At 44.6% G+C, this 142,209-nt stretch overlaps 3 protein-coding genes across 4 annotated transcripts in view; 2 read left to right on the forward strand and 1 right to left on the reverse strand.

The window, feature by feature from the left end:
- The first annotated feature begins 11,780 nt into the window (after positions 1–11,780).
- TMEM87B (transmembrane protein 87B) lies at positions 11,781–61,599 on the forward strand. 2 transcript variants are annotated; one of them, XM_035001053.1, is made up of 19 exons: positions 11,781–12,170; positions 15,935–15,995; positions 21,433–21,524; positions 23,760–23,891; positions 24,856–24,909; positions 26,147–26,237; positions 27,907–27,968; positions 28,201–28,384; positions 32,885–32,984; positions 37,057–37,150; positions 38,693–38,764; positions 44,829–44,937; positions 45,022–45,080; positions 46,498–46,601; positions 48,162–48,235; positions 52,776–52,846; positions 54,860–54,912; positions 57,078–57,108; positions 58,255–61,599. In XM_035001053.1, the coding sequence occupies exons 1-19, from the start codon at positions 12,012–12,014 to the stop codon at positions 58,312–58,314; spliced, it is 1,662 nt and encodes a 553-aa protein (XP_034856944.1). In that variant the 5' UTR covers positions 11,781–12,011; the 3' UTR covers positions 58,315–61,599. The 2 variants fall into 2 exon arrangements, with proteins under 2 accessions (XP_034856944.1, XP_034856945.1); XM_035001054.1 differs by lacking the exon at positions 38,693–38,764 and adding an exon at positions 42,830–42,901.
- Positions 61,600–70,433: 8,834 nt separating this feature from the next.
- FBLN7 (fibulin 7) lies at positions 70,434–116,066 on the forward strand. Its single transcript, XM_035001055.1, has 8 exons — positions 70,434–70,683; positions 92,614–92,773; positions 97,733–97,903; positions 108,084–108,209; positions 111,089–111,229; positions 112,215–112,352; positions 113,288–113,426; positions 115,082–116,066. Exons 1-8 carry the CDS (start codon positions 70,606–70,608, stop codon positions 115,452–115,454), a joined length of 1,326 nt encoding a protein of 441 aa, XP_034856946.1. The 5' UTR covers positions 70,434–70,605; the 3' UTR covers positions 115,455–116,066.
- A 16,493-nt stretch (positions 116,067–132,559) lies between these two features.
- Positions 132,560–142,209, reverse strand: part of ZC3H8 (zinc finger CCCH-type containing 8) — a 33,107-nt gene continuing 23,457 nt past the window's right edge. Inside the window, exon 9 of the mRNA XM_035001058.1 lies at positions 132,560–134,382. The gene's annotated coding sequence lies outside the window, so the exon portion shown is untranslated. The remainder of the gene's footprint in view (positions 134,383–142,209) is intronic.

A 142,209-nucleotide genomic window follows, 5' to 3' on the forward strand; every position in this document is an offset into this window, starting at 1 on the left:
TCTGTGCCATGTGGCCTGAAAAGGGCCGAGAAGCCTGGACCCGTTCTGCTACAGAAGAGCGTGGAGAGGTGAGCAAGCTGTGGCTTCTGGCTTTTCTTGAGACATCAACAAACACAGTAGAGAAACTCACTTCATCTCCAACCCACAGCAATGTACTAGGCCCTTGATTAAATGGGATGTGATGGGCAGCAACTAACCATCCCTGCTTTCTTTTTCCAAGAGGGGAATGAAGCTGCACTACCATTATTCAGACATTTCAAATCCACTGAGAACTTTGGTATCACAGTGGTTCTTCTTAGCTACATTTAAAAGTTTGAAAGCTCTGGAAGAACTAACATTCAGAGGACCCAATCATTGGGAAACTCTTGTACTGTCTCCTGTGCACGAACTGAAAATAGCCTTTTAAATTCCCTTTTGTAAAAACTCAAATTACTTTTGTAAAGTGGCTCTTATGGGCAAAAAGGGGAGGGAGAGAAAACAGAGAGAAACAAATTGGGTCATTGTCTTCAGCCAGCTGGGATGGGCCGGGGAGGGCAAGGAGGCAAGAGAAATAAACAAATACCAGAAATACTCATGACCTGCAGGGACTAGCTCTGCCTTGGGAGGGTTTTTCTTGCTTCCTCCCTCCCTGCCTCTCTCCTTCCTTTCCCTTCCCTTCCTTTCTTTTCCTTTCCTAAGTAGGAAGGAGAAGTGAAGATCAGAGCCTCCTAAGCTGGGCCACACAGCCAAGGGCAGAGGCTGGACGGGAACCAGTCATGTGAACACTCGTTGGGCAGTCTAGGCAGGTCACTTGGCTCTCCTGGAGCCCGACTTTCTCTAAGTGTACAGTAAAAATAACAATCCCTTCTCCTGCAACCCCCTGGGTGGTTCTGTAGGAAAGGGAGGAGGCAAGGTCTTTGAAAGAACTTTACATTTATTAGAGGCTTTTCCCAATTAGAAGCTTCTCCCAATTTTGTTTTTTATGCAGTACAAACTCACCATTTGTCATATTAGAAATATTTTCCCTGATTGTGTTATCAACTCCCTCCAAAATAACACAAAATCACTCAAAAATAAAAGAATTTCACCATTGCCAGGGATGCACACATGTGAGGAAGTTGGCAGAGGGAAGGAGACTCGCCACCATCCCTCACCTCAGATGGCTCCTGGGCTCAGAGACAGGCAACTCTCTACACCCTGATGCCTGAAGGTTCCTCTCCTATCCATCTCATCCTGGAGTTTGGCTCCTTGTGAGCCTCGGTGCCCATCCATCCCCGTATATGGGTGATGGCAAGCAGTAGTGGCCTTATCGACAAGATTGGGGGACCAGAAGTGGGTCCGAGTGCCCTCCCGGGTTGGGGGGACTCTCCCTCTGGCTCCATGACCCCAGACCAAGCAGAAGTTCCTGCTCAGGAAACAGGCCAAACCACAGTCTCTTATCTTGCAAATCAGATTGACTATGGCCAGACTAATCCTGACTCATGTAAGTCAGGACATTTGTGACTTCTTCTGGTCAATGGCAAAAACAAGTGGGAACTTCTGCTGAGTCAATGGGAAAATAATGGACCCAAAAATAAACCAGCTATGACAGCAACTTCTCTAAAGACATTTAGTTACTTTGGATGACAAATGAAAAAATGGAAAGTTTTGTTTTCTTTAATGAACATTTCAGTAATGCATGATGTTTCTATATGTAGATTTTATCCTCTCTTTTAAAGCTCCCAGAACAGAAGTAAAACTGCCCTTCTATTTAATGTAAGCCTGTCCAAATTACCTAAATTAATTGTATTTAAATGTGATGAGGGGTGCCTTGAGTGGCTTAGTTGGTTAAGCGTGGGACTCTTGGTTTTGGCTCAGGTCCTGATCTCAGTGTCCTGGAATCGAGCCCCACATTGGGCTTCAAGCTCAGCATAGAGTCTGTTTGTCCCTCTCCCTCCCCCTCTGCTCCTTTCCACCACCCCCCCCAAGTAAATAAATAAAATCTTTAAAACGAAAACTTTTTTTTTAATGTAATGATTATTTCTAAAGCTATAACCCAAAGACCACTACCTCAGAATATTTTCATGTACAATATCTTCTATTGAAATGGGATTCCATGTATAGGTATTTGAAAGAGCAACTTGATTATTCTATATATTAACCCTTCCTACCTCTTAAGGACACAAGAACATGAAATTAATTCATGAATTTATTGAGACTGTGCAGTTACAAGTTCTAACCAAGGCAGTGGTTTCAAACAGTCCTGTGAGGACACGTATAATCAATTCATGCATTGACTAATATGCACTGAGAAGGCTCTTTTCTTTTTTTTCTTTTTTTTTTTTTAAGATTTTATTTATTTATTCATGAGAGACAGAGAGAGAGAGGCAGAGGGAGAAGCAGGCTCCCTGCTGAGCAGGGAGCCCGATGTGGGACTCGATCCCAGGACCCCGGGATCATGACCTGAGCCGAAGGCAGATAGATGCCTAACTGACTGAGCTACCCAGGCATCCCAAGAGTCATCTCATTAGCATGAACTATCAGGTGTGGTCCCAGAGACCCACTATGAATAACAAAGACACTTATCACTCAGGAAATTCCAAGGATTTAGGGGTTACCTCCCAGGAATCAAGGACAAAGATGAGCCAAGTTCTTTTTTTTTTTTTTTAAAGATTTTATTTATTTATCTGACAGAGAGAAACACAGCGAGAGAGGGAACACAAGCAGGGGGAGTGAGAGAGGGAGAAGCGGACTTCCCGCGGAGCAGGGAGCCCGATGCGGGGCTCGATCCCAGGACCCTGGGATCACGACCTGAGCCAAAGGCAGGCGCTCAACGACTGAGCCACCCAAGCGCCCGAGAAGGCTCTTTTCTGAACACTGGGATTTGCAAAGAACAGCCTTGCTGTCTTGAATAACAGTCCAGAGGAGGGAACACAGGGCTTCAAATGAATACTTTCTTCTAAAGAATATTCCTCAGAATGCTCTGACTTGCACATTTTGTTGAAGCCAAGCCTGCAGATGATGTTTAGACTCTTAACAAACCTCAGAACTGGAGAGCAAGTGTTTTCCCTGGAAGCAGGGTCTAAGGCCCTGCCCTGTCAAAATTAAAGGGCCATCCCCTGGAGTTTGAAACTTTGAAAACCAAAGTTCCCACTATACCACAGTGGTATGGGCAGTTCAAGGGAGCATAGACTGCTGCTTTAACTCCATGAGTCCCGATGGCTTCTTTTTAACATAGTCTCTCCAAGGATAGAAAATAATTTCTTGTTACATAAATTTGTGGTTCTCCAAATCCTTTTCTTCCTATAGTTCACATTAGAGTATTTCTAATGACCTATCTTCAGATTTGCTACTTCTTTCTCCTGCCAGCTCACATCTGCTGTTGAGTCCTTCTAGAGAGTTTTTCATTTCAGTAATTTTACCTTTTTAAAAAAAATTTTTTTAAAGTTAACTCTACCCCCAATGTGGGGCTTGAACTCAACGACTCAGAGATCAAGTGCTGCATGCTCTACAGACTGGGCCAGCCAGGTGCCCCTCAGTAATTGTACTTTTAACTCTGAAAGTGCCATTTTTTTCTTTTAATAACTTGTATTTCTTTGTATTCTCTATTTCATTTTGAGTTAAAAATTTTAAAACATAGTTTTCTTTAGTTCTTTGAACATATTTATAAATAGATGCTTCTTAAAATAATAAAATGTCTGCTAAGTCTATTATCTGGGCCTCTTCAGGGACAATTCCTATTGAATACTTTTTTTCCTATGTATGAGTTAACTTATTTATTTGCATGTTTCACATATTTTTTGTTGAAACTAGATATTTCAGGTCATATATAACAGTAACCATAGATCCTAATTTGTCCCTCCTTCCAGAGGTGGATGTTACCACTGTTTGTTTTCTTATTTGTTTTGTTTAGTGGCTTGCCTGAATTAATCCTGTAGACTGTGTTTCTTCCCCAGTGTTTGATCACTGATGTCTCTGCTTATTTAATTTTTAAAAATTATTCTTGTTTTCATTTTTTAAGTCTGGCTGTTAAGGGGTTCACCCCTGGGTCAGCATGGTTTAGTAATAAGCCAGCCATTGGTCAGTGTTGTACTTAAAACATCTTGAGCCAATAAAACCTCTACCTTTTGTTTCTGGATCTATCTACAGCTTGGAGAATATATTCCAAATTCAGGAAATTTACAAGTCTGCCCTCCACAGTGTTCCCTGTTCAGCCAGTGATAAGTAGTTCACTAAATGTTAATGGATTAAACATTCTAATTGAAAAGACAGAGATCATTAGGCTGGATAAAAAGGGACTTATATCTAGAAATATAAATAATTCTTACAACTCAACAATACGAAGACAACCTGATTTTTAAAAGGGAAAAGAAAACAATTTTTTAAAAGGGCAAAGGATTTGAATATATACTTTTCCTAAGAAGATATATAATGGCCAATGAACATATGAAAAAATATTCAACATCAGTAGTCATTAGGAAAATGTAAATCAAAACCACAGTGAGGGGCACCTGGCTGGCTCCGTTGGTGGAGCATGCAACTCTTGATCTCAGGGCTGTGAGTTCAAGCCCCACAGTGGGTGTAGAGATTACTTACAAATAAAATCTTAAAAAAAAAAAAAAACAACAGTGAGATACCACCTCACAGCTACTAGAATGGCTATAATCTAAAAGACAGTTAGTGGGCGCCTGGGTGGCTCAGTTGTTAAGCGTCTGCCTTCGGCTCAGGTCATGATCCCAGGGTCCTGGGATCGAGTCCCATATCGGGCTCCCTGCTCTGCGGGAGGCCTGCTTCTCCCTCTCCTACTCCCCCTGCTTGTGTTCCTGCTCTCACTATGTCTCTCTGTCAAATAAATAAATAAAATCTTTAAAAAAAAAAAAAAGCCACAAAAATAAAAGACAGTTAGTAACAAGTATTGGTAAGGATGTGAAGAAATTGGAACCCTCGTACATTGCTGATATTACAAAACAGTACAGCTGCTTTAAAAAATAGTTTGGCAGTTCCTCAAATAGTTAAAACATAGATTCACATTATGACCCACCAATTGCATTCCTAGGTGTATACCCTAGAGAATTGAAAACATGTTCACACAAAAACTTATACACAAATATTCATAGCAGTGCTATCCATGATAACCAAAAAATGGAAACAACTTAAATGTTCATCAGTGGATGATGAATGGATAAATAAAATGTGGGATATCTATACCATGGAATGTTATTCAGCCATAATGTTTTGGTTTTTTTTAAAGATTTTATTCATTTATTTGACAGAGAGATAGACAGAAGAGCACAAGCAGAGGGAGTGGCAGAAGGAGAGGGAGAAGCAGGCTCTGCACTGAGCAGGGAACCCGATGCGGGACTCGATCCCAGGACTCTGAGATCATGACCGGAGCCGAAGGCAGATGCCCAACCATCTGAGCCACCCAGGCGCCCCCCGCCATAATGTTCTGATACATGATGCAATGTAGATTAACTCTGAAAATACGCTGAGTGAAAGAAGCTAATCACAAAGGACCACATTTTGTGTGATTCCACTTATGTGAAATATCCAGAATAGGCAAATCCATAGAGAAAGAAAGTAGATCAATGTTTGCCTGGGGCCGGGGGAGGAGAGAACAAAAAGTGACTGCTAGGGGCGTCTGGGTGGCTCAGTTGGTTAAGCATCTGCCATCAGCTCAGGTCATAATCCCAGGGTCCTGGGATCGAGTCCCACATCAAGCTCCCTGCTCAGCGGGGAGTCTGCTTCTCCCTCTCCCTCTGCCCCTCCCCCTGGCTCGTTCTCTCTCTCTCTCTTTCTCTCTCTCAAATAAATAAATAAAATCTTTTTTAAAAAAGTGACTGCTAATGGATTCAGGATTTCTTTTGGGGGGATGACTATAATTATGGATTTTTATAGATTTTCAACTAGTTTTTCCTTCACTCATCTTAAATTCTGTTCTTAGGTGCTTAAGTATATAGGATTACTGTGTCTTTCTGATGAAGTGACCCCTTTCACATTATGAAAATACCTTCTTTATATCCCTCATAATATTCTCTGCTGTGAAATCAACTTTGCCTGATGTTAATATAGTCATTCTAGCTTTCTTCTTTGTACTGTTAGCATATCATATAATTTTTCATGCTTTTCAGTTTTAACCTATTCTGTTTTTATAGTTAAAGTGCCTTCCATGTAGGCAACATACAGCTGGATTTTTTTCAACCAATCCAACATCACTGCCTTTTAACTAAGATAATTAGACCATTGGCATCCAATATGATTATTGATATGGTTGGGTTTCAAGTAACCATCTTGGTATTTGTTTTGTATTTGTCCTATCTGTTCTTTATTCCCTTTATCTACTTTTTCTGTCTTCTTTTGGAATAATCAAATATTTTTTGTAATTCCATTTTACCTCCCATGAGTTTTTGTCTTCTAGTGATTATCTTAAGATTTATAGTTATATGTTTAACTTATCACAGTCTCTGTTCAAGTGATATATCATTTAAAGTATAGTATAAAAACCATACAATGATATTATTTCCACTTCTCCCCTCCTGGGCTTTATGCTATTGATGTACAGATTTTATTTCACACATGTGATAAACCCAAAAATGGTGTTAGAGATACTATTTCAATAATAAGAAAAGATCTTTCTTTTTAAAAGATTTTATTTATTTATTTGAGATTGAGAGAGCGAGACCAAGTGAGAGAGAGCACAAGCAGGGGGAGGGGCTGAGGGAGAAGCAGACTCCCCGCTGAGCAGGGAGCCCAACGCGTACCCAATCCCAGGACCCCAGGACCATAACCTGAGCTGAAGGCAGACGCCCAACTGACTGAGCCACCCAGGCGCCCATAAGAAAAGATCTTATATAGTTACATGTTGTTACCATTTCCACTGCTCTTTATTCCTTTGTGTGAATCCAGTCTTCCACCTCGAATTATCTTCTGGACGTTTCTTCTCGGGCTGGTCTTCTCATGATTAATTCCTTCAGCTTTTCTAAATCTAAAAATGACGATTTCTCATTTGTTTTTGCATATTTCTGTTGAGCATTGATTTCTAGATTGAAAAAAATTTTTCTCTCAATACTTTTAAAATAATGTTTCTCCATTGTCTTCTTGTTTGTATTGTTTCAAACAAGAAATTTATGTCATTCTTTTTTTATTTAAATTTTTTTTTAAAGATTTTATTTATTTATGAGAGAGAGGGAGAGAGGGAGCGGGTGTGCAAAAGAGTGAGAGAGAGCATGAGCAGGGGGAGGGGCAGAGGGAGAAGCAGGCTCCCCGCTGAGCAGGGAGCCCGATGCGGGGACTTGATCCTGTGACTCCAGGATCATGACCTGAGCCAAAGGCAGAGGCTTAACCAACTGAGCCACCCAGGCGCCCCAATTTATGTCATTCTTATCTCTCTTTTTTTTTGTATGTAACATGTCCTTTTTCTTTGCCTAAAAAAAAAAAAAAAGATTTATTTATTTATTTTAGAGAGAAACAGTGTGAGCAGGGGGAGAGGCAGAGGGAGAGATACACACTACCCACTGAGTATGGAGCCCAATGTGGGGCTCCTCCCAGGACCCTGAGAACATGACCTGAGCTGAAATCAAGAGTCAGCCACTTACTGACTGAACCACCTGAGCACCCCCTTTTTCTTTGCTTTTAAGATTTTTTTCTTTATCACTGATTTTATGCATTTGCTTATGATATGCTTTGGTGTAATCTTTGGATTTCTTTTGTTTGGCTTTAATTGATCTTCTCGGATCTGTGAGTTTATAGTTTTTATCAAGTTTGAGAAAGTTTCAGCCATTATTCATTCAAAAATTTTTTCTGACCCTTCCTTCTTTTGGGATTCCAATTACACATATATTGGGCCACTTGACTACCCACTGATGCTCACTACTCACTGATGCTTAATATTTTTTCATTCTTTTTTCTTTTCTGAGATTTTGATTCGTTTTTATTCCTATGTCTTGAAGTTCACTAATGTTTCCTTCTGCAGTAGCCAATCTACCATTAATCCCATCCAGTATATTTTTTATCTCATGCACTGTATTTTGTATTGCTAGAACCTTCATTTGGTCTTTTTTCTATTTTCTATGTCTCTACTTAACTTTTGCACATATGGAATTAAGTTACAATAACTTTTGGGGTGCCTGTGTGGTTCAGTTGGTTGGGTGTCTGCCTCCGGTTTAGGTCATGATCCCAGCATCCCAGAATTGAGCTCCGTGTTGGGCTCCCTGCTTGGCAGGGGGTCCACTTCTCCCTCTCCCTCTGCCCCTCCTTGTGTGCTTTCTCTCTTACTCTCTCTCTCAAATAAATGGATAAAACCTTTTTAAAAAGTTACAATAACTTTTAATATTCTTTTCTGCTCATTCTGACATGTGTCAGTTCTAGATCAGTTTCAATTTTTTTTTTCCCTCTTCCTATGTCTCATATTTTCCTGATTCTTTGCATACTTGGTAATCTTTAATTGGATGACAGACATTGTGATTTGACCTTCTAGGGTGCTGGAGATTTTTTATATACCTATAAAGATCCTTGAGCTCTGTTCTAGGACACAGTTACTTAGAAACTATTTGGCCTTTTGGGTCTTACTTTTAAGATTTGTTAATTGGGCTCAAGAGCCTTGTTTAATCTAGGACTGTTAGTCCTCACTGTTGGGGCAAAAAACTTTTGAGTACTCTAGAAAATGCCCTAAATTATGAAATTTCCTAGGTTAGCTGATCAGAACAGGCACTTTTCCTAGCCCTTTCTGGTACTGTTCCTTCTTATTCTTTTTGGTGAATCTTTTCTTGGCGTCAGGCAGTTTCCTCACATGTAGAGAGTGATCAGTTCTTGCTGAAGATTTGAGGAGTACTATCTCTAGATCTCAAGTTTCCCTCATTGTACAGTTCTTTCCACTCTATATTCAGTCCTACGAACTAGCTGTCTTACTCACATTGGATCCCAGCTTAGTCTTCTAAACTCTGGGAACTCGCTAAGTCTGCTTTGGTTTCTCCTCCCTATATTTTGGCCTGGAAACTTTCTCAAGCTAGTAAGCTGGACCAGTCAAAGGGCCTAACTTTCTTTCTTTCTTTCTTTCTTTTTTTTTTGTTTTGCTTTGTTTTTTTAATTCTTATGGGATGGGATAATTGTCCATTGCCTGATGCCCAGTGTCTTGAAAACTGTTGCTTCATATATTTGGTCTGTTTATTGTTGTTGTTTTAGGCAGGAGGGTAAATTTGGTCCCTACTGCTTCAGCTAGCGGAAGTCTCTAATGTACTTTCTATAAACTTTTTATTATGGAAGATTTCAAACTTACACAAAAGTAGGCAGGATTGTCATGTAAATGCCCATGTGTCCATCTCCAGGTCTTAGAAAATGATCAACTCACGGCCAATCTTGTTTTATCTGTGTCCCCACTCACTTCTCTCCCTCTTGTATTATTTTAAAGCAACTCCCAGACATCATGAAAATTTATGCTAATATTTTCAGGGTGAGTTTCTGCAGTGATCCCTGTCAGTGCCCTGCCCATATTCCCCCTGTCCTTTCATTTCAGTGTGCCTGAACTGACTCTAGCTCTCATGGTCTGCATCTCTTTGCTTAAAGGCTTTCCTCCAAAGTGGGGAGAACTACTGTGTCCTGCTCATAGCAGGCTGGAACTACGAGTGTCATTGGTGCCACCCCCCCTGCCCAGGGACAGACCCTAACCAAGGACTAACGGGTATGAAGATATAAATATCTCAGCTCCTTCATCCCTTGTGAGATGATTATGAGGCATGTGCTTCACACCTTTCTCCTAAGTTTCTCAATGGGATTACATTCCCTTTGCCCACAGTAGTAGTCGATGTGATAATGCCCCCTTTATTATCTGTATCCCCTCTGTGTCACATTTGCTCACTCCCTGTATCAGTTTTCCAGGGCTGCCATAACAAAGTACCACAGACTGGGCGACTTAACATAATTTATTTTCTCATGATTCTAGAAGCTAGAAGTCCAACATCAAGGTGTCAGAGTTCAAGGTGTCAGCAGGGCTGGTTTCTTCTGAACCTCTCTCCTTGGCTTATAGATGACTGTCTTCTCACTGTGTCTTCACATGGTCTGTGTGTGTGTGTGTGTCCCAATCTCCTCCTCTTATAAGAATACCAGTCATACTGGAGTAGGGCCCACCTATTCAACCTCATTTTTACCTTAATTACCTCTTTTAAGGCCCTATTTCCAAGTACAGTCACATTCTGAGGTATTAGGGTTTAAGACTTTACCATATGAATTTTGGGGGAAAAATTCAGCCCACCACACTCCCCTACTGATAATTCCTGCATCTCTCAAATGAACTACTTCTACTCAAATCTTTATCTCAGGGTCTGCTTCTGGGCAAACTCAAGTGAAGGAAATCTCTAAAAGATAAAGGACTCTTGAAAAAAATAACCAAATTACCCCATACACTCTTGATAGCTATGCTTCAAGGCTTTACCTATTCTGCCTTGTACAATTGGCTTTTTACATGTGCACATCTTTTTATATTTTTATGTCCTCACAGTGATGGCAGGGACTATGCTGTATTGATCTTATCCCTATCCAGGCAGTGCCTTGGATGCAGGAGATACCAATGCTGCTTGATTTGCTCAAACCAATGACAGTAGTTCTAATCTGCCTTGGAAACCAGGTTTTAACAGAATAGCCACAAAATCTAAATGACAAAAGTACTTGTACTTTAATAATGTAAAATCCTTGCTGAGTCTATTACCAGCAATGTATACAAATGTGCAATACCTAGCACTAAGGCAAACAATATATGTTGACTGAATTAAGGTTTTAGTGATTTAAATTAGAGGTATATATAGCATCATCAACTGAAGTTGGAAGCTAAAAACTCTGGATTACAGAGACATTTATAGTAGACACGAATTTATATAAAATATCTTCAAACTGCTAGTGCCACCTACTGGTGGGGATTGGCCAGTGTTCAGAAACCTATCTCCGTGCTCTTGAATTTCGATGGTTGTATAACAAAGGGCCTATATGAAGCATTAGTAAACAATAAAAAATATTTATATATAATTACAAGTGTCTTGTGAAAAGGAACTATCACAAATTCAATCTTCACATTGATATATACACATGAGCCTCAACTCAATACTCTGAACTAGACCCTCAATAATTACTGGCTAAATACGTGACTAGGGTGACTGATAAGGCAGAGAGCCTCTTGACTATAAATCAATCTTATTTTACGTTATAACAATATTAATCCAGGATTGTATTCTTCCTCTGGACATTACTTACATTTGATAATAAAGTAGTTCTCTTTGACATCAAAGACGTCAATGCTGGGCTAAGTACACAGTAAGACAGATGTAAGCCCTGTCCCTTTCAGCTTTGAGTAATCAGGCGGCTTTATTTGTCTGAAAATTACTAACTGTGCTACCGACGTTATGCTTACAACACAGTGCCTTGGGTTCAGCTGACCCTGACCTCGAAGTACTTTCCAGACCACTTTCCATGAATTGAGGGAACGAACAGTTTGTTTCCCTTGAGCTGGGGTAGGGGCACGTGCAGAGGATGCAAGAAACTGAGACACAAGGAGCAGAACTTTGACACGAAACCATCCCATACTCTCGGACCACAACCACAGTGAAATCTGGGACCTGAGTTTTCCCCGCCTCAGGCCGGCCCCGCCTCCCGGCCCGCCCCCGCCCCCGCCTATTCCCGCGGCCCCGCCTCCACCCTCGGGCCCAGTCCTGAGTCCCACCTCCCCTCCCGGCCCCGCCCCAAATCTAGCCCCGCCCCTAGACATCTCTTCTCCCGACCCCGCCTCCCCACTCGGGCCCGGCCCCCGAGGCCCGCCTCCACACTCTGACCCGTCCACCCCTCCTAGCCGCGCTCTAGCTTCTTTATAGCTCCACGCCTGGGCCCGGGCCTCGGCCCCGCTTCCCGGGCCCAAACCCCGCCTCCTCGCCCAAGCCCAAACCTCTCCTCCACCTCCCAGTCCGAGCCCCTCCACCCGACCCGAACCCGCCTCCCGGAGGCGGAGCTGCACCAGGTGCGGACCCGGGGCGTGGCGGGCGTCTCGGTGCGCCAGGTGCGGCTTCCGTGTCAAGATGGCCGTCTCCTGCCGCTTCGGGGCCCGGCTGCAGCCCGGCCGCCGCCTTCCTGTCGGGGCCCCGCTGCTTCGCGTCGCCCTCTACCTCCTGTGCTGGGCCCCGGCGGCTGTGGACGCCGTCCCGGAGCTCGGGCTCTGGGCAGCGACGGTCAACGACGTAAGTGGAGTGTGGAGACCGAGGCGTGGCGCGTCTCGGGCCCTCCGCGTCCTCGCGGAGCTCGCTCCGACCCCCGGGCCCGGCCCCGGCCCCGGACTTGTTCTTCTGGTCCTTGCCGGGCCTGCTCCGGCTCCGCGATACGCTCCCGGAGTCTTTCGCCTCTTATGGACGAGGCTGGCCCTCTCCTCCGGCCCGACCTGGGCTGTGGGGAAGCTTGTGCGAGGGGAAGACTCTCCCTTCTGGGGGCTGGTACTGTCCTTCCCGAGGTCCTGGCCCCTCGCTCTGCTCTGACGCGTTCCGGCTCGATCAAGTTCTTGTTTATTCAGACCCGAGCCCCAGATCCCTTGGCACTCCCTCGTGCCAGCATCTTTGCCATTTGACCCCTCCTCGGGCCGGGTGCGGCCGCACCGCCACACCCGTGAGGCCACTTTAGAAAGGACTTTCCCAGTCTTCCCTCAGCATAAACTTAAAAGCGCGTATGCTGCTTTCGATTTTTTTCTTTAAATGAGGAAACATGCGGCAGCCACCGCACCCCTCTTTCGCTCTTCCAGGGTTCCTGAATTTTCTCTAGGGCTCCTATCATAGTTCCGGGAATGTGTGTGTGGAGATGAGGTGGGATGGGTGGTTAAGGAGTGTTTGAAAGGCTAGTCTGGAGGCATGAATGTGTGGAAACTTCCTTTGCAGGACAGGCCATTTGAGAACTTGGCATCCAGTAGTCACATGAGATGATGCAGGAGCGATGCAGGAGTAGAATTTTGGAAAGTCTTGCTAAAGAGGGACAGGAAATCAGGAAGAGGCCTTATCCCCTGCTTTTCTAGTCAGATGATTCATCCAGCTCTGCTTTAAGATGAATATTTTCCACATGCATTGAAATGATGTTTGAGGGCGCCTGGGTGGCTCCGTCGTTAAGCGTCTGCCTTCCTCTCAGGGTCCTGGGATCGAGCCCCGCATGGGGCTCTCTGCTGGGCGGGAAGCCTGCTTCTCTCTCTCCCACTCCCCCTACTTGTGTTCCCTGTCTCGCTGTGTCTCTCTCTGTCAAATAAATAAATAAAATCTTAAAAGAAAAGAAATGATATTTGAGCCCTAAAGGCAAAACTTGTATTTTGATTTACTCATCAGAAAAATTTAGTACCAGAGGCTGCAAATACTTCCTACAGCGTAGAAACTATACAAGAAGGAAAGTAGGTCTCTTTCTGAATTTTTAAGACCCGGTGCTTCCATTTCTTCCAGGATTCTTCTGGGTTGGTGTCCCATTAAATGTGTCAGTGATATAGCATTCACATCTCAATTGAATTTCTCTGAACAGTAAAAAAACAAAACTCAGAGAACCACACTTGTGGTTTCATGCTTCTTCTTTAGTGAATGGCAGTATCATAAACTAAGTCAGTGTAAAGAATACTGGAAGTGAATGAACTGTGCACAAATTGTTAAACTACTTGACCATATCTATAAAGATCTTTGCCACTTTACTTTGGATGGTGAAACTCCAAAGGCCCTGGAGAAAGAATGACTTTGCTTCCTGCGTAAGGAAGGTAAATTTTTCCTTGGGTCCTACATCAGATCAGTAGCAGTCCATAAAGCCCTTCTTTGCAGAGAATATGCTGATTTTCCCCCCATTTCAAGTTGTTAGAATTTGTCCTTAAGAATAAGAGAGGAGAAGGAGGCTTTCATTTATTTGTACTGCAAATGTATCAAGAAATGCTTCTTTTGATTGTAAAGGTCAACAAATAGTTTGAGCACCTGCTATGCACAATGTACTAGACTGGCCATTGCTGTTGCAAAGATGAATTTAGACAACAGTCCCTTCTCTCAAGAAGCTAACGTAGTAGTAGAGACAACAGATTCATGAGTAGTTAGATACACGGCAGCATTCTTGGAATATTAGTGGAGCACTAGGTGGGGCGTCACCTAACTCCGCTTTCTAGAGTTGATGTCTGGTTGGGTCTTTAAAGATGAGTAGATGTTACCTGGATGAAGAAGGAGGAGGGAGTAGAAAAGCAGCAATGCGGGAAAATCTTAGTGTTTCTGCTGAATGAGGTTCTGGTAGGAGTGTTAAAGGGGACTCAGACTACCCTAAGCCTCCCACAGCTTGGTCCTGAACCTGTGGCCAGGGTTCTAAACTCCAGGACCCTTAGGGTCTGAGGCCAGTGATGTCATTGAGTGAAGTGAACTAGAGTTAGGGGATGCTGGGAGAGCTGTGGCCTCTAGATAATGTGCTCCTTCTGAAGAGGGCAGCTGCCGTTCAGCTCCAACTAGTGGATCTTTTATGGCAATGTAGACACAGAATTGCCAAGTCTCCCCCCCCCCCCTTTTTTAAAGGGAAGACCAGAATCCATGTTTTTATCATGTCAACTAATTTAAAACATTTTTAAAAGTTCCCGTGTGGGCCAAACAAATCCCATTTATAGGTTTGCTTAGGCCACCAATAGCAAATTTGGGGTGTGAATGAAGGAGAGCCATTGAAGGATCTTAGACATAAATACCAATCACTGTGGCTGCTATCTACGGATGAATTATAGACTCAGATCTGGTGGCAGAATTATCAGTTAGGTTATTGCAGAGTGGGAGGCAGAAAATGTTGAGAGCCTGAATTGGAGCAGCAGTGGCGGGGATGGAGAGGAAGAACTAAATTTGGGAAGTGTTTGTGAGATAAAATAGGCATGCCTTGGGGATTGGGCAATGGAGCTCAGGGGCTGGAAGGAGCCAAGGCTGGGGTGACTAAAGCTGGTATCACCTGCAACCAACATGAGTAGTATAGAAAGAGTAGGGGAGGAGCAGAGAGGAATGTGTCTGCCTTAGGACAGGATAGTGTGGAATGTCTGTCCACTAGGATGGACATGACCTTGAGGCAGTTGGGTATGTGGATCTGAGGCTCAGAGGAGGGATCTGGGCTGGGGGGTTTGTTATTACTGTTGAAACTGTGTTGGGGTGGAAGGTTACCAAGAAAGAGCTGCCTGTCATCTGTGTTTTTCATTCCTAACCACTTGTTCATTGAACACAAGCCCTTCTCACAGCATTTTTATTCTTGGTGAGGGCAGACGTTAAATAACTAAGTAATGGATTATTTCGTTTTAATTGTGGCAAGGGTCGTGAAGGATGAGTCCTAGAGACTGTGTAAGGGAGGGCCTGGCCTGGTGTGGCACCTGGTGGAAGACTTCCTGAGGAAGGGGCTCTTGAACTGGGCTGAGAAGCATAAGAAGTCATTGATAAGGTGAACCAAGAGTGACAGGGAAGGGTTTTTAAGTAAATTTTCAGGTTGACTACTAAGGTCCTGAGAGCCGGAAGGAGTATCCTGCATTTAAAACACTGAGAGAAAGGTGCTGAGAGGTGGGCAGGCCTTGATCATGCCGGGGCCTGTGAGCGGCAGTAAGAATTGGTCTAAGTACCAGTGGAAAACCATAACAATTTAGGAACAGGGATGGTTGTTTTATCAAAAGTGATTCGAATAGATATTGAGAAAGCAACTGCAAATGCACAGATAGGTCCCCTGCCTGAGCAGCAATAATGGTACATGGCAGCAGCCTTTAACTCCTGTGTGTGGCTGGTCCCCGGCTGAGACACTAGAAGCAAGGGCATTCCGGAGCCTCTTAGAGAGTAGATACATGGCACAAGATTTTAAGCAAGTGGGTGATGGGACCAGATTTACATTTTTAAAAAATAATCACTCTGGTCACAGGAGTGCAAGAGTTAGAACTGTATACTCCTAAATAGAGAAAAAAAATTTTTAACTAGATTTTTCTATATTTTCTTGTGTTTAATTTTAGAAATCAGGACCTTTGATATTTAGAAAAACTATGTTTAACTCTACTGAAATCAAGTTTTCTGGTAAGTACAATAAACTAATATACTAACAGTATGTTATAAATGAATAATATCATGTAATATATAAACATTAAAACTAATATAACATATTTTAAGCTATGCAAACATTTTGTCTTTAAGTGGTTCTAACATTTTCAGTGTTTCTTCTGTTTCAGTTAAGTCTTGATTATTTTCAAGAATGATTTTTCTGATCCTGTCTCAAAAAATGTAATATGAATCATTCTTTAAAAATTATAATTAAAGTATAATAAAGTAGGCTTCAGCAAAGAAAAGTATTTCACTTCTGTGAAATTTTACTCTGAATCCCAGCTTTTATTTATTTATTTATTTATTTTAAAGATTTTATTTATTTACGACAGAGAGAGACACAGCGAGAGAGGGAACATAAGCAGGGGGAGAGGGAGAGGGAGAAGCAGGCTTCCCGCCGAGCAGGGAGCCCGATGTGGGGCTCGATCCCAGGACCCTGGGATCATGACCTGAGCTGAAGGCAGACGCTTAACGACTGAGCCACCCAGGCGCCCCTGAATCCCAGCTTTTAAAACTAGGTAAATTCCTTTTAGGAATATATGACATGTTATGATTGTGGTAAAGCCTTCATATCCCTGAAACTTTTATAAATATACACATGGATCACAGAATACAATAAAAATTACTAGACACTAACATTTTAATTAGGATATAAGAACTACCAAGTCATAGATCTTAAGGTTTTTACTATTTTTAATGGGTTTACAGCAAATCATATTTACTATAGTCTAAATCCTCTTAGTGTTTCCAGTAACTTGACTAGGTAAGTTGGTTGCCAGGGTTAAAGTTTTGGGATAAGGAGTAGTTTTTTGTTGGGTAGAGTAAATTGACTTCCTGGGGATCCAAAGCCATGCCCCTTTTCTCTATCACACCATGTTCAGATCATTTATTGGGTGATTCTGTTGCATGTGGGTCTCTGCTGAGGGAAGTTGGCCAGTCATGAGCTAGAAAACAGAGGTGGTTCAAAGCAGCTCATTGATATCATAGATCATCAGTGGTGATAAGAACTTGGTAAGAGGAAGTTGAAGTCAAAGGTAGGTGAGGAAAAAAATTTGGCATCTGTTTGCTTTAATGAATTCAAATCTCAGTGTCTAGACAAGTAAGATTTAGAAGGTGCAGACAAAAAAAAAGGGGGGGGGAGTGGTATGTACCAGTGAAACACATAATTTGATTTAAAAAATCAATACAGGGGCCTGGGTTGTTAAGCATCTGCCTTCAGCTTGGGTCATGATCCCGGGGTCCTGGGATCAAGCCCTGCATCAGGCTCCCTGCTCAGTGGGAAGCCTGCTTCTCCCTTTCCCACTCCCCCTGCTTGTGTTCCCTCCCTCTGCTTGTGTTCCCTCTCTCGCTGTCTCTCTCTGTCAAATAAATAAAATCTTAAAAAAAAATCAATACATAATGTTTGTGATCAGCTAAGAATAGACCATGCTCAAGACGGTGGTATTAACATGTCTAAAGAAAGAATGAGGCAGCAGAAGGGAGTTAGAAGCAAAAACATAAAAAAATACGAGTGTTTAGTCAGGTTAAAGCAGAGGTCTAGCAGCACCGATGGGAGAGAAGTCTTCTTGAACTATGGCTGTAAGTATAACATGTCACTAGCTGGTGTAGATGCAGCATCCTTCTGAGCCGCCTCATTCTAGTGCCATGCTCATCAAGCAACCTTCATCACCTTTGGGTATCCAGAAAGGCATGCTGAAGGGAGAGAGTTAATCAATCATTACACAACCACTTTACAGTTACTATTCATTTTAAGTGAGTAATTAGGCATTCTAGATTATACGTCTACATTAGTGGTATGGTGAAGGAGCGAGACTGAGTCTCTGTGTTCTCGCAGAACCAGATTTTAGTGCCTGCAAAGCTAAGAGTTAGTCCATTGGATATGTGTCCATGCTGTGTGGTGGATCAGGCATCTGGCTTTCCCTTAGGTGACCACTCTTTTTTTTTTTTGAAGATTTTATTTATTTGACAGAGAGAGACACATCAAGAGAGGGAACACAAGCAGGGGGAGTGGGAGAGGGAGAAGCAGGCTTCCCACCTAGCAGGGAGCCCGATGCGGGGCTCGATGCCAGGACCCTGGGATCATGACCTGAACTGAAGGCAGATTCTCAATGACTGAGCCACCCAGGCGCCCCATGGTGACCCCTCTTTTGCTACTCCATTCAGGATGCAGTCTTGTGGAGTTACTGCTGAAAGTCTCTCAGTGTAATTCACTGTATAAACAGAATTAAAAAAATACGCTATATAATCATCTCAATATGTACAGAAAAGCATTTGAAAAAAACGCAACACCGATTCATGATAAAAACTCCTAGAATTCTAAAACTAGAAATAGGAGACTTCCTCAAGCTGGTAAAGGCATCTATGAAAAATCTATAACTAACGTTATACTGTCAGTTTTCTCCAGATTGTTCTATAAATTCAGTTAATCTCGATCAAAATCCAAGCTGACTGTATATAGAAATTGACTAGCTATTTCTAAAATTTATATGCAAATACAAAAAAACCTAGAATAGCCAAAGGAATTTTAAAAAAGAAGGAAGTTGAAAGACTTCTTTTTTTTTTTTTTTAAGATTTTATTTATTTATTTGAGACAGAGAGAATGAGAGACAGAGAGCATGAGAGGGAGGAGGGTCAGAGGGAGAAGCAGACTCCCTGCCGAGCAGGGAGCCTGATGCGGGACTCGATCCAGGGACTCCAGGATCATGACCTGAGCCGAAGGCAGTCGCTTAACCAACTGAGCCACCCAGGCGCCCGAAGTTGAAAGACTTCTATCTGATTTCAAAACTTATAATATAAAGGTACAGTAATCCTAACAGTGTGGTACTGGTATAAAGGTAGAACATACAGAACAATAAGACAGATCAGAGAGCCCAGAAATAAACCCACATGTGTAAACTCAATTGATTTTCAGTAAAGGTGCCAAAGTAATTCTTTAGAGAGAAGATGGTCTTTTCAATAAATGATGCTGGAACAATTGTATATCTACACTGAAAAAAATCTCATCTCTTACATTGATCATGGATTTATTTATTTTTAAAAGATTATTTATTTATTTGACAGAGAGAGTGAGAGAGCACAAGCAGGGGGAACAGTATAGAGGGAGAGGGAGAAGCAGGCTCCCTGCCAAGCCGGGAGCCCGATACAGGGCTCGATCCCAGGACCCTGGGATCATGACCTGAGCCGAAGGCAGACACTTAACTGACTGAGCCACCCAGGCGCCCCTGATCATGGATTTAGGCACTGTCTCCACCTCTCTATCCTTCCCTTCTGGGACTCCATTTGCCCTTATGTTAGACCGCTTGATATTGTTTCACAGGTCACTGAGGCTTTGTTAATTTTTTTCAGTCTCTGTGCTTCATTTGGGATCTTTCTTTTGCTTTGTCTTCAAGTTCAGTGATCTTTCCTTGTCCAGTATTTAATCTCATTTAACCTCTATTAATCTCATATAGTGAATTTTTTACTTGAATATTGTACTTTTTTATTCTCTAGAAGTTTGGTTCCTTTTTTCAAATATCTTCTTTCCCTCCTCAGTATTTTCATATCTTCCTTTATCTTTGAGCATTTGGAAAATATTTATAACATATTTATATATTATATTCTTCTCTGCTAATTATCTTTGTCATTTCCACCTTTGTCATGATGACCTATCATAATTATGAATCAATTTTTTCTGCTTTTTATATCTAGTTTTTTGTTTGGGTAGTGGGTGTCATGAATGTTACATTCCTTTTTTTTTTTTTTAAGATTTTATTTATTTGAGAGAGTGAGAGAGCACAAGTGGGGGGAGAGGCAGAGGGAGAAGCAGACTCCCCCTGAGCAGGGAGCATGACGTGGGGCTTGAACTCGGGAATCCAGGATAGAGACCTGAGCCGAAGGCAGATGCTTAACTGACTGAGTCACTCAGGCACCCCATGAATGTTACATTCTTAAGTGCTAAAATGTTATATTCCTTTAACAGCTTTGTTCTGGCAGACAGTTAAGTTTCTTTTGGGTCAGTTTGATCCTTTCCAATTTTATGTTTAATTTCTTTTAGGGTGGATATGGAGTAGGGCTAACTTAGCACCACTTCTAAGGTGTGGCCCGGCTACATTTCTCCCGAATGCTTGGTATATTTAATGAGGCCTTTACACTCTGGTTGGTGGAAACTGAGCTAGTTCCCAGCCCTGTGTGGCCTCTGAGAATCACTGGACTTCTTTCTGTGCAGGGGCTGGCTGGGGCAGACAGGTGCAATGGTATCCCTGTCCAGATTTCATTTACTTTTTCTCTAGGCAGTTCCCAACTCTTGGGTGTTCTGCCCCAGAAATTCTACCAGTCTCAGCCTCAGGTTGGATTCCCTCTGGTTACCAGTCTTCAAGATGGCTCACAGTAATCCCTGCCTCCTGGTTTTCATGACTTTATATAGTCCCCTACCACATTATATCAAGGTTGGTCTGACCGAGAGAATATGGCAGAACTAATGGCATGTCACTTCTGAAACTAGGTCATAAAAGATACTGTGGCTTCTTCTTTGCTCTCTCGCTCTCTCTCTCTCATGACCTACTCTAGGGGAAGCCAGCTGCCATGTTGTCATAACACTCCTAAAAGAGCTTTTTCTATTTCTAGACTTAATCTTTTTCTGTCTGTCTAATCATGTTACCCTCCTGCCTGAAATATATGGTAGTCCTTTGTAATATTCAAAATAAAGGAAAACTCCTTAGCAGAGCATAGTACCCCTTACAACTTTTCTCCAGCACTCTTATCCAGCTTCAGCTCTTCCTCCTTTCCCCAATCTGTGTTCTGACCATAGCAAACTATTTTCAGGTGGTCATGGACATTTACATATACTGTTCCACTCTCTTTGTCACCTAGCTAATTCCTGCTCTTCACGTTAAAGGCCTCCTCCTCTAGTAAGCCTGTTGCTACCCCTTCTTCATGCTCTTCTGGACTATGTTAGGTGCCCTGCCCAGGGCTCCCTTGACCCCCTCTTCTCAGACCCTTATTCTATCAAAGGTGCCTGTTTAATTGTTAACCCTCCTCTCCCTAGTACCTCTTATATCAAGGACAGGGATTATTCTAGTTTACCATTATGTCTCTGACACACAAGGGTTGCTCACTTAATATTTTTTGAATGAATAAGTCAGTGAAGAGAACAATTTAGAGTGACTTTAGAGTAAGCAGTGACAGCATATTTCGTTATTCAGTTGATTTTTAACTCTAGATTTAATACAGAGATTAAATGAATAGTATTATGGCAACTTTTGGTTAACTATAATTTAATTAATTTATCTCATTTTACAGTGACTTTTGGGCAAAATTAGGTAATATTTTACTCACTGTTTCATTAGCCTATTTTAAATTGCATTCTCGAAACCTTAAGCTTATATTGGAGCATATATATGATTACTATAAAATAAGACTTTCTTTTTCTAAACAGTTAAGTCATTCAATTGTTCTGGGCCTGTGAAGTTTACCATAGAGTGGCATTTGAGGCATTATACCTGTCAAAATGAATATTTTAAGCTGGAGGTAAGTAAATGCAAATTTTTAATGTATATAAAGCTATAAAGGAAAAATTATGAGTATAAAGATTTATTAGCTCATCAGGTGAGGAGGCCAAAAATATAGATTGTAGTTTTAAAAGTGCCACAGATTTATTTTGGGACTTAGGCAAGAAATGTTTTAATTATATCAAAGTATATGCTTTCTGAGAAGGAAACATCTTTTAGTTTCCTAAAACTAAAAGGTTTTTAGTTTTTAAACTAACTAAAACTAAAACATCTTTAAACAAAAAATGTCTCCTTTTGTCTTGTGAAAAATGTTAATAAATATTTAAACCAGACATGTAGGAACCATCAGTAAAGGGATTGTGGGTCACATACAAATAAAAATCAATGTAGTTAAGGAAGAAATGTAAAAACTTTACTTCATTCAAAAAATTAGTTATAGGGCACCTAGAACTTTAGGGAGGCCGAGTAGCTTTAGTGAGTAGAAGCAAATCTCAGAGAGGTGAGGAGAGGAAAAGAGACCCCCAGGGAAAGGAGGAGGGGGAGCAGGTGAGAGGAGCAAAGAGGCCAGGCTAGGCTTTCTCCTGCCCCTGGGATGTCCTGCGTCCCTCAGCAAGGTGTTTCTTTTGACAGTTCTGATGGTTGCTCGCAGCCATTTCCTTGTGGGCTCCTAGCTTGAATGATGCATGGGTTTCCCTACTTTTATCTGTATTATCTTTCCATTTGGGATGAAAGGTGCCATTTTCCTCAAATACTGCCTTTGTGACTTCATCCCCAAATATTTTACCCCTTCACACTAAATACTTCAGTGTGTGTTTCCTAAGAATAAAGATATTCACTTAGATTACACAGTACAGGAATAAAATTGAAGAAATTTAACATTGATACAAACCTGTTATCTAATAGATCTTTTTTCCTTAAGATTTTATTTATTTGTCAGAGAGAGAGAGAGAGAGAGAGAGTGCAACAACAAGCAGGGGGAGCAGCAGGCAGAGGGAGAAGCAGGTTCCCTGCTGAGCAAGGAGCCCGATGCGGGGCTCGATCCCAGGACCCTGGAATCATGACCTGAGCCGAAGGCAGATGCTTAACTGACTGAGCTGCCCAGGCATCCCTAATAAACAGATCTTAAAGCTTTGCCAGTGTCCCCAAAACATCCTTTTTAGCAGTTTTTTGTTGTTTTCCTGGTACAAGGTCCAATCCAAGATCATACTGCATTTTTGCAGCTTTTTTTTTTTTTTGTCTTTCCTGACATTGATGTATTTGAGGTGTACAGCCATTTATTTTTATAAAATGGCCCTCAATTCCAATATTTCTGATATTTCCTCATGATTAGATTGAGGTTATGTTTTTGGCAAGCATACTGGAGAGTTCTGGTTTGTCCCATTTTTGGTAATGCTAACTTTGATCAGTTGGTTAAGGAAGTTTCTACCAGGTTTCTCCACTATAAAGTTACTACTTTGTTGTTAACACTAATTTGTGAAGAAATATTTTTGTGTTTGTATGTTATTATCCTGATTTTTCATCAATCCTTGTTTTAATATCCTTTGATTCTTGACTGATGAATCAGTTATTGCTCTGATGATTGCTAAATGGTGATTTTCTAATTCCATATTTTCTTCTGCTTTGTTAACATTCTGCCATCAGGATGATCTCTCTCTTTTCCTCTTATCTTACCTGTCAATCATTTAACTGAGCAGTCATCAGCATGGACTCATTGATTTTTACTTTGTTACATGGGTTATAATCTATTACTATTTTTTATTTATTTTGCTCAAATTGTCTCCTATTTGGCCAGTAGAAGCCAACTTAACCTTTTCTTGATGACTGGAAGCCGCCATTAGGAGCCTGGTTTTATTCATCTGTCTTTGATTTAACTTTCCTTGTAGTTAAATGCTGCTTTTCTTTCTCTGTAAAATCTTTTATATATGGGATAAAATGAGAGTAGCCTCAGGACAAAGTATTTTTTATTTCTCCGTGAACCATTTCCTGTGGTAATACCTTAGTCACTTTTCTTCCTCTAAGATTATGCTTGTATTATGTGTTACTGTATCTGAGCGCCTTGGAATGGCTAACATGTTATGATTACCTTGTCATACTTAAAATTATATCCAAAACATTTTTCAGTATTTTGTTCTGCATGTTTTCAAGTGTTCCAAACTGAATAAATCTTTGATATCATTTAGATACTAAGTTTTACTTATCTTCTTGAATAAGAAGCGTGGAAATAAATTATAACATAGAATTTTACCTTGGGTAGGAGGAGCTATCACAAAAACAGGATCCTGGTGTTGAAGACTTTTGTGGCCGTCTCAAGAACACTGAATGTTGGACAACAAAATATGAGAACTTAGATTGCAACAGTGACTTACAGGTGTTTCCCTCACTGACTGTGAGTATCTGTCTTGCCATGTCAAAGTAGAATGTACTTTACTCCCAGTGAATACAAGTATTAACTTAAATTCTATTTTATCAATATTTTGATGAAGAAAGGTGCTTAATTTGTTAATTTTAGGTGTAGTTCTTTTGTATGGGTGGTAGTAACTAACAAGTAAGATCTGGCGCCATTGCTCCATTTCATTGTACCCTTTACAGAAACACCCTTGGAAAGAACCCTTTCATCATCTTTTCCTGGTCTGCTGTCAGTTCCTCTGTCATTCTCTCTTCTATCTATTCCAGTGAAACCTTTGCCCCCATCATTCCATCAGAACAGCTAGTCACGGTTTCCAATACTAAAGGTCTGTCAGCTTACTTGACTTATCAGCATCCAACCTACTTGAACACTCTCTCCTCCCTTATGCACTTACTTCCTCCCAGCCTGGAAGATTTGATTCTGAAATGTTAACAGCAGTCATCTGTGGGTTATGAGGCTATGGGTCATTGTAACTTATGTTTTTAATCTGTAAATTCTGAAATGAAAATATGTCTTCAGTGAAAATAATAAAGGTGTTTTTAAAATTTGTGTTGAAGTGTAATAAAGTGTGCATATCAGAGGTGTATGGCTTGATGAATTTATCAATTTATCAATTTTATCCCTGTACTGTGTAATCCAAGTGAATATTCAGAACCTGAACACATCAGTATAGACCCAGATGAAGTACAGAATGTTTTAGCACCTAGAACCCCCTTCCCCCCACCTTTTAGTTCCTAATACCTTCCCCACCAAAGGTAACCATTATTCTGATTTAAAAAATAATTTTTCAAGCGCAGGATTTTGTTACTCATGTTTGTGCTACAAAGATGTGTTCTCTGGTTCTTTACTTTTTTCAAAACATTTTTTCTTAATTGTTAAAGCACTTTTCCCCATAGAAATGCAGCAATATAAAATGGAATTATTTTATTCTTTTTTTTTCCAGAATAAGGAACTAATTACAAATACCAGAAATGTTTCAAACCAGGAAAGATCAACAGTAAGTCATTTTATTTGTCTTTAAATCAAATGTATACAAGTTCCGGTAAGCCTGAAAAGAATCTGCGATGGATAAATACTTGGAGAGCAATGTACAGTAGGGCAATTAGAAGCAGGGAAGGAAAAAGAAGCATTATTCCAAATAGTATATTTTTTTTATGTGTGTCTGTATGAATTTTGTATATACTTATTCCTGGCTTTGTTTAAAAATTCCTTTGAAGTTGTAATTTAAGGTTAACTTCTTTGCAGCCTTTCTTTCAAATGCCTAGCATAACAGTGGGCTGGTCTGGATCACCATTAAGGATGTAAAGAAATAGAAACCATGAATGTAGCACCAGGGGAGAGAGAATTTGGTATTTGGAGGAATTCCTAAAAGTCAGAAGACCAAGAGGTGGAGAGGGTTGGAAGCAGTTGAGTGTAGGGACTGAAGGTAGCTTTAGGAGGGCTTAACGTTTGCTTTTATGCCATGACTCTTCATGTTCCTTAAGTTTTTCAATGATCTTAAAGAGTAGTTTCATAGTGGAAAGGCGTTCCACTTTGCAGTGGCTGGGACAAACTCTTTGCTCTGCACAGACTGTTGCAGGTGCAGGAGTAGGAAATGAAAGGGAAGGATAGGAAATATTCTGGAAGGATGAATGTGAAAAGTTTGACTCAATTATGTGGGACATTGCAGCATTCCTAGGCATTACAGTGGGCAATTTCATTTCCCAGCAGGACTGCTAGTAACATAGATGTTAAGGAATTTAAGTAATTGAACCTGTGTACTGAATCTGTACAGTCTTTCTAACAATGTTACCTGACTTCTTACTCCCCCCAGTTCAATTTAAAAACACCCACATTTAACAACTGAATGCTTGATATTAGGATGAAATATGGGAAGAGTAATATTAGAAAAAATATTTGAATGGTATTATTAAGTAAAACAGAATGATAGCATTTGGGGGAGATCCTTTAAAAATATTAAAAGAGGAAAAACTGAACAGTAGAAAAAGCTTTTTTCTTCCTCCATTGCTTTGGGTCTGAGAGGACCATGGTTGGGGGAAGGGAATGGGGGCAATCCTTCCACAGTCCGCTATCCTTCCACTGCCTACCATTTCTTTCCATTGTTTTAAAACAGTAAAAAGTAACCCAATTCAATTACTAAAAGTTGTTTTAAAATGTGGTGAACAATTGTTTAACTATAGCTTATTCAGCAATTTTTAAAAATAACATAAAGGATATTTTTTTTCCTGTTTTAGGATGTTGTAGCCCGAACACAGAGAGATGGGTTTCATATCTTTACTGTTTCTATTAAAACGGAAAAACCAGAAGCAAGATGGAATTTGAATGGTATAGTTAAACTGCATGCGTGTTTGCTATCTGCTTTTACTATGTTCTGTATTTTTGTCGTTGACCCAAATCTACATTTTCTGTTAAAATACATCATTCAGAAATTAATTTCTGTTAATCACAAAAATAAGCAATCTATCTGGGGTACTTAAAACTTTATGCTTATCTTAACTGTAACATACATTTTTTAATGGATTGGAAATTTAAAATGAAGGTAAATTTTTAAAATTTCAAAATATAGTGGGATATAAAATTCTTCATCCTTTCAAATTTAAAAAAGAATTTTCTAATATAGAAATGGGTAGGCAACATTTTAATTGCATTTGCAGTACATTATATTCTGTCTCATGAAAATGGCCATCATTGGGGGTTTAAAATTTTTATTTTTATTTATTTTTTAAAGATTTTATTTATTTATTTGACAGAGACAGAGACAGCGAGAGCAGGAACACAAGCAGGGGGAGTGGGAGAGGGAGAAGCAGGCTTCCCGCCCAGCAGGAAGCCCGATGGGGGGCTCGATCCCAGAACTCCGGGATCATGACCTGAGCCGAAGGCAGACGCTTACCGACTGAGCCACCCAGGCGCCCTAAAATTTTTATTTTAAAGCATCTGTCTATATCTTAGGAGTAGAAGTAGCCTATCTGGCAACGGTGGCTTCTGTGGGTCTGTGAACTACCTGCCCACCCCCCGCCCCCCAAGGTAGGCCCTCTGTGTCTTATTAAGCTCTATGGTTCCTAGTATGCAATGCAAGAGTAGGCTTACAAAAGGCAATTTGTAAGAGAATGAATGCTTTCGCAGATCTCCGAATTGCTTCGGCTGTCATTTTCCAGAGTGAGTGTCTGCTGGACCAGTAGTAGCCAACAGCATGTGAGGGCTCTGGGGACTTGCAAACTGCTCTAATTCATTCACTAGGGACACAGAGGTGAAGCCAGGCTTTGCCTTTGAGAGTTGCCCAGGCCAGTGAGGAGGCAGAAAGTACTGAGTGACATAGGCATTGCTTGAGAGGAGGCACAGAACTGGTATACCACACGGGAAGCTGGTGGAGGTGGCTGCTCTAGAAGAGTGGGAAGTAGGGCCTCTTCCCAGAGAGGACATAATGGGCCAGAGAAGAGAGCCAGGGACCTTGGGGCCGTTCTGCTACCTAGACTTGTGCATTCCTCGCACCTTCCCAGGTATTGTGTCTATTTCTCCTGATACCAGCAGGCAGTTTTAAGACCCCACCAGTTAGTAACTGGAGCAATTACTGAGACCTGTAAGTTTTGTACTGTGTTTGGCACCCTGTTTATTATTGTTGTCTTGGACAACAACCCCAACCAAATGCTTGAAATCGGTAATCTATCCCAAGTTACATTAAGGAAGACAGAGTCCTCCGTAAGGTCAGTGACTCAGCATGGGGCCAGTCAAAGGCCAATACTGCTCTGCTATCTGCATAATAAATTATTTGGCCCAGGTGTTTGACAAGACCACGTATACAAGTAAAGGTATCTTGATGGGATTACATGCCAATGACTAGTAATTATCCAATACTTTTTGCTAAGTAAAAATTCAGCATTTGTTAGCTCGGTTTGTATTCTTAGAGCCTTCTGGGAAATCAGCTTACATTTAAAAATATAAGAAAAGACTGATGAGTCATTTAATTCTTTAATTTCTTTATCCCCATCTTCACCAGTTTCTCTTTCTATGATTGGGCCTCATGGATATATTTCTGCATCAGATTGGCCTCTGATGATTGTGAGTATTTCTCATCATTTTTTCCTTTTTTTAAAATGAATTTTGTATCCTAATTGGAAACGTTAACAATTTAAAGAGCTCAGTGGTGGTATCCCTTAGTAACTAATGCTTGGGTATACCCTCTATTTCTGTTTCCAGAGTGACAGGAATATAAAAGATACTCGAATGGAGAAATGTCCATTTTCAAATGATCACAAGGCTTAACTGACTAAAATTGCTTTTCTTCCTACAGTTTTACATGGTGATGTGTATCGTTTATATTTTATATGGCGTACTGTGGCTGATGTGGTCTGCCTGTTATTGGAAAGATATATTAAGAATTCAGTTCTGGATTGCAGCTGTTATTTTCCTGGGAATGCTTGAAAAAGCAGTTTTTTATTCTGAATATCAAAACATCAGCAGCACTGGGCTATCAAGTAAGCTGTGACTCTCTCCATAAATGCAGTATGATCAGGAGACCCCTAGCATTTGTGAGCAGAGCTGTGGGAGGCCTCCTTTGTACAGTGGTTTGGGAACAGTCACATTAGAGACGAAGAGGACAAGAGCCAAGAAGGGAATGTCAGAGTGGGGCTCTGATCTAGGCTAGCAGATGTGCTGTCCTCATTTTCTGTTCCCCTGCTTTCCCTCAGTTTCCTCCTGGGGAGAAGAAAACTCCCATTCCAGTGATTGACTTAAAACAACAAAAGTTCCAGGCAGGGGCACTTTCAGTGCTACTAATCCTTTTAACATATTTCTCTGTGTTTTCCCCATACTCTTTCTTCTCTTTTCTCCTCCACAAAAGAAAAGAAGGAAAATTTGATCCCAGGGAGTAAATTCAGTAGTGTGGGGATGGATGGTGCCTGCAGCCATCTGGTGTTTTCGGTCTCCTCACTCTCACAGAAAACTTCACGTGACCATTGGAGGCCCCTCACGGTTTACACAGGGAGGGCAGGAAGTTGGGCATCTCAGATGTGTCACCCAGATTTCTAGAAGGTAGCGTGCAAAAAGGCCAGAGAAGTAAAGGTACAGTTGCATCCCCAAAGCTTTGGAAACGGAGGTAGCTCAAAAGGGTTGAAAGCTCTCAGGAGTTTGCTTCTGAGCGATCCATTAAAATGATCTTTGTACAGATTTTCATAGGGTGTGGTTATGTCTGCTATTTATTTTTGTAATACTCCGGGAAAAAAAAGAAGAGTGAGTTGGAATATAGATGAAACTGATTTGGCATAATGTTGATAATTATTGAAGCTGAGTATTGGATACATGGGAGTTGATTATACTGCTTTCTTTATATTGGGAAATGTTTATAATTTCCCAAAATGAAAGGATATGTACAAGAGAAGAAAGAAAGGACAAATATCCAGGGAGGCATATTAGAGGTTTTATTACACTATGAGAGGTTTTAGTGATATTTGTGTGTGTGCACGCGTGCTCGCACGCTTGCTCTAAACCAAATAATGAAGGAGGGGGGAAGCTGCTGCTCATGGTTCGCCAGGAGCGCATTCTCGAATGTCAGGTAAGGCAGTTGAGCTTTGCTTTTAGTGGTGATCATCTCTTGTCTAGGGAGGGCGGAGGGTGGCCTGAACGTCAGTGAGGAGCAGCAGCAACCTGAGATACATGAAGGGATGAGAGGCCACTTGCCCCCTCAGGGACTTTAAGCCCTCTATCTGAGATGACACGAGAAAGCCTTGGAGGAGAAACCACAGGCTGCTGTCGGTGTCTTTGAGGAGTCCTGTGAAAAGGAAGGCACCAGAAGACGGCATGGCTGCTGCTGTTCCCGATTTTCCCAAGTGGGAATGAAGTCTGTAAGCCAGGCTGTCTTGCTGAGCCCTCATCCTGGAAAGATAGACTTTAGAAAAAGTACTGCAGGGACAGGAAACGGTGATTGTTAGGACCCAACACGGGGACCTTAAGAATAGGTCATGTCACATTGACTTCTTTTGTGCTTCTAAACTTAGTATATCTGGACTTCTTCAAGGTATTTGACAGCTGTGATTTCTTGTGGACAAGGTGGAGAAATGTGAGCTGAAAACTGGTTGTGCAACCATGTCTGGAGGGCTCGTGCACGTCATCACCCAGCAGCCTTGTCAGTATAGAGCTGCGTTGTCGAGTGTGGTAGCTACAAGCCACATCTGGCTGTTTAAGTAAAATTAAATTAGCAGTTCACTTCCTCAGTTGTCCTAGCTGCATTTCAAATGCTCAGTTGCCACACGTGGCCGGGTGATTACTTTATTGGACAGCGTAGATGTAGAAATTTCCATCATCCCAGAAACTTCTATCGGACAGCACTGGTCTGGAGCAATGGTTCTCATCCCTGGCTGCACATAAGCATCACTGAAGAACTCTGAAACAATACTAGTGGGGCACCTGGGTGGCTCAGTCATTAGGCGTCTGCCTTCAGCTCAGGTCATGATTCCAGGGTCCTGGGATCGAGCCCTGTATCAGGCTCCTGGCTTGGCAGGGAGCCTCCTTCTCCCTCTCCCACTCCCCCGCTTGTATTCCCTCTCTCACTGTCTCTCTCTCTGTCAAATAAATGAATAAAATCTTAAAAAAAAAAAAGTCTCATTAAAAAATAAATAAATAAAACAATACCTGTGCCAGAGATTGGCGTACCTAAGAATTGGTTCTGTTGAGAGGCTTCCCATGTGATTGTAGTGTGCATCTAGGATTGAGAACCACTGGGTTAGAAGGAGGTTTTGAATGATGTCTGTCTCAGGTTTCAGACCTTGTTGCGGTTTATCCTTATTATTCACTTAACGTTCATTGCAGACCTATGCATCTGTAGAGAGCATTCGCTAAAATTTTGTGGACAATGTGATGTTGGCAGAGTTGTTAATACTGGGGGTATAGACAATAATTTTAGATGGACCCTTCTCACTTGGAGGTCTTTGAAGGATCAAGAGTTTTGGTATCCTGAATGGAAAGGTGAAACTTAATAGGCAAGACCTTGAACTTGGGGTTGAAGTACAAATACAAAAATACAAGTGGGAAACTTTTTAAAAGAATTTAAAGGTTGAAGCTGATGAATAAATTCAGCATAGGCAATTACAGGGTGGTTGCCTCCCACTAGCTCCTACAACCTTAGGTAACAGCAGGAGGACTAGCAGTGAAGACATTGAGATTCCTGTTTTGCAGGTCCAGCTGTACCAGGAAGGTTGTATAATCACTTTCCTCCAACAGGGAAATAGTCCAGACTGAGCAGCTCATGAAGGAATTTGAAAACACACCACCCTTGAACATTTGTCATCCTAAACCTCTTCACATTCCTCTGTCTTGGAGAGCTCATCCATTGTGTTCCTCCTGAAGCTTAACCTCCTGGCCAGATGTCTGTCCTGAGCTACAGATGGTTAGCAGTAGGTGGTCGCCTGCTAACCATCTTCTGAATGCCTTGCAGACTTCTCAGTCTCTGTATGGCAGAAAAGGAACTCACCTTTTCTGCCCTTGTACTTGATTCACTCTAGTCCAAACCTAATGCTCCTCCAGATATTCCTGTTAGTGGATGGCCGAGCCAGTCAGCCTTGGCGCCATCCTCTTGCCACCCTCTTCCTCCCCCTCTAGTTCCATATCTGTCTACAAGGCATTTGACAAGGTCTCTTATGATTCCTTGTGCATAAGTTGGAGAATTGTGAGCTGAAAACAAGAATAAGTAGGTGGATTCACTACTGGTTTCTGAATGTCTTTCTGGTTGTCTCCATCTTCACTGCCAGCACTGTGCTCTCATCATCTCTTACCTGGATTTCTGGAATAGCCTCCTGAGCATTTTCCGTGACTGTAGCCTAGTTCCTTTCCAAGCCATTAAGTAGAGCAATCTTGATAAAATAAAGCTGTCAGTTTTATTCCAAGAGTCAGCAAACTTCTTTTGCAAAGGCCAGATAGTAAATATTTTTGGCTTTACAGGCCATCAGTCTCTGTTTCAACTAGTCACCTGCCATTGTAGCACAAAAGCAGCCACAGTCAACATGTAAACAAATGGGCATGGCTGTGTTCCAATAAAACTTTATTTACAAAGGCAGATGTAGGGCCAGATTTAGCCTATGGGCTATAGTTTACCATTTCCTTTTTTACTCCTTGTTTACTGTCATTGACTTCCCACTGCCCTTAGCATAAAATCCAGACTCATAACATGGCCTGAAAACCCTACGTGATTGTCCCTGCTTCTCTCACCACCTCTTCTTGAAATCCCTCATTACACTGTGCTACAGACACACTGAACTTTGACTTCTTGCAGTGTATTTTACTTTTCCTCTTTTCTCCTCCATGCCTCTTCATGTACCATTAATTTTCCTTTCCCCTTTATTTCCCCCCAATAGTTAATTTTTACTAGGCCTTCAAATCCTGATTTAAATGTTACTTCTTCTGAGAACCCACTTGTGCCTCCCTCAAGTGTGGATTGGGTTGGCTCCCTCACAGTCCTAGGAGATACTATATTGCCTCTAGGGCTCACCCTGCTGAGTTCTGTCTACTTACTTGTCCTAACCAGATTATAATCTTCATGAGGGCAGTGATCATGGTGTCTCTTTTCCTATTATAGCCACACAGTAGGAGCATAAGTGAGTAAATGATGAAGGCATCCTGGAGAAAAGAAAACTCTAGAGGACCTTATGGTTTTCACATATTTACAGGACAGAAAGAGGGATATAGTTCTTTGTCATCTCAAGGGGAAGAAAAAGAACAGAGGGAAATTGAGGGAGACAGCTTTTAGATTGATGTAAGCAAGCTGTGCCCAACAGAGAGAGCAAATACGGGGTGAATTCTCCAGGAAGTAACAGATTCCCCTCCACTGAGGCTTTGAAGCATCAGTTGGATTAGATGACCTTTAGAGCAAATATGGCTAACTCAGCTGAGGTCCAAATGTATAGTCACACACAGTACATATTTAGAATCTTGGTGGCAGGCCTCTAGATGTACACAGAATGATTTCTTTTCTTTCCTCCCCTCAGCCCAAGGTTTATTGATATTTGCGGAGTTGATATCTGCGGTGAAGAGGACATTGGCTCGCCTCCTTGTGATCATTGTGAGCTTGGGCTATGGCATTGTGAAGTAAGTATTGGTGTGTTGAGAAGATACTGAGCTTTCAGTCTTGTGACTCCTCCCGCCTACATTATGATTCTGTGAGACTGGACACTTCTCAGTATGATCATACAAACCCCATAGGGAAATATCTGCAAGAACGTGTTTTTAAGGCATTTCCAGGTGCTGATCACTTTACACTGTCTCAAATAAAGATCTTGAATTTGAATTCCAGTGGCTTTTTATAGTTAGATGAATAAGCAATCAACTTTAAGGATAGGAAAATTTTAAATGATTCTTAAAGTTCAAACCGTTTTCTCTTTCCTAGACATATAGTTATGCTTTTTATGGAGCATGGAGCGCCATGCGTGGAGCCCCACATGGGGCTTGAACCCATGACCTCATGATCAAGACCTGAACTGAGATCAAGAGTCGGATGCTCAACCAACTAAGCCACCCAGGCGCCCCAAGTTATGTTTTTACAATTGTATTTGAGTATTGTAAGGGAGAGAGGACTAAACACCATGTCCGCAGATTTCAGACTAAAACCTGGCCGTCCAGTGAGGACCCTACTTCTTCTAGACCCTCTCTGGCTCCATCTTTTCTCTCCCATGCCCGTGAGTCACTGGGAATGACCATGGAAGAGCTTGTCCTCTTTATCCTCACTGCCCCTTTGTTTGGACCGTTGTTCTTCCTTAAAACTCTCCAGTTCCCAGAAGCTCAAGCTTCCAGACTGGATCACCTGCTATATCTTCTTACCACAGTTGCCTTTCAAGTTCCAGATTTCTCCCCTCATCCCTTAACTCTCCGAGTACTTGCTTCTCTGTCTTTCTCAACACTTCCTGTGTCAGAATTCCCTGTGATTTCAGTATCTGTGTGGGTGATCCTGTGAGTAACTGGATCTCATCTCCCCACCTCGGCTGCTCTCACCTGTCCCTCACCTCAGTTACCGATTCCCACTGCCACTTTCTAGACTTTATTATTATATTTAACTGTACCCTCTTTATCATTGCAAATGTTAATCCTCTTTTCAACTGTCACCTTCTCTGTTTGCCATTTACTTTTCCCAATAGATAAGCCCACTTCATTCTTTGACCCTAGTGTGGCTTCTGGCCTTTTGATCCTGCCACCTTCCATCGATCCTACAGAGTGCTGAATATCTGCATACACCTGAAGCCCTTTGCCTTTCTCTTTGTCAGCCTCCCTTGAGCCTCAGGCTCATACCCAAGCAGAAGAATCTGCCTGACCACAGTGCAGGCTCATTTCCCTTCATGACCCAGAACTTTAAGTGCGCCCTTAATGCCCCTCGCAGTTTCTAGATCCTCTTGCCAGTTGATGGTCCTTTTCCCACTCTACAGAACACTATTTTACCCCCTTCTCTCCCCTCCTACCCACCTCCATCTTAGCTGATCTTGGTTCTTTTCTCTCCGAGGAAATGGAAGCCATCAGAAGGGAATTCAGTGCATTCCTGCCACCAAATCTGTACCATTCCCCCCATTCTGGACCACATATAGTGTTTTCCTCCTCTTGAAAGGCAGTGGTTAAGTCCTGCTCCTGCCCTCGTGCTCTGGATGCCATTACCTCTCATGTGTCAGAGCAGCTGCTCCAGCAGCCGGCTCTGTTTCCTCCGGGGTCATCAGTTTTCCTGAGCTGCGTCGCTGCCAACAGCATGCTGTCACTTCGGTCATCTTCCAAAGCAAATCTCCCTCCATCCCAGCCAGCCCTCTCCTCTGCTTCTCCTTCATTTCTCTTCATCCCTGTGCAGCATCATTTCTCAGATGCATTGTCTGTGGTTGCCAGTTCAACTTCCCTCATTTTCTTCTGAACATACCCTAGTGAGGTTTTGCCTCCACTCCTCCATCGAGACTGCTCTTGTTAATCACCTGGACCTCTGTTGCCAAACCACATGGCCTTGCTCAGGCTTTGTGCAAGGGCCCTGTGGCAGCTTGAGTCTTGGAGCCCTGGCCGCTCCTCCCAGTCCCCCCTGCTAGACTCTGTCTTCCTGAGCTCCAGCACTGAAGTGCCCCAGGCTCAGGCCCCAGACCTCTCTTCCAGCGACTCGCATCCCTGGGGCACGCTCATCCAGTTTCTTGGCTCTATCGTCAGGACACATCCAGAGTGAACCCACCCCTCCCTTCCACAGCCACCACCCTGGGTCCAAACACCATCTTCTCTCCCTAGATGACTTCAGTACCCTCCTAACTGGTTTCCCTGCGTCTGCCCTGGTCTGTCAACCTTTTCATACAGAGCAGCAGCCAAGATGATCCTTTTTAAACATAACTAAGATCTCATTATTTTTCTGCTCATCTCGCTCAATAAATCCAATTCCCTTCTGTGGTTTTTTAGATGGCCGATCTCACCTCTTGCCGCTCTTCCTTTTTGAACACTCTGCTCTGTCCTGCTGGCTTTCTTGCTGTTGCTGTTCCTTAAACACAACAGACACTTCCCCACAGTGCCATAAAGGCTTCTGCCTGTAAGCGTCTTCCCCCCAGATCCCAGGCGTGGTTTGCTTCCTCACTCTTTTTTTTTTTTAAGATTTTATTTATTTATTTGACAGAGAGACAGCAAGAGCGAGAGAGGGAACACAAGCAGGGGGAGTGGGAGAGGGAGAAGCAGGCTTCCCGCAGAGCAGGGAGCCCAACGCGGGGCTCGATCCCAGGACCCTAGGATCATGACCTGAGCTGAAGGCAGACGCTTAATGACTGAGCCACTCAGGCGCCCTGCTTCCTCACTCTTGTCTCTGCTCACCATCCTCTCCCAGAGAGGCTAGTGCTGTTGGAATTCCCACTGTGGTGCACACCCTCGGTCACTCTGATCCTCACCCCTTTCAGAGCACTGCTTGATGCATATGTTAGGAGTTGTTGTCTTGCCCCCACTTGGAGTAGAAGCTTTGCCTATCTTGTGTCCTTTTGCTTCTTAAGGCCCAGCACAGTCCCTGGCACATAGTAGGCACTCAGTGAATATGCACTGAATGCACATACATGTGCTTGTGAGCTTGAGATTGGTGTAGTTAGCAAGATTTTAGCCAGGAAACCTTTTTTCCACTGGGTATTTATTAAGATTCCTTCTCAAGTGCTTTTTGGGGTCTTGGGAGGTTTGTTTGTTTTGGGCCTTAATACAGTATACAAAACACAGAGTCCTCATGTGGAATCTTGTACCTCATAATTCTAGTTACAAACTTCAGAGCACTCATGGTTCTGGCTGTTAGAAGGTTCCAGTTAGGGGCTGTAATGAGTCAGAATTTAGATGAACTAAATCAGATACAGTCTTCAATATAAGCTGTGGATAGTAGTTTAATTTTTAGTTAGATTTTGTTTTAAAGTGACTACATTAAGTATTTTTCTAAAATCAATTTTTTTTCCTAATCACTCTGGCAAGAGGGTTTTTGAACTGAAACATTTGTGCTATAGATTTGCAAATTTCATGAAATTTCAGTTGTTTTCAAATTACTCATCACAAAAATTACTGCCTTTGCATTTTCCCAAATCATTGATATTTTTAAGAATCAAAAATGTTATTTTAATTCTTTCCAGTGTAAAGAATGGAAACTACAGTGTGTTAGCACTCTTGTTTTGGACATTGAGAGAAGAAAGGGAATAGAATTCGATCTCCTAATACTCCTGTTCTTTTTCTGCCCAAGTCAGAAAATCAGTGGATTATCTCTAACAAACGTATCCCAGAACAGTTTTTAATTAATGTTCATGAAAGAAGTTACTGTTTCTGCCAGTGACACTTAGAAGTTGGCACTTAGACTCCTAGGTTTCCTCAGGCTACTCTTCCATCCCGTGCAATGAGTACTTGTATTAATGCTAATCCTCTGGCACCTGGGTGGTCTCAACGTGTTGCTTCATGGGCATCAGTACAGCTTCTAGTTCTAGAGAAGGAGGCCCATTTCTCCCGAGCCTGTTTCTGCCCTGTTCCCGGAAAAGAGGCTATTTTTTAAAACCGAGGAAGCAGAGGCCGGATGGCGGGGAGCAAACTGATTTGATTAGATAATAACTGCTCTGTGTTGGAAATGGGACCAGTTACTGTATTCAGATGCATTTTACTTACCGGTGCTTTTTCTTTTTCTTTTTTTTCTGTTTCCTCTTCCTCATTCCAGGCCCCGTTTAGGAACAGTCATGCACCGGGTGGTCGGACTGGGGATTCTTTACTTTATCTTCGCAGCTATTGAAGGCGTGATGAGAGTTATTGGGGTAAAAGCCACATGTTTCCACTTCATTCCTTTTTGTTGTTGCTATGAAATAGGATTTTACTTTATATCTCCTGAGATGAATTTTTAAAGACAGGACATTGATGAAAAAGGCCCAATTTGAGCTTTTTTTTTTTTCCCCTATGGAATATTTCCCTTTTTAAATACTTCCTGAAAGTAGTAGAAGTCCAGACAGAGCACTTCTTAAAGTATGACCGATTATGAAGGCACCACTTGATGTCATCCCAGAAATTAGCTCTATCTCAAAAATGCTCATGGTTATTCTTTATAAAGAACATTTGTCTTTGTCATTATACAGTCTGAACACATTCATTTCTTCCTTAACTCATGGTCTAAACATGTGGAAGTGAACAGAATTAACTGTATCCTTCACACATGCAGACATTACATCTCATCAGTCTTAAGTCTCATTTGGTTATAAGTATTCTCTGACTCTTGTGGTGGACTCAGTGTTTGGGGATTCAGCAGACTCCATTCTTGGAAGAACCACAAGAAGGTAGTGTCCAGGGGGAAATGACTCAGGTGGTGTAGGCAGCAAATACTTTACTCTCTAAGAAGAGGCAGAACATTTATATCTGGGAAAACCCCTAGATTTCTAGCTCTCCGTTTTTCTTAATAATATGGCTGACAACTGAGTGATTAAGCAGCTTATTATATTTTGTTGGTTCAAAGAACCTAGTAATTTTTACCAAAAATATCTTTTGGACTGGATGTGTAAATCAGATCACTGCACAGAGTGAATGATCTTATGTTGCCAATTAAGTTTACTTCACATATTTTGATCTTGAAGCAGGCCATTTGTTCAATTTGTTAAAAGCCTCGTTCTTCTTCTTTCTATTATCTTTGATACATCTGCCTTCTGTATTAGATACACCTGCTCTTTTCATCTTTGACTCTTTGAAAGGTACATTTATTCTTATTTTTAGACTAGTGAGGAGCTTTGCATTTATGTATATAATTTACAGGAACTAGTCTTTGCTAGAAAGAAAAAAGATAAATATCCCACATGCAGATATGGTATATACATTGTATTTCTTTAAAATTTTACATAGCCAGTGTCTTCAATATAACTTTTAAATATGATTTTCTGTCAACTTGTGATTAAAGTTTCTCACCTATGGTTTGTTTTTACCATTCCACACTTCCTTTTTTTTTTTTCCATGTCCCTTCACAGATAGTAGGAGAGATCAGGAGTCCATTTCATTAGTGGCCCTGGTGGTAGGTTTGGTGTGGAGAGGGGAGAGATTGAAATTGACCTAAGTGGGGCTGGGGACATGACACATTTTATTTGCCATTCCATAATACAATTTTACATTGTAATTGAACAGGTAGATGACAAGCTAACATCTGTTGCTGCCAAAACAAAAATTTCCATGAGCTTAGACACAATTTTATTAGGAATAAAAATTTTATGTGGCTTTTATAAAGTGATGAGATGAGCTAAATTGTTTTTCTTTTTCATATAATTTCTATAATATAATGAAATGTTTACATTCAGGTTTTATTCCCTATTTTTATCTTTCAGGGTTCTAACCATTTAGCTGTTACTTTTGGTGACATTATTTTGGCAGTTATTGACTCCATTTTTATATGGTTTATATCCTTTACTATGTCCTAAAGTAGTTTGTTGTATCATTAAAATCAGATTACTTTCAGTTTGTATTTATAATAATAGAAAGAAATATAGATATACATTATTTTTAACCTCAATATAGGAATTTAGTTGAAGGTGAAAAAGCAATAGTTCCCCAAACAAAGAATATCTTTATTTTTTCTGTTAGTTCAGCAAACTTAAGTACTTACTGTGTGCCCTATGCTTAGGAGGCAGAGAAGAAAAAGGTATTGTCCCTGCGTTTAAGGAATTCAGACTTTGGGAGGGAAGACAAACATATAACTAGGAGCAATATAGCAATAGAAATTGCCATTTTAAAGAGGTGCTATGCAAACAGAGGAAAGAGAAAGTAATTCTAGTGCAAAAATCAGGAAAGACTTCACAGAGATGGTGACATTAAATTGTGACCGAGAGGACAGATGAAGTTAACTGGGGAAAGAATTGGGGAAAAGGCATCCTGGGAAGAATTGAGGGGAAGCGTGAAAATATGGGTGCAGTGATAGAATGTCCCAGAGTAGCTTGCCTGTAAGTGGACATATGTGGGAGAATCATGGAAGGTGGGACCAGAAGGGAAAGATAGAATGACGTGCTCAAGAGTCTCAAGTTCCTTCTGCAGGGAGAAAGGAAAGGGGAATGAAAGCTGCACAGGTGAGTAGCATGGTGAAATCTGTGTTAGAAAGAACTCAAGAATGACATTTAAAAATGGCCTGGAAGGGGCACCTGGCTGACTCAGTTGGAAGAGTGTGCAACTCTTTTTTTTTTTTTAAAGATTTTATCTATCTATCTGACAGAGCGCACAAGCAGGGGGAGGGGCAAAGGGAGAAACAGGCTCCCCACTGAGCAGGGAGCCTGATGCAGGGCTTGATTCCAGGACCTTAGGATCACGACCTGAGCCGAAGGCAGATGTTTAACCAACTGAGCCACCCAGGTGCCCCCAAGAGCGTGCAACTCTTGATCTCAGGGTTTTAAGTCCGTACCCCACGTTGGGTGTAGAAATTATTTAAAATCATATAAAAATAAAAATATAAAAATGACCTGGAAAAGGAAAGTCTAGAACCTAGAGATAGGAAGTCTGGTAAAGAGTCATTTGCAGTAGTCCAAAAAAGAGATGGTGAGGTTAAAAGTAGAGCACAGGGAATGAAAAAAAGACTCCAGATGATAGACTTAGTAGAAATGGGTGGGAAAAGAAGGGAGAGAGCTCCAGAAAGGTCTTGCTGTCTCATTTGGGTGGCTGGGGACAGTGTTGCCATCCCCAAGGCAATGGACTTAGGGAAGGGACCATAATGGATGAAGTGTGAGCTGCCTAGGGCATTAGTGTTAAGTAGAGAGTTGGAAATCCCAGTCAGGGTTTGTAAGAGGAATTGGAATGGTGAAGGTTGGAGGTCATCTTCATGTGAGAGTAAGTCGCAGCCCATGGAAGCAAGCCAAGAACATGTAGACCAGAGAGAGGAAAGGACCAGGATGGTGCCCAGTGGGGGTGGAAATGTGCATGAAAGGAACACCAGGGTGAAGGGAAATAGAAGAACCCAGAAATTGTCCTGGGGTGAGGCTTTGGTAAGGAAGGGTGGTCAACAGTGACCAGTACTACAGAGAGATGAACTGCCAAGGTGCACCTGGCTTTGGTCATTCCAGAGGTCACAAATGGGACAGCAGGAGAGCAGGCTCAGTGATGCTGGTGGGACACAAGCCATGTTACAGCAGGAGAAGTTTTAGATGCATGGTAACCCATCGTTGAGGACCCTCCTCACTGCTTCAGTGACTTCAGTGGAGTCTGGGAAATTCCATTCTTTTTAACTCCGAGGCAGAGCCCTCAAATATGCATTCGTGGAAATGGGAGGAACTCTAAAGAAACTGTGACCTGGTCAGAGCAGAAGGCAGTGTTATGCATATCCCAGAACATTATTTTTATCTCTTTCTTCTGCATTTACATCCTCTTTGAAACTCTTTTCTCTAAATAGATTTTTTTATCAAGTTTTTTTTGTTTCCACTGTCTTCGATACTTGTCTTTTTGCTTTTAATATTCAACGTTCTTTTGTTTCCTTGTAATTCCTTTCCATTTCCTCATCTTTATCTCTCACAGGGAGGCCAGAAAGGACTTTAGTTTGTCTCTGTTTCTCCTCTGCAAGGAAGCACCCCTTTCTGCAGGCACGCTAACAGACATGGCCCTTTCTCAGTCCCCTGTGGGTGGTTTCTTCGAAACCCAGTCTGTCTGCTCTTTAAACTCCCTCTTTGTGAATTTTTAGTATGCTTCCAAGTTAAAAACCAAAGAAAAAAGCCTTTTAATTTAGCATCCCTACTCTCTAAAGCAGTGGTTCTTAGCCTTGTTTGGGTCTTGGGACCAAAGATGCCCTTGAAAGTCGAATGAAAGCTGGGGAGCCTCTTTTTACAAGATAGAAACACACACCCCACAAAAGTGTTGCCTGCAGTGGGGCATTTAAAAGCCTCCAAAATTATATCCATGGATCCCCTACTGTCTGAAGAGTATCTAGTTAAGAAATAACACCTGTGGGCGCCTGGGTGGCTCAGTTGGTTAAGCGACTGCCTTTGGCTCAGGTCATGATCCTGGAGTCCCGGGATCGAGTCCCGCATCGGGCTCCCTGCTCGGCGGGGGGTCTGCTTCGTCCTCTGACCCTATCCCCTCTCATGTGCTCTCTCTTTCTTATTCTCTCTCTCTCTCAAATAAATAAATAAAAACTTAAAAAAAAAAAAAAGAAAGAAAGAACACCTGATTTAAAGAGTTGTTTCTGACCAAACTTGCTTAAAAATCTGTTCTACTTCTGGTCGAGGATACTAGTTTAGAGTCCAAGTTTGTTGAAAGAAATTATAGTTAAATACATCTTATCTTTTCCAAGAATGATACTAATCTTATTGTAGTATAATTTTTATATTTTCCACGTGAAAACACATTTAAAGACATTGAGCTGTTGAAAAGGTCAACTACAGTCCTCAGTTCTGCCCATGACCAGTGCTCTGGCCATGAGAGCTCATCCCCAGGGGCCATGGTACCTGTTCTGCTGCGGCCCCATCACTTGTTAGGGATGCTCAACTGACCTGAGGAGAAAGGGCAGGCAGGATGAACATACCTGGCATCAGGATAGGCAGGCGGTGCAGGTGAACCTAGCTGTTAGTCTCAGCATTGCCAGCTCCAGATCTTAACTTCTTCCCTTCTGTCATTGTGCATTTAGAAAGTGAACTTAGGATATCTGCTTAATTTGGAATTGTCTTGTCTCCAAAATTATATATGCTTGGAGCCTTTAATAGTTAGCAAGTATGTTTTTCAGTCAACTAATTGAGCTATAGACATGGCATTTTTAAAAATCTGTATTATCTTTTACCCTGGTAATTTACAGATATGTATTTCAAAGATTTCTTGTTCTTAACCATCCACAAGGTAGTTCATTGGGAAAAACAGTAATGCAACTTGACAGAAAATTCCAAAGACAAGCAGCTCTAAAGGCCCAATTCCATCTGGATTTGAATGAGGGTAATTTATCACCTTTATGGACAGCGTTGACTTTGGGGTCTGTTCCAACATACAATGAGCCAAATTGGAGTGGGGAGATAAGGAAAACAAGGGAAAAGATTTAGTTTGCTTAATGATTAATACTTTTAATAAAGGTGTTAGAAATAAAAGTCATAAAGAAATCCAGAAATTAAAATTATCTTGGTTAGTGTTTAATGGTGAGAGAAAGAAAACTTAGTATCCACTTCAGCTTGAACCTGAATTTCCTATGTTTGCTTTCAGATGGTTATTTGGCAGTTTTCTTTACTGAAATGAGAAGTCTGCATTTTGTGTACAGGAAGAGTAGATTTCTTAAATGATTACAAATGGCAAGCAAAAGAAGCAGGTCTACATATATACAGAACTGAGTGCTTGTGGTAATGACCCTGTTTCCTTTGCTTTGATGAACCTAACATAGCTATCCTGTAAGAATCTGGTTCTCAAGTAAAAGAAGAAATAACTTGAAAAATTCAAAGCCATTGCTTTTCTCATGAAGCCCTCTTCCTCTTTTTTTCTGCTTATTTTAATTTTTTGCTGTTTTGCTGCAGGCAAATGACTCTGATCTTGTGCTTCTGGCCAGTCTCCCTCTCTCTCTTCTTGACTCTGGCTTGTGCTGGTGGATATCCTTTTCCTACTGCAGCAACACGTTCCCGTTGCTTCTCACCTAAGGATAACTGGGCCTGTTTGCTTTCGTAACCACTTTCCTTTAAAGGGAGAAATGATTTAAGCTTTACTTAAATTTAACAGTGTCTTGGTAAGTGGAGGTTTAGGCAGTTTTGAATTTGCTTTTGATCTTTTTATTCCTCAGCTTCTCAGAAATACTTTTGAATTATTCAATGTGACCATATTTTTAACATAGAAAATTCATTTTAGTCAAGAATTTTTAAAAAGCATTTGTCTTGATAATGTTAAAAGAATACAGTATATTTACTGTTCTGTAAATTCTGACAGTAGCCTTAATTGGTTGAATTGTGTTATTTTAGAAATTGATCTTCTTTTGTAACTCACTGGTCATTTAGGAAGACTGAATAGCAGTTTTGGTAATTTGAGTACTGCCATGAAGTTTCTGATTCATGAAGTATTTGGAATTTAAAATAGGCATAAATCTAAAGTTTGCCACTTCCAGTCTTTTGCTCCGCTCTGTTATGTTCAGTATATGGTTCATGAACAAAGCTTGATGGTATGCTCCAGAGGAAGCAACTCCCATTTACAAAGAGTGCTCTGGCTTGAGTCCCAGCTTCACTGCCAAGGAGTCAGTGGAGAAGCCTCTTTTTGCTTCTTCATACATGACAGTGTTGAGCTTTACCTGATCCCTGTGCTCCTGGAAAACAGGCATGGTTAAGAAAACCTCCACCCTTTCGTGTTCCGGGGAAGGCTTACTTCAAAGGACTTACATGAGACAACTCCCATAGGACTTACATGAGACTCCCAGGTGCCCCCTTGTTACCTATGACAAGGCCAGACACAGACCTGTGTACCTGCTGACCAATCTGGCCAGAACGCCAGCCTGGGCCAGACGAAGCGGTCTCCCTCCCTAGGTCCCTGAGCTTTCGTCCACCACAGCCCTCCTCAGTGGCCCCTCTCGAGAATCTGCACACCTCAGGGAAAGTCGTTCCCTGAGCAGCTGTCCAGTCATGCCACCCACTTCCCCACACCTGCTTTCTAGTCTTGTTTACCCCTCCCTACAAAATCAAAGCCCTGTCTGGCCTGACCTGTGGGACTCTTGCAAATCTTAGAGTTGGAACATCCTCCCCATGGCAATAAGCCTCCTCTGCCTGTTGCAGTAATTTTTTGAATGAAGTCTCTCCTTACCTAAGTCCAGATTTGTTTTATTTAACATATTTCATTTTTCAATTTTTATATTGGAATTAATAGATGACCTCCCTTCTTTTTTCTTTTTTTTTTTTAAGATTTTATTTATTTATTTGACAGAGAGAGACACAGTGAGAGAAGGAACACAAGCAGGGGGAGTGGGAAAGGATGAAGCAGGCTTCCCGCCGAGCAGGGAGCCTGATGTGGGGCTCAATCCCAGGACCCTGGGATCATGACCTGAGCCGAAGGCAGACGCTTAACGACTGAGCCACCCAGGTCCCCCTGTTGACCTCCCTTCTTAATTATGGTCATTCAGAGGATAAAAAGAGAGTAGACTGGAAAGAAGAAAATAAGAAAGAAACAGAGACAAAAAGCACAAGCCTAAGGGCATGTCATAATGTGATCTGTTAAGAGTGTCTGGCCTAAGGTGGCTCGTTTTTTAGTGTATATACTGCTCTATCCTATGTTTTGGGAGCTTGACATTGAAGGAGGACATCATAGGGCTTCTTGTTTGTTGTCTTCCTCAGAGTTTATGTAGTTCAGACAATGGTAAATTGTAAAACAAAATCTGCCATAAAATCAGTATCATAATCATATAATATTGGCTAAAATAATATTTTTCTGTTTTTATAGGAACTATATTTAGCAGTACTAATTTTAGAAATGTAGGAGATTCTTATTTTGTTTTTAAACTGTTTATTACTATTTAAAATGTTTTTCCTTAACTTTTTGCACATATTTATAAGTTTGGCACAAACTATGAAGACTCTAAGGCTAAGAAAGAACACAGTGAAATTTTCTTTATACAGGCACTTTACAAATACTCTGATCTTTGCCGTACTAGGTAAGCTATTTAATTTTCTTATTATAATAAATTATTTTAGTATTGCATGTTCCTTCAGAGGTGACTCTTTTTGGTGTGTTTCAGCTTCTATAGTGTTTATGGTGTGGACAACGAAGACATTTAGAATTGCAAAATGTCAATCAGTAAGTATAATCTTCCTATTTAAAGTTTTCATTTTTAATTATACTATTTTGGGTAATTTTGAAGAATTTAGTTAGTGTTTGTAAACAGGTAATTTTAGTGGAGATTTTCAGTTTAGTTTGAATTATTTTACAGAGAATTATAAGAACTTTTGCCTCCTTTAAATGAATCTGAAAATATTCCTCCTAAATCTACTTGTCCAATTATGTTCTTTTCTCAACTTCCCCTTTATATATTTTGAAAAATAATTACCTTCTTATATAACATAAGGTAACAGGAAAGCTTTCTCTTCTTGCATACCATGAAATTGGGTTTTTGAAACTAAATGGGACTGTAAACCTTAAGTCTGACATGTTTCTAAGGTGGTACACTCATTATGAACATTCAGGAGATACTCTCTGTGGGTTCTCTAGGTAGAAGGTACATTTCTTAGACTTAAAATTTAAAAGGCCTTTTTGGGGGCTTCTTGATTTAGAGCTAGTCCCTAGTTCTAAATAAACATTACAGACAGCCCTCTGTGCATCCTAGACTTCTGCCTTAGGAATAATTTAGTGAGAGAAGAAACTGAACTTTCTGGAATTTCTTTTTTCTCCTCCTGTCACCTTAGGGTTTTTCACCTGGAGTTCTAAGTATATCTTTTGGATTTTTATTTTTGTTTTGTAAATCTTTCTGTTGACCCTAAAATTTTATGGAAAGGAATGTTTATAATAATGTTAAACAGCCCTTTAGAAACATTTCAAACAATGTATAATAAAATCTCCTGTCTTACTAAAAGCAAAATAACTTATTGGGAAAAATACTGCATCGAGATCTTCACGTCGGAAATTCTAATACCATCCATGTCAAAAGTACCCATTGTGAACTTGCTTCTGATTATCTTATTAACCTGCCTCATGACTATTCTCATCTAGAAAATAGGATTAAATGACCTCAGAAGCCCCTTTAAACACTAATTCTTTTTTTTTAAGACTTTATTTATTTGTCAAAGAGAGAACGCACGCAAGCACAAGCAGGGGGAGCGGCAGGCAGAGGGAGAAGTAGGCTCCCCGTGAGCAAAGAGCCCGATGCAGGACTTGATCCCAGAACCCTGAGATCATGACCTGAGCCGAAGGCAGACGCTTAACCGACTGAGCCACCCAGGTGTCCCTAAACACTAATTCTTTATGATACTGTAGTATATAATTTGTGCTAGGGTTTTATTTATCTGATTGGTTATAAGGCTGAAGTAGGCATTCATGTTAATTTGATGAAGATAGCATTTCTTAGTTTTTATTTTCTTAAAAAAACATGTACATATTTGGAAGATGGACTGGTTGGAAAGATTTCATGAGTGTTTGTCATTGTACACTATTTGAATGGGAAATCTGTCTGTGTTTATCAGAAAATTAATATTTCATGTTTGAATTGTCCTTGTTATAGGATTGGATGGAACGCTGGGTTGATGATGCATTTTGGAGCTTCCTTTTTTCACTTATCCTTATTGTAATAATGTTTTTGTGGAGACCATCAGCAAACAATCAGAGGTACCTAACATGGGAAAATTCACATTTGGCAAGCATTTGTTGATCACTGCTACTGTGTTCAAATAAAAACACATTTATAGAAACTGAGGCCGTAGTCTTCACTTTTAAAGGAGTACACAATCAACTAGGGAGACAGATATAATGTAAGACAGTGAAATAAGATGTATAAACTAGGAAGTCCAGGGGGAAGACTGAAGAGGGTTGAGGAAGCCTCCTTGAAAGGCAGCATCTTCCTCGAGGAAAGAAGCAGAACCGTGAAAAGCTGAGCTGAGAAAGAATGTACATTTTCTGAGGTAGTGGGGGAAAACATGGTATACCTTGGAGGTCATTGAGGCATGCATTTTTATTAATACTACTTACTTTGGAGGGAAATAAAGCTTGAAGGGAAAAGTGGAACCAAAATATAAGGAGCTTGAGTTTGGTAAGTTCAGGTTGTACCATTCGCTGCATATGATAGGAAGGCCCACCTGCCCTTGCCTCATTCCTCTTCCCCAAGGAAAGGGCTGTGAAGTTTCTTGAATGCCTTTCTAAGGAAAAATGGAAAAGTATATACCAGTGTGTGTTTCTCCCTCTCTTTTTAAAAGTATATAGTAATTGGGACACCTGGGTGGCACAATCGGTTAGGCGTCTTGACTCTTGGTTTTGGCTCAGGTCGTGATCTCAGGGTGGTGAGATCAAACCCCGAGTCAGGTTCTACACTCAGTGCAGAGTCTGCTTAAGACTGTCTCCTCTGCCCCACCCCACTGTGCGAGCATGCACACACACTCTCTCTCTTTATGTAAAATAAATAGATAAATCTTTTTTTAGAAAGTATATAATAATTATAAGTACGTACATACACATATACACCATTCTGCACCTTCTTGTTTAAGATCTATCTTTCTATATCTTGTATAGCTCTACCACATTTTTTTTAAAAGTAGGCTCCATGCTCAACATGGGGCTTGAACTCATGACCCTGAAATTGAGAGTCATATGCTGTACCGATTGAGCCAGCCAGCTGCCCCTAGATGTACCACATTATTTTTAATGGCTCTTTGGCGTTCCATAATATGAATGTAGCCTAATATGTAGAAGCAGTACCTAGTTATTAGGGACTAGTTTGTTTCTAGGATTATTGTTATTATCAGCAGTGCTTTCTGAATGTATTTCTGACCTAGCAAATGTGGCTTAGTCAGTAAGCTTTATTTTCACCAGTAAGATTAGCAATTTACCTTTTGTTAGGGGATAAGTTAACAAGTAGTGGGCAGGGAGGGTTTTTGACAGGGAGAAAAAAGTACATCAGGAAGTTCCTTTCTCTGAACATTGCAGAACTGCTTTCCAGAAAGATCTTACCCATTTACACTTTCACCAGCAGGGCTTGGGAGCTCCAGTTTCACTGTTTCATCGCTGATAATCTTTCCTAATTTGAGAGTAAAATAATTGAATTTTTTAATTTGAATTTATAAGAAATTTTTTAATGTAAATATTTTTGTATGTAATGATGCTTTTAGGTATGAACTGAAAACCGAACAGGTTTAAATGCACTAGTAAAACTACTCTTCCTCGTTTCTGATGTAGATATGCCTTCATGCCGTTAATCGATGATTCTGATGATGAAATTGAAGAATTTATGGTACCATCTGAAAATTTAAGTGAGTGATATGTTTTCTTATTAAATGACCATTTAATTGTAACTTGTACCTTTACTTATGATGCAAAGTCACATTTTTTTCCTGTTAAAATAATTTTAAAACTCTATCTGCCAAAACCCCTATTATGGTAGACAGTCACAAAAGGAAGAGTCAGTAATGAAATTTTCAAGATCCTTAATGTAGTTTGAGCTTTTGTTACCTGTTCGCTTCTAAAGTCTAAGTATTAAAATAGATATACTGTTTCACACTAAGAATTTAGTTTACATTGTGCTTAGCTCCTAATAATCTTCTTCTTAATGATTCCTAAATTTCCTTGAATCACCTCTTCTTGCTCTTCAGAATTATATATATAATTTTCTGTTCATTCCCAAAGCGTTTCTAATTAGTTTTAGTGCTATTTTCATCTTTCAATTAATTTCTACATAGCATTTTATCATTTTATTAATTTTACCATAATACTTTAAACATTTGTTAAGGCAATATCATTACATAATTCAGTTGCTAAGAATAAGTAAGTGTAGAGCTATAACATGTTTATGAATTGTAACTCTCAATATTATTAAGCAGTCAGTACCACAAACTGATAAGTAGAATCAGTGCAATCCCAATCATAATTCCAACTGACCTTAAAAAAAGTACAAATGGTTAATCTGATTTTGTTTTGTTTTTTTTAAAGATTTTATTTATTTATTTGAGAGAGAAAGAGACAGAGAGAGAGGGAACACAAGCAGGGGGAGTGGAAGAGAGAGAAGCAGTCCTCCCACTGAGCAGGGAACCCGGCTCAATCCCAGGACTCCGGGATCATGACCTGAGCTGAAGGTAGACGCTTAACGACTGAGCCACCCAGGTGCCCTGGGAGAAGAGAATCTTAAGCAGACTCCCTGCTAAGCATGGAGCCCAACTCGGGGCTCGATCCCAGGACCCTGAGATCATGATCTGAGCTGAAATCAGAAGTCGGAAGCTCAACCGACTGCGCCACCCAGGTGCCCCAGTTAATCTGATTTTAAAATGTATGTCAAAAAGCAAGGACCTAGAAGAGCTCAAACATTCTTGTAGTTACAACATGGACAAATCTTGAAAACATTATGCTAAGTGAATCACAAAGCCAATCATGAAGATCACAGATTATATGATTGCAGTTAGATGAAAAGTCCACAAAAGGTAAATTCGTAGAAGACAAAGTATATTGATGATTGCCAGGGGTTGGTGGAAGGAATGAGTAGGGAGTGACTACTGATGGGCATGGGGTTTCTTTTTAGGTGTATGAAAATCTGAAATTAATGGTGATGGTTGCATAATTCCTTGACTATCCTGAAATCTGCTGAATTGTTCACTTCAAGATGATGCATTTTATAGTGTGGGAATTTTATCTCAATAAAATAAAATTAATGGACTTATAGTAATTTCAAGACTTATAAAAATATCAAGTTATATTAATCAAGATAGTGTGGTTTGGCAGAAGGATGGAAAAACACAGCAGTGTATCAAAATAGAGTCCAGAAATAAATCCACACATATATGGTCAGTTGATTTCGTTGTTGTTGTTATTGCATTAAGTAATAACATATTGAAGAGTGTACTTTTACAAGTACCAAATTGATTCCATAGAATAGGTTTCTAAAAGTTTTGTTTTTAAAAGGAATGCAACAGAGGCGCCTGGGTGGCCCAGTCAATTGAAAGTCCAACTCTTGATTTTGGCTCAGGTCATGATCTCAGGATTGTGGGATCCAGCCCCATATTGGGCTCTGTGCTGGGCGTGGAGCCTACTTGGGATTCTCTCTCCCTATCCCTCTGCCCCTCCCCCCTCTGAATGAATGAATGAAAAAAATGAATGAATGGAATGCAATAATTAAAGTAGCTTCAAACTGGAAATCTCATTTGTCAACTGATTTTTGACAAGGGCACCAAGACGTTATATGAGAAAAGAATAGTATTATCAACAAAGTGTGCTGGAACAACTAGATAAACACATGGAGGGAAAATCACCTAGACTCCTTACACAGATACCACATAATAATTAATTCAAGATGGACCACAGACCCTAGATGTGAAAACTTAAACTATAACTCTTCTGGGGGCCCTGGTGGCTCAGTCATTTAAGTGTCCAACTCTTGATTTTGGCTCAGGTCATGATCTCAGGGTTGTGAGATTGAGCCCCATGTTGGGTCCACACTGGGTCTGGAACCAGCTTAAGATTCTCCCTCTCCCTTTGTCCCTCCCTGCTAAAAAAGAAAAACTATAACTCTTCTGAAAGAAAACAAGAAAATGTCTTTATAACCTTGGGTTAGATAATTTCATAGGACATTAGCAGTTACCATAAAATTTTAAAAACTGCTAAATTAGACTTCACAAAAATTAAAATACTCATCAAGAGAAACTTAAGGAAATGAAAGGCCAGGCTTAGACTGGAGTAAAAGGTTATGTGTACATGTATCTGACAAAGGACTTGTATCCAGCCCTAGACTGGAATAAAAGATTCTCAGTACATATATCTGAGAAAGGACTTGTATCCAGAATATAAGTAAAATCCCTATAAATCAATTAAAAAAACTCAATTTGTAAAAAACAGAAAAATATTTGAATACACTTCACCAAAGAAGACAAAAGAATGACCAATAAGCATGTGAAAAGATGCTTGGTCATCAGGGAAACAAGTTAAAACCAGAGTGAGATACCACCACATATCCACCAGAATGGTTAAAATTTAAAAGACTGACAGCATGACATGTTGGTGAGGATGTGGAACAGTTATATTACTCAGACACTACTGGAAAGAATATAGAGTAGTAAGACTAATTTAAAAAATGATTTGGTTCTTAAAAAGGTAACCATATACCTACCATACAACCCAGCCATTCCACCCCAAGATATTTACCCAGAAGAAATGATAGATATGAAAGCGATGTTCACAGAAGGACACTGATGTACACTATTATTTTCAGCAGATTTATTCTTAATAGTTTAAAACTGGATATAACCCAATGTCCATCAACAAATGAATGGATAAAGTATTTGTAGTATACCACACAATGGGCTACTGTTCCGTATCAAAAGTAACCAACACTACCACATAAATAAATCTCAAAACCTTTATATTGAGTGAGAGTAGCCAAATCTAAAAGAATATAGAGTCCATGGATTATGGTTCTATATATGAAGTTCCAGAACAGGCAGAACTAAGCCATGGTGATTATGTAAATCAGAACAATGGTTGCTTCTGGTAGGATTAGGATTGACCAGAAAGGAATTTAAAGAACCTTATGTAATGTTGAAAATGTTAAATGTCTTGACTGAGGTGGTAGTTACACAAGTGTATATGCTTGTAAAATCTCTTAGACTGTACACTTAAAATTTGTGTATTTTATTATGTTGTACCTCAATTTTAAAAATCAGTGTATTGCCCCATTAAGAGAAGAGATCTCAAATGTTGGGATTTTAAACGCCTCACAGAAACATTGTTTGATCAAGGAACCTCATTTTCATTCATTGTATCAACTTATGATCGTAACATACCAATTGACCTTGTTTATGGAGAAGCACGATTTGCAAATTATTGTAATAACTAAAGTGATTAGTTATGGGGCAGAGATTACGTGTCAGGCACCTTATATACGCTAACTTGTTTAATGCTCTTGTTTAATGAGGTGTAGATATCAGTATTATCCCATTGTGTTGCTGGGGATGGTGAGTCACAGAAAGTTAACTGCTTTGCCCAGGGTTGCATAGGGAGAGCCAGAATCCTTGGTGGGGCAGTCTAGTTCCAGAACTCATGCCCTTAACCTCTGCTCTGAAACTGGTAGCAGAAAGGAGAGCCTGGTCAAATAGGAAGAAAATCCTTCTCTTTCCCATTTTATTTTTATCATAGGCACATTCCAAAATGTACACATCAGAGAAGTAAAAGCACAGCCAAAGATGTGTTTTATTATTGAATATGATACTATAAATTCTATAGATTTTTAAATCCATAAACTTTAAAATGTATTGAAACTCTCTAAGGAAATATGTATATGTTTACTTGTTTGTTTAAACTCCTCTAAAACTAGGGGCACCTGGGTGGCTCAGTTGTTAAGCATCTGCCTTCGGCTCAGGTCATGATCCCAGGGTACTGGGATCGAGCCCCGCATCGGGCTCCCTGCTCCTAGGGAAGCCTGCTTCTCCCTCTCCCACTCCCCCTGCTTGTGTTCCCTCTCTCGCTGTCTCTGTCAAATAAATAAAAATCTTTAAACTCCTCTAAAACTAGAATTCAAACTAGCCTCTTGCAAACCTAGTTGTTATTGCAGACATTCGTGAAGTCTGTTAATTTTTGCCATCCCTCCTACATTTCCAAGTCATGTTAAAGCCAGCACCCTGCCCGAAGTTTCTGCTATTAACTTTCCTTTAAATATATACATATATAAATAATTAGTATATGTAAAAATCTCTCTATATATAAATCTACATATATAAAGATAAATATAAATCTTTGTTGGGCTGTTAAATATGAGATTATGAAAGAAAATATTTTATAATTTATTTCTCTCCATAATGTTTCTCATTATAGCTGAAGGAATAAAATTAAGAGTCTCAAAAACGGTTTCCAACGGAACAGCTAAACCTACTTCTGATAATTTTGTAAGTATAGTATGTATTTAATAGAGTCTGTGTCACATTCATTGTCAGGAAAACATTCTCTACTAAGGTTTTTCGCACAACACCCAGTGTTACCAAGCAGCGATACCGGTTAAGGGCGACGGCTATAACTGCGGTAGCTGCCGGCTCCCGGGGCGCCATTCTTGGGCCAGCATGAGCATCACCTGGGAGCTTGTTCGACACGCAGGCTCAGGCGCACCTCAGACCTACTGAATCTGAATCTGCTTCTTCACAGGATCCTGTAGATGACTCCTATGCACATTAAAGATGGAGAAGCTTTGACGTAGTAGAAGCTTGTATTAATTTTTCCACATTTTAAAGTGATTTTTGAAGGCATTTCAGATAACATTTGTTGTCTGTTAGGAAAGGACTTTATGTATTGCCTATGCAGTTAACAAAATTAGCATTTGTTATAGAACTGTGGAAGCTTGAAAAAATGGTAAAATAGAGAGTAGAGATGAGTTTTTTAATATTTTAGGCATATTAGGCACAGCGGAAGTGCCTCTCATACAGTTTTATATTCTGCTTTCTTATAAGTGTGTATGTTGTGATTAATAGAGTATAAAACTTATGTATGCTCATAAGTTCTGACAGGATAGATGATCCATGAGAACAGTCTGATCTGTTGGTTTGGTAAATTTTTTCATTTTTATTTTTGGTAATCAATAATTTCTTAAAATGTGTGTTCTTTGAGTAGTTTTATGGTGATTTAAACTTTAAAAATTACAGCAGTTTTAGAAAGATAATTATCATATGATCCCACTGATATGTGGAATTGAGAAACAAGGTAGAGGATCATAGGGGATGAGAGGAAAAAAATGAAACAAGACAAAACCAGAGAGGGAAACAAACCATAAGAGACTCTTAATCTCAGGAAACAAACTGAGGGTTGCTGGAGTGGAGGGGGGTGGGAGGGATGGGGTGGCTGGGTGAGGGACACTGGGGAGGGTATGTGCTATGGTGAGCGCTATGAAGTGTGTAAGACTGATGAATCACAGACCTGTACCCCTGAAACAAATAATACATTATATGTTAATTAAGAAAAATTAAAACAGTTTTAATTATCTGGTGTTAGAGCTATTAAACTTTAACTTCATTAAGATATTTTCCTTTTATTTTAGGGATATGTCTCAGTTTATTTTAAAACTCAATGCTTGCAAACACATCAAGGGAATACTTTATTTCTCTAAATTAAGGGCAGTCAGCTCTTGATCAGGAGCCTTATCTCATGACTTATTTCTCCTTGAGACTTGCTCAGAGAATTGGGGTTCCTATTAATACTGGCTCAGTTGCTTTGTCTCTCTCCTAGGTGAGCAAGATGTGATTAATACTAGAACCAGAGTATTCCATGTAGCCAAGTAGATCACAGAGAAACATTTTGATTTACTTTATTTTATAAATCAAAATACTTAATATGCATTTTTTCTTTCTCCCAGTGAGATAACCATAAGCAAGTTTCTGTTAAAAAACAGATACCCTCACTGACCTACTTTCCTTTTCTTGTCTCCAGAGAGATGAGCATAAATATAAGAGACCGAAATAAATTGGCTTTTGTAAATTTAGAGTATTTGTACTGTCATCTTTTTCTGTTGAAAAATTATAAACTCATTATAATAGAACTAGAACAAATTAGGAGGCATAATGAATGCTAGGAGCAAAAAGCCAATAAAAATCAATATTCTTGCTATTTTCTGTCTTACAAATCAACTGTGTTTCTACCGTGTTTTTTCAGGACAAAAAAAATAACACCTTGCATCTTTAGATAGGAATAAAATTAAGAAGTACAAAATTCCAAAGTTCAAATTTTTGTTTGGCTATTTAAGAGAATACTGGCATAATTTCTGTGTGGCATAAGTGCCAACTTCTTAGGATATGTAGAAATGCAGAGAATCATGCATTTGAATTTTAGTGCTTAAATTTATACATTATGTTTTAAAATTCTACTTTCAGGTGATACTAAGTAAATGCTAATATTTAAATAATTTATTTCTACAGGATGAAGATTTGAAGTGGGTGGAAGAAAATATTCCCTCTTCATTCACAGATGTGTAAATATCCCCTGTTAAAGTTTGAGTCTAAAATTTAGGTTATCGTATAAAGAGATAATTTTCATACTTTGTCATGTGCTTTTGGAACATCATACCTCCATATGTTTTTATAGGCCCCCATCACCAGCAAATGACTGGTTTCATGTCAGACTACAAAGAAAACACAGCCCTGCCTTTTTCTTTCTCCTCCATTTTTCCCTATACAGCAAGTACTTTAATACCTATGGCCTGTAACCAACTCCAGCCTTTTCTGATCTAAGTTTTTCAGGATTAGAATCATTTTATTTCGTTCCAACTTTCTATTATGGAGACGTTCAAACATATGTAAAACATTTTTTTTCAAACACATGTAACCACAATACCATGTATGGTGGGGAAGTCATTGGAGGAAAACATGAGCATCGGAAAAATAGAGTGCAGAGAAAGCCCCTCAGGAACTTTGAGCTAATCAGGATCTAGGTCCTGCCTGACAGAAGAATTCTATGCAGCTATTTCCGCCACAGAAAACAGTAGGACAGCCAGATATGATAACGTTTTCATATACTATTCTTTCCTTTCCCTGCTCCCATTTACTTCCTATTCAGACAGTTCCTGTCAGAGTATGAAATTCTGTTTGCATGTCATAGGATAATTTGAATGGACCATGAATAACATATGATGCAGTCTATTATAAGATAGACAATATGGCTTTTCCTTAATCTCTGACAAGCCATAAAGGACACAGCTTAGCAGAGTTCACCTCCCTCTTCAGTGTACTCAGTACATCTTGATAAGTTTTAAAGTCATTAACCTCACAGAGGAGCTATTTTAAGATTGCTGGTGTTTATCTCCAGACAAAGTGCTGAGCACCCAACCGTTGTCTTCTGGGTCTCTCAGGTTCTGGTTCATGTTTCCCCTAAAGCAGTCTTCTCCCCTGGATTTTCCTTAATTGTAATATTACAAGCAGTCTCGCCCGGCCCCTTTCTCATACCTGGCTTGTCTCCCAGTTCTCTTTCTTCTGCCCTTACCATAGCCTGCTCTAGATCTAAGTGGCGTCCTCTGGAGTCTTGCTGTGATGGCACTTGTATGTTGCAGCTCCAGCACATAGACTTTGCTCCCCCTCTCAGTGAGGGAGAGCCATCACTCATCGATGCTCTACACTTGGCTTTTCTTTTTAGCCATATTATCTTTCCCAAGCAAAGGTTATATTGTATAACTCTCTCTTCAGTACCTTCACCGGTAGACATCCAGTCAGTAGTAATAATGATATGGGAATTAAACAGATACTTGATTCCATAAATACCACCTTTCATAATACGTTGACTCATCCCTCTTTTTTTTTTTTAATATATATATTTAAGGTGTACGTGATCCATTTGCTCAACATACACATAGTGAAATGATTACTATAGTCAAGGTTATTCATCCCTGTTAAGTTCTCACAAAAGCACGGGGTATCAGTTAGATAAGACATCACTACTCAGATACATGTCCAACTGTTGAAAGTGAAAAATAACAGGGGCTTAAAAAATAAATCCGTAGTTGGAGGTCAGTTGTGTTTGGAATTATTCATTTGTATGGTGTATTCATTGATATTCTTCCAACATATTTGCCTCTAGAATTGGTCATCTTGCCTTGTTTCCATTTTGAAGTTACAATTATTTTCCCATTTCAGTTTTTAACTGAAATTTTTTTAAGTATAGCACACATTCTGGAAAGTATAGAATCCTAAGCTCCAATAAATTTTCAATATGAGCACATTCATGTAACTAGCACCTAGATTAAAAAAAACAGAACATCACCAGTGCCCTAAAAACCCCTTTGTTTCCTCCCAAATCACAACCCCACTTTCCAAAATGTGCTGCTCTCCTGGTGTCTCATAACTGTAGATTACTTGTGTCAGTTTAAAAAATGTATCCCTCGCTAATCCATCCATTTTCTTGGCTGTATAGTATTCCATGTGTGACTATAGTAATTTATCCATATGGGTTATTTTCAGTTTGGGGGCTATTAAGAACAATATGAAAATTCCTCTCCATGTTTGTTGGTGAACGTAGGTGTTTATTTCCATTGGTTGTGTCTATCCAGGAATGAGAATTTGTAGATTACCAAATATGCCTATATTCAGCTTTAATACATACGCTAGCCTTTTAATAACATTGTCATCTGTTTTTGTTTTGTTTCAGAGCTCTTCCAGTGTTAGTGGATTCAGATGAGGTAAAACATTTTTTGCTTATTTTCTTGGTGCTGTTATTTTCACAAAGTAGAAATGTATTTCAGAAAGAAATTCTAGAACTTTATAAAATGATTACAAATTGAGCAGGTTGGAAGATGGTGCACTGATTTGCCAGTAAAGTGTAAAGGAGCTCGATCCTCATTTAAAACAGGAGCAAGGTAAACGCTTGTTGGTATGAAGGAAGGGAGAATTATTTTATAAGATTTCAAGTCTCTGATTTTCTAACATCTTGTACCTTGGTAAGAGTTTAGAATACTTTAAGATGGCAGTTTGTCTAAATTAATCTCTTATACTTGAGATATTTTGTTGGGGTATTAAATAGAGTTTCTGTCTCATTTTCATTTACTAAGCAGGAGACTTGAATAGAGGATGTGGATTTGAGAAGGTTTGGGGGAGAAAAATGAGTTATGGATCATCTGGACATTGAAGGGTGGCCCAAGACGGAAAGAATTCTGAATTGTAAGAATTAAAGGGTGGATGTGGGGAGCAGGAGCTTACAGGAAGGAACAGTAGAGGAACCTGAGTGGTAGCTGAGGCGTGACTTAGGTGGTGGCTAGGGAACAGGACAGAAGCCGCTGCTGTGTTGACTAAAGGTAAGGGAGGTGACCGGCTGCAGCAGGTTGATCTTGACGGTAGCGGGAAGTTTTGAGGAGGCTGCAGTAGACTTGCACCTGGCTACAAAGCAGTTGAATTTAAGGATTTAGAACTCTACGGAAAGATACACCCTGGAGAATTGCTTTTAAAAGGGCATTTAGAGGATTCATGTGATAAATAATTTTATCATTTCAAAATATATGAATTGTGTAAAGTGAGGCAAATCCCCAGATGAACTATGCCTAGGAAATCCATGTTAGCCCCATCCCTGCCTCTCACCAGTAATTCTGAACTCCAGACTTTTTCCAGCTAGCGGGATGTTCAAGTTTTCTGAACTTCCCAACAGATATCCACCATACGTCACTAGAAGTGTGGATTGTCTGGTGTTTATTTTCTGTATCTGATATTTCTGTGTGTATCGTGGAATATACTTAGTCCCCCACAAAACTGTGACTGTTGAAAGATTAGAGAATTTTGTTATGTTCTGGAAGGAGTATCAACATTTGCAAGCATATCATTTTTTTTTTTTTAAGGAAATCATGACCAGATCTGAAATGGCAGAAAAAATGTTCTCGTCAGAAAAGATAATGTGATTGGAACCCATAGAACTGAAACCAGGTTAATGGTGAGAGACTTCCTCAAGACTGAAAGAGAGCTTTGTTGTGATATAGTGCAACAAGGTTTTATTGCATTATCTTGGAAATCTGTGTATTACAACTAAGAATTCAGGTGGTAGGAGGGTTCTGCGACCGTTTTAAGCTGCTCTGGAATGTCAGCTTCTTGTCCATTAATTGCCTGGATTTCGAAATAATCTAAGAAAAGTATTATGATAAAGAAATATGCCCAAATGCCCTTAGCTGAGAGGTGGCAGGGACGTGGATTTGGGTTTTCTCTTTTCTCTGGAAAATATATCAATTCCAGACTTAAAAATACTTTTTACATAAATACTCCTACTATTCTTCCACTACCCTTTGAGGTAAATGATGTGATTCTTCTGTAGTATGGTAAAGCAGCATCTCCATCTCTTGGGTGTGTAGTTACTAGATGCAAAATAATTTTCTTTGACTTTTATACTGAAGTGATTTGAAATTAAGTAAAACTTGGTTAGCCTTAGAACATAAGCATGTTTATATGGTTAGCTTTGTTGTGTGGGTGTGTGAGGCTGTGGGTGTGTATACGTATTCATACGGGTCCACACAAAGTCCTTGTCTGTAAATATCACCGTGCACACCAAACCGCAGAGTTGGGTCCCCTCTGTCTGGGCTCAGGGGAACACAAGAACACAGGAAAGAGGTCTTGATGGTCACTTCCAAGGATCTGCTCTGCCATTGTCCCCTCACTCAGGCCGTATGTGCACATGCTGCTGTGGAATCTGTCTGGGGCAGGTGCTAGACATGTCACCACTTCGCAGTTTCTCTCCGGCAAGCTGGGGGGCTCATTACCAGTGACCCTTGTAGACACCAGAACTTCCTTTACATAATCTTGGTTTATTTGGTTTCATAATGAAACATATGTTTATCTGCACAGTATATCACTGTTAATCTTGTAATTAATTTCTTAACCTTCAACCATGTTTTACATATCATTTTGTTACATTATATATGTAATACATGATTTGAAAATTTTTTGTTTTAATATTTTTTTAAGTGCAGAACATTCTAAACTTGAAAGGTAGTTGAATGTAGAATGTTGGAAATGTGAATGTTTTGCTGCTTTCATGACCAAAGATACAGGGCTAGTGGACATTTAGAATAGGAATAGAAGTTAGAATCTTGTATATCTTTCTTTGAAGAGGTTCTAACCTTGTGAATTGAGAATGACTTCAGAGAATTTTGACTGAGAAGCATTTAAAGCTTTAACCAGTACAAACACTTAAGTATAACTGTTAATTTATTTTCATTGTGAGCCACAAAACAAAATTTTTTCTTTCAAGAGCCTACCTTTTCAATTTATTTCTCATTTACTCTTGTCATAGGAGTTAGCAAAAAAAAAAAAAAAAAAAAATTCTAGTAATAATGTGTCTTGAAAGATACTTTCAAATTTATTTTTGATAGAGAACACTGAATGGTTTGGGGCATCCTTCCTAGGAAAAGAATGTCAATTAGTGTGGGTTCCATTCCTTATTTCCATTTCTGCCACAATAATGGGCCCCCACCCACTACATTTCCCAGCATTTATGCCCATTCTGGCTTTGGTATATTTTACCCTGGGCCCAGTTGTTTCAGAGCCGGAGGTGACCCTGCCTTCTCATTCCTAACATTTTTCTCTACTACCATTCCCAGATTTTGAGGCAGACCCCCAACTCATCATATGACTCCAGCTGAAGTTTGAAATACAGGGTCCTGGGCTTCCAGCCTGTAGGAGCTGCAGATGTAGTGGGGCAGGAGTGGGGCGTCGATTGTGAGCACAGGGGACACTGCCTCTGACATAACCTCAGTAGTGGGTATAAAAACATCTCTCTGCGGCTGGAGCAATAAAGGATGCGATGTGTATAGCTCAGCTACAGGCTGAAAAGCAAACTTTTCTCATCTTCTAGAGAAAGCAGGTTTCCCTCCTGATAACCTTGTCAGAAATGTTGTTTTTCCAAGGGCATATATCTGTCACTTTCAGTGATAATTGTGTCGTCAGTTGATGTCTCTTGACCTGAATTGAGTATTCTTATGGAAGGTCCTCTTAGCCCCCTCATATAAATAGGAGGGGGTGTCCTAGGGCTGTAGCTGTGGTTCGTCTAAAGGACACTGGGGAAAAGTGATACCTGGGGCCATTGTACAGCTCATTATCCCAGCTTCTGCACAAAGTGTCCAGAAACTGGCCATCAGAGCTTTTGAGTTTATCAGATCAGTTTATTCTTGGGATGCCACCAAGATGGGTCTCACTGTAAATGAAGGAATCTGAGAAGAGTCCAGTTTTATGTGTTTCTAGACAAAATGCTTAAGTGTTCTAATGCAAGTCATGTTAGATTTATATGATGTGTGAAATTTGCTTACAAGGGAATTTTCATGATTTGAGTTAGATTAGCATTTAATTATCTGCTTTGAAGGATAGTTAATTTATTTCAAAAATAAGAAAAAATAGATGAATATGTGAATTTTTTAAGACTGAGAGATGATGTCCTTTACTTTTCCTGTAAAGAAGATAATTTTTAAATCTTTCATATCCTGTAGAGAAAACCAACTTTTCCTCTGTGATACAGTACATTATGTTTGCACTACTATAATGTCAAGACTGAAAGTATAAAAAATGCACATATAAGATTGATTTTTATATCTTTTTTTTAAAAGGGGTTTGAGGTGCCTGCCTGGCTCATTCAGTAAAAAATACGACTCTTAATCTTGGGATCGTGAGTTCGAGCCCCACGTTGGGGGTAGAGTTTACTTTCAAAATAAATAAAAGGGGTTTGAGTCTGTTGCACTAAGCTATACATGACTAGTTTAGAGAGATGTTATGCTAGATTTAAAAATCACTAGTTTTCTTAATGTGTCTTTGTATGATCAACAGCATGCAATAAGCAATACAAAACACCAAGCCTTATACTTACAAGAAAGAAGTTTAACATATTGATAAAGTTCTAAACATATCAAATGTATATAAGTGACAAAAGTAGGATTTTAAGGAAATGTACAGTATCTATAGAAGCTCAGTACTGCATTAAGAAACTTCTTTAGAACTAGGAAAGCATTCATGTATTTGAGGAGAAAATTTAGGGGTTTGAGAAGTTCTATTTTTCTATTTAAAAGGGTTAAATTATTGTATAATTTGGAAGAAGTTGCTTTGGATGTAGGACAAAACTGTTTCAAAGATTTTTGTTTGAAACGTTGATGTATTTTTGTGCCTTAATATTTGTTCTGACTTTTAATAAAATGCTTTCTGAAATTCTGGATGGTTGATTCTAATATCTGTTAGTGCTAGATTATGTAGAGCTGCAGGATATGTAGACCCAAATAGATGGCAGGCTTTAAACAAAAGTCTTAAGACAGGAGATGCACTAATTAACAAATATGGAAAAGTGTTCAACCTCAGTAGTGAGCAAAGAAATGCAAAACATGAGGCCCCTGGGTAGCCTCAGTCAGTTAAGCATCCGACTTTGGTTTCGGCTCAGGTCATGAACTCCTCAGGGTCGTGAGATAGAGCCCCGTGTCGGGCTTTGCGCTCAGCAGGGAGTCTGCTTGAGATTCTCTCTCCCTTTCTCTTTGCACACTCTCTCTTTCTCAATAAATAAATAAATAGGGGTGCCTGGGTGACTCAGTTGCTTAATCATCTGCCTTCAGCTCAGGTCATGATCCCAGGGTCCTGGGATCGAGTCCCTCTTTGGGCTCCTTGCTCAGCAGGGAGCCTGCTTCTTCCTCTCCCTGCCCCACACCACCCCCCATGCTCTCTCTTGCTACCTCTCTCTCTCAAATAAATAAATAAGATCTTTGAAAAATAAATTTAAAAATCATTTTAATGCAAAATAGAAGATGGGGGAATTTTAAAAATTAACAGGTTTATACTAACACATTTGTAAAATCTGTTTGCAAAGTCTGATGAAATGAACACACTCATTAATGATAGTAATGTACTTGATTCAGTCTTTGTGAAAAGAAGTTCAACAATGTGTTTACGACCTTTGGTTGCTGCCAATTCTGGTGATGTTTTTAAAAATGATTCAAACTACAGAATAAGGCTTCTGCATAAAAATGTTTATTATAGCATTATTTAAAGTGGAGACAGAATTAGAAACAAACTAAATGTCAACAATAGAAGAGTAAGTGAATTATGGTCTAGCCAGATACTTTATGGGATACTGCAACCATTAAGTTACGAAGAATTCATAAGAACATAGAAAAATACTTGTAAGATACAAAGTCACTGTTGTGAACTCCTATCCATGAAAACACAAAGTAGAGAAAGGATTGAGTGAAAATGCACCACAATGGCATTCCTGGTTAATGTTTAGATTTAGCTAAGCTGTGGTCACAAGGTGATTAAACATTTCAGAAGGTTAAGACAAAAAAGTTTATTTCTTGATCATGCATCAGTTCTGGGGTGGGTATAGAGGTGGGCAAGGCAACCTTCCCCCACACATCCCTCAGGGTCCCAACGTTTCTCTCTCTCTTGTGGGCCCTCCAGCTCCTAGGCCTGTCATCTGCATGTAGCCGACAGAAGGAGAAAGGACAGCCTGGGAAGTTTTGTGGGGCAAAACCCGGAAGTGTTGCTCATCACTTCCGAGCATATTCCATGGACAAACAGTCACGTGGCCACACAAAGTGCCAGGCATCTGGGAAATAAGAGCCATGCACCTGCCTACTGTTCTACTCTACGAAGGAGAGAATGGATTTGGGGGACAGCTAGTGGCTTCTGCCACAGATTCTTTGGGAGCAGTGGACAGAGGAGACAAAAACTTCTGCCTTTCTATTTTCTAAGGTAAACATACGGAGATACGGTGATAGTCCATAAGTAGGCTATGTGATATCAGAAAATCTAGAAAAGCACACGGTGTCAGAACACAGCTTAATTCATTAATAAATAAAATCCGTCCTGCCCCAAGTAAGTAGATGGAACATGGAGAACATTCTTGGAAATTCTCCCAGCCTCGGGAGTGGCCAAGATGGGTATCCCCCTGAGGAGAAGGAGGCCTGTTGTAATAACAGTGCTGACAGTTTAGGGAGGGTTGGGAGTGCTCACAGAGTGGCAGGCTCTCTTAACCATCGTAGTCTCCGTAGTCAATAAGGTAGGTGTAGCCACTGAGTTTATAGATGAGAAAACAGACTGAGCATGGCTGAATAACTTGCCCAAAGTCACCCTCCTAGCAAATGGAAAGCTAGTATAATACTGGTGGGAAATACCCTTGAACGGTTTCTACAAAGTCCTGGCAGAGAGGAGGTACATGGTTGCTTGTTAGAGGATTAAGGTCATGTATCTGAAGTGCTTGGTCCTCAGGCCTTCACAACACAGCGAAGTTATAAAAAATGCATCGGCGATTGTCATGGAGGTTACTGAGACCCAGCTGAAATAAAGTTCTCCCTATGAAATTCACATTCTAAGATTTATTTACATGTGTTGCAATGGAAGTTTCCCAGGGCAAGTTATTATTGCCCCTTAAGTGATAGTGGATTTACTATTTACTGCTTCCTTTTTACGATTTACTACTATTGCTAAATTCCTATTAACATAAGCTGGTATGGTTCTGATTCAGATGTAAATAATTTTGACAATATTTCCTTTAAATCATTGTGGAAAAGTAGTAAAAAAACTGCAATGGAAGCTTATGTACAGGAAAACTTTTAAAAGCTATCCAGCAGATGGTGCCAAAGTAATTTCTCTGGGAGAGTTCTGGTCTGTAATTCTTGCCTTTAACATTTTCTTTAATTTACTTACCAAATGCCATTAAACAGATTTAGCGATGAAATAAAAAACTTTTTAAAAATGTACACAAAGGGGCACCCGGGTGGCTCAGTTGGTTAAGCATCTGCCTTCTGCTCAGGTCATGATCCCAGAGTCCTGGGATCGAGCCCCGCATCGGGCTCCCTGCTCGAGGGGAAGCCTGCTTCTCCCTCCCCCTGCTTGTGTTCCCTCTCTCGCTCTCTCTCTGTCAAATAAATAAATAAAATCTTTAAAAAAATAATAATAATAATAAAAATAAAAATGTACACAAAGAGCACTGCCAACCCTGGGGAAAAAAAATAATGTATTATTCTAAAATGCATTTGTGGATTTCAAGTTCTGATAATGGAGAAGTACCTTCGATTGGACCAAACTTCCCTACAAATAACAACTCTCGACAAAATTTAAGTGACAACTACGTGAAGACATTGGCGACAGACACAAAGCAGGGAGGCATACATAGGAAGGGATTCAACACTTGGATGAAGGGAACTGCACTAGGTGATTTCCCTGGTTTTTTATGGCTTTTTCACTGATAGCAGGCCACAGTTCTTGCCAGGTATAGAGATTAAATCTGGGTATAAACCCTGATCTTTTCCTTGCTGAACTAGAAGACAGAGATTAGAACTGCAGTAGCTGGGAAGTTAAAGAATTACCGAAAGAGAGAAACACAAAGAAGGTAAGCACCACATCTGTGTATAAACCTCCCAAATTTCTGGCTCACCCTGTACGATGCATGTACGGGACAGACTCCATGCAACCCATCCAAAGCTAAGAAAGTAGAACTGAGATTTCTAACATAGGAGACAAAGTTTGATTTGAGTCCAACCCAGTAAACCGCCTGCTTAAGAAAATGATGTGGGGGTGACGTCAGAGATAACAAGGGACTAAGGACCTCTGGAAGTCTGTCCCTTCATAAAAACAATGAAAAACTCATAAAAACTTTCAGAATTAACTTTCAGAACTCTGGAAATTAACCAGTCTTGCAGCAACCTGAGGAGCATTTATGCAAGAAAAAATGCCTGAATTTCAGTAAGAACACCAAGCTTTCCTTCCATCTGTCCTACTCCCCTACCCTGTTCCCCAGCACAGCAGTGGCCTTCAAAATTAAGGGCCCACATTCCCAGTACTACAGGGAGCAGAATGGAGCTGGAGATCTTTCAAAATCTCATTTCCAAAGAATTGGCATTCATTGACTGGTCTAGTGGTTCCTTGGAATTCACCACTAGAAAGGCTTGTCTTTATCTGACCTGGGCCAGAGCTTGACCAGTGTTAAAAGCTTTTTCCTTGGGGACATTTGTTAAAAGACATTTGCAGTCAAGTGTTTTAATGTTGTAGCTGCCCAAGGCAATAAATAACAATGGAAGCAAACAATAGACTAACCAAAAGCCTCAAAAAGTAAAACTAAAAAGAAAAGCTCCAATGTGTTTCTGGGCATCTAAAAGGCCACATGTATATGTAGGGCTTTGCACAGCAGAGTATAAGCAGGAAGTGAAGGTTAAGGCAGAGTTGTAAACCGGCTGTATGAGAGTTGAAGATGTGTCTTACCATAGACACAAGCACCTTGACAAAGACCAGGAGATTTGTTGGTTCCAAGAATTTAAGGAAAATTCTGTCCAATAATTAATAATTAGCTGACCACCAATAACTAAATAAAGACTTCAGTGACCATATATTACAAAAGATATAGATGTTACAGAATTAGTTCAGAGAAGTCACTAAACAAATATAACAACAAGCAGCAACAACAAAAAACCCTAGGGAGAGGGAAAAATCTGATTTCCAGAGGTACCACATTATTTAAAATGTCCAGTTTTCACCAAAGAATTATGACACACAAAAAAAAATAAGGGGGAAAAAGCAATGGATAGAAAATGTTCTTGAGAAAGATCAGATGTTGGACTTACTAGACAAGCACTTTAAGTCAGCTATTTTATTTACTTTTTTTAAATTTATTTGAGAGGGAGAGTGAGTGAGAGAGAGAGTGCATGCACAAGCTGGGAAGAGACAGAAGGAGGGAGAAGCAGACTCCCCGCTGAGCAGGAAGCCCAATGCGGGGCTCGATCCCAGGACTCTGGGATCATGACCTGAGCAGAAGGCAGATGCTTAACCAACTGAGCCACCCAGGTGCCCCTAAGTCAGCTATTTTAAATATGTTCAATGACCTAAAGGAAACTATATCAAAAGAACTAAATAAAGTAGGAGAACAACAGCTCACCAAATAGATAATATCAGTAAAGAGATAAAAGTTAAAAAATGAGCCAGTGGGGCTCCTGGGTGGCTCAGTCAGTTAAGCATCTGCCTTTGGCTCAGGTTGTGATCCCAGGGTCCCGGGCTCGAGCCCCGCATCGGACTCCCTGCTCATCAGAGAGCCTGCTTCTTTCTCCCTCTCCCTCTCTGCCCCTCCTTTGCTTGTGCTCTGTCTCGCATGCGCTCTTTCTCTCAAATAAATAAATGAAATCTTTTTTAAAAATGAGCCAAATAGAAAGGAAATAGAAATACTTTTCTGTTGAGAAGTACAATAACCGAAATGAAAAATTTACTACAGGCTCAATAGCAGTTTTAATCAGGCAGAATAAAGAATCGGTGAACTTGAATATAGGTTAATTGATATTATTCAGTCTGGGGAATAGCAAGTAAATAGAAAAAAGAAAAATGAACAGAGCCTCCGAGGTCTGTGGATCATCATCAAACATATCAATATATGCATAATGGGAAAATCTGAAAGAGAGGAGAGTAGGAAAGAGGTAGAAAGACTACTTGAAGAAATAACAGCTGAGGGCGCCTGGGTGGCTCAGTCGTTAGGCGTCTGCCTTCGGCTCAGATCATGATCCCGGGGTCCTGGGATCGAGTCCCGCATCGGGCTCCCTGCTCTGCGGGGAGCCTGCTTCTCCCTCTCCCACTCCCCCTGCTTGTGTTCCTGCTCTTACTCTCTCTCTCTCTGTCAAATAAATAAATAAAAATCTTAAAAAAAAAAAAAAAGAAATAACAGCTGAAAACTCACCAACTTGGTGAAAAACATTAATCTACACATCCAGGAAGATCAGCAAACTCCAAGGGGTATAAACTCAGAGATCCATACTGAAATACACCATAATCAACCTAGCAAAAGACAAAGACAGAATTTTGAAAGCAACAAGGGAGAAGTGACTCATCACATACAAGGAATGCTCAATAAGATTAAAAGCTATTTTTTCATCAGAAAACGTGGGGGCAAGAAGGCAATGGGATGACATATCCAAAGTAGTGAAAGGGAAAAAAAACACCTGCCAACCAAGAATTTAATATCCAGGCAAACTATCCATCAGAAATGAAGGAAAAATAAAGATACTCCCAGAAAAACAAAACCAGAATTCTTTGCTAGCAGTCCTGCCCTACAAGAAATACTAAAGAGAGTACTTCAGGCTGAAAAGACATAACACTAAACAGTAACTTGAATGAAGCTATAAGTGGTACCAGTAAAGGTAATTATGTAGATAATTACCAAAGACAGTATAAATGTATTTTTTGTTTGTAACCCCTTTCCGTGTTATCATTTCAAAGAAGAAACTTCTGGCTCACTTCCTTGATGTAGTGTGAAAGCGTGATGTAGAGCCTCACACAGGGCTGTGCCCCAAGTTGGCACTCAAAAAATATTTGTGTAATGAGTGAATTGGACCAATCACTGCACTCCTTCTAGATCACCCCCTACCCCTGTTCCTACCTAATTATCCTGGGTCAGGCTAACATGCTGGGTTTTGTTCCTAGGACCCTTTGAAGGTGTTTGGTGGGGGCCGATGACATTTAGAATCACAGATGTGGGGTGAAGGTGGGAAAGGGAGAGAAGCAGACCCAAATGAGCCAACAGGCAAAATAAGCATATGAACCCCCCCATAGGGTAAGCAACATGGTGTGGAGCACCATAAGGGACAGAGAACCCTACAGGAATGGTTGTTTCAGGCTGGGTGCTGCTTCTGGTTGGGTGTTAAACAGATTTCTATAGCAAATCTTCCTGTCTCGTTTTGCATCCCCACATTACACAGGGAACACAAGTGTATCAGCAAAAGCACTGATCCCAGGAGATGGTGATTGATTCTGTCAAAAAACTTCTAAAATATATTTTTTAAAGATTTCATTTATTTATTTGACAGAGACACAGAGAGAGAGGGAACACAAGCGGGGGGAGTGGGAGAGGGAAAAGCAGGCTTCCCACTGAGCAGGGAGCCCGATGCGGGCCTGGATCCCAGGACTCTGGGATCATGACCTGAGCGGAAGGCAGATGCTTATTGACTGAGCCACCCAGATGCCCCTAAACTATTTTCTTTAGATGTGTAGACCCCCCCACCACCACCAATCCCTGACATTCTGGAATATTCTCTTGAAAACTAAATACAGAGGAAACAGAAGAAGTAATATAGAAGATAGACCCATTTTGTTAAAGTCAAAGCTTAGTTTTTGGAACGCTGAATATAGGACACTGGGCTTATTTTCACAGTCTGCTTTCAGAGAGCCCTGACAGGTTCTGGGCTGCAGGGGGGCTGCCTTGACCACTGGGGGTCAAGGACAGTTGGGGACAGAGAGAGAAGGGGCAGTACTGCTGGGGCAGAGTGACCTTAATTCAGAGCAGACATCAGAATGCTAAATGGAAGGTGACCATAGGACAGGGGCAACAAACAGAAATTAGTAGATAGGAAAAAAAATCCCTGTTGAAATTTAGAAATGCTTAAAAAATATAAAAAGAAGGAGGAAGGAGAGGAGGGAAGGAGGGAAAGGAAAGGAAAAAGGCAAAACAAAACAAAACAAAAAATTCTGTAACTGTAACTAAAATTCCTGAAATCCTATGCGCCTGTATTTAGGTGAAAGGTGCCGAGGCGGAAGGTAGCCTGTGCGGGAAACAGCACAGCTCTGGGAGGGGCCTGAGTCTGGGGTTTACATACCTTGGGCAAGTCACTCAACCATGCCCAGATTCAGCTTTATGAATCCACAGGGAGGGCAAGAGGGGAAAAAAAACCGCTTCCTGACATCTGCCAAAGTCTGGCTCCCAGTGCACAGCCGGAAGTGGGCTGAGAAGTCTTGGCCTCCAGGGCAGGTCACCATGCAAACACGAGGTGGGATAAAATACATATTAAACATGGCCATACCAACCAGAACCCCATCTTTCATTAGTGGGAGGGAGAGAGGAGGGTAAGTGAAAGGGGCTGGGGGAGCACTGGCTTTGGCATCAAGGGCAAACACATGACAGATTGGGGCAGAAAACCATAATTTCCACAGGCTTCCTGGGATTGGGCCACTGCTGCCTGGTCCCTCCACTTGGACAGGGAAAAGCAATGTTTTGCCCGGTCTCCAGGAATGCAAACTAAGATTACATGGGCCCCGCTCTACTTCCTGTGACAGGAAGGTGGAGGGAGAAGCACAGTAGGATTTCCTGGATAATGAATGCTCAGGTGGCCAGCCTACACCACACCCTCACTTTCCAGGGGACTCCAACTTTCCTTTCTGCCTTCCAATGGAACTCTTGGTCTGAGACGACAGTCTTCTGAACTCCCTTCCTTGAGCTCTGAGTGGGCTCTGCTAAATGAAATGCGGAAAGGAAAAATAGATCTGAGACTTGGCCAGACTTGGTGTGCACCCATGACATCTGCAGTGTTGCCTTCTGAAAACATTCTTCCAGTAAGAACTTAAATAATGGTTTCCAGGAGCTTGGGGCTGAGGCCATCTGGTTCCTCCCACAGCCCCTGGATGCAGGGGACTTCAGACCACTCATGTCTGCCCTTCCCAGCGGGATTTCCCAGCGACTTCAGCAAAGCATCCAAAGTTCTCATAACCCGGCCTTCGTTTTAAACGGAGTTCCTCCTTCCCGCTTGGGAGGGGAGAACTATCAATGAGGAGGACAGGAGATTCTTGGTCCCCGTGCATGTGGGTTCTTGTTCCCCACTAGCATGACTGAGAAGGACTCCCCTCTGCTCGATGGAGAACTTAGGCAAGTTTATGAAGCCCGTCTCCCGGCCCAGCTGGTCCTGCTCTGAATGCCGTGGAGGAAGGTGTCCCGGACGCGGGCTGCGTAGGGCAGAGCTGGAGCGGGATCGCCACTCCGCCGCCCGTGGCTGGCGACGCGCGCCTCGGTCTCCCCAGCGGGGCCAGGGGACGGTGGGGGGCGGGGGGCGTGCGGGGCACCGGCCACGCGGCCTCGGCCGCCCTGGCCCGCGAGGCCCTCCGGATGCCCGCGCTCGTCCTCGGCGTCGCGCCCGGCCTCCTCGGGGAGCCGCGCGGGTTGGGCGCGCTCCCAGGCGCATTCCTGGCCGGGCAGCCCCTCCTCCTCGGCCTCGGCCCGGGGCCGGCGCCTCCCCGCCTCGCCGGGGCTGTCTCGTGCGGGCGGCTGCGGACGCTCGTGGCCGGCGCGCGGCGCACCTGGACCCGAGACGGCGCCCGCTGCGCTCCCGGGCTCCCGCCGCCCTCCCCGCGCGAGCCGCTCCGGGGCCGCGGCGTGGGCCGGCCCGAGGCGGCGTCTCCCCTTCCCCAGGCGAGCGGCTCCCACTGGCAAGATGGTGCCCAGCTGTCCCCGCGCGCTCCTGCTGCTGCTGCTGGGGCTCCTCGCCCTGCCCGCGTCGCGGGCTTCCCAGGTCAGTGCCCTCCCGCCTCTCGCCCGTCCCGCTCGCCCGGGAGGCAACGCCAAGGCCAGAGGACCCGGGCTTGTCGCTCGGCACTTGGAGGCTTGGGTAGGGGGCGCGGAGCGGTTCTTGGGATTCCCCCCCCCCCCCCCCGTCTGTCACCTGAACCTCATCGCGGGCCGGGCGCCTGGGAAGACCCGGGCTGGTCCAGCGGCGCAGTCTGGGCGACAGCCTCGGTCCCCGGGGCACAGGGCTCCGCGTGACGATTGTGGGTGGGAGAAGGTTTCCCTGGGATGTAGGAGACGTTGGGCTTTGGTGGGTCTCCAGGGGGGCTCCTGGTCACCCCGTGACGGTGGAGACTGTCCCCGCCCTCCAGCTCCCAACATTCAAATTTCTAACTGAAATCTCATTCCCACCACCGCCGACTTTTAAACGCGCGCGGACTGGGTGAGCGGCGTTTGCGCTGCGCAGGCAGAGGGGGGCCGGGGGGTTTCTGAAGCCGTCTCATCCCGCGCTGAGGGGGCCTTAGATCTGGGGCTGCATTTTCTTTCCCACCCTGACAGACAGCTTGCTGTTTGGTTTTTCTCTCCTTGCCGTTTGTATTTGTTGGAGTCTCACAGGATTTATTTGACCAGATTCACTTTTATGTTAACCAGTAAGAATCGATGGTTAAAATTAAGATAAGAATGCAGATAAAGGGGCACCTGGGTGGCTCAGTCGTTAAGCGTCTGCCTTCGGCTCAGGTCATGATCCCAGGGTCGTGGGATCGAGTCCCGCTTCGAGCACCGCTTCGGGCTCCCTGCTCGGCGGGAGGCCTGCTTCTGCCTCTCCCACTCCCCCTGCTTGTGTTCCCTCTCTCGCTGTGTCTCTCTCTGCCAAATAAATACATAAAATCTTAAAAAAAAAAAAAAAGAATGCAGATAAAAATATATCTTCCGATAGGTGGAAGGTGGAACTGGAATTGCTGAATTCTGAGCCAACAACCGCCAGCCGGGCTCTGGCCGCGGGAGACCCCGCCCCCTGTGGTGGGCGTGGCCCGTGGGCAGCCCGGCGGCCACCCCAACACCACCATCCACCGCAGTAACAGTAACTGACGGCAGAAGGAAAGCCTGCATGCGCTTACTGGAAGTCTGATGACTGCGGGGTTCTTTGCTAAGCATCTTCCACGCTCTTAAATCTCAGAGCAGCCCTGTGAGGTGGGGACCATTGTCGTCCCCATTTTGCAAAGGAGGGAACGGAGGCCCAAAGAGTAGTTAAGGCCACATAGCCAAGGAGTAGAGAAAATTTAGTCCCTCTCTGTGGGTTCCAAATCTTTCCCCTTCCCCACTGACACTGGTTTACTGTCTAAATTCCTGAGCCAGGCGGGCACACTCACGGGCACCTACAAGGCCCTGGGGCGCAGAAGGGATTCCAGGCAGGGAGAACGCAGTTCAGACCAGAGGTGGGTGGTGTGAATGCAGAAGCTGGGGTGGGGGTGGGAGGGCTCCTGGGAGGCGCAGTTGGTTAAGCATCCCACTCTTGGTTTCTGCTCAGGTAGTGATCTCAGGGTCTTGATCCCAGGGTCCTGATCTCAGGGTGGTGAGATCAGCCTCGCGTGGGGCTCGTGCTCAGCACTGAGTCTGCTTAAGACTCTCTCAACCTCTCCCTCTGCCTCTCCCCCCTTGCGCACACACACTCTCTCTCTAAAATAAATAAATCTTAAAAAAAAAAAAAAGTGGTCAGCAGGAAGTCACTGAGTCACCAGGCAGCAGAGGCTAATCTGAGGCCACAGTGAACCCACCAACAGAGCAAGGGATCTCCCACCCACTTTGCAGAATACAAAACAAAACACCAGGCCCAGAGGCGAAGGCCAGAAGCATAGGGTGGGTGCATCCAGTCGGAGCCCTCAGAGGGGGAGGGTGGGTGGGATGTGTAAGCAGATGCTGGGGCGCCTACTCTGCCCCTGTCTCATCTTCTGGGACCTATTGCTGTCTCTCCGGGTTACCCGGACAACAGGTGAGACCCTGGCCGTTCTCAGATGTCCTGGCTGCTGCAGAGACAGAAAAGTGAGCCCTCTCAGGGTTCTGGGTCCAATCCCTGCCTCCCTGGGCTTTGTGAGGGGGAAAGGGAGCAAAAGGGATTGTCCTTAGAAGTTAGTTTAAAGGGGCTCCTAGGTGGCTCAGTTGGTTAAGCGACTGCCTTTGGCTCAGGTCATGATCTTGGAGTCCCGGGATTGAGTCCCGCATTGGCCTCCCTGCTTAGCGGGCAGTCTGCTTCTCCCTCTAACCCTACCCCTTCTTGTGCTCTCTCTCTCTCTCAAATAAATAAATAAAATCTTAAAAAAAGAAGAAGAAGTTGGTTTAAAAATTCTAGTGAAACTGTCCTTCACCCAAAGTCTTATGTGTTTGAGGGGTCTCCCCTCCCAGCCCCTGCCTGGGGGAGCCTGACAGGTAAGCCATAAAGAAGGCCCCAGGAACACTCCTTACCGGGCTTCTCCTTTTCTCTCAGGTCCTTGCTCAAATAAGCACCTCTTTGCAGAAGCCTTCCCAGCCCCATATTTAAACAGGTCTCCTCTCTGCCCTTGTGTTTCCTATTATGGTTCTATGAAGGGCTCTGGAATAGGACTGATCATATTTGTAATGGTTTCTTTTAGTAGATTTTGAGTTTATTGTCTGTCTTATCCACTACAGGGCCCCAGGGCCAGGGACCATGTCTGGGATTTTTACCCAGGGATCCTGCATAGCTGGAGTTCAGCGGAATGAAGGGAGTGTTGTCATGCTGGTGCTGCTCTGAGCAGGACCGAGCTGGGCAGTCTCGGGGTAAACCTTGGCTGCACATCAGGTCACCTGGGAAGCTTCTAGAAATCTAGATGCTAGCCTCACCCCAGAGAATCTGGGTTGGGGCTCCGGCATCAGTATTTTTTTTAAGTGTCCCTAGTGATTTGAATCAATCAGGTATGTGAGACCCAGTGGAACACCATCTTTCAGAGTTAAAAACTGCAGACCTAGGAAAGGGCCAAGGGCAGAGGAGTTCGGAGTGGACAAAGGATTGGACTCACGAGGACCTGCGGGGACGTGGCATAGCTGGAGTTGACCTGATCTGAACACGGTATGAGCCTGGGGCTCCTGAACCCAGCAGTAAGTCCTGCTGGCCGGTGGAGACTCCTCATGTTTGGAGAGTGAATGGCACTCATGGGACCATCTGCTGCCACAAGGAGATGGGCGGGGTCCGTGGCCACCCAAGGACCTCTAGCTAGAGGCATCGGGGGTTCCTCACGGCAGCGGGGCGCAGCCCCGGCTGGGGTTCCTCTGTCGACCAGGAAATGCGCTCACTTTGTTCTATTAGGTGCCAGCCCACAGGAAGCACGATGGGTGTGTGTTTGTGAGTGTGTGTGCACATCTCTGCGTGAATGAGTGGTTGCGTTTGCTACGGGATGTGTGTGTGCATACCTATCTGTGGAGAATCTTCATGTGTTGCAGCGTAGGGGGGATGCTGCTTTCCGCAAGGGTCTGGAGAAGTGATCTCATGGGGATGGACAGTATCATCCCCTCTCCTGCGGTCCTCCGTGGCATTCCACGTCTGTCCCTCTTGTCAGCACATCTGTCCTGAGTCACTTTGCAGGGGTTTTGTGATTAGCTGGATGGGAGCAGGTGGGGAAGGAGGGCAGGTTGAGCAGCGTGGGGGATCCCACGAGTGGGGGCCCTTTCTTACAACTGCTGCCCACTCTGTGGCCTTCCCACTGGAAGAGAAACAGCCCTGTTGGGGAGACGAGAAGGGGAAACATGTAACAAACCCCGGCACCTCTCCTCCCCACAACAGCTCTAGGTGAGCAAGGAGGGCAGGGTCTCAGCATCCTCTTTGCCTGTGGGGTGGTTCAGAAGCTTCCCCTACCCCAAAACTTCTCCTTGTGAATAGATGTCACAGGGTTCCAAATTCCACCATTAGAGGTTCATTATTTTGGTGGCCTTCTCCCATTTGCTTGTTACAGTTTAACAAAAAAAAGGTTTTGGCATACATTTCCATGATTTTTACCATAGAACTATATTCCATATGTGGAATATGGAATATATGGTCAGGAGACTATTCCATCACCCCAGAACCGATCTGTCCTTCATCACTATAGCTTTGTCTTCTCCACAATGTCATATAAATGGCATCAACAAATGCATAGACTTTTGAGTCTGGCTTTTTAAAATTTAGCATAATGCATTTGAGATTCTTCTGTGTTGTTCTGGGTCTGCATAGTTGTTTTACTAATACTATGACTGAGTCGTATTCCGTTGTGTTCACCCACTGAATGGAATGACATGTATGGGGTCATTTCTACTTTTTGGTGATTACGAATGGATCTGCTATAAACATTCCCATGCAGCTTTTGTGTGTGTGTAAATATAAATATTCATCGCTCTCGGGCAAATATCTAGGAGTGAGATTGCAGGGTCATATGGTAAATGTATACTTCACTTTGTGAGAAACTGCCAAACTGTCTTCCATATTAGTTGTATCATTTTACATTCACACCAGCAATGAATAAAAAGACTCTGTTACTCTACATCCTCACCACTTACTATTGTCAGGTTGGTTGGTTAGTTTCGAAGTCATCTGATAGGTATGCAGTGGTATCTTACTGTGGTTTTCATTTCCATTTCCTTAATGACTAATAACATTGAGAATCTTTTCATGTGCTTATTTGCCATGAGGTCTACTGGGTAAAGTGTCTGCCCATTTAAAAAATGGATTAATTTCTTATTGTTCAGTTGTGAGTGTTCTTTATATACTTTCATTACTAGTCTTTTTCAGATATGTGAACTGCAAATATTTTCTCTCTGTAGCTTGTCTTTTTTTTTTTTTTAAAGATTTTATTTATTTATTTGAGAGAGAGAGAATGAGAGAGAACACATGAGAGGGGATAGGGTCAGAGGGCAAAGCAGACTCCCTGCCGAGCAGGGCCCCGATGCGGGACTCGATGCGGGACTCGATCCAGGGACTCCAGGATCATGACCTGAGCCGAAGGCAGTCGCTTAACCAACTGAGCCACCCAGGCGCCCACTCTCTGTAGCTTGTCTTAACGTCCACCCCAGAGCAAACATTTTAAATTTTGGCGAATCTTAAACTGATTTTTTTTTTTTTTTTTTTTTTTTTTATGGATCATGCCTTTGGTGTCAAGTCTGAGAACTCTTGGCCTCACTCCAGGTCCTGAAATTTCTCTTCTGTATTTTTTTCCAATTTTTTGTATAGTTTTGCATTTTTACATTTAGATCTATGATCCATTGGGAGTTAATGTTTGCACAAAGTGGGAATTTTATCTTGGGGATGACTTTTTGCAGATAGATTTCCAGTTGTTTCAAAATCATTTGTGGAGTAGATGGTTGAATCGCCATTGAATCGTCCCAGCAACTTTGACAAACATCAGTTTGTCATGCAGGTATGGGACTATGTCTGTCGAGAACACACTATCCTGATTACTGTAATTCTATAGTAAGATAGAATTTGACCAGTCTAGTTTCTTTGCCTTTCCATTAACATTTTAGAACAAGCTTGTCTCTTTCTTATAGACAAGAAATCCTAGTAGAATTTTGATTGGGATTACATTAATGCTATTGATCGATTAGGGGTGAATTGACGTCTTAACAATATCGAGTCTTCCAATCTGTGAACATAATATGTCTGTCCATTTATCTAGATCTTTGATTTCTTTCCTCGGCATTTTAAAATCTTCAACATAAATATGCTTTGTTAGATTTATACGTAAGCATTTCATTTTTGGAACTCCTTTAAATGGTGTTTTGTTTTTTTTTAAAGATTTTATTTATTTATTCATGAGAGACAGAGAGAGAGAGAAGCAGAGGGAGAAGCAGGCCCCCAAGGAGCAGGGAGCCCGATGCGGGACTCAATCCCAGGACTCTGGGATCATGACCTGAGCCGAAGGCAGACACTTAACCGTCTGAGCCACCCAGGCGCCCTAAATGGTGTTGTTTTATTAACTTTTCATTTCCAGTGGTATATTCCTAGTATATGGACATCTAATGGATTTTTCTGTGTTGACCCTGTATCCTGTGACATTGTGGGACTTATTATGGAGTTTTTTTTTTTTTTTTTGTAGATTCAGGTTTTTGACATAAATGATTGTGTCATCTGTGAGTATGAGCAGTTTTATTTCTTCCTTTCTAATTTATGTGCCATTGGTTTATTTATTTAGCCCTATTACCCTGGCTGAAACCTCCAGTACTATGTTGAATAGGGAAGTGAACATCCTTGCCTTGTTCTAGAACTTAGGGAGAAAGCATTCAGTTTTGTTTTTTTTTTTTAACATTAAGTGTGATGCTACCTATAGGTTTTTTGTAGATGCCATTTGTCAAGTTAAGATTTTTTTTTTTTTAAAGATTTTATTTAATTGACAGAGAGAGACACAGTGAGAGAGGGAACACAAGCAGGGGGAGTGGGAGAGGGAGAAGCAGGCTCCCCGCAGAGCAGGGAGCCCGATGCGGGACTCGATGCGGGACTCGATCCCAAGACCCTGGGATCATGACCTGAGCCGAAGGCAGTCGCTTAACGACTGAGCCACCCAGGCGCTGCCCCCCCCCCCCTTTTTTTAAAGATAAGTTAAGATTTCTTTCAAAGCATAGTTTGACAGAGTATTATGAATGGATGTTGAATTTTGTCACATGCTTTTTTCTCCCTGAATTGATATGATCCATTGGTTTTTCTTCAGTTAGTTAAAAAGGTGGATGACCTTGATTGATTTTCTATTTTGAAACCAGCCTTGCAGTCCCAGAGAATCCTAACTGGTTGTGGTTTTATTTCTCTATTTATATACATACATATAAATAGAGAATATATGTATATTATAAATATATATATTATAAATATATATAAATATGTATATATATTTCTCTATATTCCTCTGTATTTCTGGATTGCATTTGCTAGTATTTTGTGAGAATTTTTGCCCGTTTTCATGGGGCTATTGGTGTATAGTAGGGGGTCAGCACACTGTGGCCCCTGGGCCACGCACATCCAGCCCACTGCGGGTCAAACCTGGCCACACCCATTCATTTACACATTTCGGCAGCTGCTTTTTGCCCTACAATTGCAGCGTTGAGAGGTTGCGACAGAAACCGTATGGGCTTCAAAAAGAAAATGTGAACTCCCTGGCCCTGTACAGATAATGCCTGCTGACCCCCGGTCCCGTCTTTGCAGGGTCCTGTTACCAGGAAGTGCAGGCTTCGTAAAATGAGTGAAGTGTTCCCTTGTCGTCTGTTTTCTGGAAGAGATTGGGTAGGATTTGTGTCCGTTCTTGAAATGTTTGGTAGAGGGGCGCTTGGGTGGCTCAGTCGGTTAAGCGTCTGCCTTCGGCTCAGGTCATGATCCCAGGGTCCTGGGATCGAGCCCCACGTCGGGCTCCCTGCTCCGTGGAGAGCCTGCTTCTTCCTCTCCCTCTCCCTGCTGTTCTGCCTACTTGTGCTTTCTCTCTCTCTCTGTCAAATAAATAAAATCCTTAAAAAAAAAAAGAAATGTTTGGTAGAATTTACCAATGAAATCACGTGGGCCCGGAGACTTCTTTTCTGGAAGGTTTTGAGCTATGAATTCAATGTCTTCTACAGATACAGAACTATTTAGGTTCGCTTTCTTCTTTGGGCGAGTTTTGGTCGTTTGTGGCTTTTAAAAAACTGATCCGTAGTCCTCTCTCTCTGGAGACAACTGCTGTGGAATGCCTGGAGATTAGGCCACATTTCTAAACGATTGATCTCCCGTAAATGACAGATACTTTGTTCCACTGTTCACACAGAGCCAAATAGGCTACTATGATTAATTTTCTTTCTTGTGCAACTCTTTGGTTGCCCTGAAGTCCCCCCCCCCCCCCCACTTTGCCCTCAGTCAAATGCGTAAGCACAGTGGTTTCCGGCTCTTACCTGTGCCACGTTCCACCCGGACCGCTTTCGCTTGGAGCCTATACGCCCCAGTCCCACTGACCCTGACTTTGGCTGCCTGCTCTTCTGAGCTGGAGTCTATGTTTTATAAATCATACATCTTCCTCTTTCTTGGCTTACTCCATTGTTTTTTTTAACGCATCCCCAGGAAAATGATATTTTAATTTGCTATACTTAGGCATTCCCAAATCACTTTCCTACTTAGAGATTGCCCTTTTTCTACACGGACACTTTAAAGCAGTCAGCAGTAACACCATTATCCCCAGGCTGTCGAGGGGGCGGGGGGGGGGGGCGAGCTTAAACACCCGGGAAAGTGGCCGCGGAATCGTCCTGTGGGGAGCAAGGCCACAGGTAGAAGTGAGGGGAGGACGGCTGCCCGGTCCACTCTCCCCTACTGACTGAGTCGGGGGAGGGCGGGGGGGGAGGGTTCGAGGCGGAGTCCTTGGGCTGCGATGAATGAGATGAGGGCTGAAAGGAGGAAAACCCGAGCGAGCCTGTCGGTCCGCAGCAGAGCGGGGTCAGCTTATCCAGGTCAGCCGCCCTGCTGCCTCGGGTCCTCCGCCTGGGTCTGCCCCGAGTCTAGGCTGAGATGGCTCGTTGGTCACTTCAGAGCTCAGAGTAAAAGGACACCATGACGGATCGGGGGGCGCCTGCACGAAGGCGTGGGGATGGGCTGAAGCGACAGGCACACGTGAAGCATCCAGATCTAAAATAGGGGTACAGGTATTCCCCACTTTTTGAGTTTGCATGGCGCCACTTCGCTTTTAGGAAAGACCTACATTAGTACCCGTTTTCACTCTCCGAAGGAAATCCCAAGAGGATTTTCGCTTTTATGAAAAAAAGGCGAAAAGCGAAAGCAGCGATCAGCGTTAGTTCTGCAGCGAGCGGGTACAGCCGCTGCAGCACCGCGAGCAGCGAGAGTGGCGCCACCCAGCGCCTCCCCCGGGAACTGCACGCAGCATCTCGGGCCCCCGGCCGCCAGAGCTTTAAATTGGGTCTGGGAGCATCTGTGCTTTGTCTGGGAAACCTCAAATAAATTTCCATATAAATTAATGGTAATTGCCTCTTTGCTTTACACCACTGTGGTTTACAAAAAGATTTCCTGGGAACTCTCTACTTTCAGATAGCGGGAGTGGAGATGGGCGGGGAACGGACCTGTATTTCACAAAACGAGTATTTGGTGCCTCCAGTCGCCCAGGTGCCAGCATCAAAACAGACAGGGACTCTGCTTTTGGTTTTGCAAGAGCTGCCCTGGATCTGGATTTGGCAGACCAGCGGGTCAATTGGAGCTGGACTCAGCTGGGCTGTTCCGCTGATCTGCTCCAGACTCGGCCCCTCTGGGCTGGGACCCTCCTTCATCTGTGGGAAGCTGCCAGGTTAGCTGGGGCTGGCTGGTCTAGGGTGGCTCATCTGGTGCATCTCGGCTCTTCCCCCACAGCCTCTCTTCCTCCAGCAGGCTAGCCTGGCCTTTTCACATGGTGTGGTGGTGGAGGGCTGAAGCTGAGCACAATGCATGAGACTTCTTGAGACCCTGTTCTAAAATGAACCTGGGCTGGGGCGCCTGGGTGGCTCAGTCGGTTAAGCATCTGTCTTCGGCTCAGGTCGTGATCCCGGGGTCCTGAGATCGAGCCCCACATCAGGCTCCCTGCTCAGCAGGAGGCCTGCTTCTGCCTCTCCCACTCCCACTGCTTGTGTTCCCTCTCTCGCTGTCTCTCTCTCTCTCTGTTTCAAAAAATAAACTGAACCTGACATTTGGGGCTTATCCAGGTATGGTGATGCCAGCGGATCAGGAGACAACTGCCACTGAAAAGATAGTTTGTTACTAACAGTTGCCAAGAGGATGGGGCACGCCAGACCTCGTGAGGCCTCAGGAGAGAACAGCAGGCAGAGAGACAGGGAAGGGAACTTCTGGAAAGCCTTTATTGGGGTTTCTGAGGGAAGTAATGGGTGAGACAGGGTAAGGGGGCTAACCAAGTTGGGATTGGCTAGTTTGACTAATTTCAGAGGGCTGTGGTGTAGGGCTGCCTCTGCTGGCCTGATGCCTGACCCTGGGGCTATTGCAGGGGTGGAGAGGGAGAGGGAGGGGGAAGCTGGGGGGGCGGTTTAGTGCCTCACACATGCAAGAGCCAGATAAAGCAGGGGGAATGGTTCTGGATTGCTTGGCTTGCATATCAAAGGTGTGCTGGGGGGTGGGTGCAGGGTGTTGAGTTGTTTGCTACCTCTAGGAATTTGCTAGCCCTGAGAGGGGCAGTCTGTGCCAAGTCAGCAAGGCCCCAGATGTCAAAACATCAGATACAGAAACTAGACAACATGGTTAATCTCGATCCAGCCTTGGAGCGGTCTGTCGCTTCCACTGTATTCTGTTGGCCAAAGCAAGTCACAAGCAAGTCACAAGGCCAGTGTAGATCCAGGAGGTGGGAAAACAGATTTCCGTCTTTTTTTTTTTAAGATTTTTTTATTTATTTATGAGAGAGAGAGCATGAGCGAGAGTGAGAGAGAGCACAAGAAGGGGGGAGGGACAGAGGGAGAAGCAGGCTCCCTGATGAGCAGGGAGCCTGACAAGGGGCTCACTCCCAAGACCCTGGGATCATGACCCACTCCAAAAGCAGACATTTAACCGACTGAGCCACCCAGGCGCCCAGACTTCCATCTTTATGGGGAAAGCGGCACAGTCTCCTTGCGCAGATGATGGGGACGGCTGGAGCGGGGGTGGGGGGTAGGCTGTGGCTCTTTCTGCCAACTTTCCCTCATAGTGACCCAGAGATGCACTCCGCACAGGCATGTGCATCCAGGCAAATGCGTGCAGTCAGGGTGAGGACAGGGGACAGAGGGGCCTTCCAGGCACCTTGGGCCTTCTCCAGCAGTCTCCTCCTCTCCCTGGCACCTTCAGGAAGGGGCCTCCAGTCCCATCCAGGATAGCCCTGATTACAGAGAAGAATGGAGGCCCCTTTGCTCCCCGAGGGTAGTTTCTGGCCCCCGCCTTGGGCGGTGGGTATTGACAGGGTGGACAGCGGGGACTGGGATGTGGCCTGCCAGGGAAGGACCGTGTGACCCGGCAGCACAGTGCTTTCTTGGGTTGCCTGGAGCCTTTCAGCTGAGAACCACTACCCGCCAGGCCTGCTCACAGCAGAGCAATCCTGTTTGACACGACACTCGCCATCTGGGCACCGGCCCGCCCTCTAGGGCCACCCAGCCCTGCCTCCCAGCTAGCTGCCCGTGCTCCCAATGTCTCCTGACTGTTGACAGAAGCCTGACTGTGCCGGTCACTCCCTTGATCCAGAGGGACAGGGGTGGGGCTGCTGGACTGCTGCCAACCTTCTCAAGGCTCGGGCAGCCCTAAAGGCCCTGGGGACATTGGGGCAGACTCCCTAGGTAGGTAGAACTTTCTACATCCTTTCAAACCCTCCCCCAGAGTCTTCCATGCTTTTCAGTAAGTGCCAGGGACCTAAAATTAGGCCATTACATTTTCATGAAAGAAAAAATAAGTCCCTATACTTTGACAGGATCCACATCTACCCATTCCAGTAAGGAAAATTCATACCTCAAGGAAGTAGTCACTTATTTTCCCTGTGTGGGAAAACGTGTGCCCCGCCCCCCCGGCAGTCTGGGCACCCGAATCTCCCTAGGGAGGCAGCTAAATGGGAAGCAAGGCACTCATCCTGGGGTTGGGTTTCCAAGTAAGACTGAGACCTGACAACTGTGCACATCAAAAACTGGGGCGAGCTGGGGAGAGGTTAGCGGCAGCTCCAGGCACCCCAAAGTCCCCAAGCTGCACGTTGGCCCCACTACTGCCCTCTGGATCAGCCAGTGACTCAGACATTTCTCTTTATGCCGGAGATTAAAGTACCTCTAGACCCTCAACAGAAGGGGAGGTACCCTGCAAGCCCAAGGAGCCCTTCCCTCTGCACACCCGGGCTGTGTCCCCCATCTCTGCAGGAGGGGCTGGGGTCAGAGAGCATCAGCTGTAACTGGGCGCACTGCCCAGAGGACCGAGGGCATCGCTGCTTCCCGGCTTCTCTGAAGAAAGGGAAAGCACCACAGAGTTCTGGGCAGGGAGGGGCGTCTGTAGTACCAGAGGCAAAAAAAGAAACAGAAAAGCTGCTTCCAGAGAAGCAGCAGTCATTTACACTGTAGTGAGAAAACTTACAAACAAGTCAGAATCAGCTGAACATGTTGGTATCACCTCAGGGGCTCCTGTGATTTAGGCCTTTCGTCTGATTGCATGATTCAAGATTTTACCCTCCCAGAAGGAAGCTAACACATAAGATAATGTGCTCATTCAACAACTACGTCCTGAGAGCCCATCCTGCTGCCGGGCCAGGTGCTATTCTGGGCCCTGGGAGGCAGCAGGGCCCGGGGCAGTATAGCAAGTGGAAAAGACTCAGAGTACCTGGTCGGGATATTGGCTCCCACTCTTCCTGGTTGAGTGCCCTGGGGCAAGTTCCTGCCTTTGATGAATCCATTTCCTCCCATGAACAGTGAAGATAAGAGACACATCTCGCAGGATTGTAGTAATGAGAAAGTGAACGACATTCAGAGAACGTGTTCACAGTAAGTGCTCAGTACGTGGTGGGGAGGGGAAGCTGAGGCGAACATAGGCCCTGCTGTCACATAGCTTACCAAGCAGGGAGAGAAAACCAAGATAATCGTGAAAAGTAGCGAAAGGCATACAACTGAAATGGGGCGCTGTTCTGAAGGAAGGCCAGGAGGCTACTGTGCCCTGAGCAGGCAGGTACTCTCTGAGAAGGGGACTTCTTGGTGAAAGTGGAAGGACAGGACGTGACTTCTGAGGACCAGCGGCAGATTTTCTGAGCAGAGCAGTGCAAAGGCCCTGAGGTGGAAACGAGCTTGCCGAGGCATGTGGAGAGACACCGAGGAGGTCCAAATCCCGGAATTCAGTGGACAGAGGAGGGCGCTCCATCTGGGCACAGTTGGCAGGGGCTGGGCGGGATCAGCTCTGTAGGCAGAGTAATAGCCCTCAAAGATGTCTATGTTCTCATCCTTGAAACCTGTGAATCTGACCTTGACTGTAGCCCAGTGAAACCCGTGTCGGATTTCTGACCTACAGAACTGTAAGATAATAAATTCATGTTGTTTTAAGCTGCCAAGTTTATGTTGATTTGTTACAGCAGCAACGGGGAAGGAATACACTCTGTCAGCTCCACAGTCAGGAGTTGGCCTTATTCCCACAGGTGGGAAGCCACTGGGGGGTTTAAGCAAGGAAGTGATGCAGTCTGGCCTCTGACCTCTGACCTTGGGAAGCATGGATCAAAGCGGGGAGGGTGAGGACACGGGGAGAGCAGGTGGGACACATGCTGTGGGCCAGGACAGGGTCATTTCAGTCTCGCCAGTGCCCACCCACCCAGAAACACTTGAGACTGTCCGCTGGAGAGTGTAGGAAGATCCGGAAGCATAGCACATCTTTTATTTGGCCTTCACAACCATCCAGGCTAGTTATTGCTCTAAGAATAACGACTCCCAAGACTCCGAACCTCCCACCATGCCCAAGCTCAAAGGAGCCATTTCATCTGTCCCGTTAGCTTTTGCCCAGGCTGCCTGCGGGAATCAGGCCCTCCGTCCACTCCGCCCTCTCTCCTCCCCCTCTTCCAAGTCAAGCACAGGAGACGCAGTTTTCCAGCAAAACCCAGATGTCAATTCTCATAAATCTTGGGTCATGTGTGAACATGCATACACATGTGTGCCACACACCGAAGCAGCCAACAACCCAGTGTGAACGTTCCCGGAAGGGTCTATGTGTGTGTCGGGGGACAGCCTGCAGGGGTTGAGAGGGGCCACCAGCAGACGCGGGCGGCCTTCTCTGAGCCCCTCATCCTGGTTCCTGGAGGCTGAAGAAAGAGACGGAACGTGCCTTCCAAACGGACGGGCTAGATGCAGTGTGGCGCACGAGGTAGCCGCACTATCCACCAACTGGGTGTCCCTTAACCTCAGTTTCTCTAGCTGTAAGATGGAGATAATGGTCCCGCCTAATCGGGCTGCAAGGAGGACTAACCGAGAAAAAGAGGGTTCTGCCTTCTACGGCAGTGCCGGACATGAAGTAGGGGATGAGGTAAATACCTGTGGAATCGTGAATACGTGAATGAATGAAAAGGTGCACTGTGTTAAATTTGGCATAACATGCCCCATTTCTGAGGCTCTGAGGTCCTCAAGTTGTGGAGAGAGGGGAGGGGAGGGCCTGCGTACTAGGTGGGCTCCAGCAGGAGACCGAAGCTGGTTGTGCAACACAGGGGTGTGTGTGTGTGTGTGTGTGTGAGAACTGAGCTCCCTGCTGGGCTGGGCGATATGTTTGCTAAAGATAATGCGGATGCTCCTAAGGCACAACCAGCTCTGCAGGTAAAGGTGGCGACTAGACAAAAGGTTCACCCATGCCTGTGAACGAATAAGGTGGTTCGGGGTAGCGAGATGGACATGACTGTCCTGGCCTCACACTTGTTTCATTCCTTCACTCCTTATTCATCTGTTAGTTTGGTGGTTCATCTAGTGTGAACTCAGATCCTATGCTCAGTGATGCAGATTCCAAGTTATCTATAGCTTGTTTTCTGCTCTCACGCGTGCCAAGCGGCCAGGGAAGAAGTGGGCTGGGAGGGTGTCCAGAAGGTGGCCATCAGGGCCAGCAGGGGGTGCTGTAAACCGAGAGGAGTCAGGGATGGACAGAGGTGGCTCTCCGGGGACCCCTCTCTAAAACAGACCCAGCCATCCCATCACATCAGGGTCTGGAGATAGCATGCTGGGGTTTGAACCCTGGACGTGGCACCTACAAAGTGGGCGTAACAGTGTGCCCACATCCTGACGTTGTCATGAGCACCTAAGGAGTTACTTGTATGAGGTGTGATGAAAGTGCTGGCTCTGGGCTCCCTCTGTTGTGATCGCTCCTGTGGTCATTGTAAAAGATCCACAAGAAGGGGGGTTAGGGCGTAAATACAGAATGAGGGACAACCAGCATAACGACGCAAAATGCCCCGAACACCCCAGGGGTCCAGAGCCCCAAAAGGAGGTTCCAGCTGGTGGACTGTGGTGGCTAATTTTATTTGTCCATTTGGCTAGGCCATGGCTCCCAAATATTTGGCCAAACACCTAGAATCTAGATGTTGCTGTGAAGGTATTTTTTTAGATGTGATTAGCATCAAACCAACAGACTTTGAGTGAAGCAGATTGCCTTTCATAATGTGGATGGGCCCCAGCCAGAAGATCGGGATCCCCCAGGATGGAAGGAGTTGTGCCTCCAAACTGCCTTTGGATCCAAGCTACATCAGCTCTTCCCTGGGTCTTCAGCCTGCCACATGCTTTGCAGATTTTGACTTCTCAGCCCCCATAATTGCATGAGCCAGTTCCTTAAAATAAATCTGCCTCTCACCCTCTGTCTCTCTCAATAGGATGTGCACATATACAACGTGCATTCCGTTGGTTCTGTCTCTCTAGAGAACCCTGACGAATACAAGGGCCTTGGGCAAGTCCCCAGGCAAAATTCTCTCACTTTCCCCAGAAGCATCCACTTTCTCTCCTCTTCTTGGGTGCTGGGTAGAGGTCACCGGGACAAGAGAAGTCGAAGGAGTTATAACCCTCTTCCGATGTGGTTTAAAATCAAAATAACTTCTGGAGAAAAAACGTGCACGAATCCGACATGACTCCGACGTGGAGGACTTCAAGCCTTGGCCAGCAGGCACACCTTTGGCGAGGGTGCTCCGTCCTTTCCTAGACCTAAAGGCATCAAAACATCTGTGTTCCCACTAACAAAATGCTGACAGGACACATAGCTGTTGCTTAGACGAAACCAGCTCAAGAGACGGCCCCTCTGAGGCCTGAGGGGTCATCTGTGGCCGCCTGGAGGGCTCTCAGGGTGCTACTGTCCCTCAGGGGGCTCTCGGGAACTGTCACTGTATCAAGACTGCCACTGTAAGGAAGACCATCAAGCCAGGTCACGCGAGAACAAAAGCCTCAAGGACCCCCCCTCTCAACCATGCACACCCCTGGAGTTTCACCCATGCCCTTAGGTGCCTTGAGAGCCAACTCTGGGTCTTGAATTTTATTTATAAATTGAACCCAAGTGGCCAGAAGGCCGGGGCTTAGTGGCAGGGGCGAGACCTACTGGGTTCTGGCATGGTGACCGGGTGAGCTGGGGCAGAGGGCGGGCGCATAACGTCTTTGTCTGTGTCCACCCCTGGCCCGGCAGGTAGGGTCCTGAGATATAAAATGGCCCCGGAGGCCCACCTCTACCAGAGCACTGGTTAGTCTCAGAGAAAGGGGAGTGTCCTGAGCTCTGAGGAGTGTCCATTAGATCCTCCGGAGTAAATATTATGAGAGAATGGGTTGGGGGGAAGGTGGGCAAGATTTCTCTGTCCTATGGCTGCCTTACTTCCAAGAGCCTTTGGGCCTGCGCCTCCACCCTCCCAGCTCTCGGCACTGGCCTGTGTGTTCCAGAACCATCTATGCCACCTCCACCCCAGCTTGGGAACAGCTAGGCAGGGTGACTTCTGTTGCTACTTCTTTCACTGGCTCATGTCTTCTCTGCGAACACTGCCATGGACCTTGAGTGACATGAAGTGCCCGCCCCTTTGAAGGGTTTGATCACAGACGCTGTAAATCCTGGTCTTTTCTCCTCAAAGATGGAAGAGTTTCACTGCATGTCTCTTCTTGGTTCCATTTCAAAGAAGGTTATTAACTCAAAGAAATGGAAACTATTTTTTGTTATTTATTGTCAGTGGCATAAGGCAGGCGTGGAGCCAGGTTTTGAAGGGATGGAAACTTAACACCAGTTGAGGGGATCTCGTCAAGAAAAATATTAAAATTGAGGGCCCCCTCGAGGGGCCCTGGAAGAGGGCTGTGAAGGTAGGGGCCCTGATGCGGTGACTTCCTCAGCCTCTAGGGTATGCCCTTCCATCCCAGCGTGGAGCCCTCCCCCCTCGCCAGCCCCGCCTGGATTTGACCTTCGCCCAGCCATGGCTTCGGGGAGCCTTCCCACCGGAATGGGAGGTTGGCTGTGAAAGGGCACATGGAGCCTGTGGTGGCTTTTTACAGTTGGGGTCTGAGACCTTGAGATGGGCCAGGGGTACCCCAAGGCAGCGGGTGGGTGACATGGAGGGTCGGGCCTGCTTCCTGGCCCCCAGCCCCGGAGGCCCTCGCAGCCCCCTCAGACCTGCTGCCAAGGGCTACATGGACAAAGGGGAAATGACTTGTTTCCCCTGCCACTGCTCCTCGTGGCCCAGAGCAAGAGGGGGTAGGGGTGTGGGAGGGGAGAGGAGCTGACAAATGGAGCCCCTTCCCCAGACTGAAAAGAGCACAGGGGTCAGAAGTGAAATCGAGGCCCAGGGTCCTAGGAGTTGCTGTGCTTGTTGACATGGAAATGATGCCAAGCCCCGGTGTGGAGAAAAAAGAGCTGATCAAGGACGGGCATTCTGTGGTCCGGGGTATGCAAGATGATGCTTGTATGCGTGTGCATGTGTGTCTGATCCAACAGTTAAAGACAAACAAAAAGTTAACAGTGCTTGTCTCTGATCATGGGACTCGTTCTTTGTTTTGATGTGTTTTGAGGATTTTGAATTGTTTGGCAGGGAGTGTGCTTTATTTTTACGATCAAGCAAAAGGAGAACGCTTTCTCAGTTTGGAAAGGGGAAGCATGTAGATCCTCAGTCCCCTCCAATGACCTGTTTTGTTCCCATGATGCAGACGTCTGGAGCACTTGACTTGGTCTGTAAGGATGCCCGCCTCAGCACCCAGCTCTGCAGATGAACCCAGTTATTGCCTGTGCCGAAGTCCCACTCCAGGCGACGGATTCTGAGCATGGCTCTCGAGGGATCCATTTCTAGCTCTTTGGGAGCAAAGAATCCCATATTAGTAGCAACTGCCAAACAGACCCATCAAACCTCCTATCAAAAGGCTAGAATTTTCTCCGTTCCCTGGCACCCTCCCTGGCCCTGACTCCAGCATCCTGGCTTGCCAAGAGCACAAGGATCTTTCTTTCTTTTTTTTTTTTTAATCTTGGGAATTTTATTTCATTTATTTTTTTCCAGTTTTATTGAGATATAATTGACATCTATATCAATATATGATATATTGACATATATTGATATATGTGTCTATGGTGTGAAATAATCACCACGGTATGTTTAGTTAGCATCACCTTACATAGTTACAAGTTGTTTTTCTCTTGTAATGAGAACTTTTAAGATCTACTCTCTCAGCAACTTTCAAATATACAATACAGTGCAGTTAACTATAGTCATACGCTGTACAGCACATCCCCAGAACTTATTTATCTTATAACTGGAAGTTGGTACCTTTTGACCCCCTTCATGCCTTTCCTCCACCACCACCACCACCCCTTGACTCAGGCAGCCGCCAATCTGTTTGCTGTTATCTGTGTGTTTGGTATTTTAGATTTCACATATAAGTGAGATCATACAGTATTTGTCTTTGTCTGACTTATTTCACTTAGCATAATGCCCTCAAGCTCTAACCGTGTCTCAAATAGCAAGATTTTCTTCTTTTTCTATGGCTGTGTAATATTCCATCGTTTATATATACCACTTTTTTTTATCCTTTCATCCATTGGTGGGCACTGAGATTGCTTCCACATCTTGGCTAGTGTGAATAATGCTACAACAAACATGGGGGTGCAGATGTCTTTCCGAGAGAGTGATTCTGTTTCCTTTGAATATATCCCCAGAAGTAGAATTGCTGGATGATATGGCAGTTCCATTTTTAATTTTTTGAGGAAGCTCCACACTGTTTTCCACAGTGGCTGCACCAGTTTGCATTCCCCCCAACAGTGCACAAGGGTTCCTTTTCCCCACATCCTCGCCAACACTTGTTATCTCTTGTCCTTTTGATAATAGCCATTCCAACAAGTATGAGGTGATCTCATTGTGGTTTTGATTTGCATTTCCCTGATGATAAGTGATGCTGTGCATCTTTTCACATACCTGTGGACTGTCTAGATGTCTTCTTTGGAAAAATGTCTATTCAGTTCCTCTGCCCATTTTTTAATTAGATTTTTTTTTTTTGCTATCAAATTAAATGTGTTCTTTACGTATTTTGGATATTAACCCATTATGAGATATATGATTTGCAAATATTTTCTCCCATTCTGTAGGTTGCTTTTTCATCTTGTTGATGGTTTTCTTTGCTATGCTGATGCTTTTTTGATTTGATGTAATCCTGCTTGTTTATTTTCGCTTTTGTTGCCTTTGCTTTTGGTGTCAGATCCAAAAAATCATTGCCAAGAATGATGTCAAGAAGCTTATCCCTGATGTTGTCCTTAGGAGTTTTATGGTTTCGAGTCTTACGTTCAAGTCTTTAATCCAGTTTGAGTTAGTTTTTGTGTATGGTGTAAGATAGAGGTCTAGTTTCATCCTTTTGCGTGTGGCTGTCCCGTGCTCCCAACACCATTTATTGAAGAGACTGTTCTTTCCCCCATTGTGTGTTCTTACTTCCTTTGTCCTAAATTAATTGAGCATAAGTGCATGGGTTTATTTCTGGGCTCACAAAGTTCTTTCTTACACTTACATTGTTCTGTTAGCCTCACCCCAGTGAGATTGGAGGCAGGGATGGGCCAGGGTTTCAAGACTTTCCGTCAGTAAGTCCGCCTGAAACCCTACCATCGCCCTCTCCACCCTGCTGTGCTTGGTCTTGAAGGTATTTCCGTTGTGACTGGCCAGGTGAGCACATCTCACCCGTAGTGAGCCTTGAGAGGTTGGTGCCCATTGTCCACTGAAGGGTGCTGGGAAGGGCTCCGAAAAGTGTCACTAGGAGCAGAGGACAGCTGTGCCTGGGCCCAGCAGCCAGCTGGACACACTTGGCTGCCCAGTGGCCGAGTGGAACCTAGGCCTCTTTTCCTCCACATAGTCTGACCTTCTTTCTCTGCTTACCAGAGCCCCATGGTGCCACCCCCAGGCTCTTGGCAGAGGCCTTGCCACTGGTCTCTCCCCCACTTCAAAATGTGGCCCTTCCGTATCCCCCAGGGCAGCTGTGGCCCGGAGAACCCTCTCCCAGCTGTTGGGGCCCTGGCCGCCTTCTACGAAAGGGTGGCAGCTACTTGCCTGGCTCAGTGTGGCCGGGGAGGTTTCCTCCACTCCCTCCCCACTTCCCGCCCCCACTGCCATGCTCCCTCACCTGACCTTGCACAGGAGTCAGAAGTCCGCTCCTGTGGGACATTCTGCTTGGGTCACAGACTTATCAATTGCTAGTGCCAATCAATCAATATGACCATTCACCACACAGGGATGTGTGAAGAACAGATGAGACAGGGCCTAAGACAGTCCACTGGGGCACATACAGCCGAGGGGTTTGGGGGTTGGGGGTGGTGGCTCTGGGACGGAAGTCACCAGGGTTCCCATTTTGGCTCTCTCCCTCCTAAGCTGCGTGAGGTAGGGAGTGTTGCTTGACTTTCACCCTATGTATTCTCATCTATGAAAGAGAGACAGTCCCAGGCCTTCACAGGGTTGCTCCCAGCCAGTAGTAGGTTTTGAAGCGTACTTAGCTTTGTAAACTGTGAGGAACTTCACAAATGTGAATTACACACAAGTCACGAAACCGTCTATAAAAACGGCTTCTCATCACGTCTCGGCCTTTTGGCTGAGATCAAGTATATAAGCAGCCTCTTCTTTTTCTTTAAGGGAGGGGATGTGGGTGTGGGAAATCAGGTCTGGGTAGTGGCCTTGCAGTGCTGGGCAGGTAGGGGATTGATGGCAGGAGGTCACTGTCCAGGTGCCCCAGAACCCGTGTGGGAAGGACCACAATGGGGGAGAAAGAAGGAAAACAAACAAAACTTCTCTTCCCAGCAGTTGCATTTGGGGCTAGGCCCAGCCAGGCCCTGGTAGGGTGGAGGCCAAGGAGCTCCCAGGGATTAACAAGTTCCAGGGGCAACTGGGGATTCAGCTGTGTCAAAAGCATCCATTGAGTCAGGCCAGTGAGTCATCTGGTGAAATCCCCAAGGTGCCGCGGCCTGGCAGCCTCCCTGGGAGAGCGGCCATGGCTCTGTCACCACCACCGCTGGGCCCCACTGGCGAGCCTGGAAGCCACCCAGCCTGCGGTGGCCACGCGACTCCCAGCCGCCCTGTCGCCTTTCAGAAAAATTTTTAAAAGATAAAAACCAGGACTCGTTGTAGAAAAAAATTGGGTATAAAAAATAAAATTAAAAATGATCCCTGAGCCCGTCCCTGGAGATAATAACCCTCACTATCTTCTTGATGTTCTCCTTTGTTCTGTGCAGGGGATGGGAGTCAGGTTAGGCAAGGCTATGCCGAGGTAACGCACGGCCCCCAGGTGGTGCCCCCCAAGGCCAAGGGCCTACTGTGTTCACCCCCTTCTTTACTCCTTTCCACGTCCTGGCTCTTAAAGGTAATTGAGACTGGAAAGCTTGAGATGTTTCTCCCTAAGTGTGACGCTGGGTGTTGCTTTAAGTGAGATAGTCTTTATCATGATAAGCAGGTGCCACCTCGTTCTGGTTTTTAAGCTTTCTCGAGACCGTCGGGACAGGGCGCTGACTGTCACTGAATGCTTCTTTAACTCTACCGAGTTTCTTTGGTCTTTGCCTTGGTCCATTTTTAAAAGTACAGGAAGCATGGAGCTTTCCTGTTTCGCCTGTTTTGTATGTTTTATCATCCATCTGTTTTTAACAATGTTCGAGAGAGAAAGAAAGAACGAGAACACCAAGCCCAGGTTGCAAAGCATGAATTCAGAGCGGAGGATGAGGGAGTTTTCTGAAGGAACAGACGACTGATTCTAAGGCACTTTGGGCTGAACGAACCGTTCAACCACCCGATCACTGAGAATCACCAATTCTGCTCTTGGCTCTGAAAAGCAGGAGCTTTGTCTTTGTTGGGAAGCGAACTGGCGCTGTGACCTGTGTGCTCGGGGGGCCTCCGTCTGGTGACCTGACTCAGTGCCAGATGTCGGGGCGGCTGGTGAGGCGGTGTAGCGAGCCGCGGGGGCATCGGGGGGCTTCCGGAAGCTGAGAGCGAGCGTGTGGCACTGAAGGAGCCACAGTGGTGGCGGTGGTGACCCTTTCTCCCCCCAGAACTGTCTCAACAAACAGCAGCTCCTCACGGCCATCCGCCAGCTGCAGCAGGTGCTGAAGGGCCAGGAGGCCCGCTTCGCCGAGGGCATCCGCAACATGAAGAGCCGGCTGGCAGCGCTGCATAATTCCGTGAACAGAGTGGGCCCAGACGCCCCCCCAGGTGGGTCCCCACGTCTGCACTGCCGGGGCCACACGACACACAGGCCCTTCCCCTGTGGGTTCTCTCCCCATCCCCCCGTGCCCACGCCTCCCCCGTCCCAAGGTAGATCCCAGGCCTTTCCCTGCCTTGCCTCCCGTCGGGGGCCCATACGGCAACCCCGGTTGGTGGGAACACGCCGTGAGGACGTTAAAAAAGCAGCCGCTGGTTCTCCTCTCCCACATCTGAACGTCACCCACTTGCTCTCAGACCTGTTCATTCTAGGCTCGATAGCTCTCGTCCACATATCATCCTTACAGAATTGTCGAAAGCCACGGCTCCGAGAGCTTGAGCTGCTTTCCCCTTCCCTGTCCCCACCCAGGCAGACTCCAGTTGGTTCCTTTTTTTTTTTTTTTTCAATTTTTTTTTAAGATTTTATTTATTTGTCAGAGAGGGGAGCACAAGCTGGGGGGGGGGCAGGCAGAGGGAGAAGCAGGCCCCCCACTGAGCACAGAGCCCAATGCGGGACTCGATCGCAGGACCCGATCGCAGGACCCTGGGATCATGACCTGAGCCGAAGGCAGACGCTTAACTACCTGAGCCACCCAGGGCCCCCCCTTTTTTAAAATTTTATAGACTATCTTTTTCTAGCAGTTTTAAGTTCACAGTAAAACTGAAAGGAAAGCACAGAGAGCTCCCGCCCCGAACACACACACAGCCTCCCCTCCACCACCGTCCAGCACCCGTGTGGCAAGCCTGCGGCAACCCACAAGACACTGGCAACAGCTTCTCAGGCATGACAGTCAGTCCTCTGACGAGAGTCCCCCAATGGTGGTGCTGGGGTGGGGGTTGCTGCTAAGGGCAATTCCGTTTGGTGAGGTTCCAGGGGGTCCCCCAGATGCCCTCCCGGCAGGTAGGACTCTGACAGACACTGGCCATTTTCCTGGTGGTCGCAGATACAGCTTTCGCTGTGGGGCCACTGGATGGGGGACTGGATTTCTTCCACCTGGCTTCCAGGGCGACAGGGGGCAGGGGGGCAGTTGTCATGTTTGTTCGAAGTCATGAACCTAGGGAATATCTGATGTCATTTACTCACTCAAGACACATTTATCAAGGGCCCTCTGTTGTGTGAGATGAAGTTTCCAGGGAAGGCGTTGGATTTCCTACCTCTTCAGAGAGTGTGGTAGCAGATCCCGAGTCTCACCAGCACCAGGTCATCAGCTGCTGTTTTTCTTGGCTGCCCAGGTGCAGAGCTAGACCTACCCGCCAGAGTCCTCACACTTTCCAAGGCACCGTGAGGCCCCAGCCTTCAGGGGGGCTCACTGCAGCCAGATTCCGAGAGGCAGACTGGGCATCCTTCCTTTGTGCTACAGATGAGGAAACTGAGGCCAAGAGAAGTGAGTTAGCAGTACTAGGTACCAGATCTGATTTTTCTTTCCTGCTAGAGGCTCAACGGCACAGAGCCTTTCTGCTTTCCTAGGATCACAGCTCCTATGGTCCCTGGGAGCTTCGAAGAAGGACTCGCAAGAGATCATTCATAAAACTGCCCTGCCTGTAAAAAACAAAAAAACAAAAAAACAAAAAAACAAACTCCCCTGCCTGTGTTAGAGGCCTCTGTCCGCTAGAATAGATAGACAGGTAGTTCCTGTTACATTGCTGATCCTCTTAGTGCCAGATTCAGGGTCTTTCTTCCTTGAACCATACAAGACTTTTTAAAGTGGCCAATTCTCTTTTTAGGTATTGCCACGGTGCATCTTTCTCTCCCATGTGTTGGACATGGAGGCAAGCAGCTGTCAGGGTCCCCACCGCAGGGCCGGGGCTGGGGCTGCTGGGCCTGTACCTGGAGGAGCCAGGAAGCTTGCAGGTTATAGGGAAATGATCATTTACTATTTTTTTTTTTAAAGGGCATTTGCTGGGAGTCAGGAAGAATCATTTCTAGTCCTGGAGAATTCTTGGCCTTCCTCTTTCTGGCTTCTAAGAATCACCCTCCTATTTTCCCAGCCTTTCTCTCTGGGGAACATCACACCCAATCAGCGTCAGGGCTTCTGCAGGCAGCCTGATTCCATTCGTGTTCCCGAATCTCTAGGATTGCTTCACTGCTGAGCTCGTGCCCTACACAGTAACCTCACTCCAGACGGTGCGGGGAGCTTCCCCGTGGCCCTGGGGAAGCTCATCGTGAACCAGCCAAGGGGCACGTCCTTCCACTGGACAGAGGCCTGTGGCTCCCATCTGAGAAGTGACTGCAAATTGATTTTTCATTGATCTCTGCCCATTTATTAAACCCACTAACATTTACTGAGCACCTACTGTGTGCCCGATGCTGTTGCATTTCCTCAGGTATGATTCACCTGTGAGGTGCTCCAGCAGGTAGAATTTCTTTTTGGAAGATTTTAAAGATTTCTCATCCCCAAAGAGACCCTACTCCTTTCCCCCCAGGGCATCTAAAATCCCTTTCAGCACAATAAAGTAGTTGATTTTTTTTTTTTAAATGTTCTTTTTTTTTTAAGATTTTATTTATTTATTTGAGAGAGAGAGAGCATGAGGGGGGAGGGTCAGAGGGAGAAGCAGACTCCTCGCTGAGCAAGGTGCCCGATGCGGGACTCGAGCCCGGGACTCCAGGATCATGACCTGAGCCGAAGGCAGTCGCTTAACCGACTGAGCCACCCAGGCGCCCTAAAGTAGTTGATATTTTAAAAGAGCTATAAAGGCGTTTATTTGCAGGGACGGAGCCGGCAGCCTGGGAGCAGCCACGCACGGGGATGTGAGCTCACGGTCGCTTCCATCTCACAAAGTGATTACCACTGGGGGCCGCGTCGAAGCTTTACTAAGGGAAAGGGGCGTAGCCATGGTCCCCCGGTAACCAGAGGGCACTGCGAGTACTCGGAGGGGTCGGCTCGTGCCCGGCCGCCCAGGCCCGCCTGCCGAGGCTGCTCTGCAGGACATGGGTGGGATTCGTGGGCAGAGCAGGGCCTGCCTGCTGCCTTCTGGGACGGGGCGGCCCGTCAGGGTCCCAGACGCCTCCCGATCACCATGTGCACAGATGTTCCCAGCATGGCAGACACTGAGTGACTCTGTCACTCACTGTAACTGTCACAGCCGAAGCAACACCTCTTTCCCATCTGTCTAAAACCGGAAGAGCATTTTCACAAATGACACTTGCAACTTACTTTAAAGCATTGTAGGGGTGCCTGGGTGGCTCGGTCAGTTAAGCGTCTGCCTTCGGCTCAGGTCATGATCCCAGGGTCCCGGGATCGAGCCCCGCATCGGGCTCCCTGCTCTGCAGGGAGTCTGCTTCTCCCTCTCCCTCTGCTCCTCTCCCCACCCCGCCCGCTCGTGCTTCCTCTCTCACTTGTGCTCTCTCTCTCAAATAAATAAATAAAATCTTAAAAAAAAAAAAAAGGCATCTTAGAAGTGGCTGTGAATTTCCAACTAAACAAAATCGAAATCCAACCTGTCCCACCTTTGGGACTTTGATTCAACAAGTGCTGGCCGTGGGAGGCAGCCAGCCGCAGGGAGAGGAGCAGTGGGGAGGCTCTCTGTCTCCCTGCGGCCAGCAGCGCACATCGGGAAGTCCGCTCTGCTCTGCCTTCATGGCACAGCCAGCTTTTCAGCCGCCCATCTCCGCTCCCAGCTCCTGCCCTTGTCCACACCACCTTCATCTCTGGCTTCTGCCTCCTCTCCTTCCTGCCTCACACCTGACACTTCATGCTCAGGCTGCAGCTGGCTGGTGCTGTCACCATGGAAGTCGGCTGCTTCATGCCTCGGCTCAAACCCTGTCTGGCTCCCTGATGCCTCTCTGACTTAATCCCCAACTGCTTTCCAGCTAGTCCACTCTACTACAGCCACTGTGCTACCCTTGACATTCCTCAGACCTGCCAGGCACACTCCCACCACAGGGCCTTTGCACCAGCTTGTTCCCTCTGCCCTTCCCAGATATCTGCATGCTTATGCCTTCATTTCTTCAACTCTGCCCCCATGAGGCTTACCCTGACCACATGCAAAATGGACCTCCTCCCCTGGCCTCCCCAACACTACTCCCTACCTTATCTTCTGCATGACACTTACCACTTCTTAGCACACTCTGCCACCTGCTTATGGATCTTCGTTATTGGTGGGCAGCGTTCCTGTTAGAAGGGGGCTTCCTGAGAGCTGAGTTTTGTCTGTTTTGTTCACTGTCCCAAGCACCTAATCTAGTGCCTGGCTCATGGTAAGCCACTCAATACAAAATTTTTCGTTTGTTCATTTGTTCAAGATCATTTATTGGGCACTCACTGTGTGCCAGGCACTGGGCTGGTGCTGGGGCCACATCAGGGATGCGAGGTTAGGTGAAGTCCCTGCCCTCTTGAGTGCCTTTGGAGGGAGAACGCTGACAACAAACATGGAAACAAATACGTCAAGAAGCCAACTCCAATAATTACACATGCTAAGAAGAAAGCAAAGTGAGCTCAAGGGGTAGAGAGTGCCTGGGGAGGTTTTAGCTAAGCGAGGTGGCCAGACAACACTCTGGGAGGTGGTAGCATTCGAGTTGAGACCTGAAGAATGAGAAGGAGCCAGAGAGGGGACGTTCTGGCGAAAGAACATTCCAGGCCAAGAAAAGAGCAAAAGCCAAGGCCTAGAGATGGGCCTGACCCTGGCCTGTTCAGAAGGCCTAAGAAACCCAGCAGGGCTAGACCTCCTGGGAGGCGGGAGTAGGTGGGCCTGCCGCACCCGGTGGAGGGGAGGTCCCCAGCTCTGACCCTCCCACACTGCCAGGCCCTGCACCCAACCCTCAGTGTCTCTGAGGCGCCAGCTCAGCTTTCACTAGTGGGCACATATTACCCATGCCCAGGAGTGCTTTGAGGATTCCATGAGTCATAGCATTAAAAATGTCCAGCCCCATGCATAGCCTGGAGGAGGCACTCATCACAGGAGCACTCAGAGATGAGAAGCCTTGTAACTGAGAGAGATGTTAAATGACCGTAGTCCTTCGTTTTGTCCTTACAGTGTCCTGCCCTGCTCTGAATGCCCCCCCGGATGGCAGAAAGTTTGGAAGCAAGTACTTAGTGGATCACGAAGTCCATTTTACCTGCAACCCTGGGTTCCGGCTGGTTGGGCCCACCAGCGTGGTGTGTCTTCCCAATGGCACCTGGACGGGGGAGCAGCCCCACTGTAGAGGTACAGACCCTCCTTCTCTGCTGGATAGAAAGGGTCATTCTGCGGGACACTTTCTGCCTGATTCATCCACCATTCCTCAGCTGCAGGATAGTGGCCCGCATGTCTGATGACTCACCTCCGGGCCAGGCCTGGGCTGGCCTGCATGAGCTCAGCCAAACCCTCTCACCAATTTAGTCTTGTTTTTGCATATGGGGAAATCAAGGCATGGAGAGATGGAGGAACTTGCCCCAGACCATCGAGCTGGGGAGCAGGCTAAGCTGATTCACTCCCAGACACTCTGACCCCAGAGTCTGTGCTCCTCTGCTCTGGACACTGGTGGTGGGCTCTTACCATGTTCTGGGGCTGTAGTTTGAAAGGCGGCTGATGACCTGTGGGGTTAAGGAAGTTCCCAGGTGTTTTTTGTGTCTGCTTTGGGACTTGGTGTAGACAGGATCCAGGAGAGACCATTGGGATGGGGAGTGGACATGAAAAGGTTTCTCTTCTCTCTGTGCTCGGCTCAACAGCAGTACTTTCTTGATGTAGAGGAAAATCAGACTTGGCATTCTCTATCAGAAGAGGCTTTTCAAAAGTCTATGGTCAGAAAGTCATGGATACCAGTCATTTTTAGAGCAGGGCTCACAGGACGTCTGCTGGGGCAGAATGTTCATGATTTTAGCCCAAGAGTTGAAAGGGAAATGCAAGTGTTACATAAGTAAGTATGTTGTCAGGAGCAGTGTGGAGAGGACTTGAATGCATAAAGAACTTGAAAACATAACAGAACATTAGAAAATATATCATCTCGGGGTGCCTGGGTGGTTCAGTCGGTTAAGTGTCCGACTCTTGATTTCGGTTCAGGTCATGATCTCGGGGTTGTGAGATCAAGCCCTGCACTGGGCTCCGCACTTAGCGTGGAGCCTGCTCAAGATTCTCTCTCTCTCCCTCTGCCTCTGCTGCTCTCCCCTCCTCTCTCTCTAATAAAAAAAAGAAAATATGTCATCTCTAAAGAGAGATTGTGTGGACTGACGTGTGCAGACCTGGCAGCCAGAACCACATTCATGGATTTAGACTTCTGTTTCCCATCTCTTGGGAAAAACAATGGTTTGAAGGTTGATTGCAGGTACCAGCTCTCAGACCTAGCTGGGAACCAGCCAGGAAATACAAGCCATGTAAGCGGCAAACATGCCAGGGGAAATGCCAGTATCTCGATTTACCCTTGACCCAGAAAAATCTCCAGCCAGGGTAAGCACCTTATAGGTGACAAACTATGACAGCAGAGGTGGGAACACAATGGCATCTCATGGTCATTGCTTTGGAAGTCTGTATTTTTCTTACAGATTGAGTTACAGACCCCAGTTGATTTCTTTCTCACAGCACTCAGGTGCTCCGATGGCCGCATCATCCTCTATGGGGTGCCCCCTGCAGCTTACCTGGCCACGCCCCGGATCATGGCCCCCCAGATGGCGGTCAACTCCCTACCACCAAAAATGGCGCTGGCAAGGTCTTCTGATCTCCCCTCTTTGTCTCCGGGACTGTCTCTCTGGGTTTGGAGTTAGGGGCACCTGGCCATATGCCCACTTCCTTTGAACCAAGCGTGGCTGCTCTTCAGACGGGCTGCCCCAGCCCACTCTCCAAGCAGGGCTGTGCACAGAAACACGTTTTGCCCATGTGCTGTTTTCTGTCTTGCTCGGGTATTGTCCATGTAGTCTGTCCTCAGTAGTGATATGCATTTACAGTGAGCACGATGTGCTTTCAATGAAAAGATGAGTTCATCAGAGGAGCTAACTGAAAGCATGCATTTTTAGGCAAACGAGTAAGAAACATCAGAGGCTCAGGAACATAGTCACAAGGGATGGCTTGACCAAAGGAACGCAGAGGGGCTCAACAAGGGTAGGAACCCAAAATGCTCCAGCTCCATCTTAGCAGCTGACTAGGACGCCTCCCCAGAGGATCCTGGGCGCGTCTGCCAGCTTCCCTCTTGAGCCTGCATGCATTAGGTATATATCAGCGCCTTGCCTCCCTGCTGCAGGACCCCCTCCGTGGAAAAGAGGGTCCTACCCTATCGTGCTTTGTGTGCCGTGGTTCTCAAACTTCCAGGTGCTCCAGAGTCACCAAGAAAGCTTGTGAAAGGCAGGTTCTGAGGCCTCAAAAGACCTATTGTGTTGGGTGAGATCTTTACAGATGAGACTTTCGCAATCTACATTTTCAGTGTGATTCTGACGTTCACTAAACCTTGAGAAACACCACACTGCTGGTTCTTGCCACTGCCAGAAGGAGAAGATATTGAGAATTTTGAAGCGCTGATGCACTTTGGGCCCTCACCAGTCAGAATGCTGCCTGCAGCGAGCCAACAGTAGGGCCATGTCCTGAGTGTGTGTCCACCCTGGCTAGGTGAGACTTACTGCACATGCTCACCTCCACCTGCAGGGACATTTTGGGAAGGCCAGGCTAGCCCTTACAAAGATCAGGGCACCCAGCCCCACTGAGCAGTCTCCTTTCCTAAGATGTGGAGAGCAGACTTTTCCTGAAGGACCACCGCCAAGTATGGCCAGCAGGTCTCCTGGCCTTCCTCATTGTCCAACGTGGGGCACTTCCTGACTCTCGCCCTTGAACTTACCACCTCATTCCAGATTTGCGGTGTGTTCTTTGTCTCCCCTCCTCCTCGGCCTCCTTCCTGGCCATGTGTCCTTCTTCCCTGACTCCCCTGCCTGACTGCTTGGCATAGCCCACCCTGGACATCTACTGGGGCCACATTCACTATCTAAACCCCGGGGAAGATTGGCTCAGGGTACAAAGCTGTGGCCAGTCCACAGGGAGATCTCAGATGGATATGTGTCATCTCTTTAAATGTAAATGAGGCATGGGAGTTCACCGTGGGGTGGTGACGGGAAAAACAAAAACCAAAACCTCTGATATGTCACAGCCCAGGGGCTCAACCACCTACGGGCACATGACCTCTCCCCAGGTTCGTGGATGGTGCCTGCGTGGACACTTCCGTCCTCAGCAGGAATTTGACTAATGGATGTTGTGTCTCCAGTAAGAGCCTCAAAGAGATGCCACCCAAGCTTGTCAGGAGGGAGAAGGAGAGCTTCAATCTGCTGTTTGGGGACCTCTTGTAACAGTGTTAACAGTGTGGGCAGGAAATGAGCTGGGGTTTAACAATCCAGTGACCTCCACACGCACACACACACCTCAGAGTGGCCTAGAATCTTAGCTACGCATGCATCTGATTCATTTTCCATATCTGCAGTCTTGTGGTCATTGTGTTGTGACCACAGAGGGAAAAGAATCTTCTTAATCACAGGGGATCCGTTTCAAGACCCAAAATGTCAGTGACAGTGAAAGATTTAGCAGCTCTTCAATGCTTGCCCCTCACCCCATCCCCAGGCAGCTGTTCAGAAAGAGGGTGACGAACCCAACTTGGCATAAAAGGAAATTACACATAATCCTGCCATTAAAAAGCCCTGTGGGCAGAGGTAGGCTCCAGAGCTCCAAAATGGAAAACAGCCTTTTGGCTCCCCGGGTTATTTCCCTTTTCTTTCTTTCTTGGAAGGGCATGTTTTTAAGATCTGAAGCATTCTGCCTTGGGAGAACCATTGCCACAGACCTTGTTGCTTTGACAACATTGGTAACCAAAGAAAAAACTTGAGAGAAATAAATAACTTTTTTCCTTACTCCCATTCTGGGAAAAAAAGAATTGTTTTTGGCAGTCACTCCCCCCCCCCTTTTTTTTAACCTTTATTCATTCATTCATCCAATTTTCATTGAACACCAGCTATGCACAAAAGGTTGCGCCAGGTGCTAGAGATTCAGGCTGAATCTAAGAGACACTGCCCAACCTCGTGGGGCTCACCTGCTAAGATGGAAACAAGCAAAACAGAGAGGCAAATGGAAAGGTAAAGAAACGGGGGTTTGTGCTCAGTGCCTTGAAGGGATCTACTCAGGGGCTGAGAATCTATACGATGGGGGGCAGGAACATGGGAGGGCCTCTCTGAGGTGGTCACGGGGATGCAGAGACGTGGAAGGGTGTGCAGGGTCTGGTCATGTGATGAGTGGGGTGGGGTGGGTGGCAGGGGAAAGATGCTGTCCCGGGAAGAGGGAGTAACACGTGCAAAGAGGCCCTAAGGAAGGGAAGAACTTGGCATGTTTGAGGAAACGGAAAAAGAAAGTGCAAACAGAGCCTTGCTGCTGGAGCAGGTGGAGCTGAGCGTGAGCCCGGAGAGGTGGGGAGGCACACAGCCAGCCGCTGCAGCCCCGGAGGCCAGGCGGGAGGCGGGACTGTAGTTGGAGCCCAGGAAACAGGTGTACGGAGAGGGGGGCGTGGTAATTGGACAGTGCGCGGGGGGGGGGGGGGGGGGGGGGGGGGGGGGCGGCAGGAAGGGAGCCGGGAAACCACTTGGGGGCTACTGAAGTCCGGCGGGGCGCATGGAAGAACAGTCAGGGCTCCCCGACTCCGCTTGAATGTTGGGGCGCATGGTGTCATTTATAGAGATAGTGAAGACTGAGCGACGAGTGTAGGTTTGTTTTCAAGCAACCTGTGTGGGGGTCATTGAGCAGAACTCCACTTTGGACATGTTAAGTTAAGCGTCTGTACGACATCCTAGTGGAGAAACATTAATTCCACCACGGAGATCATGGAGCAGAACCCCATGTTACCCATCCCAGCGAGGGCTCCGGGCACTTCTGCCCACGGCATCTTCGTCCTGGAGTTACCCAGGAAAACACAGCATGGTCAGATGCTGGATGGGACACTTGGCTCACGTAGGGAAGAGACAGAGCAAGATCGGCCTCAGTGGTGGGGGCCGGTTAGGGTGGCCAGCAGCTGACACAGGGCAATTCCTGGGGGGGAGCACCCCTCTCGTGCTGCAGGGGAGGGACCCTCCAGCCCCTTCCAATGGAGTCTGAAAGACTGAAAGCTGAGGGCCGGTGAGTGTGAGCAAGGAGAGGTGGGGAGACACACAGGACAGCCCGTGCAGCCTCGGAGGTTCTAGGAGCAGAACAAAAGAATGGCTCATGGAGCATGACGCAGGGACAGGAAAGCCCCCAGGAAGTGGTAAGCCTCGCACAGGCGGTGTGGGCTCTTTACCTCATGTTAAGGAAGCAGTCCAGGCCCAAGGCCCATTCTTCTTCGGCCAAATGGGGCTCCACCGACTGCAGGCCTGAGACTACCTTTCCCAACAGAGAAGTCAGGTGGACAGTGGGAGGGTGGGAGATACACACTTGGGAATTACTAGCCTAATGAGAGGACTGAAATCCACGCACAGTGGTGGGAGCAGTGGTGAGGAGAGGGTAGAGACAGAAAAGAAGTGGCTCCAGACCCAAAGGGCACAGAGGGGTCAGATGGGGAGGAAGGGCGCAGGAGATAGGAGGAGCCTGCGGAGGCTGGAGCCCCAGGGAACTGGAAAAGCAGGGCTGTGACTCTGGATCGAGGGCTTGGAAGGGTATTTTGCAGGCAGAATAGAGCACACTTTGCTCACCTGCTGCATTCGAGGACTTTCCTCAGAAACCTCGAAAAAAGGATTTGAGTTGAAAGAGCTTCCTTCACTACAGTAGCCTCTTAGTAGTTACTGAGTGACTGGCTGGCTAACTCACCGAATGATCAAATGAATGAATGAATGAGGCATTATGTTTAAGAAACTGTGAATTTCCGGGGCACCTGGGTGGCTCAGTCGGTTAAGCCGCTGCCTTCAGCTCAGGTCATGGTCCCAGGGTCCTGGGATCGAGCCCCACATCGGGCTCCCTGCTCGGCGGGGAGCCTGCTTCTCCCTCTGCCTCTGCCTGCCTCTCTGCCTACTTGTTCTCTCTCTCTCTCTGTCAAATAAATAAATAAAATCTTTAAAAAAAAAAAAAAAGAAACTGTGAATTTCCTTCCAGACTTCTATCTAGGCATATGTACCCAAGTCTTCCATAGTCAGCATCATCTGTGTATAGATCTTTAACACAAGCAAATCTTCATTAACTCTTCCTTCTAAACATAACCTTTAATGATTACGAAGCACGTCCTCCTAAGGGCTATTCTACACTTTTTTTAAAAAGATTTTATTTGTTTATTAGAGAGAGAGAGCACAAGCAGGGAAAGCAGCAGGCAGAGGGAGAGGGAGAAGCAGGCAGAGGGAGAGGGAGAAGCTCAGCGGGGAGCCCAGTGCCGGACTCCATCCCAGGACCACGGGATCATGACCTGAGCCAAAGTCAGACGCTCAACCGACTGAGCCACCCAGGTGTCCCCAGGGCTATTCGACATTCTACTGAACTATTCCTTTGTTGTGTCCAGGTTTTCATAATCATAAATAAGGCCAAGACAAGCATCTTAAAACACTGTTCACTATGGATAATTTCAAATGCACAAAAGTAGAATAGTATAATGATCCTCACATACTCAAATATAGCAAATTCCTTATTATCTTTAAATATCTAGTCAGGGTAAAAATTCCTCCAGTTGTCTCACATGGCTCATGACCTGAGCCAAAATCGAGTCAGGCTTAACCGACTAAGCCACCCAAGCGCCAGTCTCTAGCGACTTTTTATAAAACTCTACAGTCTCCTCCTCCTCCCCCCCACCACCCCACCCCAATCCCTTGCAGTTTATTTATTGAAGAAAATGGTTTGTTTCCCACAGCCTTGATTTTGCTAGCTGCATCCCTGAGGGGTCATTTAGTGTGATCTTCTGATCTCTTCCTTTCTTCTTGTTCCGGTTTTATTGACATATAACTGACATCCAGCACTGTGTTAAGTTTAAAGTGTGTAGCATTAATGACCTGACCTCCATTTATCGTGAAATGACCGCCCCAAGTTTGGTTCACACCCATCCTCTCATGCAGACATGCAGTAAGAAAAGAAATGGTTTTTCCCTGGTGATGAGAACTCTGAGGATCTACTCTCCGAACAACTTCCCTGTTCACCAACCCAGCGTGTTAGTCAGAGTCCCCAAGCTGCACACCACGTCCCCAGTACTTACTTATCACTGCAAGTTTGGACCTTTTTGGTTTCTGAATTTCTTATAAACTGGTAACTAACTCCGGGGGCTTGATCAGATCCAAGATAGATTTTTGTTTGTTTGGGCCGGACAGCGGCAAACACAGCTGCTGGGAAGCCCTCCTCGTGCGGGCTTGTGCCCTGGGGAGCCTCACTGCTGTCCCCATGCAGACATCTCTCCAGCCTATTCCTCCAGAGGGACTGGCAGCAATTTCCCCAAGTTCTTGCCCTTTCAGAAAGTGGGTCACTGGACGCCGGTCTGGTTGGACACCAACTACCTGCCTCCCATCTTCTTTCCCTGAGTACGTTAAACATGCCTCCATATCTTCTGTTGCGGCTGATTCTGCTGTTGCCATCATCAGTATGTTGGTCTTCTTGCCGGGATGCCCAAAGGATTTTTTTTTTCTTTTTCTTTGAAATCTAATAATCTTATTAGGATCCGCTCCAGTCCCGGCTTACAGTGGGCCAGTTTTCGCAAGGGCGGGCCGCAGCTTTTCAACAGGAAGTCTCAGTTGCTGGAGCGCACTGCTGGCCCCGAGGAACTCTCGAGACTTTCCAGGACAAAGCCCAGTATTGAGGAGATCCTAAGGGGAGGAGGATCCAAATGGAGCCCAACGAAGAAAGTCGGTGCAAGTGAAAGAGATGGCCAGGGGAAAGCAGGAGAGGAGCACAAAAGGGGCAGAGCGGAGAGCTTCTGAACCACGCTAAAAACAGCCACGGATGGGCCAGGCAGACGGTCGGGAAGCTGGACCAGCCAACTAGGAAAACTTGTTTCCCCTAAATAGGAGGAACAGAAAAGGACTTTTGTCAAATCCCATGCAAACTATTATAAGAAAAAAAGAGAATAAAAAGTCCCTATGCACAATGAGGAAATGCCAGAAGGACATGGCCAGGAAACAGATGAAGACTATTACCTAATATTTCCAAACAAGCAGAAAGAAATTAGAAAAAGATAAAAACTATGAAAGGACAGCATAAATAAAAATTAGAAAGCCTCAGCAATGAGGTGATTGGAGAAATGGAAAATCTGAAATGAGATGACAGAACACAGGAAAGGATTCGAAATAAAAGGGAAGAAAAGCAGATTGTGCATGTAAAACATGCAGCTCAGCTCCAGGGAAATAGTAAGTGCTCACTGAACAGTAGATTAAAACAGAATTATCAGCCATGCTTTTGGTTCGGCAGCCTCTCCTCAGCCTCTGCCCTCTTTACAGCTCTGAAGTCACCCTGCCCTTAACTAAATGCCACAGCCTGGGACAGATGTGAAGGTGATGACAACTGGACTTCAGTCAGGACACAGACGGAGCACCAGGACTGGGCGCTGGGCCATGGAATGCCTCTAGCCGTTCACCGAGATAAGCAAGTCTGTGGGGAACCTGTCTAGAAATGAAAATCCTGGCCAACAAGGTCCAGACGGGAGATGGAGCCCAGGGTCCTGGGGCACCTGTGCATTTCTCTGTTGAGCCAGTGACACCCCCCACCCCCCCACCCAGGTGCAGCCCGGCCCAGTCCCTTCCACTGGAGGCCCAGAGGGGAGAGACAATGGTGCCGCTCCCGCTGGGGCCAGACTGAAAGCTACTGGTGTTCACCCTCTGGCTCTCTGCCCAGCACGTCACGGCCTCGTGGTCTGCCCACTCTCCGACTCTGCTGGTGAGTGACGTCGGGGCAGACAACGGGCAGAAGCGGGAATTCCACGCTCTGTGGCATTTGGATACGGTGTCATTCCAGACACATTCCTGGAAACCGGTCGTCTGAGAACAGAACAGAACAACCAGGCTGAGGTCACTGAGAAGCTGAAAAGACTCCTTCCCCAGGGATAAGCAGCCTTTGGACTGTTCTGGGTCCTTTCATGACTAACAGAAACCATCCAACAGTCTATATAACATCCCAGCGACGAGGAGGCAGAAGAGACGCCGAGGTCCCTGCCAACCCACCCACAGCAAGGCTGCTATTCTCATCAGGGGCAAAGCACCTTTCTTTCTCTGGATAGATACAGCAGGAAAGGATGGTCACATGCCAGCAAGGAGAGGCTTCCAGTTTCCTTTCCCGAGATGCTGTGGTCAAGTCAGTGAACTGACAGACTTCTCTCTTGGGTAGAAAGGGCCTGTGCTCTGTGCCTTAAGACTGAGCTTAAAAAAAAAAGACTGGGCTTAAGGATTCATAACAAGCAGATGTGGCCTGAGGGTTTAAAAAAAAATTTTTTTTCTAATTAGAAAATTTATTGTGGAAAAGTTCATCATTCTGTGGAAGAGTGCAAAAAAGTGTAAATAAAGAAATTGCCTGGAATCCTCCCACACAGAGAGAAACCTATTAAATTTTTAGGTTTTTTAAATATATAATTTAAATTTTTAAATATATAATTTTTAATTATATTAAATATATTTTTAAATATATAATCTCTTTCTATATATAGCTTTCCCACAGGACTGCTATGTATATGAGCAAGGAATATTTCCCTTTCCACCATTTAGGAAATGTCTGAGAATCAAAAGAAAGTCTTCTTTGGGTGCCCAGGAAATGAGCACAGGAGGGCTCCTGGGTGGGAATTTGGAGAGACTTCGTTTTCCCCTTCTCTGGAAACTGTGATGGACCATCTCTCCCTCTTAAAACTCCCCTGAATTGGGTTCTTATTCAAAAGGTGTTCTTCCTGGAGTGCCTGGATGGCTCAGTGAGTTCAGCGTCCAGCTCTTGATTTCAGCTCAGGTCATGATCTTAGATAGTAGGATCAAGCCCTACATTGGGCTCTGTGCTTGGCGTGGAGTCAACTTGGGGTTCTCCCTCTCTTTCTCCCTCTGCCCCTCCCCCTGCTTGTGCTATAAATAAATAAATAAAACCTTAAAAAAAAAAAGGTGTTCTTCCTCGGTGCCGGCTGCTAAGGGCAGAGTTGCAGGGGACAGTCTGGCTTGACTCAAAGGCAGGTGGGCCCATGGGGGAGCCCACCCTGTCAATTAGGGAACGGTGCCTCTGCTGGAGCATGGCTGGGTGACGGACCCAGCTCCTGTAGGCAGAGCTCCCCATGAGAGCACGGTGTGTGCCCAAAGCCCCGTGGCTTGCCGAATGGTGGGTGGGCTGCAGCTCAGCGCCCTCAGCCCCCTCCCAGCTCCTGCGGCTTGGGGCAGTGGCGAGGGCAGAGTGGGCGAGGAGAAGCCGAAGTCGTCCTGCCGCGTAAAGGAAGGCTCATTTTAGAGTTCGAACTCGCCTATCTGTATTTGAAAATGCTTTCTTTTCCTAGACATCAGCGAATGCTCCAGCCAGCCTTGTCAGAATGGGGGGACCTGTGTAGAAGGCGTCACCCAGTACAAGTGCATCTGTCCTCCGGGGAGGACCGGCAGCCGCTGTCAGCACCAGGCCCAGACAGGTACGGGGCTGCCGAGGGGCTGGGTGAGGCGCCACCACAGGGAGAGGAGCCCCCTGGCCGTGGGTCACCAAATGCAGACGCGGCCGGAGCTCAGCTCCCCACCTGGACGGAGGGCTTTTCACCCTTGATCCCTCTGGTTATCTGGGATGGAATTTAGCTCTTTTGTGTTAACCAGCATTTTGATCCTTTTTATGGAAGAAAATGCGGGTAGAGGGACTGACCCGCAGTGTGAAAAGCTCCCCAGACTGGGAATTTGGCCCGAGAAGCTTCCTTGCTCCACCTTCACGTGGTCCGCATCTTCTCTGCGGATCAACAGAACGGCTCTTCCTTTCCAATGCCCCCATCGTACCCTGCCAAGTCAGTAGTTACTGATACAGACCAAAGTACCCTCAGAGCTGGGCAACGAGACATCTGACTGGTGGGGAGCTTATTTTTTTAAAACAGATTTTATTTTTATTATTTATTTGAGAGAGAGAAAGCATGAGCGGGCAGAGGGAGACGGAGAAACAGGTTCCCGCTGAGCAGGGAGCCCGATGCGGGGCTCGATCCTAGGACCCTGGGATCGTGACCTGAGCTGAAGGTAGACAGTTAACCGACTGAGCCACCCAGGCACCCCTGGTGCTGAGCTTATTCTCCACATCTTGAGGCCCAGTATATCCCTAGCCAGAAGGTCTAGAGGGCACAAAGTGGCTGTTTTCACAGAGGGCAAGACAATCCAATAAGGAATCTATGAAGGTTCCCACACTATGCTGTAACCAACATTTCCTATATAAAAGAGTCAAATCCTAAAGATGTCCTCTTTCTTTGCCAGAAGTCCCTGGAGTGTCCTGCCTGGTTGTCTGGATTTCTATGTGGAATCTGGGTATGGGAAAGAGGAATTGGTGGTTAACAATAGTATCCAGAGAGTAGGAGCTTTGTCAGTACTTGATATTTTTGCATCAGACCCAGTCCAAGGCCAGTTTTCAATCCTGCCCCCAGAGATCTGCTGCTTAATTGTCTTGGTTCTATTCAGCTGAGTCAGCCTTGCTGGGAGCTTCCTCAGAACGCAGCTGCCCACCCCAGGAGCCAGCTCCTCTCCCCCCAGGGCTGCTCTCTGGGGAACCAGAGGCCAGAGGCAGGGCCTTCTCTCCTCCTTACAAACAGAAAGGAACAAGGAACAAGAAGTGGGCCCTCTTTCAACCCAAACGAGCTGGTACTGGACCCTGAATGTTCCAGTACCTGCAGCTGCTTCTCAGGTCCAGGGGGCACTTTATATATAAAGTATCCCCATGACAAGAATCTCCCCAGGGAGGGGGGAAGAGGGAGTGAGCAGGTGCATCTGAAGCCATCTGATGACCTCATGGTCTCCTTGAACAGCCCAGCAAAGGCCTGCCTTCTTGCTCACCTGGTCCCCCAGCCTGGAGCCTTCCTTCCCATCTGCTCTGCCTGTGTCTGCTCTGAGGGAGAGCCTCTCTCCAAATACTTTTTTTTTTAATTCATTCACCTTTTCTTTCCCCTATTATAGTAGAATATACATAACATAAAATTTACCATTTTAACCATTTTAAGTGTATGGGCCAGAGGCATTAAGTACATTTACACTGTTGTGCAACCATCCACCTCCACGTTTTCACCTTGCAAAACTGAAACTCTGCCCTTGAAACAGTACTTCTCCATTTCCTCCTCTCCCAGCCTCCCCCCACAACCATTCTGCTTTCCGCTCTACAAATCTGACTACCCTAAGAACCTCACCTCCATGCAGTCACACACTGCGTCTCCTTGGATGTCCTCTTATGCATCATTACTTTCACCACCGATGATCCTCTACCATCTCCCCTAACCATATGAGAACCCTAAATCTTTTGAAAATGCTCAAAAACTAATTTTTTTTCTGATTAGAAAATTGATGTTCCTGGGGTGCCTGGGTGGCTCAGTCCGTTACCCTTCTGACTTCAGCTCAGATCATGATCTTAGGGTCCTGGGTTCCAGCGGTGCATCCAGCTCCCGGCTCAGAGGGGAGTCGGTTTGTCCCTCTACCCCTCCCCCTGTTCATGCTCTGTCAAATAAATAAATAAAATCTTAAAAAAAAAAGAAAAAAAATTGATGTTCCTGGTTTTAAAACAAAAAGCTCAGATAATTTAGAAAAGTATAAAATTACAACCACACGGGCATCGGTTAAGCGTTTACCTTCAGCTTAGCTCATGATCTCAGGATCCTGGGATTCAGCCCCGCAAGGGGCACCCTGCTCGGCGGGGAGCCTGCTTCTCCCTCTCCTCTACCCACCCCACCCCCAGTCGTGCTCTCTCTCTCAAATAAATAAAATCTTTTAAAAAAAAATTACAACAGGGCGCCTGGGTGGCTCAGTTGGTTAAGCGACTGCCTTCAGCTCAGGTCATGATCCTGGAGTCCCGGGATCGAGTCCCGCATCGGGCTCCCTGCTCGGCGGGGAGTCTGCTTCTCCCTCTGACCCTCCCCCCTCTCATGCTCTCTCTATCTCTCTCATTCTGTCTCAAATAAATAAAATCTTTAAAAAAAAAATAAATTACAACAAAAAAGACACCCCCCCCCCCCCAAAAAGGTAGTGTTTTACATTCCATAGGTTTAAACTCCAGGGATCACTGTTAGCATTTTGGTGTTTGTTAAGCCTTTTGACGCGGTCCTTCTGTGTGCTGTCGCAGGGTCCGCGGGTTCCCGCAAGGTGCCTTTCGGCCGCGCTCCCCGAGCCCTCCCTGGGCGGCCGCGGGTTTCTGCTCACTTACTCGTCTTTCCTTTCCCTACTCCAGAGTGAGCTCTGAGAAGGGGCCGCGGCCCCGTGCTCGTTCTCCTCCCGGGCCCTGCCCACGGTTGGGCGCGCGGCAGGGGCGCCAGGGCCCCGCCCTGAGGCTGTCTTCTCCCCGCAGCGGCCCCCGACGGCAGCGTGGCCGGCGACCCCGCCTTCAGCCGCGCGCCGCGCTGTGCGCAGGTGGAGCGGACGCAGCACTGCAGCTGCGAGGCGGGATTCCACCTGAGCGGCGTCGCCACGGGCGACAGCGTCTGCCAGGGTAGGCCGGGGCTTTGTAGGGGGAGGGGGGAGCGGGGGGGGTGCCCAGGAGAAGACAGGGCTCCCACCCGCCGCCCTCCTGCTGCGGGCGCACCAGCAAGGCCGGGGCGGGCGGGCAAAGTCTCAGAAAGCCCGGCCCACTTTGCGGTTTAGGTAAGTGTCGACCTAATGGCTGCTGAGACGTAGACATCAGAGGCGAGCATAAGAAATCAAGACTGTGGCGAGAGCAGCCAGGGGTGCCCAGGCTGGCCCCCATCTCAGAAGCCAGCCACAGTGCCATGCAAAACAGCACACCCATCTAGAAGAGCCTCGAGCCCCGCCCCCCCCCCCCCCCCTTCCAGCTGCAATCTGGGGCGGGTGGCAGAGAGGAGCTCGAGTCCTTGTGCTGGTTAGGAAGGCCTCCTGCGCTGTGCAGGTCTCGGGGACTCAGTTCCCTGGCCCCCTCTCCACTTGGGTTTATGGACCCAGCCAACTTTAGCTAACCTCTCCTGATTACCAAAGTGCCTTCTGAGAACGACTCAAACCAATCGGGCCCAAACCGGACAATTGGCCAATTGGTGCGAACTGCCTCATTTTACAGCAGCTGAAATGAGTCTCTCTTGCTCCAACCCCAAAGATGAGGCCAGTTCAGGTGGGGCTGGGATCCAGGCAGTAGTCTGGGCTGCCCACCTGATCTGCCAGCCCCTGCAGGGTCCCCCCGTTAGTCTTCAGCCTTAGACAAAGGAACCCATCTAGGGTCTACCATGTAGGGCCCTCTCATCCCTCCCCTCAGCCTCCTGGGCCCTTGGCTGGGGAGGAAGGGGAGCATGCTTGCTCTCCTTCCGGGTGCTCTGCTGGGGATAGGGTTTGCACCCCCCCACCCCCAGGCCCAGCCACTTAGCCACAGTGGCCATCGCCTCCAGGAACTGAGGCACAGCCATCCTAGTTCATGGTTAGTGGCTGTCCACCACATGGCTCCTGGTCATACTGGGCACTTCTGTCCCCAGACGTGAACGAATGCGAGCTCTACGGGCAGGAGGGACGCCCCCGGCTCTGCATGCACACCTGTGTCAACACCCCAGGTTCCTACCGCTGTGCCTGCCCCAGCGGGTACCGGACGCTGGCTGATGGGAAGAGCTGTGAGGGTGAGTGATGCTGCTACAGAGGCAGGGAGCTGCAGGGCTCGTGACAGAGCCTGGCTGGTCCCAGACAGCAGCTCCAAGCCACTGGGGGAGAAGGAGCAGAGGAGAAGGCAGAGGGCTCCTCTGTGGGCTCAGGTAGAATGTGAGAGAAGATGTGGCTCCCTAGTGCCTTCCTAGTGGGGCTCTGCTGCAAGGGTCAGAGGAGTGGGTACCCTGGGACTGGAGAAGAAGATACCTCCATCCATCCATCCATCCATCTATCCATCCATCTCTCCAACCATCCATCCCTCCCTGCCCTCATCCCTCCCTTCCGCCATCCCTCCCTCCGTTCATCCATCCCTCTATCCATCCATCAATCCCTCCAACCAACCATCCATCCCTCCCCCCCTCCCCCCTCCCTCCATCCCAGAAGTATTCAAGAAGGCTCAGGTAGGACTGTGCAGATTGGGAAGGAACAGCCTCCAGCTGGGGGGAAGGCAGCAGCAGAGACTTCATACAAAGGAGAGTGAGGACATCTGCATTTGGGGTGGGGTGAGGCTGAGGAGAAAGGCTTTCTGGAAGACTTGACTCTTAAAGGGCCTGATAAATAGCCATTGAGGGGAAACTCCAGGCCCTTAGGCTGAGGAGGAGGCAGATCTCAGAGAAGCGTCGTGACCCGGGACCGGTCACACTCCTGTGCTTCTGGCACCTCTCTAACCTGTCTACCCTGCGGGAGGACGGGATTCCGGGGAGGGCAGCTCCCCAGCGGGGTTCTGCAGCACTTCCACAAGGTCTGGATTTCAAATAGTGAAGGATGACAGGGTTTCCCGTTTGAAAAATAAGTACGGGGTATTTAGGAAGCTCACCACATTCCAGCGCCTGTCCGGGTTTTTCATGTGGTTCTGTGACAGAAGGGACGTCGGGTGATCTTCACTCTCCCTGGGTGTCCCTTATTTCAGATGTCGATGAGTGTGTGAGCCCGCAACTCATGTGTCCCCAGGGGACCATGTGCATCAACACCGGGGGAGGCTTCCAGTGCGTCAGCCCGGAGTGCCCCGAGGGCAGCGGCAACGTGAGCTACGTGAAGACCTCTCCGTTGTGAGTATAGCCAGGGCACCCAGGCCGGGCGCCCACGTCCCTCACCCAGGCCTCCCAGGGGGGGCTGGGCCAGATTCACAGGTGCTTAGGAGAAGATACAGTTAGATCCAAGGAAAGATGGAAGGCAGGGAGCTGGGAGTCTGGCTTCTCTGAGCTTCCATCTCCCTTTGGTGGTCGTATTTATTTATTTATTTATTTATTTATTTATTTATTTATATTTTTAAAGATTTTATTTATTTATTTGAGAGAGAATGAGATAGAGAGACAGCATGAGAGGGGGGAGGGTCAGAGGGAGAAGCAGACTCCCTGCCAAGCAGGGAGCCGGACGTGGGACTCGATCCAGGGACTCCAGGATCATGACCTGAGCCGAAGGCAGTCGCTTAACCAACTGAGCCACCCAGGCGCCCCCGGTGGTCGCATTTAATTCACTGCTTGCTGCTATGTGCAGTAGGAACCCAGTTTGCCCTGAGAGGAGTTAATGTTCCCAGTGTTCCCCTGCTGACCTGGAGGATGATGGGATTATAGTCACGCTGGTGCAGCACTGTGGGGGTGGGGCGACACTGTGGAGGGAAGACCACCGTGGTGACGTTACCAGGAGGCAGGTACATATTACAGATTTGGGAGAGGATCATTTTGTCATGTTCACATGGCTAATAACTGGTCGGTTCCAGTCACGTGGCATGGCCCGTACACTTTGCATTATATTGATAGACTTTTCCACTGGTTTAGGAGGTTTGATTTCCGGTAACCTCAGCACCTAATGGTTTGTTGTTGTTGTTGTTTTCAAAAGGTGGGAGACAGGCCTTTCAGGAGAATAACGACAACTATCACAAAGCACATGTACTTTCTTCTGAAAAAGAGATCACAAGCATCTTAGCATTGTCTTTAGAATGAATTAACTTCACAAGCTCATATACCTGAATTGCTTTTTTGGGCTATAGCAGAGTAGAAGCATCAAGAAAGTCAGTTGGCACTCAAGAGGGGCAGTTATTTACTGAGACCGAAGGCACCAGGATCTTCCTCCGAAGTCACTCAGTGAAGGGACTGTATGGCATAGCCTCTGGGGACATGCCTGATTATTAGCCAGATGCAATATTCAACCTACATAACTGTGATTATGTGAGTCATGAAATATGCTAAATTGTATCTGTGTGTCAGATAAGGTAGAGAAATATCAGAAGCACTTCCACAAGATCCTGATTCCAAATGGTTAAGAAAGACAGGGTTTCCTCTTTAAGAATAAACGTGGGGTGTTGCAAAGTTCACCTCGTGCTGAGCACCGCATTCCAGGGTCTCGCCAGCTACCTGCTGGGGTCCCACCATTACGGAGAGAGGTCCTGGCATGGGCAGAAGGGGCACCTGGTTTATCTTCCTGGCTTTATTTGTCTGTAAAAACTCTAGTAACAGCATGTATAAATGTACGTATACGTGCGTACATATACAAACGGGTCAGGGGAGCACCTCTTCCCTGGCCACACCTGCCATCCGCCACCCTCACCTGCAGTTCTGAGCCTCTGTGCTGGGGGACTGGTGGCTGGGAAAGGGCACTCTGGAGGCCTCTGCAGGAAGGCAGGGGGGCAGACAAGCCAGGTCAGAGCAGTCCCTCGCGAGTCTCCCCAAGGCTGACTCCGTCCATTTTTGCCTCTCTGTTCCAGCCAGTGTGAGCGAAACCCCTGCCCCATGGACAGCCGACCCTGCCGCCACTTGCCCAAGACCATCTCCTTCCATTACCTTTCCCTGCCTTCCAACCTGAAGACGCCCATCACGCTCTTCCGCATGGCCACAGCCTCAGCCCCAGGCCGAACTGGACCCAACAGCCTGCGCTTTGGGATCGTGGGTGGCAACAGCCGGGGCCACTTTGTGATGCAGCGCTCCGACCGGCAGACAGGGGAGCTGATCCTCGTCCAGACCCTGGAGGGGCCTCAGACGCTAGAGGTGGATGTCGACATGTCAGAATACCTGGACCGCTCCTTCCAAGCCAACCACGTGTCCAAGGTCACCATCTTTGTGTCCCCTTATGACTTCTAAGGCAGCCGGGGGGTGGGGGGTCACTGTGGAGTGGAGATCTGGGCTCATTTAGCTTCCTCAGAGATCGGGCTGTGGGCCTTGACTGCGACAGTTCTCTCTCCCCAGCCTGCCTTGTCCTTGCCCACCTGCCCACCTGCCCGTGCCCCCAGGTTTCTAGGGCAATGCCGCACACTCTTCTGGGGAGTGGCAGAGAAGGGCAGCTACAGGACCCAGACTGTTGACATCATGTTGCTTTTTGGGTTTTTTTTTCCTGCTTTAAGCTCTTCCCGTAGATTATGCACTTTCTCAAGTCTTTACAGGGAAATGGGCAGTTTTTCAAAATGCTGACTGAATGGCATTGTGAGTGTGAACCAGCTGGGGAGGGAAAAGCTTATTGTCAGTCCTCTGTATGGTTATAGTCAAGCCTTGTTATGTTCTAGCATGCTGAGAGCCAATCATGCCCTGCTTATGTGGCATAGAGAGTGGGTCTCCTGCCACAGCCCGGCACCGTGTTCTTGTCTGCATTCCCTTCTGTGACATGCCTGCCAGCCTTCTCATCAGAAAGCCACGGCAGGGCCTGGAACCCCCACGCAGATTCTTCTAGACCAAGGAACCAACATTAAAGCCTAAGTTCTGCCTGAATGAATTCCCCTTTGAGAAATCGTATCTCAGAACGTAACCTGGTCTTGAAACTGAAGAAATAAAGTCTGTTGCTCCTCCACGCCCACCTGGCCTGTACCTGCACATGAGTTAGCCCAGTGCCTTCTAGGAAGGGATACCTGGCTCTCTTCCGATCAAGGCTGGACCCACTGGGTTAAATGCACAAGAAAGAAACCATGGAGGTGACCTTGGGATTATGCCACCAATAGAAACTTGGCTTGGCCAAATGGGAGATTGGTAAGGCCACATCTGGCTGTGGCGAGCTTAAGAAAATGCTTGAATTTACATTGATTCCAGGGCCTCCTACTCCTGATGTAGGAGCTAAAGGACAGTGCCCTCCCGGTGACTGAAGAAGGCAAGCGCTGGCTGGGGCATGGGGTGGGGTGCTGGAGACCGTTCACGTTAAAACTTAAGAGCCAGCTGAACTGGGAGGAGACTTCAGTATCCAAATACATGCTAATTTAGGCGCGATTTCATCAGACATTTTACTTTTAAATTCCTTGTGTTTGCCTTGGTTTGAGGTGGGGCCAGAGGAAGTGTGTTGCCCGTTTAGTGATCAAGCCATATACCAAGATGGTTTCTAGGAAAAACCTATTCTTGTCTTATTTTGTCAAAGAGTGAGACACAGTCAAGAGCTGGTTTTGACATGTTTCTTCTCCCCTGGCTCAGCGGCAGTCTCTCCAACAGCAGAACGAGGGTCTGCAAATCTGTCTTAGTGGGTTGTTACAAGATTGTATTCAAACTATTAGCCACAGCCTTGCATTTTCAAATGGTGCTGTGACTCGGGTTAGAAACCTGCATGCCATCCAGTCCCCTGTGCAGAACGCCAGGGAGGGCAGTCCAAGGGCATGGCCATGACCCTGAAAGTACAGTGTCATAGCGATGCACTCCTCCTTCCTGCCGGGAGCAGGACTGGTTCCAAGGGGCAAGCCTCTCACCTCCCAGCAGGCAAGGAGTGACTTGGGGAGCTACAGAGTACGTGCCCCACCTAGACTGGTGTATGATGATGACTGGGATGCCACACAAGCCCAGCCTAAGCCAGTGGTTTACATCACCAAGACCTCTCATCATCAAAGCTGCTTCCCATTTATGAAATCCCACATCCAGCCCCATCCCCGTAGCACCAGTATATGAATGCCTGGTGGCTTGGGACCCCCTCTTGTGGATGATACCTGGGCCCTTCCTCCCTGGGCAATACCTTATCTCTGCACTCTCTCCTAGCTAGGAGTTGCACCCCTTTCAGGTAAGAGAGCTTCCTATCATTGGTGGGGCCTTGTAAAACTTGTTACCATGCATAGTTGCAAACATGTACAGAAGTAGAACGGCATGGTGAACCCCACGTCCAAACCACCAGCTTCAACAATTAACACACAGCCAACCTTCCCCCACCTCTTCTCTCACCCCCCCCCCCCATGATGATTCTGAAGCAGATCCTGGACATCGTATCATCTCATCAGTAAATATTTCAACACAAGGACTTCTGAAAAAGCTTAACCTCCATACCAATCACACTTAAAAAATTAGCAATAATTCCTTAATACCTTCAACTATTCAGTCATTGTTCAAACTTCTGAGTGGCTCAGGAGTCTTTGTTTGAGTTAGGTCCATGCTCTGTAATTCATGGACATGCCTCTTGAGTCTCCTTCAAATGTGGCATCGGCTCTCAGCTGTTAGCACATGCTGGAATCACCTAGAGGCCTGTTAGAAGTCAGTACTGGGTGGTGTGTCCTGTAGAATTTCTCACAGCCTGCCTGGCTCTTCCCGGGTACATCTCTGCAGTGTCTTTTCATATGTTCCTCTGTTCTATTTCTTATATATTAGTAGTTGTATCGAGAGAGTTGGAGTCTTCTGGTACTTCTGGTGGGAGCCATATGATCTCTAGTTGCCTCTCTTCTGATGGGGGCAGCCATTCATGATTATTGCTAGACCCATAACTTCTTTAGTGGTTGCAGATGATATTCCAGTGCTGTTGTTTCTTCTTTGTTTGTTAGCTGGCACACTTTATAAAGAGAAACTTACTTCTATCAGTTATTCTTTTGGTTACCCTGAGGATTGGTTTGTAGAGTATAAATTCTTGACTTTTTCCCCTTCCTCAGTTTCCAAGGTAGTTTTCTGGAATCTTTCCAAGCTGTCCAGTAAGACCTGTTTTCTTTTCTTTGAGTACATAATGAACTCATGATTTAAACATATTTCATGTGTGTTTCAGTGCCTTGCAGTTGTTATCTTTTACTGTTACTCAGATTAACCTATCTTTGGCTCTTGGGAACTGCGTTAAGTTGGCTGATTCCTTTTGACATGACCCTAGTGGTCTTTGATATTTCGTAGTTATCTTGTATGACAAGATGTTTCAAGCTCATCTTGTGTATTTTATGACCCAGCCCTGAAGTTACCCAGTGATTCCCGAGGATCCCTGTTCCTCTTAGTGGAGAATAATAATTAGAGACCAAAATCTGGGTGCTAAGAGTGCTCATTGGTAGTGGTTTGGTCACTGTTTCTTGGTGTTAGTGGACAGAACTAGGAAATATGTACTATGAGTTTTGGGGTGTTTTTTTTAACTACATGAGTTTATAATGGTACTTCCAATTCAACTCAGGACTACAGGGTTTTAAATGTAACCTTACTGATTTTACATCTGCTCTTTTACTCGTTCCAAAAACCTCTTTCTCAAGATCACCAAAATAATTACATACTGTTTTCAATCCTGAGAATAACCATGCCCAAACTATCATAAAATATAATTACTGAAAACAGTTAAAATTTTCTTTTGCAATTCTTTTTGTCCTTATGGTTTTTGCCATTAGGGATGTTCAGTCAAATTACCATTTTAAAATAAACTTGGAATAGTGGTTATGTTCCAAACTTGAATCAGGGTTATGGTTATTCACTTTATTTTGCTTAAATTTTTGGAGATTGCTTTTTTCATTTCAATTTTTTTATAATTACGTAAACTATGTACATGGCTCCAAAGTCAACTCCACGAAACGAGCTCCATTCAGAGAAATCTGTATTCTGACCCAGTCCCCTCCACCTGTTTCCTCCTTCTGCCTTAGATAAATTTTTTTCCATTTCACCCTTCCATTAAATATATGTGTGTGTATATATATATATGTGTGTGTATATATATATATACACACTTTCCTTGGTCTTGCTTTTTTTTCCTGTAACAATGTATTGAATATCATTTCATAGAACCGGATAGAATGTTTTCCTATTAAATACTCCATTATGAGGTCATACATACCATTGTTTATTCAACCAGTCACCCCTGATTGACATTTGGGTTGTTTCCAATCCTTTGCTATTAAAAGTATTGCAGCAATATGCATTTGTCTTTTTGTATTTTCGCCTTTGTCTCTCGGAGGTCAATTTTTTCCTCCTTAAGGCTTACACTGCTTTCTATCTGCAACAGTGTATGGGAGTTCCTACTCCTGAATCAAAGAAGGCCCCAGTGGTGTCCCTAGTTCTCACATCTGTGCACCCACCAGACCCTCCTTTGGAAAGACAGAGAGGCCTGAATGTAGGGTTGTTCCACAACTAGCCCCCCTGCCTGTCCTGGACTCCTAGCTGTCAACAGCTACCAGGAAGAGATGAGAGACCAGCCAAGCGGATCACTGACTCATGAGAGATGGAAAGTTAGCTAAGTTTTTGGATAACTTTTAAAAGTCGTATTTTTTTTAATGTAGATCTCCAACACTAGCAAACAAAAAGGAAAATAAGCCTAGGACAAAATATCACTGCAGAGTCACAGGAAACTTGATGGGTTTACTGGGAATCTAGGGTGTGCCCCACGGACAGACATGAAGAAGCCAGACCAGGGCGCCTGGGTGGCTCAGTTGGTTAAGTGACTGCCTTCGGCTCAGGTCATGATCCTGGAGTCCCTGGATCGAGTCCCGCATCAGGCTCCCTGCTCAGCGGGGAGTCTGCTTCTCCCTCTGACCCTCCCCCCTCTCATGTGCTCTCTCTCATTCTCTCTCTCTCAAATAAATAAATAAGATCTTTAAGAAAAAAAAAAAAAGTCAGACCAGAATGGGTCACTTGCCACCAGCCACTGCCTCAGCTTTTACCACGCTCACCCTCCAGGGCTGAAAGGTGAACCGTCGTGACTTTTATCTCATACATGTGAAAATCTCTGGGTGTTTATAAGCTGCATAAATATTCCTGAATGTCTACTCTGTTGTAGGCACTGTTTTAGTTGCCTAGGACACAATAGTTGATAAGATTGATGGAGATCCTGACCTTTTGGAGCTTATGTGTCAGCAAGTGAGAGGATAATACACACGAAAACAAGAAAATACGTAATCTCAAAAAGGGGTGAGTGCTATGAAAATAAAAGCAGCCTGAGAGGGGGTCAGCGTAGAGGAAATGCACACACAAATCCACACAGGTCACCGAGGGAGCCGGGATGTTGCAAACACTGTAATCGTGTATGGTAACAGTGAGGTCCCACCTCTCCGTGTTTGTAATGATGACCTGGCATCTCGAGTGTTCGAATGAAGGAGTGATGTAAAGCAAGGCCTAGGATGACCACATTGGCTTATGGGCACAAAGGACAGGCATCTACACAGAGAGAGAACAATGATGCTGACATGGAATGAGAGGAAACAAGAGACCATGGGGACTTGCAGAGGGAGCCTAATTTTGTGTTCTGGTTATTACTGCTGTATGAAATATCCCATTATAGTATATGCTCATGGATTCTGCGGGTCAGGAATTCAGACAGAGCATAGGGGGATGGTCTGTATTTGCTCCGCAATGTCTGTACCTCCCTCTGCTAGGAAGACTCCAGGGCCAGGGCTGGAGTGACCCGAGGGTCATTCACTCCCTGGCATGTCTGACCTAGACCGGGAAACATGAAGATGGGGACTGATGACCAGAACAGCCATCCTTGGGCTCATGTGGCTCAGCTTTCTCAGAACGTGGTGGCTTTAGGATAATCAGACTTCTGACACGGTGGCTCAGGATTCCTGGGGTGCGTGTTCCAGAAAACGAGATTTGCATGGCTTTTGTGACCCAGCCTCGGAAGTCACATGGGGTCACCTCTGCCACACCGTTGGTTGAAGTAGTCACAGGCAGCCCCTGAGTCAAGGGAAGTGGACATGGACCAATGAGTTCTCATGGAGTCAACTTGAGCTGAATTGAGAAGTGTTAAAGGATTTTAGGGCCATGTTTTAAAACTGCCATTTCTAGTTTTCTGTTTTGGGTTCTGGTGCCTCATGAAATCTGGCTTCCAGCCTGTGGGTTTTATCCAATAGCCCTGTGTCCTTTCCATCCTCCTTTGCTCAACCTCTTTTGGGTGTCCTTTTCAAACAGGTGATCCCTGCCTAAGACAGGACTTACACTTACATTGGGAGATAAGATCTTCACTTCTATCACAAGGGGGTAACTTTGACGACTGTAGAAAGAGTTAAAGTCCAATGTGCATGGTGCTGCAAGCTCTCCAAGGGCAGAGGTGGAGGGAAGGAGACCACTAGAAGGGCCAGGACCAGCTGGTGGAGAAGGAGGCCCTTAAAATGGTTCTTGGTAGAGGAACTCCAGTGGGAAATGCAGGCCACAGCCTGCCATACTCACTCTCACAAGGAGGATCCCCGACAAAATCCAGTGCTGGCAAAGCCACGGAAATGTCTGCTAACTTACAAACGAGAGTGTATGACTTGGTGAAAAGCGAGTTTGGGCTAGAAGAATTTTCTGAATCTGACCACCTTCAAATGAAAAATTAGATTTTAGCAATCTAGTTCTTTATCTCCAGGAAGCTCTTTAGATACACTTTTTAGGGGGAAAACTCTGTGGCATGTCTACCTTGCTTACGCCAGGGTTCACAACAGGCACACAGGGACCCTGGTACAATGGCTCGCCTCCCTCCCCTTTCTAGTTGGCTGAGTTGTCAGACATGTTTCTGAAGACAAAGATCTCTGCTTCTTGGACGCATCCGTCCTCCCCACCCAGGGCACCAAGTGCCATCCCAGGAAGAGTTTGTCCCTGGCCCCTCGCCCAATCCTCCCTCTGGTGAGTAAGGTTCAGGTACAGGTTCCTTCATTCCCGCCTTTGACCAGTAGGGGGTGGCAGACTTGGTTGCGGACCAGGTCTTGAATGCTGGCGATGAGAACACCGCCCTCTGGGGGCTCTTTCTCACTCCAGTGCTGGGTTTAGGTGGTTTGGAGTCTGCCCACAGGACAGATGCATCTCTGTGGTTATGTGGCCATGTGGAAATTCAACACACTCCAATTTCAATCATAATCGCGATGTCTCCCCAGAGGCAGCTGGATCTTAGAATGTGACCCCAAATCCCGAAAGTCCTGAGTGGTCTGGCCCCTGCCGACCTCCTGGACCACTGCTCATGATGCTCCTAAACGCACTGGCGTCCTCTCTGCCCCTGACTCTGCCAAGCTCATTCCTGCCTGGGGGCTTTTGGACTTGCTGCTTCCTCCCTGCCGTGCTCCTGGCTCAGCCTTCCACTTGGTGTAGCTCAAACCTCCCCTCCTCAGAGAGGCCGTCCCAGCCACCCTTGCCAACGCTGCTCACCCTCTGCAGTCCCCCTTGATTGCCTTACTCTGCTGCATTTGCTTTCAAAGCATTTTCCACTATCTGAAATCATTGTATTTGTTACCTGTTTTTTTTTTTCTGTCTCTCCCCATAGCACAGACAATGTTGGCTGCCCAACCAGTATCCATTTTCCTTTTCCACCTTCCGAAAAGAAGCCTGTTTGTTCAGACCACCTTCCCTCGTTGTTGTGGGCTGAACTCTGTCCCCACCCCCCTCCAAAATTCCTAACAACAAAAGGAAGTCCTAATCCCTAGTACCTCAGAATGTGACTGTATTTGGAGACAGGGTCTTTAAAGAGGTAATTCAGTTAAAATGAGGTCATTAGGGGCGCCTGGTTAGCTCAGTTAGTTAAACATCCACCTTCGGCTTAGGTCATGATCCCAGGGTCCTAGGATCAAATCCCACATCAGGCTCCCTGCTTCTCCCTCTCCCTCTGCCCCACCCCTGCTCCTACGCTTGTGTGCTCTCTCACAAAAATAAATAAATCTTTTTTAAAAAATAAAAAGAGATTAGGAAAGAGCTACACACAGAGGGAAGACCATATGAGGACAGAGGGAGGAGAAGACAGACATCCACAAGTCAAGGAGCGAGGGCTCAAAAGAAATCAACCTTGCTGACACCTTGACCTCAGACTTCTAGTCCCCAGAATTGTGAGGAAATCGTTTTGTTGTTACATCACCCGGTCTTCAGGAGTCTGTTATGGCAGCCCTGGCCAACAAATACACTCCTTATTTCAGCCTGTCTTAGGGGAAGGGGACCACTGCACCTCCCACCTTCCAGGCCCCAAGGCAACATAGTGCGTCATCCTCGGCTGATGAATGTCAGAGACCCAGACTGGAGCCAGCCCTGCAGGGCATTGCCCGGGTGAGTGCTATATATCCAGGAATTGTCCCAGGCAGAGAGAAGGGAAGGGCTTTCTTACAATATGGTTGGAAAGGTCTCTTCTCCACTGAATGGGAGGAAATATGTCATCACAGTTCTGCTGGAAGCCTTTTTTTTTTTTTTTTTTTTTTTGACAACAAGAGAAGAGAGTAGAAGGGAAAAGCTTCCTGGCTAAAAGCAGAGCCAAGGGAAATGGAGCTGGGGTCCCGGTTAAATACACCTGAACCTTTCCCACCTCTGGACTTCCTGTTATATGAGATACTGTGGTTGTGGTGTCAGTGGGCTGGAGATGGGAGTCCTTGTTGTTTGTAGCCCAATACAGCCTGGATCTAACCAGCCTGACTCCCAGCTCGAGAGCAGGCATCTCGTCTGCACACCCACTGATGTGGCCCCAGCATCTGCCTGCTCACAGAAGATGCTCAATACTTGTCCATCAACTGACGACCGAAGAACCTGAAATCATGAGGTCCTGTGTGAATATAGTAAGAGGGACCACCCATCGCTGCCATAAACAACCTGGCTTTAATTCAGCTTGTGAAGAGCAGGGCCCTGAGACAATAGCTTGGGAAGGGAATATTAGAGGAATAGGAAGAAAAACAGGAGTGAGGGCCTCCTGTAGATGGAAATTCTTAATGGGAAACCTGTGAACAAGGTGATGGACAAGCCACAAAATAGAGAAATGGCGTTCCTGGCAGACACTGTGAATTTGGTGAGATCTTTCCTATTCTCCCACCTCTAGGACCACGGTAGGCCTGCACTTCTGTCCCCCGTGGTTGGGGTGGGACCAGTCCTGGCTAAGAGGTGGTGCACATCTCTTCAGGGCCAAGGACTGGGCTGTACCAGTGGAACCCCCAAGTCCTCCAGCATGGCGGCTGGCCCCACTCAGGTGGAGGCTGTCCTTTCAGCTCAGGTGCTTGAGTGATGCAGTGAACTGCTGACCCCCAACATGAACAGCATGCGCGTCATATTGTCCTTGTAGTTTTAAGCCGTGGAGATTTTAGGATTGTTTGTTACCCCAGCATAACTAGCCTGACTGGTTCAGCACAGAAAGGGGAAAAAAATAAATGAGAAAGAATCCCTCCATCGCTGATGATGAGATTATGCTTTAGACGGAGGAAAGGAATAAATTCAACTCCTTCTACCTGCTTTACAACAAACAAATAGATGGGCACATGACTGATACCTTAAATTGCAAAACTGGGCTAGAATTGTAGGTCTCAAAGGTTGAGGTGGGCTTCCCAGCACCATGGAAGAGTATTAGGAGGTCAGAAAAGCCAAACCCCAGCTCTACCCCAACCTCTTGCCTTCGAGCAGAGCAGGCTTTGCGTTGTTGGTTGAATTGTGTCCTCCTGAAAAGATCTGTTCAATCCTAACACCTGGTACCTGTGCATGTGACCTTGCTTGTAAACAGGGTTTTCACAGATGCAAGCAGTTAAATGAAAATGATGGTGGGCCTTAAGCCAATGATTAGTATCCTTATAAGAAGAGAAAACAGCCATAGACACAAATACAGGGAGAGAAGACAGAGGCAGAGGTTCGATTTACACAGTCACAGCTAAGAAATGCCAAGGAGGGGCGCCTGGGTGGCTTAGTCAGTTAAGTGGCTGCCTTCGGCTCAGGTCATGGTCCTGGGGTCCTGGAGTCGGGCTCCCTGCTGGGCAGGGAAGTCTGCCTCTCCCTCTCTATCTGCCTCTATCTCTCCCCCTACTCATGCTCTCTCTTGCTCTCTCTCAAATAAAATAAATAAAATGCCAAGGATTGCCAGTTACCACCAGAAGCTAGGAAGCGGCAAGGCAAGGTCATGCCTTAGAGCCTTCAGAGGGCGTGTGGCCCTGCCCACACCTTGATTTCAGACTTGTAGCTTCCAGAACTGTGAAAGAATACATTTCTGTTGTTTTAAGGCCCCCAGTTTGTGGTGCTCTGTTACAGCATCCCTAGGGAACAAATATACCTTGGATCCCAGATCTGCCTTCCAGAACAGCTGCTGAGGGTCAACCATCTCACCTGCTGGGGGAGAGGTTATCCCCAACCCGGGGAATCCCGGGCAACGTGGACAGCCACTACCCGCCAAGCACATACTTCTCTTCAGAAGACGTCCACATCCTGGCCCAGCCCTCCGTGTCTTTGTCAGTGATCTTGGCTCGCTGCAGAGTGACAAAGATGATCACTTTATTAGTGCAGCTGCTGCTGAAGTCCCAGAAGAAGGCCATTTGCAAGAAGTACAAAGTCACATTGGGGACATTCCGGAGGCTGATTTTCCAACATTGTGTCCTTTTTTTTCGAAAAGAGAAATTGGCCCCTGTTATAACTAGTAATGATATAATTCTACTTCTTCCCGCAGTACCAGCCGAAACAAAGGGCTCAATCAGCATATTTCATAAAGACAGTCATTGACTCCAGGGATAAGGAAGGAATTTGGACTCTTAATCCTAACCCTGGATTAGCCTAGAGGACTGGAAACAAAATCAAAGCCATTCTCCCCTCAGGGTCTGCCCCTCCCCCCTCCCCAGCAGGATTCCCACAGCAGAAGGGGTGCGGCTCTTACTCAACCAGCACAGCTGTGGGAGCCCCCTCCCTCTGGGGCTTGCCCGTGAACGAGCACTCCTGCGAGAGTCGCTGCTTTCATTAACCTCAAGTGACATTAGAGAGCAAGGGGAGGACTTGATTACAGTCAACTTGTGCCCTGAGACCCAGAACGCACAGCCTGCATTTCCTTTTCCTCTTTTTTTTTTTTTTAAAGATTTTATTTATTCAGAGAGAGAGAGAGAGAAAATCTCAAGCAGACTCCCCGCTGAGCGCGGAGCCCAATGCGGGGCTCAATCCCAGGACCCTGAGATCAGGCCCTGGGCCGAATCAAGAGTTGGCTGCTTAACCGACTGAGCCACCCAGGCGCCCCCCTTTTCCTCTTATCCAAACAGAAGATACGATTTATAATCTAGATCAAACGTGAGGCAAAACACACACGGATGGGAATTCCACAGAAACTCCTCCGAGGCCAGGCTGGGCCCTCCCGCACACAGCTGGCGGGGGACGCGGTGGCCAGGAGGCCACTGCCTAGCATTCCCCTTTCATAGCGTTTGCCACACTCTCCCCTTGATAGAGAGTGAAGGAGTGCTCTGCTAGCAGCCAGGCTGTGCTTCAGAACCAGGGAACCGAAACAGAAACCACGACTTGACAAAACGCGGCGCTATAGGCCTCACACACCCCACAAACTGCATCCCTGCAGGGCCTGCATGTCGCAAAGCGTCCCCGTGTAAACCCCTAACTCTTGCTCACTCACAGACGAGACTGCCGACTCTCCCAGCAGGTCTCTAGTTGACAAAATCTGACCCATCCCTGCCAAGACCATCCCATGACTCACTCTAGTCTCAAGAACTCGCATTACCTTTCCCGAACTCCCTCCTGTTGAGATGGCCCCCAGCCCCTGAAATGCAACCTCTCCCTCGCTACAGCAAATAATAAACCTGTCGTTGTTGACTCTAAGTGGGTCCCGGGGGGGTGTCTCTGACTGATGGGCATCAACTCCCAACTCGAGCAACCAGTGGTCTCTACCATGGTCTCTGGATCCACCAGCATGTGGAGCTCAACTCTGAGTGTGTACTAGGTGGTTGGGGACAAGTCCTGAGTCTGGACATGAGAAGGCAGGCTGGGTGGCTCAGGAGGAACTGCAAAGCCTCGAAGGCCCCTCACATGTGCACGTGAATGTCACATACAGATCTTCCTTGAATTATGATGGGGTCATGTCCCTAAAGCCCATTAAAAGTTGGAAATATCGTGAGTTGAAAATGCACCTAATACACCTAACCTACAGAACGTTCACAGCTTAGCCCAGCCTCCCTTATACGTACCCAGGACAGTTCAGCCCCTGCTCGCATGCTCTCTCTAAAAAAGAAATTTTGGTAATGATTTAATGAAGACCGAGAGAGGGTCTTCTACGTGCCTGATCCTTGCAGGGAATACAGCCTTGAACAAGACAGAGACATTGAATGCCCCTCTGTTGCTTCCGGAGTATCAGGGAGGACCATTTAAGACAAGGAGTGCATGGACCGCTGAGCCCAGCAGAGGGTCGGGGATGAAGGGCGCCATGCCTGGCGTTCACTAAAGCTGTCCCCTGACGACAGAGATGTGGGCCAGGCCTCAGAGGAAAGCTGGCCAAGAGGAGAATGACACATGCAGGCATGACTGAGGTCCTAAACCCCTATTTTCCAGTCCTGCGATTGGACCTGGGGGCGGAAAAAGGCCTGCTGTTCGGAGGTGGGCCCAGGAGGCCCGTGTTACAATCCTTTATGCAGCTCCCACACCATGCGCGGTACAGCTACGGTATTCCCGCTCAGATTTAACAAAACAAAGGCCATGGGCACCAGGAGTGTCTCCCCTTTGGTTCCAGGGCGCCCTCTTCTCTGTCTTGCCTTGTGGAACCCAGAGGGGTGGGGAGGCCCTGCTTATCTCATTTAAAAAGTCAGGGTGATTCTTTTCTCTCTTTTTTTCCCCTTAGTACTGATTTAGCTAGAGGCGCATCCCAAAGAACACAGCCCGGCAGCTTGGCAGGCTGAGTGGCAGGGGCCAAGGGAGGCTGGGCAGGTTTCTGTTTCCTGAGGGGCCGCGCACATCATCTCCCCAGCTTGGGGAGAACATAGAACCCTTCACAGCTGCACAAGGACAGTCTTTCAGCCTCTGAGACAAACAGGAATTCACGGGGACCAGGTTTTCCCTCTTCATGGACTGAAATGACTGTTTAATGTGCATTTGGCTGAAATAAGGAGCATTTCTGTTGATTCCGGGTTCACCTAACAGAGTTCAGCTACGCGAGGAAGTTTAAATTGGCTTGCAATCCGCGGGCATACAGAAAGCTGCAAAGAGCTGGTGTGTCAGCAGATATGGGGATGAATCACAAATTTGTTCAGGAAGTCCAAGATTAAAGTCTAGTTTATATTATTATGTAACAAATATACCTGCCAAGCAACACATGCAGGCAAACAAATTTGAAGTATTTTTGCATAGGACACAGCTGGGATATAAAACTTGTATTTATCTAAGACTTATGTGAATTGGTAAATAAGACCACTTCTGTGGAACTCCAAAAAAGGTAGTTAAAAATTTGGAACAGGAATGAAGGTCCTAAATGCTCAGGAACAAGGAGCATCCTGCCAGAGAGAGGAGTCCCTGGATGGCAAGGCAGGAAAGGGGGAATTCTGAAATAAAAGGACTAGAAGCTGGCACACGTTCAGTCTTCATACCAGTCACAAATAAGTATCTCTAAAGTGCAGACAGGAGGGGGGGAAAGAAGGTATTATGATGTCAAACAATACTCAAAAGTGAACCAGGATTTCTACTTCCGGAACGGCAGACTAAGGATCTCTGAAAATCCACCACTCCATAAAAGGCATGCGAGAAATGGCAAAAACAGTCAAAACCAATTTTTTCAGAATTCTGGAAATTAAAGGCTTACAAGAGAATTTACTCAAGAAAAACAGCTGAATCTTGGTAAAATGCCTTGCGGCAATGACTTGCCCTGATCTCATTCTGCTCTCCCCAGCCCCACAACTACAGTAACTGTGAAAACCAGAACCCTAACCCTAGTGGTCCCCAGAGTGGGTAGGGCAGATGTGGAGCGCCTCAGAAGCCCCATTCCCCTCAGATTTTCACTTTTTGATCTGTGTTCTCAGGGCCCGTCTTCATCTAACCAGACTCAATAGCAGTAGGCATAGCCAGCACCTACATCTTGAATTAGAAATACTATTCTCAATTAGAAGGAATCTGAGCTCCTTAGAGAAATGGCTGATTTGAGGGCTGGGGTGGGAATATACGAAATGAGCCCGAACACCTGTTCCAAATTCATTCACGTGGTTGGCAGATTTCAGTAACTTGTGGTTTTAAGACTGAGTTCTCACTTTTCCGCATCATTCAAGGGTTGTTCTCGGCTCTAGACACATAGCCCTCTCACAACATGGCAGCCTATTTCTTCAAGGCCAGTAGGAGAAACTCTGTTCTAATTTTTGGCTTTAGGAAGGACCCAGTTGCTTTTAAGGGTTCATGTGATTATAGCTTAGGCCCATCTCCCTTTTGATTAAACTCCAAACCAACTGATTTAAGACCTTAATTATATCAGAAGTAAAACCACTTCATCTCTGACACATAATGTAAGATAATCATGGGAGTGAAATGCATCACACAGTAATGCCCACAGAGGGAAGTGGTTAAACAGGTTGTGTACACCGGGAGCAAAGAATCTTGGGAGCCATCTTAGAATTCTGCCTACCACAAGGAGGGCAGGGGAAGATGGGAGACAAGGAACCACTCTTTCATATAAAAAAAAAAAACCTTTTTATGTTTTCATAATTTATTAATCCAAAATAAATTTCATAAGTTTATTTCACAGTAAACTTTTGACTATATACATACGTAAGTTCAATTTAAAAATTACAATCAAATCTAAATGTCACTAACTTATCAGTAAGATCCATCATTTTTTATGCACCAATAAGAAAAAACCTGCTGAGTAAAATGTGATATTCCATCACCTGTAAAATACATTCCAATTGCAGAGATGTTAACTATGAAAATAAACACATCCCAGTATGACACATAGCAACTAAAAATACATTTTTTCTTTATTTTTAAATAACGTGGAGTGTTGCAAACTTCACAGGAATCAATACCACTTTGAGGCGAGTTGGGCATCTTATCCCTCCAGACCCAACATATAAATTTTCTCCTCTCCTTTAAATATATCTCTTCCTTCCCAGTCTCTGCTCCGTGCTGGGGGGAACACTATCTTCAGTGAAGAAGGTGGTCAGGGGAAAAACATGAGCTTTGGACAGATGAATGGCGGTGTGATTCTTGGCTCACATTTATTAGCTTGCGTTTGGCTGCAGGTAACAGGGAACTCAAATCAAAAGGGCTTAAGGAGTAAAGAAAATATATTACTCATGTGGTAGAACAGGAAATGTGAAGGTTAATATCTCCTAAGGCTGAGGGATTCCATGGCTCAGTCGTTCTCAAGAATCCAGCTTCTTCCCAGCTTCCTTCTCTGTCACCGGCAGCTGGTTAGCTAGCTCCCCTTGAGGTCGTAAGACAGCTGTATCTGTTCCGGTGTCATATTCAGACATGACAATGTCTAACCTCCTTGTGTGGCTCAAGAGATGTTAACTTTCCCAGAAGTATACCGAGGACGTGGATTCATATTTCGAGCTGGTTCTAAACCAGCTACTGCCAAACGATGGCACTTCCATTAGTTGTTGAGACCAGATGTTTTCAACCTCGGCTATGCTTTAGAATGACCTGGGAGCTACCAAAAATTTAAGGTCCACACCCCAGGCCTCCCTGGACCCTGCCCCCTGCCAAAAGAAAATCAGAATTTCTGAGTAGGCCCCAGGCATCACTGTTTTGTTTTGTTTTGAAGTTTCCCTATAAAAAGACTCCAATGGGAACTTTAGATCTTTGTTGTTACAACCCTAAGGGTTCAATTGAAGCCAGAGCCCACCATCTACAAAGTACAATGATATAATGGAGGAGGAAATGACACCTAAGCAAAACTGAAATTCTGTTAGGAAAGGGAGAAAACATATGTGATGGTATGCAACTAAGCATATAAGCTGTGGAGACTCAAGTCAGATAATGCCTTCTTATAAACATGGTTTCCCTGTCTGTAAATAATAGTAACAACTACTCTTGCTCTAATAATCCCTATTATAGGATTGTAACAGGTACTGAAAAGGATTTCATATGTATGAGCCTAGCATTCAGCAGGTGCTTAACCTGAGATATTCTGATCTCCCTAAACCCCAAATGTGGCGTTCGTGCTTCTAATTGGCAATATGAGCCCCACATTCCTTAGGCCAGATCACCAAATCATAGTATTTTGACCTCAACACGCAACAGCTCAGAAGAAATCTTTGAAAGCAACCCTCCAATGGTTATGCTTAGCAAAACCAGTCAATGAACTGAGACACTTGTGCTGGAAGTCAGGAAGCCTATTAAGACAAGGGACAAGTCATTTAAATCTCTGGGTCTGAATTCCTTAAGTTCTACAACTAGATCAAGTTGAAACACCAAAAGACTTCTATTATCTAACCAACTGAAAAAAATTGAGTTTCACTGTCTTGTGGCTTTTAGTAACTGACCACAAAAAAAGTTCTATGAAACCTGTCACATAGAATCTTAGAAATGAAAACCGTGTTCATTCCACTTATGAGGTAGACCCACATAAATGTGAACTGTTTACATGAATTATTAGGAGAGGTGAGGTTTTACATCCCACCTCCTTTGTGATAATGAGAGGTTAAATAGATAACCACTTCATCATTTTGTTTCGGCTCTAAAAAAGATCAGAGATAAATTTAATATAGTCAAGATAACCATTCTGACCAAATGATGCAGAAATCCATGTACAGACTTTCCTACCACAATGGTCTTAAATTTCTTCTGGTCCAGATTTTTTTTTGACTGATTCTGGTTTTAGTATTCATGTACCTGCCTGGAGCTGCGTCAGGGGGTCAGTGACATCTCCCTCACAGGAGGAAACCAAGAGAAGCAGTGAGGAGCACGAGGCAACAGGGGCTAAACATGGTACGGCTGAGGTGGCCATACTGCGGGGCACCGAAGACCCAGCGGACAAACGGATCTTGATTCGGGTACTACGTGGGGTGGGGTAGGGCTGAAGCAGGACATGGGGAAGTGGGTTCTAACTGAGGAAAAGAGAGTGGACTGGAGAGCAGAGAGTGGAAAATAGAGGCAGGAGAGTGTGCTGGAGGGTGCAATAATAACCCAGATAATAAGACACCCACAGCCTAATGGCTGCCTTAGGTATGAAGGGCACTTCGGGGAGAACAGGTCTCTTCTCAACTTGATTTAATAGAAGAGATTTCACTGACACAAATATGTCTGCCTCTTCAAAATAAGAGTTGTAAAGCAAGAGTTTTTTTTAACTTCTCTGACTTCTCAGTCCCTCAAACCTCTGCTTGGTCTTTTTTTTTTTTTTTTTTTTTTTTAAGATTTTATTTATTTGACACAGAGAAAGAGAACGAGATGCGGGGCTCGATCCCAGCACCCTGGGATCATGACCTGAGCCGAAGGCAGATGCTTAACGAATGAGCCTCCCAGGCGCCCCTCTGCTTGGTCACTAAGTTTAAAAGTGAGATGGGTAGTGCCCCTTGGAATATAAAATTGTTTTTTTCTTATACATGAACTTTACAGGTAAACATTTAGACCTCATCAGTATTGAACAGTACATGAGGTAACATTATAAGGAAACAAATTGTTAAACTGTCATAGAAGATCAAATATAAGTATTTTCAAGGTTCATGGAAATAAAAAAAATAGAAAGTAAATGTTCCTATTTATTCCCTTTTCTAGGCCATTGATCCCATTATCTATCTCAAAGAGGAATGTGGCTTAAATAAGAAAGTTAAACAGTATTAAATAAAATAGCACAATGCCCACGGATGGTAAGTCTGCATGAGTGCTTGCTTACTGCTGACCAATGTTAGCTTACACACAGGTCTGCCATAAAACTGACCTTCTCTAATTGTGAGCTACGGCAGGATCTGGAAATCCTTTGAATCGTATGTGATGTTTAAAAGATACAAAGTAGAAATTCTACAGGTTATATAATCACTGCACAATTTCATTAAATTATTGAAGACTTTTGTAATGGATTCTCTGAAGTATCAACTCAGCCTCTCTCCTCTGTGACTTCCTCTGGCAGCTTCTAATGTATTGTCTTGCCCTCCTCCCTAGCCACTGCCAGGGAGTGAGCCAATCAACCTGGCAGACAGCAGTGGCGCATGAAGAGATGACTTACTCTTAGCTCATAGACTCCTGATGCTACGGGCCCAGGAACTATTGTCTTGGCTGATAAACCTTTGCTTGAAGTACACACAATTCCCTTTCTTGCTTTAGCAGGATTAGGTTACAAGCAAAGTAACTGACTCACAGTTTCAAACAGAACTTTGCTAAGAATTTGCTACTTTTGGTATACTCTGTATACAGCAAGTCAGTGATACTATTACTCTTCTCGGCAATAAAATGATGATGACAGTTTCAGTCTCACAGTATTGTTCTAATAATAATCAGTACCACTATGTAACAGTGCGTATTTAGAATCTCATGATTTGTGCTTGGAGAATTTTGCCTTTGACTATTGTGTTAAAAGATAGCATCACACTTTTAAAATTTACATTTTACACAAGTGTACAATCTCACTACAGTTTATGAACCAATGAGAAAGATAACCATTCTCATGTCTTAACAACAAAAAAGTTAAGAACTCCAAGTGTAGGAATGGCATAGCAAGAGACTGTTCCATTTTATTTACAATAGTAAGAAATTGGAAAAAACTGGGAAGTGGTTTAAAAAAAAAATCACAAAACCATAATTTAAGACATAAAACAAAATTGTGAGCAACCATTAAAAATATGTTGCAAATGTATTTAATGATATGAAAAGATCTAACCATATAGTCATCATCTACCTATTATCCCAACGTCTTCTTAGAGAAACCTAACAGTTTTCTCTCTTCGATCTCCTACACCTCTTCATCCATTCTCACTCAGCCTAACCTTGCTTCCTATTTTATTGACAAAACTCAATCAGAAAAGACTTCTGCAATTTACTAGCACAACACTGACCTACCAGCCAGCATCTCTGCCATAGATGTTCCTCTCTTGTTCCACTGGCTGGAACATCTTGGTGCAGACTAATTCCCTCACTTGTACACTAGATTCTGTCCCCTCCGCACCATCCATTAAAGAAGATGCACAACATCATAATGACACAAGAGGGCGCTTTAAATGAGGACTCTTGTAAACCACTCCAAATCAACAGTCTTGAACAGGCGTAGGCATAAGCATTCTTCATCTATACAAAACTACAGGAAAAAAACAACAAAAACACATCAGCCAGTACAAATTACCAACTTAGCCACCCCTACTCCCTTCGCCCCCCAAGAAAACCATGCAGCAGCAGAAAACTGTAACACAAAAATCCAAACTGAAATAAATATCCCTGTTTAGGAATATGAAAAAACAACCTCAACTGAAATTCAAAAACTAAGACAAAAACTGAACAAAAAAATGCAAGTAATGAAACAAGAGCTGACTGAAGTCAGAAATGATACAAAAAGGGGGATCATGTCAAAAATGTAGACTATATTACAAGGCAGGACAGATTTTAATGGAAACTTAATAAGGTTTATTGGATAAAAGTGGAAAAAGAACAAAAAGAATAAAAATGAGATGAAGAGGGGAGCCTGGTGGCTCAGTCGTTAAGCGTCTGCCTTCAGCTCAGGTCATGGTGCCAGAGTCCTGGGATTGAGCCCCGCATCGGGCTCCCTGCTCAGCGGGAAGCCTGTTTCTCCCTCTCCCACTCTCCCTGCTTGTATTCCCTCTCTTGCTGTGTCGCTGTCAAATAAATAAGATCTTTAAAAAATAAAAATAAAAATGAGATGAAGAAAGCAAAATTTATAAAAGAGCAAAAAAAGAATGCATCATAGAGGGAAAACACACAAATGTAACATAATTTACACAGTAACTATAATACAAAATGTAAGAAACTAACCCAAATGTTCAGTCATTTCAATAAATGTGAATGGGCTTAATTCACTTATCAAAAGAAGCAAAGGATTTTATGTTTGGCTCACAGAACAAAACCCAACTATATACTCCATAGAAGAAAGGCTAAAACTTATTCAAAAAGCTAAAAAATAAAGTGGTGGGCAAATAAATACTAAAACAAATGCAACCAAATTTCCAGTTGCAATATAAAATCTGAAACAAGAAGGAACTTCTTGTACTGTTATATTAAAACCCAGTAATCTATATTATAGGTTGAATGGATGTTTAACCCATGCATAATTTTGTAACACCATGCATTATTTATTTGGAAATATTAGCTTACTAATTTATGCATACCTTTCAAATGTTTCATTATACATTATTTAAAACACCACATTTAAAATATCACTAGTCCTTAATATCACCAACCAACCTGACCAAAAAGTGTAAGAAAACTTTCAAGCTCGCAGAGACAGATCAAATGTTCCAAAATTATAAATTTTGCTCAAAAGCCAGAATTTTATCATTGGTAACAAATATTTTCAGTTATTTTCCTTGAAGTAATGGGGTCATTTCATTCATTTTTGAAAAAGTGCCTGCCAAACATCCACATCTGAAAAAAAGTTTGCCCCTCAGTTGTTCTTTTGAGTATTCATGAAAAAATACAGCTAATTTAGCTTGCAATTAAGATAAAAGCACACAAATGTTTTTCCTTGAGAATACCATTGAGTACGTAGAAATACTTTATACACCTTCCCATTTTGCTATACATAATACTGACAAGACATATATCAAGAATAAAGGTTTAACAACATTAATAATTTTTTTTATTCTTATGTTAATCCCCATACATTACATCATTAGTTTTAGATGTAGTGTTCCATGATTCATTGTTTGTGCCTAACACCCAGTGTTCCATGCAGAATGTGCCCTCCTCAATACCCATCACCAGGCTAACCCATCCTCCCACCTCCCTCCCCTCTAGAACCCTCAGTTTGTTTTTCAGAGTCCATCATCTCTCAGGGTTCGTCTACCCCTCCGATTTCCCTCCCTTCATTCTTCCCCTCCTGCTACCTTCTTCTTCTTTTTTTTTCTTAACATATATTGCATTATTTGTTTCGGAGGTACAGATCTGTGATTCAACAGTCTCACACAATTCACAGCGCTCACCATAGCACATACCCTCCCCAATGTCCATCACCCAGCCACCCCATCCCTCCCACCCCATCCCCCACTCCAACAACCCTCAGTTTGTTTCCTGCGATTAAGAATTCCTCATATCAGTGAGGTCATATGATACATGTCTTTCTCTTTTTCAACATTAATAATTTTTACTGTTTCATCAAGGACATTCTTAAATGACACTAGCACTGGATACAGATGCTTTCAGAGGGGAATTCTATTCAACTTTCAGAAACTAGGCAGTCCCGCTGGACATAAACTCTTCTAGTGGAAATGCCTCCATTGTTTCCCCATTAAGTATGATGCTCATTTTTTTATTAAGGTATAATATATTTTATCATGTTAAGAAAACATTCATCTAGGGGCACCTGGGTGGCTCAGTCGTTAGGCATCTGCCTTCGGCTCAGGTCATGATCCCAGGGTCCTGGGTTCGAGCCCCGCACTGGGCTCCCTGCTCCGCGGGAAGCCTGCTTCTCCCTCTCCCACTCCCCCTGCCTGTGTTCCCTCTCTCGCTGTGTCTCTCTCTGTCAAATAAATAAATAAAATCTTTAAAAAAACCCATTCATCTATATATCTATAATCTTTTATTTTATTTTATTTTATTTATTTTTTTTTAAGATTTTATTTATTTATTTGAGAGAGAGAGAATGAGAGACAGAGAGCATGAGAGGGAGGAGGGTCAGAGGGAGAAGCAGACTCCCCGCCGAGCAGGGAGCCCGATGCGGGACTCGATCCCAGGACTCCAGGATCATGACCTGAGCCGAAGGCAGTCGCTTAACCAACTGAGCCACCCAGGCGCCCTATATATCTTTAATCTATATGTAGAATCTATGATCTATACGTAAGAAACCTTAAAGCTTCCACAAAAATACTGTTAGAACTAATAAATGAAGGGTGCCTGGGTGGCTCAGTTGGTTGGGCAACTGCCTTAGGCTCAGGTCATGATCCCAGAGTCCCAGGATCAAGTCCCGCATAGGGCTCCCTGCTCAGTGGGGAGTCTGCTTCTCCCTCTGACCCTCCCCTCTCTTATGCTCTCTCTCTCTAATAAATAAATAAAATCTTTAAAAAAAGAATTAATGAATTCAACAAACCAGTAGGATATAAAGTCAACACAAGAATCAGTTGCATTTCTATATACTAACAATAAACAATCTGAAAAGGAAGTCAAGAAGATAATTCCATTTACTATACCTCAAAAAGAATAAGATTCTTAGGAATCAACTTAACCAAGATGGTGAAAGACTTGTACAATGAAAACTACAAAACATTTCTGAAAGAAGATAAAGACATAAATAAATGGAAAAATATCCCATGTTCATGAATTGGAAAGACTTGATATAGTTGTCAATAGTGATCTACAACTTCAATGCATTCACTATCAAAATCACAATGACATTTTTTGCAGAAACAAATATCTATCCTAAAATTCATATGGAATTTCAATAGGCCCCAAAGAGCCAAAATAATCTTGAAAAGAACAAAGCTGAGGCTCACGCTTCTAAATTTCACAACTGACTATAAAGCTACAGTAATCAAACAGTATGGTATTGGCATAAAGACAAACATATAAGACCAATGGAATAGAACACAGAGCCCAGAAATAAACCTTCCCATACACAATCAATTTTTGACAAGGGTGCCAAAGCCATTCAATGGGGAAACGACAGGCTGGCAAAACTGGATATCCAAGTGTAAAAGAATGAAGTTGGAACCTTTCCCAAACACTGCATACAAAAATCAACTCAAAATGAATTAAAGACTTAAACTAAGAGATAGAACTATAAAACTTTTAGAAAAAAAGACAGGATACAAGTTTGACAACATTGGATTCAGCAGTGATTTCTTGAATATGAGACTACAGGCCCAGGCAGGCCAAGAAAAAGAAAGACAAACTGGATTTCATGAAAATTTTAAAATCTTGTACATCAAAGGACACTATCAAGAGTGAAAAGGCAACCTACAGAATGGGAGAAAATATTTGCAAGGCATATATATCCTAAGTGATTAAAATCCAGAATATACAGAGAACTCCCTAAAACAACAACAAAAACCCTATTCAAAATTGTGCAAAGGACTTGAGTAGTCTTTGAATTTCTCCAAAGATGATATACAAATGGCCAATAAGCACATGAAAAGATGCACAACATCACTAATTAGGAAAATGCAAATTACAACTACAATGAGATGCCTACTACCTCATACCCATTAGGATGGCTACTATCAAATAAAAAAAGAAAAAGAAAGTAACAAGTATTGGTGAGAATGTGGAGAAATTGGAATCCTGTGTATTTCTGGTGAGAATGTAAAATGGTACAGCTACTATGGAAACAGTATGGTGGTTCCTCAAAAAATTAAGAACAAAATTATCACATGGCCCAACAATTCCACATCCGGTATAAACCCAAAATTGAAAGGAGATTTTCAAAGATTTTATCTATCTATCTATCTATCTATCTATCTATCTATCTATCTATCTATCTATCTATTTGAGAGAGAGAGCACAAGCAGGGGGAGCTGCAGGCAGAGGGAGAAGCAGGATTCCCTGCTGAGCAGGGAGCCTGATGTAGGACTCAATCTCAGGACCCTGAGATCATGACCTGAACTGAAGGCAGATACCCAACCGACTGAGCCACCCAGGTGTCCTGAAAGGAGATTTTCAAAAAGATATTTGTACATTATGTTCATAACAGCATTATTTACAATAGTTAAAACATGGAAGCGACCCAAGTAACCATCAACAGATGTATGGTTCAGCAAAATGTGGTAGATACATATAATGGAATATTACTCAGTCTGAAAAAGGATGGACATTCTGACACATGCTGCATTAATGAACCTTGAGGACATTATGTTAAGTGAAATAAGCCAGTCACAAAAAGACAAATACTCGAGGATTCCACTTACATGAGGTACCTGGAGTCATCAAAATCACAGAGACATAAAGGAGAATGGTGGCTGCCAAGGGCTTGGGGGAGGGAGGGAGTGGGTAGTTACTGTTTAATGGGTTCAGAGTTTCAGTTTTGCAAGATAAAAAAGTTCTGAAGATTGGATGCAAAACAGTGTGAATATACTTAATGTAACTGAACTGTAAGCTTAAAATGAATGCATTATATGTAATGTATACTTCAATACAGTTGATTTTCTAAATCTTGTACTATTAAGGCCTTAGTCAACAACACAAGAAAAATAAAAATAAATAAGAACTGCACAAGGAATAAAAATCATTATATGCAGATGATATGTCTACAGAAAAATCCAGAAAAACTTACTCAGATGATCAAATTTAACAGAGAAATTAGCAAAGTTGCTAATTCAGAAAAATCAACTTTAAAAATATGAATGAGGAGGCGCCTGGGTGGCTCAGTCGTTAAGCGTCTGCCTTCGGCTCAGGTCATGGTCCCAGGGTGCTGGGATGCAGCCCCGCATCAGGCTCCCTGCTCAGTGGGGAGCCTGCTTCTCCCTCTGCCACTCCCTCTGCTTGTGTTCCCTCTCTCAGCCTCTTTCTGTCAAATAAATAAAATCTTTAAAAAAAATAAAATAAAAATAAATAAAAATATGAGTGAGAATAACATCCAAAATTATAAAGTATTTAAGAAAAAAAAATAACAAAAATGTGTAGGCCCACTGGGGAAAATGATAACTTTAACAAAAAGACATTCAAAAGGCTATAGACAACATATTCATGGACTGGGGAACTCACTCTCAAAAAGCTGTCAATTGTTTCCAAACTGATGCATACAGCTAAAGAAATTCCAATAAAAAAACCCCAAAGCATTTGTTTTTGTTTTGCTTTGCTGGGGAAGAGGGATTTGGCAAACTGACTCTAAAATCTACATAGGAGCAAACGAAACAGAAAGCAAGCAGAAGGAAGTAAGTAAATAAAAACTGAGTGGAAATCAATAAAAAAAAAAAAAACAATCAATGAACCTAAGTTGGTTCTTTGAAAGATCAACAAAACAGACATTTAGTTACACTGACCAAGAAAAAAAGGTACTCAAAAGTACCAAAATGAGGAACAAAAAAGGGGACATCAGTATGATACAGAACTCAAAACTACTGACACAGAAATCTCTTCTTGATACAAAAATCTTCTTGATATAGAAATCAAAAGGATTATAAAACAGTACTATGGACAAATTCATGCCAACAAAGTAGACAACTTAGATGAAACGGCAAAATTAATAGGAAGATACAAATTACCAAAACTGATTCAAGAAAGAAAACCTGAATAAACCTATGAAAACAAAAGAAATTGAATCAGTATGTAAAATCTTCTGTTAAAGAAAAGCTCAGGCTCAGGTGTCTTCACTGGTGAATTCTACCACACATTTAAAGAAGAAATAATATCAATCCTTCAAAAACTCTTCCAGAAAATAAAGGAAGAAGAAACACCTCTCAATTCACTCGAGGAAGCTGGTATTACCCTGATACCAAAGCTAGAAAAAGACATCATAAAAGAAAGCTATACAGGGCGCCTTGGTGGTTCAGATGGTTGAGCGTCTGCCTTTGGCTCGGGTCATGATCCCAGGGTCCTAGGATGGAGTCCCGCATCGGGCTCCCAGCTCAGTGGGGAACCTGCTTCTCCCTCTGACCCTCTCCCCTCTCATGCTGTTTCTCTCTTGCTCGCTCTCTAAAAAATAAAATCTTAAAAAAAAAAAAAAAAAAGTTATACATGAATAGAATAAAACTCCTTCATAAAATATTAGCAAACCAAATCCAAAAATATTCAAAACAGGTTATACACCATGACCAAGTGGGACTTGTCTCAAGAATGCAAGACTGATTTAACATATGAATATGTCCCAATATTGTAGTATATCATATTAATAGAATAAAGGGAAAAAATGATGTGAGAATCTCAGTAGATACAGAAAACACATGTGACAAAACCCAACACCCATCCACGATAAAAGTTCTTGAAAAAATAAGAATAGAAGGGAACTTCCTCAAACCAGTGAAGAGTATCTTGAAAAATCTACAGCTGAATCATACACAAAGGTGAAGGACTGAATGCTTTTTGCCTAGTATCAGGAAAAAGTCCATGATGTCTGTTGTCCCTTCCATTTAACATTGCATAGGAGGTTTGAGCCAATGAAATCACTCAAGAAAAAGAAATAAAAGGCATCCAGATTAGAAAGGAGAAGTAAAACTGTCTTTATTTTTCAGAAAATATGTAGAAATTCCTAAGGAACACACACACACCTATAGAGCTAATAAATGAGTTCAGAAAAGTCTCAGAAAACAAGATCAAAATGCAAAAATTTGTTCTCTTTCTCTACACTATGAATGTATGATCCAAAAATGAAGTTTAAAAAACATTCCTTTCATCAACAGCATCAAAGAGGAAAAAAAGTGTGTAAATAAATTTAACAAAAGAAGCGTAAACAACACACTGTGCACTGAAAACTACAAAACTGAAATTAAAGATCTAAATAAATTGAGATACATTCCATGTTCACAGAACGTGGCAATTCTCCACAGATCAATGCAAACTCTGTCAAAATCGCAGCATAGGTTTTTTGCAGAAATTTACAAGCTGACCCTAAAATTTATATGGAAAAACAAAAGACACCAAATAGCTAAAACAATCTTTGAAAAGGCGAATAAAACTGACAGCTTATATTTCCTTATTTTAAAAAAACTTAGTATAAAGCTATAGTAATCACAAGACACTATCACAAGATAGTGTGATAGCATGTAAAGATAAACATATAGAGCATAACATATAACATACAAAGATAAACATATAAAGCAACAGAACACAACTGAAAGTCCAGAAAGAAATTCTTTTTTTTTTTTTTAAAGATTTATTTATTTATTTGAGAGAGCGAGAATGAGAGAGAGTACACGAGAGGGGGGAGGGTCAGAGGGAGAAGCAGACTCCCTGCCGAGCAGGGAGCCTGATGCGGGACTCGATCCCGGGACTCCAGGATCATGACCTGAGCCGAAGGCAGTCGCTT

This window comes from Mirounga leonina, unplaced genomic scaffold (assembly GCF_011800145.1).
Source record: "Mirounga leonina isolate KUSES-001 unplaced genomic scaffold, KU_Mleo_1.0 Mir_125, whole genome shotgun sequence".
Taxonomy (NCBI): domain Eukaryota; kingdom Metazoa; phylum Chordata; class Mammalia; order Carnivora; family Phocidae; genus Mirounga; species Mirounga leonina.

What these genes read in the sequence shown, in the direction of transcription:
- FBLN7 (XM_035001055.1), top strand. Translation starts at nt 70,606, where the DNA reads ATGGTGCCCAGCTGTCCCCGCGCGCTCCTGCTGCTGCTGCTGGGGCTC. An exon ending in TCAGCACCAGGCCCAGACAG is followed by an intron (nt 108,210 to 111,088) that starts GTACGGGGCTGC and finishes TTCTCCCCGCAG; the next exon opens with CGGCCCCCGACGGCAGCGTG. An exon ending in TACGTGAAGACCTCTCCGTT is followed by an intron (nt 113,427 to 115,081) that starts GTGAGTATAGCC and finishes TCTCTGTTCCAG; the next exon opens with CCAGTGTGAGCGAAACCCCT.
- TMEM87B (XM_035001053.1), top strand. Translation starts at nt 12,012, where the DNA reads ATGGCCGTCTCCTGCCGCTTCGGGGCCCGGCTGCAGCCCGGCCGCCGC. An exon ending in CCATCAGCAAACAATCAGAG is followed by an intron (nt 46,602 to 48,161) that starts GTACCTAACATG and finishes TTTCTGATGTAG; the next exon opens with ATATGCCTTCATGCCGTTAA. An exon ending in GGTACCATCTGAAAATTTAA is followed by an intron (nt 48,236 to 52,775) that starts GTGAGTGATATG and finishes TTCTCATTATAG; the next exon opens with CTGAAGGAATAAAATTAAGA.